This window comes from Myxine glutinosa, chromosome 5, assembly GCF_964187855.1.
Source record: "Myxine glutinosa chromosome 5, kmMyxGlut1.1, whole genome shotgun sequence".
Lineage (NCBI taxonomy): Eukaryota > Metazoa > Chordata > Myxini > Myxiniformes > Myxinidae > Myxine > Myxine glutinosa.
This window is the reverse complement of record NC_136265.1, coordinates 113,117,855-113,250,453: the sequence shown is the minus strand read 5'-3', so window position 1 is coordinate 113,250,453 and position 132,599 is coordinate 113,117,855. Positions and strand designations below refer to the sequence as shown.

Genomic DNA, 132,599 nt, shown 5'->3' with positions numbered 1-132,599 from the left:
TCCTCCACCCCCCCCCCTCCCCCCCACCCTCCCCCCTCCTCCCCTCCTCCTCCCCTCCCCCTCCCCCCCCCCTCCCCCCACCCTCCCCACCCCTCCCCCCCACCCTCCCCACCCCTCCCCCCCACCCTCCCCTCCTCCCCCCCCTCCCCCCACCCTCCCACCCCTCCCCCCACCCTCCCACTCCTCTCCCCCTCCCATCCCTCCCCTCCCCCCCCCCTCTCCCCCCTCCCCCCTCCCCCCCTCCTCCCCATCCCCCTCCTCCCTCCCCCCCTCCCCCCTCCCTCCCTCCCCCCCCTCTTCTCCCCTCGCCCTCCCTCTCCCCCTCCGTTCCCCTCCCGCTCCCCTTCCTCCTCCCCTCCTCTCCCCCGCCCGGCAATGCCGGGTAACTCTGCTAGTTTATTATAATGTACAGTGATCAGGATAAAGAAAGGGGACACAGAGCATATGCTTAACCAATGTTAACTTAATGCCCAGACATAGGGCCCACTCACTCACACGGGGAAAGAGAAGGAAGGAAATGTTCGCGGTCCCAAAACGCGTCCTGGCGTCGTCCACTCCGGACAGCTCGCCGGCGGCGCCCTCTGGTGGTCACGGCACGTGCAGGGAGCGCAGGCAAGGAGGTCGCGCGTCTGCGGCCTGGAACGGGTCGTCTTCCCAAGCGTGATTAATACAGCTCAGAGTGCAGAGCACGGGCAACGGTGAAAGTTTGTGTACAACGACGATAACAGGCTATTCAATGCAAGTACTTCGACATGTTCATGGGCTGGGCGATTCTCTCTCTCTCTCGTACTGACTCGTCTCCTGCGCATTCTCCAACTCGACTCCAAATAAACTGAGGCAGGGGGCTCGGAGCAGGGCCTTATAGCTCCGCCCGGCCTTACCCGAATGTTCCATGCTCCGCTTCCCGTTGCCGTGGTTAGCCACTCCCCTCGAGCTCCTGATTGGCGGCTCGCGCTTACCGGCCACTCCCCCTGCAGCTCCTCCCTTCGGCCTTGCCAGACTTGTTCAGGCCGAGCACGTGGCATTTCAGCGCCAAAAGAACACCTAAGCTCACTGGCCTACTCAACGCAAAACTAACACAGGAAAGGAGACTACCTTACATTTACTAAGAAATAACGATACTATCACGAGGCTACATGTTGTGGTGCGTCTACCTATGAAGGGGGTTATCCTCTACTCCAAAACCACAACAATATTTTATTTTATACTTGCGTGATTATACATTGACTAACGTGGCTCCGCATTCACCCACCTCGCTTCAGAGGGTTAGGCATGTTTGACCATGTCTGATTTCTCAGGGAGTGAGGGATGGGGTGCATGGTGGGTGAGGGTTTGAGGTGGTGATTCGTGAGGGGCGGGGAGGACGGGGATGGGGTGCATGGTGGGTGAGGGTTCATGGTGGTGACTCGTGAGGGGTAGGGGGGATGGGGTGCATGGTGGGTGAGGGTTTGTGGTGGTGACTCGTGAGGGGTAGGGGAGGACGGGGATGGGGTGCATGGTGGGTGAGGGTCCGTGGTGGTGACTCGTGAGGGGCGGGGAGGACGGGGATAGGGTGCATGGTACTGGGGGTGACGGTGGATGGGTCATGGGGGTGGGGGCAGGGGGGAAGGTCGTCCAAATAGATTTTGTGCTTTGATTGAACATCTACTGTAAATCAGAACCCAACACATGTAAATAAAAAGGAACTGAGCACAAATATATATTTATTTTAAACTATCAGTTCGACCTGGAAGGGAAGGTTAATACAGATTTATCAAAAACTGGATGGGAAAGTCGAACTCCAGCCTCACAGAGCAGATGTGCCCCCAATACACCACCTACCTTAGACTTCCGGCCTCACAGAGCAGATGTGCCCCCAATACACCACCTACCTTAGACTTCCGGCCTCACAGAGCAGATTTGCCCCCAATTCGCCACTTACCTTGGAATTCCGGCCTCACAGAGCAGATTTGCCCCCAATTCGCCACCTACCTTAGACTTCCAGCATAATAGAGCAGATGTGCCCCCAATACACCACCTACCTTAGACTTCCGGCCTCACAGAGCAGATTTACGCCCAATTCAGACATCCCCCCTCCTGCCTCACACCTGGCTCGGCTTCACGCTGTTGAATCCAAAGCTTTCAGAATCATTGGAATCTCCCGCGATGAAGCTATCTGAGGGCCTTTCACTCACTCACCGCAGGCAGGTAGGTGGTCTTTCTGTCTTCTACCGACTCCTCTCCGGCCTTGCTCCCCCAGCTCTCTCTGTGCTCTGTCCCCCAAATATTCCTACAGGTCGCACAAGATCTGCCAGCAACCCTCTGATGGTTAAACTGCCGAAATCTCGGCTCTCCGCTCACCTTCACTCTTTCATTCCTCTTTTCTCCCGCCTCTGAACAAACTCCCTCACTCCCTTCAATCACACTCCTCCCTCCAGGTCTTCAAAACAGCTGTTCACCACCATCTCTTATCTTCCCCCATCCAAAACCTTGATCTTTTCTACCCCCACTAATTCACCCCAGATCCACCTTGTTTGAAATTCCAACTTCTTTCCTGGAAGTCTTGGCAGTGTCCATATGTTTTATACCTCTCCCCCCCCCCCCCCCTTCCCATGCCTCCCCCCCAAAGCCCTCTCCCTCCCACAGTTCTCTCGATGTCTCCATGTCTCTCGGTCCCTGCTCTCAAATGTTGTGTTTGTGTCCTTCCCCCTCTCTCCCCATCTTGTCTACCGCTCCCGATGTTATTTGTTTTGTGTGTCTGTTTGTCTTTCTGTGTGATTAATGTTCGCTCTTTCACGAGCCTCGATCTTGTATACAAAAAAAAAATAAAAAAATCGCCACCGACCTTGGACTTCCGGCCTCACAGAGCAGATTTGCCCCCAATTCGCCACCGACCTTGGACTTCCGGCCTCACAGAGCAGATTTGCCCCCAATTCGCCACCTACCTTGGACTTCTGCCTGGGTTTTTACGACGTATCTTTTATTTCCCCCACGTCACGATCTACATCTCGATTAATTACGTCAAAGTAACAAAAAACGTAGCGCTGATGAATACTGATAAGTCATGAATGTGTTTCTTAGGTTACCTTTAACTATATAAATAACACGATTGAATTGTTAATAAAATTGAAGAAGAACACGTTTTGGTCACAAACATACATACATAACCACATACTTTTGCTCCATTATAATAAAAAAGATATCATTGAAACCTGAATACATCTATTAATTACATACTATTGAAATACGAGTACATCTTATGAATTACATACCAATGCAGCCTGACTGAGAACGTCTATTAAATACATACTATTGAAATATGAGTACATCTATTAATTACATACTATTGAAATATGAGTACATCTATGAATTACATACCAATGCAGCCTGACTGAAACGTCTATTAAATACATACCATTGGAATATGAGTACAGCCAGGGGCGCCGTAAGGGGGGGGGGGGGGGGGGTTAGGATGATTCCAAGGGCCCTGCACTGACATGGGCCCTAAAAATTATGAGAATACTAGCAGAAGTACCCGGCATTGCCGGGCGGGGGAGGGGAGGGGAACGGAGGGGGAGAGGGAGGGGGCGAGGGGAGAAGAGGGGGGTGGGGAGGGGGTGGGGGAGGGAGGGGGGAGGGGAGGAGAGGGGGGAGGGGGAGGGATGGGAGGGGGAGAGGAGTGGGGGGGGAGGGCGAGGGGGGTGGGGGAGGACGAGGGGGGTTGGGGAGGGGGGAGAGGGGGGAAGGGGGAGGGGAGGAGAGGGGGAGGGATGGGAGGGGGAGAGGAGTGGGAGGGAGGAGGGGGAGGGCGAGGGGGTGGGGGGAGGACGAGGGGGGTTGGGGAGGGGGGTGGGGAAGGGGTAGGGCAGAAAGGAAGGGGTAGGGGGGAAAGGGAGGCGCATGGGGGAAAGGGAGGGGAGGGGGAGGGGAGGATGAAGGGTAGGGGGAGGGGGAGGGGAGGTATATAGATGGTTACTGGCAATATTGATCACATCCACAAATGATGTAATCCACACAATTTATGTACTGTAGCGACCCATGGGTCCCCCAAGCAAGAGCCAGTATCAGAATCTCCTTGCTCCAGCCGGTGACATCACCGGCGGGGATCCGCGGCGCCAGGGTGGCTGGTCATGTGACCACCAAAGCGTGCCGCGCGTGCGGGTATAATCAGTTACACCTGTCGATCACGTGACCACCGAAGCACGCCACGCTTGAGAGGCGTGGCTTTCGGTTTCGGTTTTTCTTTATATAAATGCAGCCCGATAAACGGGCTTTTCAGTGTTCCCGAGTTGGTTTTACGAATAAATATCTTCTCGGACGAGTTTGTGTCCTGCCCGTCATTTCGTCCGTATCAAGCAAGAGCCCCGACTTTTCAGTACTTTACATAACGTTAATAGGAATACATGGCCGTGTAGATGGGAAATACAGTTTGTTTGAAATAAATCACAAATATCAGATGAAAGTGAAAAAAACCTATGTGGTGTGAATGGCAATGTTCGTCGCTGAAATGTGAAAAAACGGAATTACGTGCGAACGCATAACTGAGATTATGGCGGCAAAGTTGGAACATCACGTGATCCTAGCAGAAGTACCCGGCATTGCTGGGTGGGGGAGGGGAGACCCGTACATTCGCCCTCTCGACTCAAGCTCGTATTCGATTCGTATTCGAAATCGAAAGGGGAAATCCTTCGTATTCGAATTCGTAAACACGAAATATGAATTAAAATTTAATTCATATCGCACAAAATCGACACAAAACACGGTCGCATAAAGGTGAAAAACGCAATGGCTTTTCGCCCTGAATTACGTGCAAACGTGTGACGTGTGACGGGATGGAACATCACGTGATCGCTTTGAGCGAATCAGCGAGCTGCTCGCAATGGCTGAGATTAGCGGGTACTTCGCTGAAATGCGCTGAAGTAAATATGAATAAAAAATATGGATCTCGTCAAATATGGTCTCAGCCATGTTCGTCCCAGGCTCAATGGCCATGTCTATGCCAAATATCAAGCACGTGAGCCTCTCCGTTTCGGAGTCTATCGGTAACATTACACACACACACACACACACAAACTGTGTTTTATCTATCTATAATTCCAGTAATCTCTGTGTGTGTGTGTGTCTGTGTGTGTGTTTGTCTGTGTGTTTGTCTGTGTGTTTGTCTGTGTGTTTGTCTGTGACCGCTGTTTCTCGACAACCACGGGTCTGATATACTTGAAACTTGCCAGATATATTGCTGGGGACCTGAGGATGTGCCTTTTCAAGGTTTCATATTAATCGGAGAAGTAGTTACCGAGCTATGGCGATTTATTTACCAAACTCCGCAAGCCGTTCGCTTTGGACCAAACCATTTCATGTAAATAGAGGGGGGGGGATTGTCACCGTACTCGCAAGCCGTTCGCTTTGGCTTTGCGAATGGACCAAACCATTTCATGTAAATAGAGGGGGGGGATTGTCACCGTACTCGCAAGCCGTTCGCTTTGGCTTTGCGAATGGACCAAACCATTTCATGTAAATAGAGGGGGGGGGGATATAATTTTAGATATATATATAGTACGGGCATGCCCTAGTATATATAGATTAGGTAAAAATGTGCGCACGTGCTTCATAAGGGCCCATTGTGATATCTTTTCATGGGGCCCAAAATCCCTGGTGGCACCCCTGAGTACAGCACATCTATTAATTACATACCATGGAAACCTGAGTACATCCATTAATTACATGCCATTGAAACATGATTATACATGGGTCTTCTGCGTCTTTTAGGTCTCCGTGGTATTTTGGGGTCTTTGGGGTATTTAAGGGTCATTTGGGTCTTTGGGGTGTTTTGGGTCTTTGGTGTACTTTGTGTCTTCGGGATCTTTTTATTTTTTTGGTATTCAAGATCGAGGCTCGTGTAAGAGCTAACATTGATCACAAAAGACAAACTGATATATAAAACATAAAACATATGATAAAGGGAGCGAGAGACAAGATGGAGAGAGAGGGAAGCACGGAAGTACAACATTTGAGAACAGGGACATCGGGAGATCTGTGGGACGGAGAGGGCTTGGGGGTCAGGAGGAATGGGAAGGGGGGGGGGGTGGGAGAGGTAAAAAAAAAAAAACAACACATGGACACTGCTAGGACTTCCAGGAAAGAAATCGTTATTTCAAAAAAGTGGATCTGCGGTGAAATTAGCGGGGGTAGAAAAGATCAAGGTTTTGGATGGGGGAAGATAAGAGACGGTGGTGAACAGCTGTTTTAAAGACCTAGATGGAGGAGGGATTGAATGGAGTGAGGGAGTTTGTTCCAGAGGCGGGAGAAAAGAGGAATGAAAGAGTGAAGGTGAATATAGAGTCTTGATTTTGGCAGTTTCACCATAAGATGGTTGCTGGCAGATCTTGTGCGACCTGTAGGAATATTTGGGGGACAGAGCACAGATAGAGCTGGGGGAGCTAGGCCGGATAGGAGTCGGTAGAAGACAGAAAGCCCACCTACCTGCCTGCGGTGAGTGAGTGAAAGGCCCTCAGAAGCCGCTTCATCGCGGGAGATTCCAATGCTTCTGAAAGCTTTGGTTTCAACAGCGTGAAGCTGAGTGAGGTGTGAGGCAGGAGGACCAGCCCAGAGGGTAGAGCAGTATTCCATCAAGCTGCGGATGAAAGCTTTGTGAAGGAAGGACGATGCCTAGTCGGTTACTGACTTTGGGGGCCAGCTTGGAAATGTGGTTTTCCCAGGAATGATCATGGCAGATTGTGAGACCCAAAAGCTTGAGTGACAGAACTTCTTGGAGAGGTTTGTTGATAAAGTAGATGGGAGGGTTGTCCAGATGGTATTTTCGGAGAGACATTGTAAGAGTGTGAGATTTGTCAGGACTGAAAGACATGTTACACTTGTTTGACCAGTCTGTGATTTTGTACAGGTCTGCAGAGAGTGAGGAGGCTGCAGACTGCCGATCTGAGGGATGAGGTATGGAGCGGCAGAGAGTGGAGTCATCAGCAAAGAGGATTTTCCAGATAGTCAGAGAGATCATTGATGAAGACCAGAAAAATCACAGGGCCCAGAACACTGCCTTGGGGAACTCCAGCCTGAACAGGAAGGGGAGATGAGAGAATTACATTCAGGGCCACACGTTGACTATGACCAGAGAGGAAGTCCGCAAGCCATGCATGGATATTTCATGGATACCATAGGAGGAGAGTTTGGAGAGCAGAGCGGGGTGCCAGACAGTATTGAAGGCACGTGATATGTCGAGGGAGACAGCTCTGAGTTCCTGTTTGGCATTGAGGACCTCCATCCATTGTTGAGACAGCAGAAGCAGCATGTCCAGAGTAGAGTGACCTGGTCTGAATCCAAATTGATGATCAGAGATCAAGCAATTGAAGAAGAGGAAGGATTTGATGTCAGAAGCAATGATAGATTCCATGACTTTGCTGATAATTGTGATCAGGCTGATTGGTCTGTAGTTGCAAGAATCTGGGTTCCATCTTTTTTGTGTAAAGCAGTAATGTTTGCTGATTTCCAAGCAGATGGCAGATGACCTTGAGCAAAAGACAGGATGAAGAGAACAGAGAGAGGGTGTGAAAGAGCGGCAGATCAGGCTTTTATGACCCGTGGGCTGATGCCGTCAGGTCCAGTTGCAGAATCAGAGTCGAGGTTTGACAGAAACTTCTCCACCTTGTCAGGAGAGAAGGACACAGAGTCCAGGAGCAGCTGGGTAAGACTGGGTTCGGTGGATACAGAGAGAGAGATGGGTTCCGGATACAAGATTTTGAGGCAAACACAGAGTTGAGGCATTCTAGTCCTTGAGCCCAGACCCCAATTTTCACATATTGGTACCACCCAGAGGGACCAAACCAATTTGCTATTTTCAGCTTGCTAGATGTCCCTAGTTTACATTTTGGTTTGATAGCCTTTGTAGATGAGTAGCTTAATGGTGGTTATCACCTCATATGTAAACATACCCTGCGCAAAAAAGACGAAACACACGTTTTTCCTTGTACTTTACTCTAAGAATAACAACTTTATTAAGATAGTTAGGAAAGAGTCAAAAGTACATTTTGAGTTATTTTTCAGTAGAAAACAATCTTAAAATGTGTCTTTTTATGAACTGGGATGTTTCACACACTTGAAGGTAAATTGAAATAAATGTGTTCATACACTCAATGTTGTTACTTCTGGCAATGTCATTTCAAAGAACTTTTTATATTTACATGGATTCACACCCTTATTCTGTTTAGAAAAGCCTAAATAATAAAATAAAACCAATATGTCACTTATCATGTCATCACTTAATAACCCAAGTCAAAATTGAAATTTCTGTTACCGTGATACACACTCTCATACATGACTGTACACTGCCTAGACAACTCTTGTATGGTGCTGTTCTCTATTGCGTTCTCATCTTGTGTAATACTGCGCATTGTTATTTGCATATTCTGTATCTATTATCTTATTCTAATATCTACCATCGCTTTCTTTGTCTTGCAGATTGATTGTTCATCGTTGTTGCTAATAAACCTGCATTCAATTGATACATTCTTGTTTATGAACAATCAACTCATCTGAAGTCGCAAATGGGGTCCGGATCTTTGACAAGGAACGGACAACATGTCTCGCAACTGACTGGTCGAAGGATGGGATTGGCTTCTGGCTCCTCCAAAAACACTGCAGATGCCCTGGTGAAACCCCACAGTGCTGCCCCGATGGCTGGAAAATCACCCTTGCTGGAGGCCGCTTCACCCATGCAGCGGAGTCGCGCTATGCTCCGATAGAGGGTGAAGCTCTAGCAGTGGCGGACAGCCTGGAAAAAGTAAAGTATTTTGTGTTGGGATGCAAGAACCTGATTATTGCCGTCGATCACAAGCCCTTAATCAAGCTTCTTGGTGACAGACGATTAGAGGACATCCATAACACGCGGCTTGCCAACTTGAAAGAAAGGACCCTAGCATATCGTTTCCGAATTATCCACATCCCGGGAAAACGACACTGCGTACCAGATGCGATTTCACGACATCCGTCGGGTGCCAGACCATCGGAACGACTGCCACTGGTGGATGACATTTCCTCCATTATGGATGTGGCCACATCGACTACACTAAGACAGCACACCTTGACTGGGCTGTGGACCACAGATGACGACACTGGCATGGAAATGGCTATTTCTATGGCAGCCATCAAGACACTCGATTCTGTGCGGTCCGTCACTTGGGACGATGTTCGGGACGAAACAGCAAGTGACACTCAGATGCTGCAGTTACTCAATTCTATTGAGCAGGGTCTACCTGCCAGTCGGGACGATTTCCCTGTGTCCATTTTGGAATACTTTCCCTTCCGTGAACACCTCTACACTATTGATGGCATAGTGGTCTACAAGGGGAGGATTATCATCCCACCGAAGCTACGGAAGCTTGTCCTTGAGAATCTTCATGCTGCTCACCAAGGAGTCACGGCTATGACCACCCGGGCCAGCAGCTCGATCTTTTGGCCTGGAATCACTCCCCAGATTCATGAGATGCGCAATCGCTGCTCACACTGCAATCGGATGGCCCCATCGCAACCGAGCGCTCCACCTACAGCCTCAGCTGAACCTGCCTACCCTTTCCAGTACGTTTGTTCAGATTACTTTCATCACAAGGGTCGGAGTTATTTGGTCACCGTTGATCGTTACTCTAATTGGCCAATCATTCAGCTAACAACTGGCGGGGCACAAGGCCTAGTGAAATGTCTGCGGTCGAACTTCGCCACTTATGGTATCCCCGACGAATTGGCATCTGACTGTGGGCCAGAATTCACGGCACATGACACCCAAGACTTCTTGCGTCGGTGGGGCGTTAACCATCGGTTGTCATCCACTGCCTTCCCACACAGCAACTGTCGTGCCGAGATCGCAGTCAAAACATCGAAAAGATTGATCACCGATAACACTGGTTCCAATGGTGAACTAGACACTGATCGGTTCCAACGTGCAATACTCCAGTACCGGAATGCACCGGATCAGGACACTAGGTTGTCTCCAGCCATGATCATCTTCAAGAGGCCAGTCAAGGACTTCATACCCATCATCCCAGGCAGATACTTGCCATCGGACACCTGGCGGGAAACACGCAACAATCGTGAGGAAGCTTTGCGCATTCGGCATGCCAGGGAGATCGAAAGACTCTCTGAACACACGACAAAACTACCTCCACTGGCCGTCGGGGACCATGTCCGGATCCAGAACCAGACCGGCCTGGAACCACGAAAATGGGACCGGACCGGAACCGTGATTGAGGTAAAACAATTCGATCAATACGTTGTCAAGGTGGATGGCTCCGGAAGAATCACTCTCCGGAATCGTAAGTTCCTGCGACGTTTTACGCCTTTCAGCATGACAACTCCCACTACGACTGGCAAAAGTGGCATGCTGCCAACCGTTATGCCAAGTGTTATGCCAATCGTACCGAAATACTTAATGTCTGGTACCCAACCCATCGCCGCTCCAAGAGTCTGTCTCAATCCTGTTACCACTCCCCAGAAGGGTGAACCCCAACATGTCATTGCGCCGGGCTTACCATCACAGACACTCCGCTCCACCACCGCGATGACACCACCTGCGAGAGTCGCTAACCAACCACATGTGCAGACCACCGCCACACCTCCACGGTCACTGCCTATTTCTGCCCCCTTGACGGTTCGGGTGATGATGGACCAGCTGGAGGGGACTCCGGCGTCGGACAGGGCGATAGTGAACCACCCACCGGAGACTCCCACAATGGACCAGGAAATTACGAACTGCCCTCAGAGGACTCCGACGATTGATCGGGTGGTGACGGGCCGCCCGAAGCGGATTATCAAACCACCAGCCCGATTCAATTCAGAAGAATATCAATTATAAACTCATGTGATCCTTTTTCTCGGTCTCCAGTTTCGTTCTATTCTGTGTCACAATTGAACGTTTTTGGGAAAGGGAGATAGACAACTCTTGTATGGTGCTGTTCTCTATTGCGTTCTCATCTTGTGTAATACTGCGCATTGTTATTTGCATATTCTGTATCTATTATCTTATTCTAATATCTACCATCGCTTTCTTTGTCTTGCAGATTGATTGTTCATCGTTGTTGCTAATAAACCTGCATTCAATTGATACATTCTTGTTTACTGCCAAGTTAATCAGTGTCATCATCAGTGTCCGAGTCTGACAACTCTACTTCCAGCCATTTTTCTCTGGCTTGGTTGGTGCAGGTTTGTAGTTTGCACATGTCTGTGCACTTCAAGCTATATGCCAGGCAGGTACAGTCCGGTAGTTTGCATGAGCGCACACATTTGCAGGACAGCAACTGGAGCACAGCTTCTGGTGCAGGTGATCCACGCATCCACTGCACAGCAAGCTTGCCCTCTTCATCTGTGGTCCAACCACAGTCCTTGGGGTCAGGGATGAATGGGTGACTCTGCAAACATCTCCTCCAGATGGCCGCTTGATAGTTCGCACGGAGGGCATGCAGGAAGAGACAGTCCTCACAGGGAGCTCACAGGGAGGCAGCTGGCTAGACTCCACTTCACCACGTCTCGCACAGAACAGTTGGTAGCGAAGCTTGTTGACTGTGGCAGTCTGTGCAGAAGGCATGTAGAGATGGCAGGTGACCTTTTGGAGTTTACTGAACAGCTCCCCAGATACCTCCCATGACTGACCAAGTTCAGCAAAGGCCTCCAGATAGGTCTTGTCAGACTTCATGCGCTTGAAGGCTTCATGCGCAGCAAATGCGCTGATTGTATCACAGCCTGTGTAGCCATGCATACCAATCAGTGCCTCACACACCTCACCTCCCAGAGCATGGCTCAGCTTCTGGATGTCAAGGTATCTTGTCCTGGCCTTGGTTCCGCACTTCATGTACATGGGACATGGGATGGACTTGGCAACAGCCAGGCACAGCACGAGGACATCTGTGTCTTCTGCACTGATCACAACGGACCTGATGCCAGATTCTGCTTCATGAACACCATGTAGTAAGATGCGGGTGTCAGCTTCTTCCTGTGAGGACTTTAGCTCTGTGGCCTCCTCCCAGTGCTCTTTCGACAGTTTGTAACATTGATGTCCACAGGTCACATACAGTAACTTGTTGTCAAGCTTCTGCCTGTGTTCTGGCCCTTTCCACGTCTGCACAATGAACTCGATCAAGCTGGTCTTGTTAGATGAACTGGAGATGAACTTTCTCCACTGTTGAATGTTGTGCCCAGGTGCTATGGTCTTGAACTGCAATGCTGTGTCTCCTCCCCTGTTGACCCTTTCCGCATTTTTGATGGATGTGTCTGTAGACATCGAAGACGACATCAATGCGGTGGCTCTTTCCACCTTCGTGGAGGACTTGAGACAGTGCTGATTCTGCCAGCTGTGAGAAGGTCTTTTCATTTCCTTTCAGTTTATGGACTAGGCCCATCCCATCAATGACTGTTGCTGAGGGCTCTGGGATGACTTCTGCTGGAGAAACATTCTTTTCCAACTCCCTGGCAAGGGCAGCTTTGTTGGTCTTGGGGAGAGACCCATCACCTTTGGCCAGAGCCCATGGCAGGGGCCCCAGTGGATGAGCCAGCACGTCACTCATGTGTAGTTTCCTGCTTTCGGCAACAAGTATCATCGGGCCAAACAGTTTCCTGTCAGCTTTGATGACTACTTCTTTGGCAGAGCTTTTACTACATGACTTCTTTCTGATGTCTGAAAACGTCTTCAGCTTCTTCTTTGACATCTTGTCATGAAACGTTGTAGCTTGGGCAGCTGCTTCCAAGCGCTCTTGTTTGAATGTTTGATATGCCTCCTCTCCTACCTTGCGGGCGTCGAGAAGGTCCTTGGCAACTTCTGCTGGGGCCACCGCACCAGTTGACAGACTGACAAGCTCTCCATGGTCAAGGTTGAATGGATTCAACTAGCTGGTTTCCATCAGTGGAACCATGGACTGGATGTCAGCCTCATCTCTTCTGATTCTCGGCATCTGTAGGTCAGGATGACTGAAGTTGTCATGTTGGCCTACATGAACCATGTCCCTTAGCTGTCTCATATAAGTGCTTCGGTACTCAGATGTCAGGTAGTATCTAGCCACAGCTCCAGGTTTCAGGCTGAACCCTTTTGTGCCTCCAGGTGTCTGGGTGTCCTTGTTGACAGTCTCTTCGATCGTCTGGTCCACAGGTATCCGCCCAAAGGGATTCTTGCAGCCGATCTGCACAGAAAGCCCACCTTGCATAAAGTGGGCATGGATGTCAGGATGTTCGATGGGTAGCCGAGACATTGTGGCATAGTAGTAGGTCAGGAACCGGGTGTAGTTCACCTTGTCATAGGCAAAGCACCAGGGAATCATCTCTCGAATAGCTGCCAGGTGAAGCATCCAGTTACCTTCTCGAGATGCTCGGATGAGGCCCAGCATAATCTCAACCATGTCTAGGTAAGACATCCAGAAGGCTGCAAGGCTGTTCTCATCTCTGAGGGAGTTCAGGTAGGTTTCGAACAGCTCCAAGATACGTGTGCATGATTCATCCTGAAGCAGGTCCTGGAAGGATGCTTGGCAAACATTGTTGTGGAACTCTCCAATGCTCTTCAGGGCTTCTTCTAGGTGTTGGCTGTCTTCAGGATGAGTGTTCTCTATCCACAGAAGGAAGCCTTTCCAGGCAAGCCTCATCAGTGCTTCATATGCAGTCTTGTGTGCTCTAACTGCCCGGTTGTACCTGCGACCTTCCATCAGCCCAGCCACAGACCCTTCTGCAATGACACCTGATTCAACAAACACATCTCTGAGTCCTGCATCTTCAAATCTCTTCCCTAGGATGGACAGGAGGTTGCAGATTGTGTGGAAGACGCCCATCCTGATGATGATGTTCTTGAATTTGTCATGTTTCCACACTATCTCAGCAGCCTTGGCAAAGAGTGCTTGGTCAAACACACAGACGATCTTGTTGAGCTGTAAGGACTGCATGATGCCAAGTGTTTGCTCCAGTACGTCATTCACAGTTGACATCTCAGTTGCAGGAGCATTGATTGTGGGAAGGTAGCTCACAGTGTCCTGGATCACTGTCACATCATTGCGGATCTGGATGTTGAACCCTGTCCAGCTGCTTATGGTCTGGTTCTCAGGATCTGACATTCGAGTCAGGAGCCATACATGGTTCTTCTTCTTTGCATCTTGAACTTCTTTGTTTGTGTCGGAATCAAGGGTCTCAGTCTTAGGTGGCCCAGTTCGCTGTCCAACATTGTAGGTTGGTAGCATCAATGGGGCAGGACTGATGCTCCTCTTCTTGGATTTGCTGACTGCAGGCAGGACCTTCTGTGGCATGGGCCCTGCAACTTTGGGTTGGACAGCAATGCCATTGACCCTGTGAGAGGTGCCTTCTCCACTCAGTGTCTCTTCAAGACGGTCAATGTTATCCCAGGCCAGGGTGGTAAACACACCAGGATGCATGTCTTCTGGCAGTGGTATGCTCTGCTGAGCGTTCCAGCTTCTGGACACAAAGAGCTGTGTCAATCTCCTCTACTTGGGAGTAGGAAATAGCATGGCCAAGACGATTCAGACTTCGTATCAGTTCTGTGTTTCCTGTCAGTGACTTCACAGCAAATGGGAGGAGTATGTGCTTGGGTGGCTTAGTCTTGCCACAGGTGACAGCAAAGACTAGATCACTGCCAAAAGAAGCAGCAAGACGCTGGACTCTTTCAGAGGGATTTGCACACTCAGTATCCCCAGTCAGCAGGGTATACAGGAACTTTGTGACAGCTTCAGGGATGACACTTTTCTGTGTATCAGGTGGCCATGACTGTTGGACATCTTGTTTCTTGATCTGATTCCTCAGCTGTATGGCTGCTTTGGTGAGGACATCCATGGATTTGATAGACTGTGCTTCACGTAGATCTTGCTTCATGTTGTGGGCTTCCTTGACAAGGTCATCCATTGACAGGCTGTCTGGATAGAGAAGCACCCTTCCTTTCTCATTTGAGACAAAGTGAAGTGACCCTTCCAGCTCACTTCCAAGCTTGCGACGAACATGCTTCTTTGTCGAGGGTTTGATCTTGGTGATGCCATGGGAGTTCATGGATCTCTCAAGCCTGGCTGTGAGGTCTGTTAAAGGCAATATTTCAGGGTTTGGGAGGAATTCAGTCCTCACATGCATGAACAGTTCCTCATAGGCTTGTCTCTCTGTCTCCTCATAATCTGCTGCCTCACTCTCTTCCTGTTGTACTTCTGAAGAGCTGGTAGAAGACACTCTTCTTGTATACTCTTTGTAGCACGTCTTGTGGTAATTCCCCTCTGCGGCAACTAGGTCTCTGCTCAGCAATGCAAGCACTCTTAGATCACATTTCTTTATTGCCACCTTGCGGATGGTGTCGTCTGCTCGTAACTCAAGACACTGCATAAGAGGTTCCCTTGAGTTTTGTCCTTTGATGTATTTCAGCTTCTGCCAGAAGATGCAGATCTTGTCATACAGTCTTGAAGTAGGCCTACTTGGTGCATCCCTGGTCCTGGATGATGATCTTCTGGAAGCAGCTTCTGTGGGTTCAGCACTGGCACCTTTGGAGAGGATCGAGTCCAAAGACTTCTTCATGGTAAACATGCTGCGGCATTTGCGATGGTACTGTACCTGAGGTACTTCCCCTTCTTTTAGTCATTTTGCCAAGTCAAGGACTGGGGCATGCTGTCTGATCTCTGCAGCCCGGAGCAAAGCCTTCCATGAACCCAGGTCCCTCAATGTCACCAGGGAATCAGAGTCATCGTCTGAGCAATGAATAAGACAGTTTGTGCACGGCCGCTTCTTCGGCAGGGTGGTACCTTGATCCATCGACATCACTCTGATCACTGTACAACACTATCTGCAACATACAAAAAGACAATATTGGTTAAGATATTAGTTTTGAAAGAAAAGATTATATAAGTATAATTGGTGAAAAAAAAACGCTTAAACCTACCTGTAATTCAAAATGTTAAGTTTCCAGCTGAAGATAAATACAATTATTGCAGGCAGTAAACACAATACAATGTAAAAAATAGTGTGAATCACATTTATTTTGCATTTTGCTTTTTAATCAAAAGGAAATAACCTTATTTGCAATGTTTTAATCCACATCGGTGGAGATAGAAATTTGACACTGGCGTATCTTTCGTTTTTTGCAAATTACACAATGGCGCTAATGACAAAGAAATGAGTTTTAAAAATTATTGACAAAGCTACCTATCTCAAAAGGCTATCATATCTTATTACACTCATATCAACCCTATAAACATTTTAGTACTACTTTGGTTTGGTCCCCCCAGGTGGTACCGATATCTGCTCTGGCCCATGGACTATTCGGCTTTGTCACGTGCAGTGTCAACTGTGTAGCCATTTGAGGTAAGGTCGGGGATGGAGGGGGAACAAACACCAGAAACAGATTTGAACAGGCACCTCCAGGATTTGGAGGAGGGAGACAAGTTTGAGAGTTCAGTCTTGAGAGTAGAGAGATATTGTTTCCTGCTCTCTCCTAGACACACACTTGTTTCGAGCTTTGTGAAAGGAACCGAGATTGCCTTCAGTTGGATTAGCCTTCCATGAGGTGATGGCAAGTTGTTTCATGGCAACAGCCTCACCAAAAGTTCCGTGTACCATGGATGGGAGGAAGGGTAAGACAACTGAAGACGAGATGGGATCAATCTGTGCATGAGAGAGAGAGCAGTTTGCTTTGGAAGAATTCCCAGGAAAAGTTGATGTCAGAGGCGGTAGAGATGGGAGACCAGTCCAGATGATTGATGGCTGCTTGAAGACCGTGCCAGTTGGCCTGAGTGAAATGCCAGACTCGTCGACGCTGAGGAGGCTCTCTGAGAATGGTCAGAGAGATGTCCACTTTAACAAGCACATGATCAGATGAGCCGATTGGATCAGAAGAAGAGCAGCAGCATTAGCAGGGAAGTTAGTCATAACCAAGTCTCAAAGAGAAGATGCTCCGTTGCCTGAGATCCGGGTCGGGAAATTGACAGATTGTGTCAGTCCCAGTGAGTCGCAGAAGTCCTTTGATGAGGAGCCATGGCTGGTGAGAGAGGAACCCACACCCAGGCAGCTGGCATGGTGACAGTTGAAGTCGCCACATATGAGGAAGAGAGAGTTGGGATGAGTGTATGTAAGTTGGTCCATGTTGTCAGACAGCAAGATGTAGATCGAGTCATCACTATTTGGAGGAAGGTACAGAACACATATTAACAAAAGGTGAGAGTGGAGAGGAAGCCGTAGCCAGAGGTACTCCTGGGGGTGAGGTGGAGAGAGGGCAGAGCAACGAGAGTGAGGAAGAGAGTTTTTGATAAAGATTTGAAATTGAAATTGCCAAAAATGAAAGTGTCAATCGAAATGGAATGAAGATTTTAAAGGTTGGAGAATTTTGTTTTGTTTTACGGAAGAGTACTGCCTTTTTGACAGCACCTTTTTACCTCCGCTACCGAAGGTGGATGGAGGTTATGTTTTCACCTCTCTCTGTTTGTCTGTCTGTCTGTGAACAGGATATCTCAAAAAGTTGTAAACGGAATCAGACGAAATTTGGTGAACGAAATCTTCAGAGTCTTTGGGGTATTTAAGGGTCTTCTAGGTCTTTTGGGTTTTAACAGTGTTTTGGGTCTTCAGGGTCTTTTGGGTCTTTTGGATCTTCGGGGTGTCTTGGGTCTTCCTGGGATTTTGGTCTTTGGTGTGTTTTGATTCTTCGGGGTGTTTTGAGTCTGTCAGGGTCTTTGGGGTCTTTAAGGGTCTTTTTGATCTTTGGGGTGTTTTGGGTCTTTGGTGTACTTTGGGTCTTCGGGATCTTCGGAGTCTTTGTGGTATGTAAAGGGTCTTCTGTATCTTTTGAGTCTTCACAGTATTTTGGGTCTTCAGGGTCTTTTGGATCTTCTGGGTGTTTGGGTCTTCGTTTTTTTTTTTGATATTTGGTGTGTTTTGGGTCTTCAGGGTGTTTTGGGTCTTCAGGGTGTTTTGGGTCTTCAGGGTCTTTTGAGTCCTCTGGGTCTTTCAGGGTATTTTGCGTCTTTGGGGTATTTTGGGGCTTTCCAGTCTTTAAGGGTATTTAGGGTATTTAGGGGTCTTGGTGGTCTTAAGGGTATTGGGGGACTTAATGGGTCGTCAAATGTCTGAGGGGTCTCAGCAGTCTAAAGGGTGAAAAGGTATATTCCAACAGTATGTAATGTAGAGTTCACGGACTGTGTTTTGGGGTGTTATTTTATTTGAAGTAGAAGAAGAAGACGTTTTGGTCACAAATATACAAACAAACATACATACCCATACACGTTTGCTTTATTATAACTAGCAACGGTACCCGCCCTATGGGATGGGCTGCAATTGGGAGGCCCAAATGAAAAGGCAAAATATCAGAAATTGAAGGTTTTTTTCGTTTAAACGATTTATATAAATATCCATTAAATCATATCACACGCAAATCAACAAAATCTAAACAGTATTTGTAGAATTTCAATAAAAGCCACATCACTGTTCATATCAGTAAATATTATTCCATCGTGTTTGGAAAAATTGGAAAAATTGGAAATTGGAAAAATTGGAAAAAACAATATAGCCTATTTTACTCCAGGGGGTACCAGGATTACCCACCCAAAATTTCGTTGCGATCGGTTCAGCCGTTTTTGCGGTACCTGGGAACGGACAGACAGACATTTGGTGAATTATAGTAAGATGGGATACACACCACTGGGTGCTAGGATGTTACAAAATAAATATAACAAGTACAAATACATTCAAAGTATACCGCCTCCATGCCAAATAAACAAATATCCTCCAGCGCGGCATTGACGGGCTGCCTTCGGCGCCGAGCGATACCGCCCAGCAGCACATAGAGACTGTATTTGGAGGGAGAGATGTACAATAATTGATTGTTTCATTGCGCAATTAAGATCAACAAGTCAGGAGACGACGATGGTTCAGGAGCGAGCGTTATTCTTCGGTTCGATTCCGACAACTTTGAAAATTTGACCTTTGTGACCTTAACATGTCAAAACGAAGGTTACTGACCTTGAAATGAGATATAAAATAATGTATAATCAGTTATGAGGTTTGTTAGCTACACAATACCGAAAATTCGGTTCGATTCCGACAACTTTGATAATTTGACCTTTGTGACCTTCAAAGGTCAAGGTCGAAGATTCTGAAATTTGTTGGAAAACCCTGTATTTCATGATGTATGTGATAATATAAGATCATGTGCGACATTTCACCCTATCAGGAAGTGAACAATGTTATAAAACCATCAAAAATCGACTTTTCTAAATTTCGTGACCTTGTGACCTTGACCTTGGGGCGAAAATGAAAAATCGAGCTCCGTGGGGCTAGACACATGACATGGGCCTCACCAAATACCGAAACCCCCGTTAGATTCCACCAAACCCCTCGGAGAAGATGTAGATGCTCCGCAGGTTGGTCGGAGCGATGAAGAGAAGGACAAGTTCTGGTGTGCGATAGAGAAGCTGATGGAAAACGTGAAAGATGAGGTAGTTGTTGTGGTAGGAGGAGACCTAAATGGACATGTGGGAAGGAGTATGGATGGTGTTGATGGAGTTCATGGGGGTTACGGATATGGTGTGAGAAATGGAGAAGGTGAAAGGATTTTGGAGTTTGCTGATGGAGCTGATTTGTTGATTTGTAATACTCAGTTCCAGAAAGAGGATAATAAGCTTGTTACATACACGTCAGGTGGGTTGACGACAACCGTTGACTACCTGATGGTGCGTAGGCGAGATAGGGGGCACCTCCGGGACACAAAGGTGATCCCGGGGGAGGCGTCTGTTTCACAGCACCACTTGGTTGTCTGCGACATAAGGGTGAAAGGTGCGAGGAGAGCTCGGTGGGTTAAGTACCAACCGAGAATGAAGGTGTGGAGGTTGAAAGAGGTGACAGTAAGGGAGGCATTAAAAGATAGGCTGAGTAGGGTCGAGGATGATGTGGTTGAGCTTGAAAGTGGTTGGATGTCAATGAAAGCTAGTCTGTTGGGAGCCGTTGGTGAGGTATGTGGATGGACAAAAGGACCACCGAGGCACTCGGAAACATGGTGGTGGGATGATGAAGTTGGAAAGAGGATTGACGAGAAGAGGAAGAAGTTCAAGGAGTGGCAGAAGGCGAAGGGTACGGGAGCAGAAACAGCAGAGCATGAAAGTTATAAGGCAGCCAGGAAGGCTGCAAAGAAAGAGGTAGCAAAGGCACAGGAGGCATGTAGGAAAATGTTCGGAGAACGCTTGGATTCGGAAGAGGGTCAGAAAGCAGTATTCAGGATTGCAAAGCAGATAGGGAAAGAGAGGTGTGATGTGATGGGGGTGAGTTGCTTGAATGATGAAGTGGGACAAATCGTTGTCGACCCAGATGGAATTAAAGGAAGATGGAAAAGATATATGGAAATGCTGTTGAATACAGAGAATGAATGGGATGGCAACATAGAGAGTAACCCAGTTTTAAGACCGGCAGAGAAGATAGCTGAGAAGGAAGTTGAGGAAGCGATAAAAGCAATGAAGGGTAGAAAAGTGGGAGGGCCGACGGGAGTTGTGGGAGATATGTTGAAGGCAGCAGGAAGTTGGGGTGTGAAGAGAATGACAGAGATCTGTAATCTGGTGGTGAAAGAAGGCCGCATTCCAGTGGATTGGGAACTGAGTACCCTCGTCCCTCTATACAAGGGGAAAGGTGACCCTCTGGAGTGTGGCTCGTACCGAGCGATAAAGTTATTGGAGCATGGAATGAAGGTATTGGAAAGGGTGTTGGAGAGGAGGATAAGGAAGAAAGTGAAGATCGACGAAATGCAGTTTGGATTTATGCCAGGACGAGGAACGACAGACGCGCTTTTCATTGTGAGGCAGTTGCAGGAGAAGTACATGGAGAAGAGGAAGAAGTTGTTTCTTGGGATTGTTGATGTGGAGAAAGCATTCGATCGGGTTCCACGCTAAGTATTGACATGGGCATTGAGGAAGTTAGGAGTGGAGGAATGGTTGATCAGAGTAGTGATGGCAATGTACAAAAGAGCGCGCACAGCTGTAAGGATGAAGGACGGGAACAGTGGTGAGTTTGAGGTGAAGGTGGGAGTGCATCAGGGGTCGGTACTAAGTCCACTACTATTTGTAGCTGTGATGGAGGTGCTGGCTCAGAACGTAAAGGAGGGTTTACCGTGGGAGTTGTTGTATGCAGATGATCTGGTGTTGATTGCGGAAAGTATGGATGGACTGAAGGAAAAGATGAACACGTGGAAGGAATGTATGGAGACAAAAGGTCTGAAGGTGAATATCGGAAAGACGAAGGTTATGGCAAGTGGTAAAGCATGTGGTGAGGTGGAAAGAACTGGGAAGTGGCCCTGTGCTGTGTGTAGGAAGGGTGTCGGAGTGAACTCCATTCAGTGTACAATGTGCGCTGAGTGGGTTCATCAAAAATGTAGTGGTCTGAGAGGGTCATTAACCAGTGTGGCAGCTACATTCAAATGCAAGGTGTGCACAGAGGGAGCTGCAGATGGAGGAAATGTTGAGTTGGATCTTGGAGACGGCATGAAGCTGGAAGGTGTGAAAACATTTTGCTACCTCGGAGACATGCTGAATGGAGAAGGTGGATCAGACTCGGCAACGGTTGCTCGAGTGAGATGTGCATGGAAGAGGTTTCAGGAACTGAGTGGCGTGCTGATGATGATGAGGGGAGTGTCGTTGAAGCTGAAGGGAAAGGTGTATGCTGCATGTGTGAGAAGTGTTATGATTTATGGGAGCGAGACATGGGTAATGAACGTAGAGCAGCAACGAAGGTTGGAAAGGGTGGAAATGCGAATGGTTCGACGGATGTGCGGAGTATCGTTGAGAGAGAGGAAGACAAATGATGAATTGCGAAAGATGATGGGAATAGAGCCTGTGATTGATGCTGTGAAGAGGAACAGGTTTAGATGGTTTGGTCATGTGTTGAGGAAGGATGAAAGTGACTGGTTGAGAAGTGTGATGGAAATGAATGTAGAAGGAAGTAGAAGACGGGGAAGACCGAGAAAGACTTGGCTAAAGATGGTGGAAGAAGAAATGCAGGCAAGGGGGTTAACAAGGAGAGATGCAGAAAATAGGGCAAAATGGGGAAGATTGTCATGGGGACCGCAAGGCTATCCCCCGCTCTAGCAGGGAAAATGGCCTTTTAAAATGCATGTTGTGTGTTGTTGTTGTAGGCAGGATACAACTAGATCATGATATCAACCTCCCACCCAAGTTTCATCAAGATCGGATGATATCATCGGGTAGTTATGCTGCAGACAGACAGACACACACACAGACAGACGCACACACATGACGAATATAGTGGTCACTTGATAACTCGTGAACCAATAAATAATGATTGGAAAATAATTTATTAATCAATTGGCTAATAGTGTTTCATGAACCACCAGTGTTTCATCCGTCGCTGTTACGTTTTGAAAATTAATTTAATTAATTAATAAAAAAATAATAATAATAATTGATCAATCAATGAAGAATAAATCAATCAATTGATTAATCAAGAAATCAAAAATATCCTTTATAGCCAAATCACGTGGTCACTGTCGTGCCCAAGTTGCCTGAGATATTGCCCAGATGAGGAAGGAAATAAATCAGTACTTAATTAATCGATAACAATTAAGTAACTCATCAATTAATTGATTAATAAAAATATATAAAAAGGTGTTTTTGCCGAAGCACGTACTCACTGTTATGCCGAAATTTTGGCTTCCTCGCTCAAAGGATGGCTGAGATATTGCCCAGACAAACACAAACAAATGAAAAATCACTCGTAGAGCGACATTTGGCAAACAGAACAAAGTAGAATGGCACCCAGTTTGACCTCAAAAATAATTAGTGGTTGAATTCAGTGATCTGATATGCAAATCGTCTTCAAAGTTTAAGTTAATCGGAGGAAAATGGCCAATTTTAGAAATTTGGCCTTTGTTGACCTTTTGGCCAATGCTGATCTCAAAAATAGTTGGTGGTTGAATTCAGTAAGCTGATATGCAAATACTATTCAAATTTCAAGTCAATCGGATGAAAATTGAGGATTTTAGAAATTTGGCTTTTGTTGACCTTTTGGCCTATGCTGACCTTTTGGCCGATGCTGATCTCAAAAATAGTTGGTGGTTGAATTCAGTTGGCTGATATGCAAATACTATTCAAATTTCAAGTCAATCGGATGAAAATTGACAATTTTAGAAATTCGGCATTTGTTGACCTTTTAGCCTATGCTGACCTTTTGGCCGATGCTGATCTCAAAAACAGTTGGTGGTTGAATTCAGTTGGCTGATATGCAAATCCCATTCACATTTCAAGTCAATCGGATGAAAATTGAGGATTTTAGAAATTTGAAAAAAGTGGTTGACCTTTGACCTATGTTGACCTTTTGACCTTTTTACCTCACAAATATATCGGATTTTGTCGGACCACGTACTCCACCATTTGGTGAAGTTTATTGAAGATCGGTTTCAAATTGTGACCTTTAGGCAACTATGTGATCGGACAGACAAAACACACAAACACACACAAACGAACATACTTGTCATAAAAAAATATTTTTGGCAACAAGAAAGCGGACTGAAAACAGGACTCCCTTTCAAGGTACGTCATCCCTGGGGTGACACTTCGGCGCCAGGTGATGACGTCATGCAGCGCCTCGCGACGGAATGGGAAATGTGCGGTGTATAACATACAACTGCGTCACTACGAATGATTGCTGAGGGATTCTCATGCGGTGCAAACGCTGGTCCGCGGTGCGGTGTAAGTGTTCATCTTTGGAACAACTCTTAAATAGACATATCGCTTACGTTTACATTTTCACAAGGTACCAGCAGATGTAAAAACACGAATACGCCGTTATTACATTTTCTCTTTGCTCTGTTGTCTTAAAGTTAAAGAGGAGATGGAATATTTGATGAGTGTCAGCAATGGCGGCGAGCATGATGGAGGTGGACGCAGCGATGGGTAATTGGTTCATCTTGCATGTGAATGAGAGGCGGAAAATCTACACGTCTGAATGACTGATTGTGTGGTACACTGAATGACTGATTGTGTGGTACACTGAATGACTGATTGTGTGGTACACTGAATGACTGATAGTGTGGTACACTGAATGACTGATTGTGTGGTACACTGAATGACTGATTGTGTGGTACACTGAATGACTGATAGTGTGGTACACTGAATGACTGATAGTGTGGTACACTGAATGACTGATTGTGTGGTACACTGAATGACTGATTGTGTGGTACACTGAATGACTGATAGTGTGGTACACTGAATGACTGATTGTGTGGTACACTGAATGACTGATTGTGTGGTACACTGAATGACTGATTGTGTGGTACACTGAATGACTGATTGTGTGGTACACTGAATGACTGATTGTGTGGTACACTGAATGACTGATAGTGTGGTACACTGAATGACTGATTGTGTGGTACACTGAATGACTGATTGTGTGGTACACTGAATGACTGATTGTGTGGTACACTGAATGACTGATTGTGTGGTACACTGAATGACTGATTGTGTGGTACACTGAATGACTGATTGTGTGGTACACTGAATGACTGATTGTGTGGTACACTGAATGACTGATTGTGTGTTACACTGATTGACTGATTGTGTGGTACACTGAATGACTGATTGTGTGGTACACTGAATGATTGATTGTGTGGTACACTGAATGACTGTTTGTGTGGTACACTGAATGATTGATTGTGTGGTACACTGAATGACTGTTTGTGTGGTACACTGAATGACTGATTGTGTGGTACACTGAATGACTGATTGTGTGTTACACTGATTGACTGATTGTGTGGTACACTGAATGACTGATTGTGTGGTACACTGAATGATTGATTGTGTGGTACACTGAATGATTGATTGTGTGGTACACTGAATGACTGATTGTGTGGTACACTGAATGACTGATTGTGTGGTACACTGAATGACTGATTGTGTGGTACACTGAATGACTGATTGTGTGGTACACTGAATGACTGATTGTGTGGTACACTGAATGACTGATTGTGTGGTACACTGAATGACTGATTGTGTGGTACACTGAATGACTGATTGTGTGGTACACTGAATGACTGATTGTGTGGTACACTGAATGACTGATTGTGTGGTACACTGAATGACTGATTGTGTGGTACACTGAATGACTGTTTGTGTGGTACACTTAATGACTGTGTGGTACACTGATTGACTGATTGTGTGGTACACTGAATGACTGATTGTGTGGTACACTGAATGACTGTGTGGTACACTGATTGACTGATTGTGTGGTACACTGAATGACTGATTGTGTGGTACACTGAATGATTGATTGTGTGGTACACTGAATGACTGATTGACTGTTTGTGTGGTACACTGAATGACTGATTGTGTGGTACACTGAATGACTGATTGTGTGGTACACTGAATGACTGATTGTGTGGTACACTGAATGACTGCTTGTGTGGTACACTGATTGACTGATTGTGTGGTACACTGAATGACTGATTGTGTGGTACACTGAATGATTGATTGTGTGGTACACTGAATGACTGATTGTGTGGTACACTGAATGACTGATTGTGTGGTACACTGAATGATGGATTGTGTGGTACACTGAATGACTGATTGTGTGGTACACTGATTGACTTTGTGTGGCACACTGATTGACTGATTGTGTGGTACACTGAATGATTGATTGTGTGGTACACTGAATGATTGATTGTGTGGTACACTGAATGATTGATTGTGTGGTACACTGAATGATTGATTGTGTGGTACACTGAATGACTGATTGTGTGGTACACTGAATGACTGATTGTGTGGTACACTGATTGACTGTTTGTGTGGTACACTGATTGACTGTTTGTGTGGTACACTGATTGACTGATTGACAGATTGTGTGGTACCCTGAATGACTGTATGGTAGACTGATTGTGTGGTACACTGAATGACGGATTGTGTGGTACACTGAATGACTGATTGTGTGGTACACTGAATGACTGATTGTGTGGTACACTGAATGACTGATTGTGTGGTACACTGAATGACTGATTGTGTGGTACACTGAATGACTGTGTGGTACACTGAATGACTGATTGTTTGGTACACTGAATGACTGATTGTGTGGTACACTGAATGACTGATTGTGTGGTACACTGAATGACTGATTGTGTGGTACACTGAATGACTGATTGTGTGGTCCCCTGAATGACTGATTGTGTGGTCCCCTGAATGACTGATTGTGTGGTACCCTGAATGACTGTGGTACCCTGAATGACTGTGGTACCCTGAATGACTGATTGTGTGATAGACTGACTCTGCCTGATTGATTGGCTGGCAGACAATGACTGAACAAACTTGTTGATCAGCAGACTGACTGACTGACTAAATGACTTGCAGCCTGAATGACTGGACTAATCTTAGCAGATGGGTGTTGATTGGGAGTTACCTTAGCAGTTTGGGGTTGGGGGTGGAGTAGGAGTTATCTTAGCAGTTTGAGGGGTGAGTGGGGGGGGGGGGGGGGGGGGAGGATAGGAGTTACCTTAACAGTTTGGGGGGGGGGGGGGGGGAGGATAGGAGTTACCTTAACAGTTTGGGGTTGGGGGGGTGGAATAGGAGTTATCTTAGCAGTTTGAGGGGGGTGTAGGAGTTATCTTGGCAGTTTTGGGTGGGGGGGGGGGGGGGGGAATGGGAGTTACTTTAGCAGTTTGTGGGGGGTGGGGTGGGGGGGGGGTGGGGAGAGTAGGAGTTACCTTAGCAGTTTGGTGTTGGGGGGGGGGGGGGGTGGTGGAGTAGGAGCTACCTTTGCAGTTTAGGGTCGGGGGGTGGGGGGTGGAGTAGGAGTTACCTTAGCAGTTTGGTGGTTGGAGGGGGGAGTAGGAGTTATCTTAGCAGTTGGGGGGGGGGGGCGGGGGGGAGGTATGTTGGTGATTGATGATGATATGTTGGTGATCTCAGCATATTGGGGGAGGTGGTGGGAGTCGTCTTAGCGGGTTTGAGTTGGGGTGTGCTGGGAGTTGTTTTCTTTGCAGTTTGATGGAAGGGGGGGGGGGGCGGATTTGGAGTTATTTTAACAATTTGGGGAGGGGGATTGGGAGTTGTCAGTTGAATGATTGATTATAAGGGTGGATGTGATCATAATGGTGAATGATTGATGATCTGTGTAAATATGAGATTAAATCTGCCTAAGTTTACAGTTTTTATGCCTCTGCTGACAAATTCGCCGGAAAGCATTATGTTTTTGGGTTGGCCGTCCAGCTGTCTGTCCGTCCGTTTGTGATAGGTTTTCGTTTCGACCATAAATTAAGAACTGCTGAAGAGATCAATGTCAAACTTGGTACAGGTATGTATAATGATGTAAAGATGAATTGAGTAGATTTTGGGGTCACGAGGTCAAAGATCAGAGGTCATGTTCGGTAAAATGTCTGTGACCGAGCTAACTTGTGAACCAGGATGGGATTTTGACCAAACTTGGTATAAGTATATTGTCAAGTCCGTAGCCGATGCACACCAGCCTTGGACGAATAGCCGGACGGTCTTTAATTCTGAGGCGCAGTCCAAATTATTGGTGGTTATTTTTACGACACGCACAGGACGGAAGGCAGCGACGTGCTTACCTGAACAGAAGCCACACGGGTTTATTCCCGAACCCACGAACAAAGAAACACGACACAACAAATGGAAAATGCCACAATTATGATTTAATAAAAATAAAGCAAGGAATAAAAAATGAAAGGTGAGGTAAATCGAATATTTCCAACTTTGAGGATCCTCCACTCAGATTCACAACACACACGCAGAGAAAAATATAAAAGAAATAAAATGTTTCCCTTTTAAATGGCCGGCACTCAGCTATGCGCCCAAAATGCGTTTAGAGGCTTGATGGTCGCTGCAGCCGGTGTAGCCACTTGTGTGGGAAGCGCTCCAACAATTGCGCCGGCGCCGCACGTCAAATGCCCAGGCGTGAGCAAGCCAAAACTGCCCTTTCTCGCTTCCATCGCTAAGGTCTTTGCCTCGGTGTTCATTGGCAAACTTTATTCTTGCCCTGATGTTCTTTCTGGACAGCAAAGGTATCCTCCTGGCACACCTCCCATGTAGATAAAATTTGTGCAGCGTCTTTCTAATGGTAGAGTCGTGCACTTTGACATCAACAGTGGCAAGAGCTACCTGTCGGTCCCGTGATGACATGCTGGGGTTCTTGGAGACTTCTTTCAGCATCTTGTGGTCTGCTCTCGGGCTGAACTTGCTGGGGCGGCCTGGCCTGAACAAGTTCCAGTTGTTTGGAATCTTCTCCACTTATAGATGATCTTTCGGACAGTCGAATGATTGATTTCAAATTGTTTGGAGATCTTTTTAAATCCCTTCCCAGACTTGTAGGCATCTATAACCTTCTTTCTGAAGGCCTCAGAGAGCGCTTTTGATCTATGCATGGTGATGCCGCACACTTCAACAACAAAGAGCAAACCAAACTAAATGTCTGAGGTTTAAATAAGACAGGTTCCTCCAGGATCCTCTCTAACGATGTTCTAATCATTTGCACCTGAGCTGGTGCACCTGATTGTAATTTTAGGTATTTGAAGTAGTGATAAATGTAGGGGTGTGCTTACTTTTTCCACATGCGAAATTTGCATTTATGTTTATTTAAATTATACAATGGACTAAAAATGTAAATGTTTCATGATATTTGTTATATTATATCACCTTTATCTGTCAATATTGTTGAAATGAAGATCAAATAGCTGTATGTTGAAATATGTTGAAAAAGTCAAAACTTTACATGGGGTGTACTTACTTTTTCACGTGACTGTATATATAAAAAACATATATAAAACAGAGATGGCTGTCCGTTTGTCCGTTCGCGGTTACACTGATTGGTTGGTGTGAGGCTCTGTGCAATGAGTGGTTCTTTGCCAGGTTGACTGATGTATCGTATATGCTTATTAAAGCTGATATTCGAAATCTGATTCTGTATTTCATGATCGGATCTCATGGCCCAAATAATAGTCAAAATCTCGAGTGTAATCGGAAGAAAATTAGGAAAAAGTGATTTAAATGATATATTAAATAACAGGCTCCACGAGACGTGAGGTAAAATGTTCCAAAATTATTATTTTTCACTCTTAAAGATAATTGTTGTACATCTGATTTTATTTTACACCATCCAGGGACACCCGTAGCAATCTTTTTGGATTCGGATTCGACTTTTATTATACATGTTTAACGTATAGTTATACATACCGTTACAACATGGAATCACAGTTTGTTTATTAACATTGCGTAAAGGTATGACCTCGGCACAGACAGGATGACCTCCGCGGTACCCACACCCTCCTCTAAGCTGTCTAGCCTGAGTTTGACTCCCGACCAAGCTACAAACTATCATCCTGGTGTTTCACAGACTGGGTAAATCAATCTTGTGTGCCATCCCTCCGATGGGCATTAAACTGGGCGTCCCGTCTTCCAACATTTGTTTGGTGGATGTTAAAGATCCCCACAGTGTCCTTCATGAAGAGTAGGTGAGCAGGATATGAGGGGCGGGAGAGACAGGGGGTGGGGGAGAGACAGGGGAGTGGGGGAGAGACAGGGGAGTGGGGGAGAGACAGGGGAGTGGGGGAGAGACAGGGGAGTGGGGGAAGAGGGAGATAGAGGGGAAGGGGATACTTTTGCCAGCCTTTCCTATCATTTGGGACGGGTACTCTTCCTCGTGATGTAATGATTTTGGTGGAGGCATATTGGTTGACGTAGCAATGTCGAAGAGTGCCGTTCTTGGTCATCCTGAAAGAGGGAGGTTGTTGTTTTCCAGGTAGGAAGAGTTTAAAATAAACTGGGAGCTTTTCAGTTTCGGTCAATGTAGGACTGGTTAATAGAGTTGCGCAAGATCAGATTTATGTAGTCCAGCCATTTTTTGTTTTGATTTCTGTTAGAAAATTTGGTTTGATTCCGTGGGAGCGGCATGGGTCGGTGATACCAGAGTGCGTATCTATGAGTGGTTTGTCTGTGCGCTTTTCTTAAGTTTTGCACTTATTTTTTGATGCAGAGAGTGTGATGGCTACTGCTGGCGTCACGGGCAGCGTTTCTGTCTCGTTGCATCCGTTGGTCATCTTGAACATATCTGAACACTGGACCAGGATTCGTGCTCAAGAATGTCGGCCAATGCAAGGTGACGTCCAAATAATCTTTGTCTTTGTTGTCTGCAACTCAATCAATCTTTTCACATTTGAAATGTATTACTGAGGTTGATTACAAAAGAATGAAATTGTTCATTCAAAATTCAGGATGTTTTTTTAAACGTTGTTTTGCTATTCGGTGAACTGCAATCATGTATCCACCTCACCTGCAGTGCAGATAGGCAAAGTGCCGCCAGTCGATAAATTGGTTCAGCCGTTTGTTGGTTCCGTCGTTTTCTGATTTCTTTTTTGCATTTTGTTAGATGAGATGTGCTATCTCAGGCACCTTGGCCGAAATTCCAAATTCCTGCTATGACCAACTCGGTCAAACGTCAGGCCGATTGTGTGTGTGTGTGCGCACGTGTCATGTGTGCGCGTGTGTCGTGTGTGTGCGTGTGTCGTGTGTGCGCGTGTGTCGTATGCCGTGTGTGTCGTGTGCTTGTTTTGTGAATGGGTGAGGGTATGTGTTGAGTGAATGAGTGCATGTAGTGGGTTGGTGGTGTGTGTGTGTGTGTGTGCGTCGTTGGTTGTTATCTCCATTTGTGGGTTTTAGGAGGTGGAACATAGTCCTCCCAGTACCCAAAGTATCCACCTCCTCGTCATTAAGGGATCACGGTTCATGGCCCAAACTATTCAACTTTTTCAGAGTTTTGTTCCAAGTTCTCTTTTCAGGATCGTCACCGAACCCCGGATTGCCTCCAGTTGTAGTCCATTTGTGGTAATATTCCCGGGGATGGTTTTTAAAAGCTGTGAGCTTCTTCATCATTCCTGTTGCTCCAATTATCACTGGTACAATTTCGATGCTCTTCAGCTTCCAAGATTTCTTGATCTGATTTTTGAGGTCCTGGTATTTTGTCATTTTCTTGATTTCTGTGTTGTTTAGGCCAAAATCTCTGGGTACTGATATCTCAATCATCAATGTTGTCTTTTCCTTTTTGCTCCTGAGTACAATGTCCGGACGCAACGTTTTGTTTTGTATGTTCACGCTCGATGGAATCATCGGGTCGTGCGTGAGCATGACGTCCTCATTTTCAATGATTGCCCTTGGTTTGTGTTTCCATGAGTTTTCTGGTTGTGGGATGTTTACATTTTTGCAGATATGTCAATGAATCACTATGCATACTTTGTTGTGCCATTGTGTGAAAAGTTGTTCTGATAATAGTTTTTTGCATCCCGAGAGCAGGTGACGAGTACTTTCTGTTCCTGTCTTGCATAATCTACACTTGTCCATCTGGCTCAGTCCTGCCATCTTTTTTAATCCATTGGTGTTGTGTCCTTGATCTTGGACATTTATTACGATTCGTTCTCCGTCCCAGTTGAGCTGAACTCTCCTTAACCATTCCAATGTGCCTTCTTTGTCTATCCTCACTCTGTCCAATTATTTTTTGTATTCTCCTGCTCTTGTCATTCTCCCAGTTGTTGGTATATATTTATTGATATTTCTTTGTATATATTTCTTTTTGTCATTTTTGCAATTATTGGGCCTGTATTTGTTGTTGTTTCATTTTCCTGTGCGGCATCTTCTATTCACACCTGTTTTTGGAAATTCTTTGCAAGGTGGGTTTTCACGGGACACGTGAACGGTTCACAAAGGATGCGAATGTCGAAAAAATGGCAAAGTCCAACATTCGTATTTTAGGCTCCAAAAGTTCGCCAAACATGCGCGGGGGTTCGGAAGCGTCGTCAATTGTTCGCAGGAGTCGTTTTTTGTTCGGCGGGTATTTCAAAAATGTTTGAAATATCACTGGTACAATTCCGAACTAGTGAAATATCACTGGTTCGGAAGCGTCGTCAATTGTTCGCAGGAGTCGTTTTTTGTTCGGCGGGTATTTCAAAAATGTTTGAAATTTTGAAATATTTTTCAATATTTGTTTTGACCCACAAATCCACAAAGTGACCCACAAAGTGACCCTAAAACCCACAAATCAATATTTGAAATATTTCAAAAATGTTTGAAATACCCGCCGAACAAAAAACGACTCCTGCGAACAATTGACGACGCTTCCGAACCCCCGCGCATGTTTGGCGAACTTTTGGAGCCTAAAATACGAATGTTGGACTTTGCCATTTTTTCGACATTCACATCCTTCGCGAACCGTTCGCGTGTCCTGTGAAAACCTACCTTTAGGGATACCTTTTCAGGTTTGTTGTGTTAATGTTTGTTTACAAATTGCATCCGATAGTCTGTTGAGCATTTCACATACGCAGCTCGTCCTACACTCATCGCTCTGTGCACCTGGTTGAGTTCCATCAGGCCGCTCCCTCCCTCATCTCGGCAGGTACATTCTCGGGATGCACTGGTTTTTGTAAAACATTTTATGGATTGTAAGGAGTTTTCTTGTTTTCATGTCTAACTTGTTGATGTCTGATTGGGCCCAGTTACTTAAATCCGCATCTATATTGGAACACTGGTACTGTGAGCTGGTTTATGGCTTTGATTTTGTTCTTGTGGATAGGTATGTTTTCAGGATCAGCTTCGTTCTTCGTCGGTATTCTTTGTTGATTGTTTTGCATATTTGTTTGTGACATATTTGGTATCCCTCTTCTACTCGAGGTATTTGTATGATGCTTAATTTTCTAACTGCTGTATTGTTTCAAGGTGAATTTTTATGTTTTTCTTGGTTTTCCTTGTACAAATGTGCATTTGGCACACCTGTCTCGTCCAAATTCCATTTGAATGTCCCCGGAAAACCGTTTCACTAGTTTTAGTTGTTCTGTCGATTTTTTGTCATTTGGCGAGAAGAGCTTTAAATTTTCCATGCACAGTAGATGTGTCGCCTTTCCTATTTCTTTGAATGTTCGTCTATTGGTCGTTCGGGTGTATCCGTGTCCTTGTTCATTGATGAGGTTACTTCGTGGGTCCAGAACCAGACAAAACAAAAGGGGGAGAAAGACTGTGTTCCTGGAAGATTCCATGCCGTATCTTCACATGTGGTATTTCGATATTCCCTTCTGAGTGCTGTAATATCCATGTGGTATTCCAGAGCTCCATTGCTTTCTTAATAAGTTTGATTATTTGGGGATTGATTTTGTATATTTGTATGTATTTTATCATCCACGAATGTGGGACACTGTCAAAAGCTTTCTTATCGTCTGTCCAGGTGGTGGACAATTTAGTTCTTCACATTTTGTAATTTTCAAGTTTGTCCTTGTTCAGTAGTAGGTGGTCAATTGTTCCATAACAACCTCTTACATCACTTTTGTTCTACCTCTAAACCTCCTTGCTGTGTTAGATGATGGTCCATCATTTATGTGATGATTCCTGTCAGCAGTTTGTATGTGGTTGGTCGGCCGGAATTTGTGTGGAAATTGGGTTTCCTCCGATTTTGGGATGAGAAAGATGTTCCCTTCAATGAGCCACTCATCCACAGCCTTTTCCTCTTGGATCACTTCGTTAAATGTCCTGGTGTAGTGATTGTGAAGTGCATCAAGTTGTTTTAGCCAGAAATTTGGATTTCCATGTGGGCCTGGACTTTTGAAGTTTGGCATTTTTGAAGTTGTTTTCTAATTTTCTCTTAATTTTTGTGTGTGTGTGTGTGTGTGTGTGTGTGTGTGTGTGTGTGTGTGTGTGTGTGTGTGTGTGTGTGTGTGTGTGTGTGTGTGTGTGTGTGTGTGTGTGTGTGTGTGTGTAATCGGACAATCGGTTGATTTTTGTGAGTGTGTAGTGGGTTGATTTTTTTTTTTTTGAGTGTGTAGGTTGATTTTTGTGAGTGTGTCGTTGGTTGATTTTTGTGTGTGTGTAGTTGGTTGATTTTCGTGAGTGTGTAGTTGGTTGATTTTTGTGAGTGTATGTAGTTGGTTGATTTTTTGTGAGTGTGTGTAGTTGGTTGATTTTTGTGAGTGTGTACTTGGTTGATTTTTGTGAGTGTGTGTACTTGGTTGATTTTTGTGAGTGTGTGTACTTGGTTGATTTTTCTGAGTGTGTAGTTGGTTGATTTTTGTGAGTGTGTGTAGTTGGTTGATTTTTTTTTTTTGTGAGTGTGTTGTGGGTTGTGAGTGGTCCCGGTGTGTACCCTGGTTAGAATAGGTACACCGTATCCCTGCGTGTCGTAAGAGGCTACTAAGAGGGTTGGCGTCAGGAAGGGCATCCGGCCAAAAAACATTGCCTCAAAAAGAAAAACCATGACAATTACAACTGCATATGGGCAGGGTACAGCCCGAAGTGGAGATCAGTTTCTAAGGTTTGGGACATGGAATGTAGGGACAATCACAGGGAGATCAGGAGAAGTGGTGGAAGTATTGGTCAGAAAAAGAGTGGACATATGTTGTGTGCAAGAGACGAGATGGAAGGGAAGTGGTGTGAGAATGGTGAAGGGTAGGCAGGGACAGAAATACAAGTTTATGTGGCAAGGGTGCCCGGAGGACGTGAATGGTGTTGGTGTCCTGTTTTCTGAGGAGTTTGTAGACAGTGTAGACAGTGTGGTGAGTGTGACTAGAGTGAGTGATAGGTTGATGATGGTGAAAATGATGATTGGAAAGCTCTTGGTGAACGTCATCTCGGGATATGCTCCGCAGGTTGGTCGGAGCGATGAAGAGAAGGATACGTTCTGGTGTGCGATAGAGAACCTGATGGAAAAGTGAAAGATGAGGAAGTTGTTGTGGTAGGAGGAGACCTAAATGGACATGTGGGAAGGAGTATAGACGGTTTTGAGGGAGTTCATGGGGGTTACGGATATGATGTGAGAAATGGGGAAGGTGAAAGGATTTTGGAGTTTGCTGATGGAGCTGATTTGTTGATTTGTAATTCTCAGCTCCAGAAAGAGGATAATAAGCTTGTTACGTCGGTATTACACGTCAGGTGTCAGGTGGGTCGACGACATACACGTCAGGTGGGTCGATGACAACCGTTGACTACCTGATGGTGCGTAGGCGAGATAGGGGGCACCTCCGGGACACAAAGGTGATCCCGGGGGAGGAGGCTGTTTCACAGCACCACTTGGTTGTCTGCGACATAAGGGTGAAAGGTCCGAGGAGAGCTCGGCGGGTGAAGTACCAACCGAGAATGAAGGTGTGGAGGTTGAAAGAGGTGACGGTAAGGGAGGCATTAAAAGAGAGGCTGAGTAGGGTAGAGGATGATGTGGTTGAGCTTGAACGTGGTTGCATGTCAATGAAAGATAGTCTGTTGGGAGCCGTTGGTGAGGTATGTGGATGGACAAAAGGACCACCGAGACACTCGGAAACATGGTGGTGGGATGAGGAAGTTGGAAAGAGGATTGACAAGAAGAGGAAGAAGTTCAAGGAGTGGCAGAAGGCGAAGGGTACGGGAGCAGAAAAAGCAGAGCATGAAAGTTATAAGGCAGCCAAGAAGGCTGCAAAGAAAGAGGTAGCAAAAGCGCAGGAGGCATGTAGGAAAATGTTCAGAGAACACTTGGATTTGGAAGAGGGTCAGAGAGCGGTATTCAGGATTGCAAAGCAGATAGCGAAAGAGAGTTGTGATGTGATGGGGGTGAGTTGCTTGAAGGATGAAGTGGGACAAATCGTTGTGGACCCAGATGGAATTAAAGGAAGATGGAAAATATATATGGAAATGCTGTTGAATACAGAGAATGAATGGGATGGCAACATCAAGAGCAACCCAGTTTTAGGACCGGCAGAGAAGATAACCGAGAAGGAAGTTGAGGAAGCGATAAAAGCAATGAAGAGTAGAAAAGCGGGAGGGCCGATGGGAGTTGTGGGAGATATGTTGAAGGCAGCGGGAAATTGGGGTGTGAAGAGAATGACAGAGATCTGTAATCTGGTGGTGAAAGAAGGCCGCATTCCAGTGGATTGGGAACTGAGTACCCTCGTCCCTCTATACAAGGGCAAAGGTGACCCTCTGGAGTGTGGCTCGTACCGAGCGACAAAGTTATTGGAGCATGGAATGAAGGTATTGGAAAGGGTGTTGGAGAGGAGGATAAGGAAGAAGGTGAAGATCGACGAAATGCAGTTTGGATATATGCCAGGACGAGGAACGACAGACGCGCTCTTTATTGTGATGCAGTTGCAGGAGAAGTACATGGGGAAGAGGAAGAAGTTGTTTCTTGGGTTTGTTGATCTGGAGAAAGCATTCGATCGGGTTCCACGCGAAGTATTGACATGGGCATTGAGGAAGTTAGGAGTGGAGGAATGGTTGATCAGAGTAGTGATGGCAATGTACAAAAGAGCGCGCACAGCTGTAAGGACGAAGGACGGGAACAGTGGTGAGTTTGAGGTGAAGGTGGGAGTGCATCAGGGGTCGGTACTAAGTCCACTACTATTTATAGCTGTGATGGAAGTGCTGGCTCAGAACATAAAGGAGGGTTTTCCGTGGGAGTTGTTGTATGCAGATGATCTGGTGTTGATTGCGGAAAGTATGGATGGACTGAAGGAAAAAATGAACAAGTGGAAGGAATGTATGGAGACAAAAGGTCTGAAGGTGAATATCGGAAAGACGAAGGTGATGGCAAGTGGTAAAGCATGTTGTGAGGTGCAAAGAACTGGGAAGTGGCCATGTGCTGTGTGCAGGAAGGGTGTCGGAGTGAACTCCAATGTACAATGTGCGCTGAGTGGGTTCATCAAAAATGTAGTGGTCTGAGAGGGTCATTAACCAGTGTGGCAGCTACATTCAAATGTGAGGTGTGCACAGAGGGAGCTGCAGATGGAGGAAATGTTGAGTTGGATCTTGGAGACGGTGTGAAGCTGGAAGGTGTGAAAACATTTTGCTACCTCGGAGACTCGCTGAATGGAGAAGGGGGATCAGACTCGGCAATGGTTGCTCGAGTGAGATGTGCATGGAAGAAGTTTCGGGAACTGAGTAGCGTGCTGACGAGGAGGGGAGTGTCCTTGAAGCTGGAGGGAAAGGTGTATGCTGCATGTGTGAGAAGAGTTATGATTTATGGGAGCGAGACATGGGTAATGAACGTGGAGCAGCAACGAAGGCTGGAAAGGGTGGAAATGCGAATGGTTCGGTGGATGTGCGGAGTATCGTTGAGAGAGAGAGGAAGACAAATGATGAATTGCGAAAGATGATGGGAATAGAGCCTGCGATTGATGCTGTGAAGAGGAACAGGTTGAGGTGGTTTGGTCATGTGTTGAGGAAGGATGAAAGTGACTGGTTGAGAAGAGTGATGGAAATGAATGTAGAAGGGGGTAGAGGACGGGGAAGACCGAGAAAGACTTGGTTGAAGATTGTGGAAGAAGAAATGCGGGCAAGGAGGTTAACAAGGAGAGATGCAGAAAATAGGGCAAAATGGAGAAGATTGTTATGGGGACCGCAAGGCTAACCCCCGCTCTCGCAGGGAAAATGGCCTTAAAATGCATGTTGTTGTTGTTGTTGTTGTTGTTGTTGTAGTGGGTTGATTTTATTATTATTATTATTATTTTTTTTTTTTGTGTGTAGTTGGTTGATTTTTTTTTTTGTGTAGTTGGTTGATTTTTTTTGTGAGTGTGGTGTTGGTTGATTTTTGTGTGTAGTTGGTTGATTTTTGTGAGTGTATGTGGTTGGTTGATTTTTGTGAGTGTAGTGGGTTGATTTCTTTTTTGTGTGTGTGTAGTGGGTTGATTTTTTTTTTTTGTGTGTAGTTGGTTGATTTTTGTGTCGGTTGATTTTTATGAGTGTATGTAGTTGGTTGATTTTTGTATGTGTAGTTGGTTGATTTTTTGTGTGTAGTTGGTTGATTTTTTGTGAGTTTGTGTTGTTGGTTGAGTTTTGTGAGTGTGTAGTTGGTTGATTTTTTGTGAGTGTATGTAGTTGGTTGATTTTTGAGTGCATGTCGTTGGTTGATTTTTGTGAGTATGTGCAGTTGGTTGATTTTTTTTTTTTGAGAGTGTGTAGTTGGTTGATTTTTGTGAGTGTGTGTAGTTGGTTGGTTTTTATGAGTGTGTGTACTGGGTTGATTTTTGTGAGTGTCTTCTGGGTTGATTTTCGTGAGTGTGTAGTTGGTTGATTTTTTTTGTGAGTGTGTGTAGTTGGTTGATTTTTGTGAGTGTGTGTACTGGGGTGATTTTTGTGAGTGTGTCAGTTGATTTTTGTGAGTGTGTAGTTGGTTGATTTTTTGTGTGTATGTAGTTGGTTGATTTTTTTGTGTGTATGTAGTTGGTTGATTTTTGAGTGCATGTCGTTGGTTGATTTTTGTGAGTATGTGCAGTTGGTTGATTTTTTTTTTTGAGAGTGTGTAGTTGGTTGATTTTTGTGAGTGTGTGTACTGGGTTGATTTTTGTGAGTGGCTTCTGGGTTGATTTTCGTGAGTGTAGTTGGTTGATTTTTTTTGTGAGTGTGTGTACTGGGGTGATTTTTGTGAGTGTGTCGGTTGATTTTTGTGAGTGTGTCGGTTGATTTTTGTGAGTGTGTAGTTGGTTGATTTTTGTGAGTGTGTGTAGTTGGTTGCTTTTTGTGAGTGTATATAGTTGGTTGATTTTTGTGAGTGTTGTGGGTTGATTTTTTGTGAGTGTGTTGTGGGTTGATTTTTGTGAGTGTGTGTACTGGGTTGAATTTTGTGAGTGTGTAGTTGGTTTGTTTCTTGTCTGCAATTAAAATCCTTTCTGTATGCAGTTGTGGGTGCACTGATTGGGCGGCAGGAGGGTCGTAACATTGAGGTGATGAACTCCTTTGAGCTGCTGTTTTCTGTAATTGAAGAAAAAATCATCATTGACAAGGAATATTACTACACAAAGGAAGAACAATGTAAGTTTTTACCCAGTTGCTGCATTGTGAGTGTGCATTCTGGCATAGTTGATGTTTGAATTCATTTTGTTTTCTTGTGTCATTTGACTAAATGATCAAATGTAATTTCCTATCATGACACTTCCACAGTTGCACTGTTCCTTTCACTTCATCTTCGTTTCACTATTTTGGATGTTCAAACTGGTGGATTGATCATTCATTGCGACCTGAAATGATTGATTGCTGGCTGTCTTGTTCAAATCTTCAGTTAAACAGGTATTTAAGGACCTGGAGTTTCTGGGCTGGTACACGACGGGAGATGCACCTAATGGTGCAGACATCCACGTGCACAAACAGGTGAGTCATTTCACTGCAAGTCTCCCGCAATCCGCGTCGTTGGTGCTCACTATGCGCAATCCGCGTCGTAGGTGCTCACTATGCGCAATCCGCGTCGGCGGCGTTCACTATGCGCAATCCGCGTCGTCGGCCTTCACCGTGCGCAATCCGCGTCGTCGGCGCTCACTGTGCGCAATCCGCGTCGTCGGCGCTCACTGTGCGCAATCCGCGTCGTCGGCGCTCACTGTGCGCAATCCGCGTCGTCGGCGCTCACTGTGCGCAATCCGCGTCGTCGGCGCTCACTGTGCGCAATCCGCGTCGTCGGCGCTCACTGTGCGCAATCCGCGTCGTCGGCGCTCACTGTGCGCAATCAGCGTCGTCGGCGCTCACTGTGCGCAATCCGCGTCGTCGGCGCTCACTGTGCGCAATCCGCGTCGTCGGCGCTCACTGTGCACAATCTGCGTCGTCGGCGCTCACTGTGCGCACTCTTTAAACCAATGGGTGTAATTAGGGTCACTTGTTTGCATGTACTGTTGTGAATTTTTTTTGAAGCACCCATACTTGATGATTATCTCGTAATTGTGGCAATGATTTCATTCAATTTATCAAGCACAGTCAATTTCCTATTTGGTAGAACAGTTAGCGACAAATCATTGAAACAATATTATTAAACTTGGAAATTAGAACGGCGCTCGGAAGAGGGCACACCTCCGCCAGGCTGAACAGTTTGTTTTGTATCCCAATGATAGACAGGATTTCTAATCGGCTTGTTCTTGTCATCTACCAAACTCATCCACCTAGTTTATTCATAACTCTTCCATAACCTTTTCAAATATCATGTTATATATGCCTTTTCATCCAATCTCTCAATGGTGAAGAATCACTTAAAGTTCTTGTATCCAGATTCGGATCTTCACCAAAATCTAATCAATTCATCCTTCTCACACACCCAAACTGTCCACCAAGTTCTGTCCGAATCTGTACACAACTTTTTGAGATATCCTGCTCACAGGCAGACAGACAGACAGACAGACAGGCAGACAGACAGGCAGGCAGGCAGGCAGGCAGGCAGAGGTGAACACATAAACTCTGTCCATCTTTGGTGGGTGTGTTGCTTTACCTTCCCCCCTCACATGGGACTCCATATCCTCTCGATGAATTTGAGGAAGACTGAGAAGAAGGCCTATTTAGCCAAACGCTTGTCTGAAAATAACTGTCATGAATAAACAAGACCGAAAGTCTAACAGCGGCCTAGCCGGGCTTGTAAAATATTATAAACCACCAACAAACATGATTAGCTTTTCAAACAGTCGCTAATGCTGTTTATAACATTAAACAAAGAAATTTGGAGGAATCCCGACATCCATGAGGTAAGTTTTACTTACAGAACTGAGCGACGATCTACTGTAATCTATATACCCCACAAGGGTGGAGGTGTGCTCATTTACCAAGCTGCTAGCTGGTGCTTGCCAATCCAGCCGTTCCTTAAGGGTTTTGAATGGAGTGCTTGCTCGAATGTTTAAACGACTTGGTGATCTCTCCACAAGAAACTTGGTAAATGAACATACACCCAATGTTCTTGAGACCTGATCATAGAGAGACTGTAATCTATATAACCCCAAAGAGGAATGACCTTTCCTGCAGCTCTCAAAGTGAGCGGGTGTTTACGCCATGATGACATCATACACGTAATGACGTAGCATGACGGCCGGACACAAAACTTTTATATATATATATAATTATATATATATATATATATATATACACACACACACACACACACACACACACACACACACACACACACACACACACACACACACACACACACACACACACACACACACACAATCACACACACACACACACACACACACACACACACACACACACAGAGTCACGTGAAAAAGTAAGTACACCCCATGTAAAGTTTTGACTTTTTCAACATATTTCAACATACAGCTATTTGATCTTCATTTCAACAATATCGATAGATAAAGGTGATATAATATAACAAATATCATGAAACATTTACATTTTGTAGTCCATTGTATAATTTAAATAAACATAAATGCAAATTTCGCATGTGGAAAAAGTAAGTACACCCTTGGCTCTAATAGGTGGTATTGCCCCCTTTGGCAGAAACGACCTCAAGTAGACGTTTCTTATAACTGTCTACCAGTCTCTGACATCGACTGGGAGAAATTTTTTCCCACTCCTCCATGCAGAATTCTTTCAGCTGTGCGATGTTTGAGGGGTTTCTTGCATGCACAGCTCGTTTCAAATCCCTCCAAAACATCTCGATGGGATTTAGATCCGGGCTTTGACTTGGCCATTCCAGAACCCTCCATTTCTTTCTTTTCCAACCATTCCTTGGTGGATTTACTGGTATGTTTAGGGTCATTGTCATGTTGCAAGGTCCACCTTCAGTTGAGCTTCAACTTCCGACAGATGGCCTCACATTATCCTCAAGCACCCTCTGGTACAATGAAGAATTCATAGTGGATTCTACGATGGTGTGCTGCCCAGGCCCTGATGCAGCAAAGCTGCCCCAAACCATAATATTTCCACCACCATGCTTTACAGTTGGTATCAGGTTGAATCACCTTTAGAGGCCATGTTTCCCCGCACAGCAGGGGTTGGCCTTTTCTGGCACCGTGGTCCCCTTTTTGAAGCAATGTTTTATGGCCGGATGCCCTTCCTGCCGCCAACCCTGTTAGTCACCTCTTGCGACACACAGGGAATTACCAGTGAACTGGTACTCAATTTGCCGACCTCGGAAAGATGACAGGCTGAGTCAACCCACCTGGTGTTAATTCAGTGATCGACCGGGATTCGAACCCAGGATCCTCGGATCCCAAACCGGCACCCTAACCACTAAGCCAACACCAGGCATTTGTTGGTATCAGGTTCTTGTGGTCAAATGCTGTCTTTGGTTTTCGCCAAACATGTCTTCTGGTACTGTGGCCAAATAGCTCTACCTTTGACTCATCTGTCCAGAGCACATTGTTCCAGAAGTGCTGGTCTTTGCCTCGGTGTTCATTGGCAAACTTTAGTCTTGCCCTGATGTTCTTTATGTTTAGCAAAGGTTTCCTCCTGGCACACCTCCCATGTAGATCAAATTTGTGCAGCCTCTTTCTAATGGTAGACTCGTGCACTTTGACATCAACAGTGGCAAGAGTTACCTGTCGGTCCCGTGATGACATTCTGGGGTTCTTAGAGACTTCTTTCAGCATCTTGCGGTCTGCTCTCGGGCTGAACTTGCTGGGACGGCCTGGCCTGAACAAGTTGGCAGTTGTTTGGAATCTTCTCCACTTGTAGATGATCTTCCGGACAGTCGAATGATTGATTTAAAATTGTCTGGAGATCTTTTTAAATCCCTTCCCAGACTCGTAGGCATCTATAACCTTCTTTCTGAAGGCCTCAGAGAGCGCTTCTGATCTAGGCATGGTGACGCCGCACACTTCAACAACAAAGAGCAAACCAAACTAAATGTCTGAGGTTTAAATAAGACAGGTTCCTCCAAGATCCTCTCTAACGATGTTCTTATCATTTGCACCTGAGCACCTGATTCTAATTTTAGGTATTTGAAGTGGTGATAAATGTCGGGATGTACTTACTTTTTCCACATGCGAAATTTGCATTTATGTTTATTTAAATTATACAATGGACTACAAAATGTAAATGTTTCATGATATTTGTTATATTATATCACCTTCATCGATCAATATTGTTGAAATGAAGATCAAATAGCTGTATGTTGAAATATGTTGAAAAAGTCAAAACTTTACATGGGGTGTACTTACTTTTTCATGTGACTGTATATATATTTAACCTCCAGTACGTTTGCAGTCACTATAAAGGGATTAGTGGTGCGATTAGATTTACTATAATAATAACGATACGTTATTATTACGAAAATTATATTATTTTTTTTAAACCGAGGTGAATTCCTTACTTCCGCGGATACACCGCTGCAATCCATCAACTTTCCATTCACGACATTGGAATTAAAGTGTTATGGTTATATTTAGTATAATATTATTATTATTACGAAAACGATACTACTGAAACGATACCCATTGTATTAAGAAACCTGGGCTTAATTTGTCCAAGCGGACGGTGAGTCATAACGCCTTAGGCCTATACATACTGTATTGTTGGAAGAGCCGTAACGCCGATGCTTTCGATATTTGATGGCCATTTTAACAATCGGTTTGTTTGTGTTTGACACTGAATGAAAAACGTAAATCAAAATGGCGGTGCATGGAGTGTCAGCTGCAGCACGGCCATAATGACATCAGACGTAATCGCATCACCCTGCCATGTGACCAGATCCTCAGCTCTGATTGGTATACGTTTGAGGGGACATACATACATACATACATACGGACGGACAAACACTGTTCTAGACTGCTTTGCCCTATGGGCTACACAGTAAGAACCCTTCAAAAACAGAGTTGGCTCGCACCTAGTTGACTGCGCAAGGTAAGTATTCTATGAATACCATATAGTTATATATGCACATAAGTTGGGCTAGCTAGCGGTAAGTAAACCCTGGTGTTGGGCTAGCGGCTAGGGTGCCGGCTTAGGATCCTAGGATCCTGGGTTCGAATCCTGGTCGATCGCTGAATTAACGCCAGGGGGGTTGACTCAGCCTGTCATCCTTCCGAGGTCGGCTAATTGAGTACCAGTTCACTGGTAATTCCCTGTTTGTCGTTAAAGGCGGCAAAAAGGGTTGGCGTCAGGAAGGGCATCCGGCCGTAAAACATTGCTTCAAAAAGGGGACCGAAAAACAACAACCACGGTCCCCGAAAAAGGGGAAAAAAATGGCCTCTAAAGGTGGGTATATATGCACATAAGCTGTATATATATATATATATATATATATATATATATATATACAGTGGAACCTTGACTTACGAGTTTAATCCGTTCCGTGACCGAGCTCGTAACTCAAATTGCTCGTATCTCAAATCAAATTTCCCCATTGAAATGCATTGAAATGCTATTAATCCGTTCCAGCCCGCCAAAAACCACACCAATTTTTTTTTAAATATACAGTATATATAAAAATATCTCGCGCTTTATATTTCACCTGTATGCAGCATACAAGTTGGCAGGATGGCCTGGACTGGAGGTACGCACACTTGACTCTAAAGTCTAAACTGTCCAGCCTGGGTTTGAATCCCGACCCAGCTATAACCTGTCATGGGTGAATCACAGGCAGGGTGATTCATCAATGTGTGTACCGTTAAACTGGGCACCCCGTTTGCGTCCCATTAGTTGTTGGATGTTAAGGATCTCACCGTGTTTTCCACAAAGAGAAGGCGAGCTATCGCCGGCACTCTGAACAAGTTGTGGCCTGGCATGGCATGAACATGAAAACATGAACATGAACATGAAATGTTCGACATGAACATGAAATTTTCCAAAATAACCAAAATGCGAAAACAAAAATGCAGCGCTATACGACAGAGATACTGTACGTGCACGGCAAGATAACCACGTGACCGGAACCCACCTGGCGGCGTAAACTCAAAATAACCAACATGCGAAAACAAAAATGCAGCGCTATACGACAGAGATACTGTACTTGCACGGCAAGATAACCACGTGACCGGGTGGCGAAAGCTCGTAACTCAGATCTCGGCTCGCATCTCAAAGCAATAAACCGCCCGAGCGACGGCTCGTATCTCGAAAAACTCGTAAGTTGGGGCACTCGTAAGTCAAGGTTCCACTGTATATATATATATATATATATATATTGTTACGGACCGCGGATAAGATGTTAATTTGCCGAGCGGATGGCGCCGCGGCCCTAACAGTTACCCCGACTAACCCGATTCCTGAACGTTGGCCAAAATCGCGCCACAGATATTCAATATGGAAAAGACAAAAGCGACACGGATGTGAAGGAGAAGAAGAAGACAAAAAGGTTTTGCAATACGAATATAATTTATTACTATGTGCAGGACCAAAGAAACCAAGGAAGAAGGAAAGATAATAAAATAAAGACAGAAGGAATCAAGGAGGCACAGTGCAATGCTGGCTTACCTACAGTCTTAATTAACCCAGGGACAAGACAAACAGAACAAACTCACGTACACGAATGAGGAAATTGCAGGCAGGAATGACAGGAGGTGGGTGGCTGGAGGGGGAGGAAGGCATGGAGCTGGCTGGAGCTTGATCCCGCACGGGACGTCGGACTGGACCTCGACGGCTGCCGATGCCACCGATCCTGTCGTGTGCGTGGGGTAACGGGTTGGAGCTGCTTGGTGGAGCCAACGCTGCTGGTGGGGGGTCTGGCGTGACGGGTTCTCTCTCCCTCTCTCACAAACTCCAGGACTCTCTTCAGGCTTGTCTGTGTTCTGATCTCCTCCCTCCTCCACTCTCTGGTGGCGTCTTTCTCGGGTTATATAAGCCCCACCCTTGACCCTTTTGCGAACCTCCCCCAAACGTTCTCTCTCCGCCCTCTAAAGCCAACCCCTCGTTCTGGGTTGGTCGGCAAGGGCTGGTTCACTCCTCCCCTCTATGACGAGGTGGAGACACGCCCTTCTTCCCCGACCTTACCTCGTGGCCAATGGTGGTTTTGGGGCGATTCGAGCTAGCCCCAGCCAAAGGGCAGCAATGGCGAACGAAGAAAACCGCCCAAATGCAGTTGGCAATTGCAGAAAAGTGGACGGCAGCTGAAATGCAGCAAAGTGGACGGCAGATGAAATGCAGCAAAGTGGACGGCAGATGAAATGCAGCAAAGTGGACGGCAGATGAAATGCAGCAAAGTGGCTAAACCTGGCACTTGGAAGATGCCATGTCGGAGGGATCTACTTTATTTAATGCAGTGCAATGGAGTGTCAATTAATGGAAGACACAGCCTTACACTAATACACATAATAAGGATATAACTACTGAACAGGGATATATGGTGTCCTTCGTGTATGTTTTATGGAATTAACTACGGGAACGCCCTTTGACCTTTATACACAGACTGGAGGCAGGAGGGTCCAGAATAAAGCAATAATAAAAAAAACACAATAAAAAAACACAATCCTCATATCCACGACAATATATATTGTTACGGACGCGGTTTAGATGTTACTTTGGGCCGAGCGGATGGTCCACCGCGACCGTTACAGGATCCCCAATTGGCCCGACTCCCCCAACGTTGACCAGATCGCACCACAGATATTCAATCGGGAAACCTCTAAAGCGACCGAAAGAGAAGGAAGAGAGAAGAAGACAGAGTACGGAGGAATAACAGGATTTATTATGTATTTTCACAAGCCAGAGCAACGAGAGCAATCGGTTATATTCAGCGAATGGAAGGAGCAGATACACAGTGCATCGTTAGCTTATACTAGTCAATTTACTTAACCCCAGGACAACGATTAGGACAGACGACGTTCACACTTACACGGGGGATATTGCAGGCAGGTATGGCTTGAGGATGGATGGTTGTTTTTGGGAGGCAATGGAGGGTCCAGCGTGGATTGCTGCCTGGCGCGTCCTTTTCGTGGCCTGCGGCCCCTTAGCTGCCCCCTTAGCTGCAGCGCAGCTGGTCGCACGATGGCTCGCACACACCTGCTCGTTCAGGCGTCTTCCTTCTCCCCAGCAACAACGAGGGACCGCAAGCACGAGGACCGGGTCAGAGCAAGAGCAAGAGGAGCAAGAGCTGGAGGGGCAAGAGGGTGGAGTGCGTCCCGCGGCGGCTTATATTGGTTTCCTCACCGAAACTTCGCGCACTTTCTCAGGGGTTCCCGCTCCGCCCTCTCTTAGCCAAACCCCTTGTTCTGGGTTGGATGAGCGGGGCCGACTTACTCCTCCCCCCTATGACGAGGGGGGCGACCCATCTTCTCTAGCCACTCCCCTTGTTCGTAATGGCCGCAAATGGCGAAAACCGGTCAGCAGCTGCAGGTAAGGCGCCGTCACTTTGCTCATCAGTTCAGTACTGCAATAAACGGTTGCTGTGAAAGCTCAAGTGGGGGAATCCCTGGCACTTGAGCTGCCATGGATCATCGGAGGGGCCTACGTTTTATTTCGTTTGATGCAATGCAGAGTCAATCTAGTGGGAAACACATATTTAGCCTACATAGAATAAGGAAATAAACTATTTAAAAAGATATATCGTGGCCTGTGTGTAAGTTTCATGGAATTAACTAGGAGGACGGCTGCGACCATTATTTACATTACGAGGGTGTTACACACAACAAAACCATACTTTTCACATTCGTTACACTTCCTCCAAAATTGTTACACTTTTCAAAACCGTTACACTTCTCAAATTCGTTACACTGCACCCTCCTTTCTTCAGGCCCGTGCTCGGGCCTACAAAACTTTAACTTAGTGTGACACGTAGGTGTAATTCCCTCTACAATTAACCTGACCCTGAGTGTGACAATCTTAAAACACAAATAAGTATGTCCCCCTATTGCATTGCACCCTGTCTAACAGACTCAAGCCCACAGCTAACCGAATTACGGAATTGTTCTCAAACTATACATTTACGGTGGGGAGCATTATTTACAGTGACGTTATTTTTTATTTACAACGCAACCCAGGACCTGTGTTTTTTTTTTTTTCTTTTTAGGGAACAAGAAAAAGAAATTCCTGTTGGGAGGGAGGAGACAGCACGCATTGCATCGATGCACCCGTACCAATACCACCAAAGCACCCAAAAACACCAAAAGCACCACAAAGCACCAAAAGCACCACTCGGTGCACAGTCACCACGGTTCATAATAAACACAACAAAACAACTGGTGGTGGTCTTCTCTTTATCTGCTGGGCCGATGTTCTTCCCGACGTCTTCTGGCTTCATGCGGCCTACTTGGAAATAATAAAAAGCACAACTTGTGTTCATTTTTATTTAGGGCCTCAGGGGCCAACTAAGGGTGGTCCACCTGTTTGGCATAGGTGCCGCCTTACCGAGGTCCGCAAGCAAGATTCCCTGGCCACTATGGCCGGTCTCCAACAGAGGTGCCCTGCCCCAGAACCTGGGGTCCATCAAGTGGTACTTGGCCGCAGAACAGCGGTCCATAAAGTGGTACATCAACGCAATGCATGCTGGTTCTGAGAATCTCGTGCGCACAATGGCCATCTCACGCACGCTCCCCTCGGCACCCAATGGCGCACAGGTCCTCAAGTGGGAGACAAAAGGGGGGAAGACAAATGAGCGAGGGGTAAGGTCACAAGGGTACACGTCAATAAAGGCAATGCAGGGTGAAGTGCGTACGGAGGGCGAAGTGAGAAAAACTCGTCCCTACCGTACGTCACCCCCCCCTGTCACCTACACTACCCTTGCCCTTACCCCATATTTACAAGAATTTACACCTTTACAAATTCGTCACTACGTCTTGTCTTCCCCATCTTTCCCTTCAACACCAAATTCGTCTCCAATCCCTCTACTTCAAAATTTGCCATCACCAATTCATCATCAATCCTCATAAGGAGGGAGAGATGGAATTATGCACAATGTCACACCCACGTCATGATGCGTCTCACAATCCAAAACATTTGCATTAATGAAAAATAATAAAACGTGGCATGGTGTGGAGTTACCTCATCTCAGGTGAGTGGATGCAGATGGTGCGAGGAGACTCCAATCCTAACTATCCTCTAAATGACCTTAACACTCTTTACACTACCCGGGGTCTTTCTCCTGCCAAACCATTGGCCCTCTTACACTATGGGTTCTAAAAACCAATTCCCATTGACCAAACTGTGGTGCTTTTCAATTTGGGGTCTCACTCCCCCGATTCATCTCCCGGTGCCTCGCACAATTTCTGGGCTGCGACGTGGAGCTCTCCCAGCAGGTCTACCCACCTGCACACCTCCACCACTGCAGTTGCCTCCGAGCTTACCTGCTCCTTACCCTAACCTAACTACCTGGGGAAGGCCCTCTGGCGCTCTCCCCACTCGGTGCCCTCTCTGGCACTGGGCTACCCGGGTCCGTCCTCCGGATCCTCGGGCCCCATCCACAACTACCGGCTCCCAGAGCCCACCTGCGGCCTCACCTGGCCGACATCCTCAGTGGTGGAGTGCCCAAACCAACTACACACACTAACAGGCTACACGCCCAGCCATTTCCACAACACTAATGCACCCATCCAAACATCATTCTTCCACTCGCACCACAGATGCCAATATCCAACCACAATTTACCTGTACCCTCTACCTAACACTTACACTACCCGCCCCGGGTATCCGTGATGGGGGTCCACTCTTCCCCCATTCACACCTCCGCACCATCCACTCCACTCCACAATTTCCACCATACTCACTCCACGACCATCCATTCCAATACTCCAGATATTCCACACTACCATTTATTCCATACACCTGTTCTTACACACCTGTGCACTCACACCTGGTGCCACCTGCACCCTCCTCCTCTTCCTGGACCATTGGGTCAGCACAATACACAATCACCTTCACTCACTCATACACTGCTCCACACACCTGTTCAGTTGCACACCTGTGCAATCACACCTGTTCAATCCTCAAACACACGGCATCATCTGAACTACCTGTTGCCCTGCTAACTTAGTGCTCCCCGTCTTCCCTTTAAACTAAGCACATACCACGTCATTATCATCCACTCTAATCTACCTGCGTCCCTACTACAGGTATCATTGTCACTAACTAATCTTAACGTTACCTAATGTCATCTTCGCTAGATCCCTACACACAATATCCTAACCCACCCGGGCTAGTTTTCACTGCCATACACCCCATAAGCTAGTGCTCCTTTGCCCCCCCCCTGTGAGGGATGGTGGACTGCCCATCCCACCACATCGGGGAGGTCCCACTATCAATTTGGCACACCAAATTTCAGCCAATCAAAAATTTTGCCAATCATCTGCCAATCACCGTACCAATCATCAAATTTTGCCTTTTTCTAATTTTGGGTCCAAAACACTAACCTCATCTCCCGTCTACTTATTAGATCCTCTCGGTGCGCCAATTCACGTCTACAGCCCGGCTTCGTACAGCCGAGCAATGAACGCGGGTTCTTTGGTGCCGGCGGCTGGATGCGTCCGGCACTCGGTGCAGGGACGGGGGCTTACCCGTGCCGAGATCCCACGCACCACCTCGGCGCGGAGCCATCCAATTGCCCGATCTCGACCTGCCGGAACGTCTCAACAAAACGTGGTCGCCATGACGACCCTTCCTATCGGGCTGCCCGCTCCGTCTAGTGGAGCACGGACGCGGCCGTTCCCAGCACGGCCCAGCGTGGATCGCGTACGGCGGTCCTTTTGAACCCGCCGTGGCTCGGATCCCCGCTGGTTCTCGCAGCACGCGAAGCCCGGCACGCACCGAGGGCCCGACTCGGCTAAAAGTCGCTCTAACCGCTAACCCGGTTACCGTCGATGCCTCACCTGCATGCTTACACGCATACGCGACCCCTTTCTTGCTCATACATCCAGCCGTTTCCCTGCTCTTGGTCGTACCTTCTCTAACACACCCAGGTACACTCATTCCGCTCACAGACTTGGTCACACACCTGACCACCGAACACTTTGGCACACATTCGTTGTTCGCACACCTCACCAACACACCTTCGCGCCCCTTCCTCGGTCACCTCCTCTGTGACAATCACAGGTGTGCTTTCACTCGCACACCCAACCACGTGCCTCACGACCAACTCAAGTGTGCATTCCCACACACGCTCTACCATTCCAGGTGTGCATCCTTCCATTCCAGGTGTACATCCTCGCTCACCTGTCACAACCAACTCACGCTCCGTGTCACTCTCACTACTTTCACCTCCACTCTCGGTCGCGCACTCACCCTTACTCTCGACAGCGCACTCTTTCCTCATGCACCTGTCCGTTACACACCTTTCTCGCGCACACTCTTGCGCACACTCTCCCGTTACATCCTCTGTAACACTCACCACAGGCGTGCATTCTCCTTCACTCTTGACAGCGCACTCTTTCCCCATGCACCTGTCCGTTACACACCTTTCTCGCGCATCCTCTTGCGCACACTCTTTCGTTACTTCCTCCGTAACACTTACCACACCGCGCTTCCATGTGCTCCCTCGCACACGCGCTACGACCGACTCACTCTCGACAGCACACTCACTGGTCGGCGCGCACTTTTTCCTCACACACCCCATGGTCGGACATTCTCGCACACCTCTTTTTTCGCACACCAGACCTGTCGCACACTTCACCAACGGCCTTTCACGAACACCCGGATCCAAACCAATCCCCAAGCCGACTGAAGCTTTCCTCACATCATGTACATTTCCGATTATATCGCCACTCACCTTGGCACCTCGTCTCCGCACCTCTTTTGCCACCTGCAAACTTTTTATTTGGCTAGTGAGCAGCACATCACGATTCGAGCACAGACCTTGTACCAATTCCATTACTTCCTCCTTTATCTCCCTCTTAGTTTCCCTCCGTCTCTTCTTAATTTCACTCACCCCCTCTTCCACCTCCTCTAATTTTTCCTTTACCTCCTTCATCTCCCGGTGCGCCCCCTCTATCTCTTCCTCTAACGCCACCTTAACCGTTTCTATGTGCGTCCTCACCTCTCGGTCCTTCGTCTCCATTACTTCTGTCACCTCCTCCAACTTCTTCGTCAACCCCTCATGTACCATCTGACATTCCTTTTGTGTTGCTATTAATTCGTTTTTAATGTCCTTTTGTGTCACTTTTAAACCCCCGATGATTGCAGTGTTCTTTTCCACTTGGTCCGCTAGTTCCCTTTGTCCGACTGTCAGCTGTTCTACTCCCTTCGTCAGACCCTCTATGCCCCCCTGTAACCTAGCCGTATTATTCCTCACCTCTTTCTCCATACGCTTCTCACCTCGCTTTACCTCCTCGCGTAGCCCCGAAACCTCCTCACCTACACCTCGTCGTATCCCCTCTTTCATCTCCTCCATCTCTTTTGTAGATGCCACCCTCATCTGTCCCAATTCATCCCTCTGAGCATCCAGTTTACTTTCTAACCCGATTTGCACCTCCTCTATCTGGTTCCCCATTCGTTTGATTTCCCTGGCAGATTGTTCCCCTATTTCCCGCAATTTGTCCTCCATCCTATTTTCTAACCCCTTTAACCCATTTTTCACCTCTTTTATCCCGTTGTCTAACCCCTCAAAATTATTGTCTAACTTCCCAAATTTCTTGTCTAACTCCTCAAAATTATTGTCTAACTTCCCAAATTTCTTGTCTAACTCCTCAAAATTATTGTCTAACTTCCCAAATTTCTTGTCTAACCCCTCACCGGTACCCCTCGCTTCGTCCCTCATTACCCCCAATTGCTCACTCTGAGCATCCATACGGTTCCCCATTCCTAAAATTTGGTTTCTCATCCCCCTGTTCTCTTCCCTCTCCTCATCCGCCTTGACCATGAAGGCCTGCATCTGCTGCATGAATAGGCTCCAGTTCATTGGTGCTGCGGCCGCTGCTACGGTCACGGGCGCGGCAAAATTTGGTGCCGCTACACCCACGTGCGCGAGGATGCCATTTTGCGCGCCTGAAGCCTCGTGCGCGAGGACGCCATTTTGTGCGTCTGATACCCCCTCAACCGCCTCCTCATTGCTCTCCTCCTCCCTTTCTTCCCCTAAGTCCTGGGTTACCCTTAACCCGTCTATCTCCCCCACCGACATCCGATCGCCTTGATTGTCCATGGCGCGATCTCAAAATTCGGGTTTTATAAAACAAAATTTCGGCAGCTCGTAATTTTGACCAAAAATTTTTTTTTCCCTACACGTTTTAAAAATTTGGTTCGGGCCTCGAATCTCACTCCTCGACACCAATTGTTACGGACGCGGTTTAGATGTTACTTTGGGCCGAGCGGATGGTCCACCGCGACCGTTACAGGATCCCCAATTGGCCCGACTCCCCCAACGTTGACCAGATCGCACCACAGATATTCAATCGGGAAACCTCTAAAGCGACCGAAAGAGAAGGAAGAGAGAAGAAGACAGAGTACGGAGGAATAACAGGATTTATTATGTATTTTCACAAGCCAGAGCAACGAGAGCAATCGGTTATATTCAGCGAATGGAAGGAGCAGATACACAGTGCATCGTTAGCTTATACTAGTCAATTTACTTAACCCCAGGACAACGATTAGGACAGACGACGTTCACACTTACACGGGGGATATTGCAGGCAGGTATGGCTTGAGGATGGATGGTTGTTTTTGGGAGGCAATGGAGGGTCCAGCGTGGATTGCTGCCTGGCGCGTCCTTTTCGTGGCCTGCGGCCCCTTAGCTGCCCCCTTAGCTGCAGCGCAGCTGGTCGCACGATGGCTCGCACACACCTGCTCGTTCAGGCGTCTTCCTTCTCCCAGCAACAACGAGGGACCGCAAGCACGAGGACCGGGTAAGAGCAAGAGGAGCAAGAGATGGAGGGGCAAGAGGGTGGAGTGCGTCCCGCGGCGGCTTATATTGGTTTTCCTCACCGAACCTTCGCGCACTTTCTCGGGGGTTCCCGCTCCGGCCTCTCTTAGCCAAACCCCTTGTTCTGGGTTGGATGAGCGGGGCCGACTTACTCCTCCCCCCTATGACGAGGGGGGCGACCCGTCTTCTCTAGCCACTCCCCTTGTTCGTAATGGCCGCAAATGGCGAAAACCGGTCAGCAGCTGCAGGTAAGGCGCCGTCACTTTGCTCATCAGTTCAGTACTGCAATAAACGGTTGCTGTGAAAGCTCAAGTGGGGGAATCCCTGGCACTTGAGCTGCCATGGATCATCGGAGGGGCCTACGCTTTATTTCGTTTGATGCAATGCAGAGTCAATCTAGTGGGAAACACATATTTAGCCTACATAGAATAAGGAAATAAACTATTTAAAAAGATATATCGTGGCCTGTGTGTAAGTTTCATGGAATTAACTAGGAGGACGGCTGCGACCATTATTTACATTACGAGGGTGTTACACACAACAAAACCATACTTTTCACATTCGTTACACTTCCTCCAAAATTGTTACACTTTTCAAAACCGTTACACTTCTCAAATTCGTTACAATATATATATATATATATATCAGTCACTATGCGACCTTCATATCATCAGTGGAGAACCGCCAGCAAGGTGTCCCATACAGCTGCTGCTGCACCTTGCTGGGAGCGATAAGCACCGCCTGCCACGTGGTAACGTTATCTCTGGTATCCACTCATCATATGGAGTCGACCTGTCCTAACGGCCATACCTAACAGATTACAGATACCATTATTAGTAACTCCCAACCGCAACCAGGTCGACTCCATATGATGAGTGGATACCAGAGATAACGTTACCACGTGGCAGGCGGTGCTTATCGCTCCCAGCAAGGTGCAGCAGCAGCTGTATGGGACACCTTACTGGCGGTTCTCCACTGATGATATGAAGGTCGCATAGTGACTGATATAAAAACCGAAAGGGTCACAGAGTTACAAGTGTATGGAAAGCCTCACTGCGTTGCCCTGATGAAGCCCCAACAAGGGCGAAACCAGGTCGGTAACTGTGAGTTTTGCATGCACTTGTGACAGTATCTGTATTTATAATCCGTAATGACGCACTGCTAGATGGTTCCTCTGGAACTTTGCAGGCAAGGCGGACGTGCATGGCGATGACGTCATGTTGTCCGCTCATTAGGTTGGAGAACCAGATTACAGATACCATTATATATATATATATATATATATATATATATATATATATATATATATATATATATATATATATATATATATATATATTAGTATACATACCCTGAAAGCACGGCCATACCTAACGGAATTTTACGCGGAACGGAATTTTAAGCACGGAATTTTAAGTAAGTCGAGGCTCATGTAAGGGCTAAAACATACAACACAAAAGCATAAACAAAAACAGAAACACACATGAAACATAATAATAAAGGAGTGGAAGACAAGAAGGGGGGGGGAGAGAGGGAAGCACAACAACAGTGGATAACAGGGATATCGGGAGATCTGTGGAACGGAGAGGGCTGGGGCGGGGTACACAGGATAAACAAGATGGACACTGCAGGGGATTTCAGGGTATGCATGGTTTTGCTTCGTGTACGTAACCTGGGGGGGGGTTTTTCTCTCGAGTGATCGAGGTGGCGGTCTGTTGCGTATACACTGCCCAAATAAAGGGATGTATCGGAAGAACATGTTTTGCATTTGGATCAAGATATCCCGTGGGGCGAGTACTCTGCTAATTATTTACAATTATGTTTTTTTTGTTTTTGTTGCTTCCAAAAATAACTGAATTGTTGTTTTTTTTTGTCAGATCTGTGAGATTAATGAAAGTCCCATCTTCCTAAAGCTGAACCCACAAACAAAGCACACAGACGTGAGTGCAACCACCTGCATGACCTGGAATGAACCTCCATGTTTTTTTTTGGCCACATATGTAGTGAAATTGTTTCTTGCTGTCTTCCAATGGGCCCTCTGTTCCCCGCCCCCACACCTTCCACCCCAACCTTTCCTGGTTTGCTGTTGTTGGGAAGGGAATTGTTCGTTTCATTTTCGATAACATATGGAGATGTTAACATTTGTGCAAAATGAGTTGAATATGCAAATTGGGTCTGTGGGTTTCCTTCAAACTTTATCGGAATCTGCGTGTTACCAACGATTGCCTGCGTGTGCTGCCTGACGCTGCTTCTGCAGCAAAGGTTGGGGGTATTGGTGAAAATTGGGCTTGTTCTGTGTTAATTGTAATGACTGCGATGAGCAAAGCAATAGAGTGCATGCGGTGGGTGAGGGGAATGTTTATGAGAACAAAACGAAGGTGTTGAAGGGACACAAAAGTTAAAAACAGGGTTAAGAAAAAAATGACTTTTGCTTTTTGTAGAAACAACATATCCAGTTTGGGGAAGATCTCACTTAGTGGTAAATTATACCCTTCAACCTTCCAGGACTATAATGTACAGCCTGATCATCCCTAAAATATCTATTGCTGCGACATTAAATTTGTTCACGAAACGGTTGATGTGTTGGTATTTTTGATGATCTCATTTGGTTAATTTTCAGTTATTGTTTTAAATCTCAAACTCAAAGTCTCTCAAAATCACAAGTAAGAGAGCAGAATTTCCCCGGATATATTTCTGAGCTTCCACACAGTCTGGCATCCCGTTTTGCTTGCCAGGCTCTTTACCTGTGTTATCCATGGCTGCCTTCAGGCCGAGATTTCTGACTTCCTCCACTTGCACAATCAACTTGTAATCAATCTCTCCCTTCCCCTCCCATCCCCTCTCTTTGCCTCCCTTCCAATCCCTTCCTAGCCATTCCTCTCCCCTCTCATCCCTTCTCATCCCATACCAATCCCCCCTCCCTTCCCTTCTGCTCCCTTGCCCTCCCTTCTTGTCCTTTCCACTTTTCCTCCCTTTCTTTCCCTTCGCTTCCCTTCCCCCCCCCCCCCCCCTCCTATTTTTTCATACCATCTATTCTCCAACATTGCTCCCTCTTCTCTCTCAATCACCCGACCTTCCCCATCAATTGCAGGATGCATTCTTCCAGTAACCTCTGCCTCGTTAAACTTCCAAATCCATACTGACTGCACAAATGTTTGCATCCAACTGTTAACCAATTACCCCACTCTGATTTCAATATCCTCCATCACCTTGCTCTTTCCACACATGTATAATTATATTTTTCCTGTGTAACCATGGGACATGAAATGACAGTATTTGCAATGCGCTGCTGTGTGAGAGAGTGTGCATTGTAACTGTGATGTGATTGGCAATGACCTTGTTTGTTTCAGCTTCCTGTGAGCGTGTTCGAGTCTGTTATTGACCTGGTAAACGGACAGGTGAGTTTAAAGATTGTACTTAACCACTCTTTTTTTTGTAATGTAAGTGTCGTTTAGAAAGAACTATCAGGTACCCGTTCTCTGACGGGTGAGTAGATGTGTCACCTCAAATGAGCAAATTTTTGGTGTGTATTGGTAGAAACTGGAATTCAACGTAAAGTGATGATGTGGACAGTGACACGTGGTACATGTTTACCTTATAGACAATGATGGTCCACTCAGAAGAAGAACTGTCGTCAGTGATGTGTTGTGCAAAGCACAATACTTGTAAAATCCAAATAAACAATCGGTGCCACAGAAACAGCAATTTGGTAATTTGGAAAATTTGACGTATCGAGTTTTTTCCTGATGGAATGTTGGGAATAACAAATTTGGTTGATACATTTTCTAATTGCCACTTGATAAGTGTTTTACATGTTTTGGATGGTATTGAACCTGACCTTGACCTTTGACTAATTTTGACCAGATTTTATACACATATAGTACACATGGGTACAAATAAGCTGTGTACGCTTCAATCTGATATCTTGAAAAGTTCCTGAGGTTTGGCAATAATAAAATCACAAAAATATATCCCATTTGATTATAATGAGGTTAAATTGTTGTCATGGACACTGTTTTATCTCTGACTCGTGGGACTTTACCAATGCAACGTGGGACTTTACCTATGCAACGTGGGACTTTACCTATGCGACGTGGGACTTTACCTATGCGACGTGGGACTTTACCTATGCGACGTGGGACTTTACCTATGCGACGTGGGACTTTACCTATGCGACGTGGGACTTTACCTATGCGACGTGGGACTTTACCTATGCGACGTGGGACTTTACCTATGCGACGTGGGACTTTACCTATGCGACGTGGGACTTTACCTATGCGACGTGGGACTTTACCTATGCGACGTGGGACTTTACCTATGCGACGTGGTACTTTACCTATGCGACGTGGGACTTTACCTATGCGACGTGGGACTTTACCTATGCGACGTGGGACTTTACCTATGCGACGTGGGACTTTACCTATGCGACGTGGGACTTTACCTATGCGACGTGGGACTTTACCTATGCGACGTGGGACTTTACCTATGCGACGTGGGACTTTACCTATGCGACGTGGGACTTTACCTATGCGACGTGGGATTTTACCTATGCGACGTGGGACTTTACCTATGCGACGTGGGACTTTACCTATGCGACGTGGGACTTTACCTATGCGACGTGGGACTTTACCTATGCGACGTGGGACTTTGTGAAGGCCTTTCACTCACTCGCCGCAGGCAGGTCGGTGGTCTTTGTCTTCTACTGACTCCTATCCGGCCTAGCTCCTCCATCTCTATCTGTGCTCTGTCCCCCAAATATTCCTGCAGGTCACACAAAATCTGCCAGCAACCCTCTTGTGGTTAAACTGCCAAAATGAAGACTCTCTGCTCACCTTCACTCTTTCCTCTTTTCTCCCGCTTCTGGAACAAACTCCCTCACTCTCTTCAATCCCACTCCTCCCTCCAGGTCTTTAAAACAGCTGTTCACCACCATCTCTTATCTTCCCCCATCCAAAACCTTGATCTTTTCTACCCCCGCTAATTTCACCCCAAATCCACTTTTTTGAAATACCAATTTCTGTCCGGGAAGTCCTTGGTGTCCTTGTGTTTTATACTTCTCCCACCCCCCCCCCCCACCCCCCTTCCCACGCCTCCTCCCCCCAAGCCCTCTCCCTCCCACACATCTCCCTGCTCTCAAATGTTATGTTTGTGTGCTTCCCCTTCTCTCCCCATCTTGTCTTCCGCTCCCTCTTTTTATATATTTTGTTTGTCTGGTTGATTTGTTTGTGAAATAAATGTTAGCTCTTTCACGAGGCTCGATTCAGTAAACAAAAAAAAAACAAACAAAAAAAAAAAACATGGGACTTTACCTATGCGGCGTGGGACTTTACCTATGCGGCGTGGGACTTTACCTATGCGGCGTGGGACTTTACCTATGCGGCGTGGGACTTTACCTATGCGGCGTGGGACTTTACCTATGCGGCGTGGGACTTTACCTATGCGGCGTGGGACTTTACCTATGCGACGTGGGACTTTACCTATGCGACGTGGGACTTTACCTATGCGACGTGGGACTTTACCTATGCGACGTGGGACTTTACCTATGCGACGTGGGACTTTACCTATGCGACGTGGGACTTTACCTATGCGACGTGGGACTTTACCTATGCGACGTGGGACTTTACCGATGCGACGTGGGACTTTACCGATGCGACGTGGGACTTTACCGATGCGACGTGGGACTTTACCTATGCGACGTGGGACTTTACCTATGCGACGTGGGACTTTACCTATGCGACGTGGGACTTTACCGATGCGACGTGGGACTTTACCGATGCGACGTGGGACTTTACCGATGCGACGTGGGACTTTACCGATGCGACGTGGGACTTTACCGATGCGACGTGGGACTTTACCGATGCGACGTGGGACTTTACCGATGCGACGTGGGACTTTACCGATGCGACGTGGGACTTTACCGATGCGACGTGGGACTTTACCGATGCGACGTGGGACTTTACCGATGCGACGTGGGACTTTACCGATGCGACGTGGGACTTTACCGATGCGACGTGGGACTTTACCGATGCGACGTGGGACTTTACCGATGCGACGTGGGACTTTACCGATGCGACGTGGGACTTTACCGATGCGACGTGGGACTTTACCGATGCGACGTGGGACTTTACCGATGCGACGTGGGACTTTACCGATGCGACGTGGGACTTTACCGATGCGACGTGGGACTTTACCGATGCGACGTGGGACTTTACCGATGCGACGTGGGACTTTACCGATGCGACGTGGGACTTTACCGATGCGACGTGGGACTTTACCGATGCGACGTGGGACTTTACCGATGCGACGTGGGACTTTACCGATGCGACGTGGGACTTTACCGATGCGACGTGGGACTTTACCGATGCGACGTGGGACTTTACCTATGCAACGTGGGACTTGTTCAACTTTTTCAGAGTTTTGTTCCAAGTTCTCTTTTCAGGATCATCACTGAACCCCGGATTGCCTCCAGTTGTAGTTCATTTGTGGTAATATTCCCGGGGATGGTTTTTGAAATATCAGTGAGGTTCTTCTTTATCATTGCTGTTGCTCCAATTATTATCAATTCCATTGCTCTTCAGCTTCCAAGATCTCTTAAATTCATTTTTGAGATCCAGGAATTTGGTCATGTTCTTGATATCTGTGTTGTTTAGGCCAAAATCGCTGGGTACTGGTATCTCAATCATCAATGTTGTCTTTTCCTTTTTCTTCTTGAGTCTTTCAATCAAACATGTCAAACATCAAACATGTCTTTCAATCCTGATAAATCTCACACTCTTACGATGTCTCTCCGAAAAGACCGACCGGAAAACCCTCCCATCCACTTTCTGAATAATCCTCTCCAAGAAGTTCTGTCACTCAAGCTTTTGGGTCTCACTATTTGCCATGATCTTTCCTGGGAAAACCACATTTCAAATCTGGCCTCCAAAGCCAGTCGCCGACTGGGCATCCTCCGTCGTGCGAAGTCCTTCCTTGGCACACCTGAGCTCCTCACCACATACAAGGCTTTCATCCGCAGCTCTATGGAATACTGCTCTCCCCTCTGGTCTGGTGCTCCTGCCTCACACCTAGCCCGTCTTCACGCTGTTGAAACCAAAGCGTTCAGAATCATTGGAATCTCCCGCGATGAAGCTAACTCCAAGGGCCTTTCACTCACTCATCGCAGGCAGGTTGGTGGTCTTTCCGTCATTCTACCGACTCCTCTCTGGCCTTGCCCTCCCAGCCCTCTCTGGGCTCTGTCCCCCAAATATTCCTACAGGTCGCACAAGATCTGCCTGCAACCCTCTTATGGTTAAACTGCCAAAATCAAGACTTTCTGCTCACCTTCACTCCTTCATTCCTCTTTTCTCCCGCCTCTGGAACAAACTCCCTCACTCTCTTCAATCCCACTCCACCCTCCAGGTCTTTAAAACAGCTGTTCACCACCATGTCTTATCCTCCCCCATCCAAAACCTTGATCTTTTCTACCCCCGCTAATTTCGGTCCCCTTGTGTTTTATACTTCTCCCCACCCCCCCCCCCCCCTTCCCACGCCTCCTGCCCCCAAGCCCTCTCCCTCCCACACTTCTCCCTGCTCTCAAATGTTGTGGTTGTGTGCTTCCCCTTCTCTCCCCATCTTGTCTTCCGCTCCCTCTTTTTGTATATTTTGTTTGTCTGGTTGATTTGTTTGTGAAATAAATGTTAGCTCTTTCACGAGCCTCGATTTCAGTATACAACAACAACAACAAAAAAAGAAAAAGAAAAAAAAGGTACAATGTCCAGACGCAACGCCTTGTTTTCTATGTTCACGCTCGATGGAATCATCGGGTCTTGCGTGAGCATGACGTCCTCATTTTCAATGATTGCCCTTGTTTCGTGTTTCCATGAGTTTTCTGGTTCTGGGATGTTTACATTTTTTCAGATTTGCCAAGGAATCACTTTGTATACTTTATTGTTCTGTTGTGTGTAAAGTTGTCCTGATAGTTTTTTGCATCCCGAGAACGGGTGACTCGTAGTGTGTGTGTGTGTGTGTGTGTGTGTGTGTGTGTGTGTGTGTGTGTGTGTGTGTGTGTGTGTGTGTGTGTGTGTGTGTGTGTGTGTGTGTGTGTGTGTGTGTGTGTGTGTGTGTGTGTGTGTGTGTGTGTGTGTGTGTGTGTGTGTGTGTGTGTGTGTGTGTGTGTGTGTGTGTGTGTGTGTGTGTGTGTGTGAAGATGGTGTGTTTGTAATGTTTGCAGTTCAGATGTGCCTGCACGAAGACGTGCTGTAAAGGAATGCCTCCTATTATTTTTCTCCATAACAGGTAAAGATGTTCAATGAAACAAAGCACAGTGTGCACATTAGTTCTTCCCGCTACCTGGTGCGAAGGTTTGTGATTCTGACACAAGATATCTCGGTGCTCCGTTAATCAAGATCGTAGAGGGCAGCACGACGTTGTCAGGAAGTGTGAAGTGCTGGCGATGAGATTTGGGTGTACCATTACGATCTTGAGAGTGCGATGGTCAACGGAGAACCACCACAAAGGATCACCGGCTCCGACCTGGCTCGGTCAGATTTTCATCTCTTTCCCCAAACATGAGGAACCCCTCCGTGGAGAACATTTTTCTTCCGACGATGATGTCACTGCCGCTGTGAAGTGCTGGTTAAGTCAGCAGGATGTACAGTCCTATCATGACGGCATCACAAAACTATTCAAACGTTGCTAGAATCGTGTGGACCACAGCGGTGATAGAACAAAGATTGATGTTAGTATCTGTCGTTGTTTCATTTGAATATTTTTACCTCGTTTGGAGAGAAAGAAGAGGACATTACCTTTCAGCACGTCCTTGTAGATGGTGTGAAGGTTCTGTCGAAATATTTGCATTGATGGATATGGTTCTTAAGTTTTGCATTTTGTATCCAGGCGACCATGCTTTTTGTTGAACTCCCGTACACACTGGCGACCGAAGAGGCAGAGCGCATCGGGGTTGATCACGTGGCTCGCATGAGCACCACCGACGCCAGCGATGGATCCACCGGTAATGATGTCACACGTCGTACGAGTGCTTTAGTTGAACGCTTTGTAATAGTTTGTTGCGTTGCTCCATACAAAAAGTGCCAGCCAAATTTCTGTAGTTGAAAGAGATCCTGTGACTAGTGGCTTGTGATCACGTGGTATTTTTCGCTCTGTTATGCTGGAGGCATTTGCAGATACCAAGCAGAGCAAGGAGTTGAGGAAATGGTCCAAGAGAATAGGCCCATCTAAGTTTTTGGGAATAAATAGGAACATAGTAATGTTACTTCAGGTATGGCCAGGTCCAACTTGACAGATGCACAAGCATTCATATATTTCTCTCACACCTGCAGGTTTGGGGATGCCATTTGTGGATTTTCAGATGTCGCTATTGTCCCTGGGTTTGGGGGTACAGTGGTGGGCATGCTGTCTTTTTTGTATACAAATTCGGGGCTCTTGGAAGAGCTTTTTTGTTTACTTAGTTGAGGCTCGTATAAGAGCAAAAAGCTGCAACGTTGAACGGATCAGCACGTAATAGAAAAAGGAACAGTAGGGAGGGGGTGGTGAGGATAAGGGGGAGGGACGCCAATAGTAGAGCTGAGGGACAAAATAGAGGGAAACGGACAAACGTTGGGGGGGTGGGGGGGGGAAGGGGGCAGGAGAGCACGCGTGAGGTGAACCGCTTGCGGACGGAGTGTTAACATAGGTAGAGAAGATCATTGTTTTGGATTGGAGATGATCTGACATGGTCGTGAACAGTTGTCTTTAAGACATAGAGGGAAGAACGACATTGAAAAGCATGGGGAAGTTGGTTTCATGGTCGGGAAAAAAGAGAAATGAAGGAGTGAAGGTGATCAGTAATCCTGCATTTTGAGAGTTTCACCAGACCGGAGTTGATGATGAAGTGTGTGTGTGTGCCCTGTGGACCTGTGGGAGGGGGCAGGGAATGGGGCGCAAATCACGGAAAGAGCGGAGGGTGCAAGACCAGAAAGAAGGTGGTGAAAGATAGAGAGATCACCGACTTGTGTGTGTTAGGCCCATAGACGCATCTTCATCGCAGGAGATTCCAATAATGTTGAAGGCCTTAGTTTCCACGTTGTCAACCTGAGCAAGATTTGAGGCACAGGGCCCAGCTCCTAGGGGAGAGCAGTATTCCATCAATCTGTGGATAAAGGCCTTGTAGGTGGAGAAGAGTTCAGTTGTGCCAAGGAAGGACTTTACATGACCGAGTATGCCCAGTCAGCGACTGGATTTGAAGGCCAACTTATAAGTGTGGTTTGCCAAGAATGATCATGACTGATAGTGAGATCCAGCAGTTTGAATGACTGAACTTCCACAACAACATTTTAAAGAATGTAGATAGGAGGGTTTGCCAGACGGTTCTTTCGGAGAGAGATAGTGAGTGTGAATTTTGTCAGACATATTCCAATTTATTCTGGAGGAATAAAAGACATTCCAATTGTTTGATGAGCTTGTGATTTTGTCAGGATCTGAAGAGAGGGAAGAGGCTGGAACCAGCCTGTGAAGGATGGTGGATGTCGTGGCAGAGGGTGGAGTCATCAGAAAATAGATAAAATATTTTCCAGGGAGTTCGAGAGATCATAAAGAAGATCAGGAATAGGACTGGGCCCAGAATACTACCCTGGGGTACTCCAGCCTTGACGGGGAGAAGAGATTAAAGGGTTCTGTTGAGGAGCCACACGTTGCCTATGAGAGTAGAGGAAGTCAGTGAGCCATGTGTGAAGTTGGCCTTCGATGTCATAGTTGGAGAGCTTGGAGAGTAACGCAGGATGCCAGACTCTATCAAAAGCTCGATGTGTTCACAGAGACGGCCCTCATCTCATGTCTGACATTGAGGGCCTCCATCCAATGTTGGGTGAGTAGAAGCAACATGTGCAAGGTGGAGTGCCATGAATTAAAACCAAATTGGTGATTTGAGATTAGGCTGGTGGAGAAAAGGAAAGGTTTTGTATAAACTGCGATGATGGATTCCATGTCCTTGCTGATGATGGGAAGTAAGCTAATAAATAGGTCTGACGTTGAGGAGATCTGTTTTTGCACCTTCATGTAATGCAGTGATGATGGCTGATTTCAAAGTAGATTGAAGAAGAAGAAGAAGACCACTCCCTTTTGGCATATAAAGATGCATAGGGCTGCCGAAGCAGTTTCCTAGGCTATTGGCCACAATCCTGGACGGGTAACCGCTCTGACGCACGAATCGTTCATTCTTCCCAGTAAGCTGGTACTCATTTTGCTGACCTCGGAAGGACGACAGGCTGAGTCAACTCTTCAGATTCAAGATGACCTTGAGCACATGATATTTTGTTGTTTGTTGTGTTTGTTTATGCAGTGGCGGAGCATCTGCACGCTCAGCACAGCGCGATCAAGATGCTGCACAGCCGAGTGAAATTGGTCCTTGATTATATGAATGCGGTGCAAGCTGGTACGTTGGTACACTACCTTTCACTCCACTCATGCTAATATACTGTAGTCACATCACTCTAACTATGGTAATCACAAACTGTTGTGAGATCACTACATATTCAAGATTCATGCAAAGTAGCTGCTGGCACATACCTACAAGTAGCATCCTGAACTCGAGGTTATTGCTCGTAATTATGCGCATGGACAGCTGAGTGGGTTGAGCGGACGCTCGTTGTCTATACCTACCAAAGGGTTTAATTTGGAACGAATTGTAGCAGAGAACGGAGCGAGTAACACTATCTTGATTATACTGTACGCTAATAATGGTAGAGACGTACAATAACAGACAAATGAACGAGAACTGCACTCGGGAGAGCACCTACAAAGCTTTCATCTACAGCTCAATGGAATACTGCTCCCCCCTCTGGGCCGGTGTTCCTACCTCACACCTAGCTCGGCCTCACGCTGCAGAAACCAAAGCTTTCAGAATCATTGGAATCTCCCATGATGAAGCTGATTCTAAGGGCCTTTCACTCGCTCACTGAAGGCAGGTTGGTGGTCTTTCTGTCTTCTACCGACTCCTCTCCGGCCTTGTTCCCCCTGCTATGTCTGTGTTCTGTCCTCCAAATATTCCTTCAGGACACACAAGATCTGCCAGCAACCCTCTTCTGGTGAAATTGCCAAAATCAACACTCTCTGCTCACCTTCATTCTTTCATTCCTCTTTTCTTCCGCCTCTTGGAACAAACTCCCTCACTCTCTTCAATCACACTCTTCCCTCCAGGTATTTAAAACAGCTGTTCACCACCATCTCTTATCTTCCCCCAACCAAAACCTTGATCTTTTCTACCCCCGTTAATACAGCCCAAATCCACCACCTTCAAATTCCAACTTCTTTCCTGAAAGTCCTTGTAGTGTCCATCTTGTTCACCCCATGTACTCTGCTCCAGCCCTCTCCCTTCCACAGATCTACCGATGTCCCTGTTCTCGACTGTCGTTGTACTTCCCTCTCTTTCTCTCTCCCCCGTCTTGTCTCCTGCTCCCTTTATTATATGTTCTTTGTGTTAGCTCTGACACGAGCCTTGACTTAGCATACAAAAATTTATATATATATATATATATATATATATATATATATATATATATATATATATATATATATATATATATATATATATATATATATATACTGTATATATATATATATATATATATATATATATATATATATATATATATATATATATATATATATATATATATATATATATATGTATATGTATGTACATAAAAGCACGTATCTCCACCAGGGCTGAACAGTTTACGTTTTGTATCCCACTGATAGGCCGGCTCTGCATCCAGACCTGAACCAAAATGTAATCTGCTTGTTCTTGTCACCTACCCAACTCATCCACAACCGTTTTGTCATAATCCATCCAAAATATTTTGAAATATCCTGCTCACAGACAAACAGGGGTGAAAACAGAACCTCCATGCACCTCATTGGTGGAGGTAATAACCAAGGACATTTCAAACGATAAACCATGGGCCAGCATGGGGAGCTAAATAACAAGGGGGCAAGAATATAATCAACTGGGGGAAAGGATTGCGATGTGAAGAAATACCGACATGGATAGGGTCCGATCAGAGCATTTTTTTTTTTTTTTTTTTGTATACAGAGTCGAGGCTCGTGAAAGAGCAAACATTTATCAAACAAACAAACAAGCAAACAAAGTATATAAAAAGGGGAGCGGTCGATAAGATGGGGAGAGAAGGGGAGGAAGCACACAAACACAACATTTGAGAGCAGGGACATCGGGAGATGTGTGGGAGGGAGAGGGCCTGGGGGGAGGCAGGATAGGTATAAAACGCAAGGACACCAAGGACTTCCAGGAAAGAAGTCGGTACCTCAAAAAGTGGATTTGGGGTGAAATTAGCGGGGGTAGAAAAGATCAAGGTTTTGGATTGGGGAAGATAAGAGATGGTGGTGAATAGCCGTTTTAAAGACCTGGAGAGAGGAGTGGGATTGAAGAGAGTGAGGGAGTTTGTTCCAGAGGAGGGAGAAAAGAGGAATGAAGGAGTGAAGGTGAGCAGAGAGTCTTGATTTTGGCAGTTTAACCACAAGAGGGTTGCAGGCAGATCTTATGCAACCTGTAGGAATATTTGGGGGACAGAGCCCAGAGAGAGCTGGGGGAGCAAGGGCCGGAGAGGAGTCAGTAGAAAACGGAAAGACCACCAACCTGCCTGCGGTGAGTAAGTGAAAGGCCCTTGGAGTTAACTTCATCGTGGGAGATTCCAATGATTATGAACGCTTTGGTTTCAACAGCGTGAAGACGAGCTAGGTGTGAGGCAGGAGCACCAGCCCAGAGGGGAGAGCAGTACTCCATTGAGCTGCGGATGAAAGCCTTGTATGTGGTGAGGAGCTCAGGTGTGCCAAGGAAGGACCGCACGACAGAGGATGCCCAGTCGGCGACTGGCTTTGGAGGCCAGCTTGGAAATGTGGTTTTCCCAGGAAAGATCATGGCAGATAGTGAGACCCAAATGCTTGAGTGACAGAACTTCTTGGAGAGGATTATTCAGAAAGTAGATGGGAGGGTTGTCCAGTCGGTCTTTTTGGAGAGACATCGTAAGAGTGTGAGATTTGTCAGGATTGAAAGACATGTTCCACTTATTTGCCCAGTCTGTGATTTTGTCCAGGTCTGCAGAGAGTGAAGAGGCTGCAGACTGCCGATCTGAGGGATGAGGAATGGAGCGGCAGAGAGTGGAGTCATCAGCAAAGAGATAGAGAGGATTTTCAAGAGAGTCAGAGAGATCATTGATGAAGACCAGAAAAAGCACAGGGCCCAGAACACTGCCTTGGGGAACTCCAGCCTGAACAGGAAGAGGAGATGAGAGAAACCCATTCAGGGCCACACGTTGACTACGACTAGAGAGGAAGTCCGCCAGCCAAGCGTGGAGATTTCCATGGATACCAAAGGAGGAGAGTTTGGTGAGTAGATCGGGGTGCCAGACCGTATCGAAGGCACGTGATATGTCGAGGGAGACAGCTCCAATTTCCTGTTTGGCATTGAGGACCTCCTCAAATTGAGGACAGAGCATGCTGCGAGCAAGAGCAGACAAGACAAGAGAGAGGTGACTGTTTGCAGCCATGGTGGCTTGATGGGCTGGTAAGATATTCTGGAGGTATTCGCTCTGTTTGCAGCCATGGCGGCTTGATGGGCTGGTATGATATTGTTGCGGATCTCTCGAAGCCCGTCGACGTACAGAGGGGGGGGGGGTTAAACCCCTTTTCCCCTTCGGGTCTTCGAGTCCACGAGGCTGAGTCACCACTCCCGTAGCGAGCGTGTGGAAGGGTATCGGGTCGATTCCACACGTACCTTCAGTACCCACACTGCCACAAACACGGGGACTGGACCTCGCACAAGCCACGCTAATCGAACACGCCCGAGCGGTTTGCGTATCACGTGACTCGTGCCATTACTTTTATTGAACCCGATTCGAGCGGTTTTATTCGTGCGATGCTAGGCCAATAGTGAAATGACGGGCACGATCAAATGGAAGAAAGAACAGGTTTATTTACAACTATATAAGGCGAAGAGACACAGAGCAAGCTTGATCAGTCTTAACTTATCCCCGGATAAGGGCCCACTCACGCATGCAGGGAAAAGAAGGAAGGACAGTTCGCGCTCCAAACGTGCCTTGGCGCTGTTCACTCCCGGACAGCTCGCCGGGCGTGGCCCTCAGATGTTCACGGCACGTGTGCTGGGAGCGCAGGCAGGGAGACCGTGCGTCGGTGGCCCGGAATGGATCATCCTCACGAGCGCGTTATTCACAGGCAGCAGCAGAGCGCAGGGCACAGGGAGAGTTCGTGTACAGAGGGGGCTTATAACAAGCAACTGAATCCACTCGTGGCTACAATGTCTCTTTCTCATTGACTGAGGGGCTGGGCGACTCTGACTCTCACAGCTCTCTCAGGTTGACTCTGACCATCATGACTTCTAGGGCACACTCTGACTTTACCACCACGTCTCTCCCAGCTCTGACTGAGGTGGGGGGCCCGGGGCAGGGTTTTATGGCCCCGCCCCAGAGTCTTACCCGAATGTTCCAAGCCCCTCCTCTCGCTGCCGTTGTTAGCCACTCCCCTTGAGCTCTGATTGGCTGCTCGCGGCTTACCGGCCACTCCCCTACAGCTCCTCCCTTCGGCCTGCCAGACTTGTTCCAGGCCTAGCACGTGGCATTCCAGCCCAAAGAACACCTAACTCACTGGCCTGCTCAATGCAAACTAACACAGGAAAGGAGACTATGCTTACATTTACTCAGAAATAACTGAACTAAAGCGAGGCTACATGTTGTGGTGCAACTACCTACGAGGGGGTTCATTCTTTATTCGCAAAACCGCAACAATATTTTGGAGGTATTCGCTCTGTTTGCAGCCATGGCGGCTTTACGGGCTGGTAGGATATTCTGGAGGTATTCGCTCTGTTTGCAGCCATGGCGGCCTGATGGGCTGGTAGGATATTCTGGAGGTATTCGCTCTGTTTGCAGCCATGGCGGCCTGATGGGCTGGTAGGATATTCTGGAGGTATTCGCTCTGTTTGCAGCCATGGCGGCCTGATGGGCTGGTAGGATATTCTGGAGGTATTCACACTGTTTGCAGCCATGGTGGCCTGATGGGCTGGTAGGATATTCTGGAGGTATTCGCTCTGTTTGCAGCCATGGTGGCTTGATGGGCTGGTAGGATATTCTGGAGGTATTCGCTCTGTTTGCAGCCATGGCGGCCTGTTGGGCTGGTAGGATATTCTGGAGGTATTTTCCCTGCAGCCATGGTGGCCTGATGGGCTGGTAGGATATTCTGGAGGTATTCACACTGTTTGCAGCTATGACAGCCTGATGGGCTGGTAGGATATTCTCGAGGTATTCACACTGTTTGCAGCCATGGTGGCCTGATGGGCTGGTAGGATATTCTCTGGAGGTATTCGCTCTGTTTGCAGCCATGGCGGCCTGATAGGCTGGTAGGATATTCTGGAGGTATTCGCTCTGTTTGCAGCCATGGTGGCCTGATGGGCTGGTAGGATATTCTGGAGGTATTCACACTGTTTGCAGCCATGGTGGCCTGATGGGCTGGTAGGATATTCTGGAGGTATTCGCTCTGTTTGCAGCCATGGTGGCTTGATGGGCTGGTAGGATATTCTGGAGGTATTCGCTCTGTTTGCAGCCATGGCGGCCTGTTGGGCTGGTAGGATATTCTGGAGGTATTTTCCCTGCAGCCATGGTGGCCTGATGGGCTGGTAGGATATTCTGGAGGTATTCACACTGTTTGCAGCTATGACAGCCTGATGGGCTGGTAGGATATTCTCGAGGTATTCACACTGTTTGCAGCCATGGTGGCCTGATGGGCTGGTAGGATATTCTCTGGAGGTATTCGCTCTGTTTGCAGCCATGGCGGCCTGATGTGCTGGTCGGATATTCTGGAGGTATTCACACTGTTTGCAGCCATGGCGGCCTGATAGGCTGGTTGGATATTTTGGAGGTATTCGCTCTGTTTGCAGCCATGGTGGCTTGATGGGCTGGTAGGATATTCTGGAGGTATTCGCTCTGTTTGCAGCCATGGTGGCCTGTTGGGCTGGTAGGATATTCTGGAGGTATTTTCCCTGCAGCCATGGTGGCCTGATGGGCTGGTAGGATATTCTGGAGGTATTCACACTGTTTGCAGCTATGACAGCCTGATGGGCTGGTAGGATATTCTCGAGGTATTCACACTGTTTGCAGCCATGGTGGCCTGATGGGCTGGTAGGATATTCTCTGGAGGTATTCGCTCTGTTTGCAGTCATGGTGGCTTGATGGGCTGGTAGGATATTCTGGAGGTATTCACACTGTTTGCAGCCATGGCGGCCTGATGGGCTGGTTGGATATTTTGGAGGTATTCGCTCTGTTTGCAGCTATGGTGGCTTGATGGGCTGGTAGGATATTCTGGAGGTATTCACACTGTTTGCAGCTATGGCGGCCAGATGGGCTGGTCGGATATTCTGGAGGTATTCACACTGTTTGCAGCTATGACGGCCTGATGGGCTGGTAGGATATTCTGGAGGTATTCGCTCTGTTTGCAGCCATGGCGGCCTGATGGGCTGGTAGGATATTCTGGAGGTATTCGCTCTGTTTGCAGCCATAGCGGCTTGATGGGCTGGTAGGATATTCTGGAGGTATTCGCTCTGTTTGCAGCCATGGCGGCCTGATGTGCTGGTCGGATATTCTGGAGGTATTCACACTGTTTGCAGCCATGGCGGCCTGATAGGCTGGTTGGATATTTTGGAGGTATTCGCTCTGTTTGCAGCTATGGTGGCTTGATGGGCTGGTAGGATATTCTGGAGGTATTCACACTGTTTGCAGCTATGGCGGCTTGATGAGCTGGTAGGATATTCTGGAGGTATTCGCACTGTTTGCAGCTAAGGCGGCGTGATGGGCTGGTAGGATATTCTGGAGGTATTCACACTGTTTGCAGCTATGATGGCCTGATGGGCTGGTAGGATATTCTGGAGGTATTCGCTCTGTTTGCAGCCATGGCGGCTTGATGGGCTGGTAGGATATTCTGGAGGTATTCTCACTCACCACTGAGCTCTCTCGCCTGTGATTTAATCCCGACCCAGCGATAAACTGCCAACATGGTTTGACATACAGGGCGAGCTGCAAATGTGTGCTGTCCCTCCGATGGGCGTTAAACTAAAGGAATCATCTGCGAGCATCATTCGTTTGCGGATGTTAGAGAGTTGCTCGCATGCGTCTTATGAAAAGCGACAGTTGCCGGCGGAACATTGGCTGAATTACAGATTATTGCTACTTTGAGCTGCGTATCTTGGGTCGGAATGTTGATCAGTCCAGGGTTAGTTCTTCCCTTGAAATGTTTCTTGACTTGTCGATTTTACACTCTGGAGCTCGACAGAGTGTGGGTCTCTAATTATTATCACTATATTGATTGCTATTGTTATTAGTCCTTTCCCGGTATCACCGAAGGGGACAACTATAAGTTTGCTGTCTGTCCCACCTGTGGTTCCCAGACTTTTTTCCCTTACCCTTTAACATATTCAACTGAAACTTGGCACATGGATTTCTTATGATAAGTTACAGAAACTGCAACTCAGTCTGTAGCTTACACCCCTAAAACAATTTGGCCTCCTGTGTATGGATCACAATTGCTGAGTGCTTGGAACAAGAACATTTATTGGGACCAGTCGGGGACATGTATGGCAAAGCAATTCACCCTCTTGTGATTATTATTGCTACCTGGAATACCGCTTGATGATTATCCATAGATAGGTGGATGAGTGCCGAAGGTGTCCACAGCAAGTTGGGCGACAAAGGTTTGATCTGCAGCCAGGAGAGGCCTGAGGGTATCCACAGTAGTTGAAGGTATAAGCTAATCAGAGGCGCATGACCCCGTGCCCTCAGCTCGTTCATTGATGATCCAAAGCCGAGGTTTCAGCACCTGGACCACCTCTCTGCTCTCCTCGGATCCTCTCTCTGACTCGGCTGTGCTGCCACGACTCATAACTCAATATCACCCTTGGTATTTTTCTCGCTCCCACCTGTGTTTCTCCTCGAATCATATCTCGTGCTCCCCTTCCAGCCCCATTCCAAAAAGTCAACTGATCGGTTATCCGCTTTGACCAATGGTAATTCTGAAGTATATTTACATAATATACGAAGGTTGGAATAACGGACAATGAAAACAAAATCATCTTGATAACAACACACTGTCACCATGACACACCATAGCCAGGGTATTGTGGCGAGGTGAAGTAATTGTGAATAACACTCATTTGGATGTTGATTATATCTTGTTATTGGTGTTGTTGATGTTGATTATATCTGCTCAGGTAAGCAGTCATAGTTTACTGACCGTTCTGCAGGTGAATTACCTGTGGTACATGAAGTGCTGCGAGATGCATGCAGTTTGTGTCAGAGGCTGCCCGTTCTCAACACGTCACGCTTCCAGGCAGACTTCTACGAGGTAATCGCCAAGCAACGGCTTTGTACGTCTTTCGTTTGTCTTCATATGCAGATGTAGAAAGTTGTTGCTCAACTTGCTGCTGTTTGTACACCTTGGTGAGGCTGTATGAAAGTTGCTCTAATTTTACCATTAAAGCGTTATAACAGGTGTATCGATGCTCGAAATCATGGCAATTCCATGTTTCTTAAAAATTGCATCTTTCCACCAAGTCCAACAAGGAATGTTTTTCATTGTCGATGAACCCTCTTGGAAAATGTGATGACATCCCATGTGGCTGAAAATGTGATGACACCCTATGTGCTGGAAAATGTGATGACATCCCACACGGGTGAAAATGTGATGACATCCCATGTGGTTGAAAATGTGATGACATCCCATGTGGCTGAAAATGTGATGACATCCCATGTGGCTGAAAATGTGATGACATCCCATGTGGCTGAAAATGTGATGACATCCCATGTGGCTGAAAATGTGATGACATCCCATGTGATTGAAAATGTGATGACATCCCACGTGATGGAAAATGTGATGACATCCCACGTGATGGAAAATGTGATGACATCCCACGTGATGGAAAATGTGATGACATCCCATGTGATTGAAAATGTGATGACATCCCACGTGATGGAAAATGTGATGACATCCCACGTGATGGAAAATGTGATGACATCCCACGTGATGGAAAATGTGATGACATCCCATGTGATTGAAAATGTGATGACATCCAATGTGATGGAAAATGTGATGACATCCCATGTGATTGAAAATGCGATGACATCCCATGTGATTGAAAATGTGATGATATCCCATGTGATGGAAAATGTGATGACATCCCATGAGATTAAAAATGTGATGCCATCCCATGTGATGGAAAATGTGATGACATCCGATGCATTAACGTGAACCAAATCCAATAACACTTCATTAGATGTACCGTCAAATGCTTGGTGTGTACCTTTCCAGCAATGTAACGACGTGGCACTCATGGCGTACCTGGGCGCGATCACCAAGAGTTGCAACTCGATGAACCAGTTCGTTAACAAATTCAACACCCTGTACGACCGCCAAGGTCTCGGCCGTCGCATGCGTGGCCTGTTCTTCTGATAATCCTGCCGAGGACGAGTCAGCCTACCTTTGGGCCTTCGCCGTCCGATACATTTGATGTCGGCATGCTGCTTTGGTAGCACGTTTATGTTGAAAGTAAAAACTCAAACCAACATGTATGTTCAAAGTTGACCTGTTGTTTGCCAGAACGTTGAATGTAAATATTGTACACAAATTTTGGCCAGGAAGTTGTGGTTGTGCACAATGAAAGCAAATATCTGATGTTGCTGTGTTTACTCATTATTTAGTGTGAATATATGATTTGATCTGCCCCCCCCCCCCCATATGTTTTGATCTGCCCCCCCCGCCCCCCCCCCCCTCCCCACCTCCCCACCTCCTCGTTGCTGTTTTAACCTAGAATTTAACTTCTGAGTGAAAGTCAAAATGCCAATGCAGACTTCTTGTTTGGATGGATCTCATACTCCTCCAACTGACTTCTTGTTTGACATCACAGCTACCTTGTGAGTTATTGGAGCTCAGCTCAGGTGATGCTTGTATGCACGTGCACCGACCGCATGAGCCGTACTAGAGTTGGATGTTTTTATGAACAGACTCCCATTTCCTCCCTGAGCTCGCACTGTTTGTTCTGTTTTTACGTGCTGCTCATCTATAAACGATTGTGCTTGTTCATTCAATAACTCTGCTCGTTCATGTAAATCCATCATGGAGCTTTTCTCCATTTTGAACCAGGATCTGAGCTTTGGATGCCATTGTGGAATCTTTGTAAAGCAAGGCCGGAGCAGATAGCATTTGAGGCAAACCCTACTTTGTGTGTCACCACAGTGTCGCACTTCACATATGTAGTACAAAAGAATATTGTGTTAAAAATGGGCGGTTAACAAAAAGCAGATGTTTCACGATTGTATAAAAAAGAGCAAAGTGAAAAGGAGATCCACACCGATGTCGTTCTGTCCCTTCTTTCGTCACATTCAGTGGGTAGTTCGAGGAGTTTCAATCGGGGCAAATAAATGAAACGTTATCCTAGGACTTGCAAGCTCAAGGTGTAAAATAAATGGTTGGAGGTGGGTGATGGAGGTGACCATGAGGACACTGCACGCGCATCCCACAGTTTATGGGTTCAAATCTTTTGATTTCGAGTTGGGATTTGAAGCTTCTGAAAACTGAGCTCGTATCAGAAGAATCACTTTTGTTTCTGATGGATTGTCTTTAAAATAAAAACGCATTGAAAAAGAAACCAGCTGGCTCACTAATGGCCTTCCGGGAAGGAGTAATCTTGTACACTGTGGTCGATTCCTAATGTGTTCCGAGCAGATTTTGGATGCGGCGTCTCCTTCACATTACGTTCTTGCTGAGACGTGAACCGCACGTTTCCACCTGAACGACGAAGAGAGCAGTGAACCGCACGTTTCCACCTGAACGACGAAGAGAGCAGTGAACCACATGTTTCCACCTGAATGACGAAGAGAGCAGTGAACCACATGTTTCCACCTGAACGACGAAGAGAGCAGTGAACCACACGTTTCCACCTGAATGACGAAGAGAGCAGTGAACCACACGTTTCCACCTGAATGATGAAGAGAGCAGTGAACCACACGTTTCCACCTGAACGACGAAGAGAGCAGTGAACCACACGTTTCCACCTGAACGACGAAGAGAGCAGTGAACCGCACGTTTCCACCTGAATGACGAAGACAGCAGTGAACCACACGTTTCCACCTGAATGACGAAGAGAGCAGTGAACCACACGTTTCCACCTGAATGACGAAGAGAGCAGTGAACCACATGTTTCCACCTGAATGACGAAGACAGCAGTGAACTGCACGTTTCCACCTGAATGACGAAGAGAGCAGTGAACCACATGTTCCACCTGAATGACGAAGAGAGCAGTGAACCACACGTTTCCACCTGAACGACGAAGAGAGCAGTGAACCGCACATTTCCACCTGAACGACGAAGACAGCAGTGAACCACACGTTTCCACCTGAACGACGAAGAGAGCAGTGAACCACACGTTTCCACCTGAATGACGAAGAGAGCAGTGAACCACATGTTTCCACCTGAATGACGAAGAGAGCAGTGAACCGCACATTTCCACCTGAACGACGAAGACAGCAGTGAACCACACGTTTCCACCTGAACGACGAAGAGAGCAGTGAACCACACGTTTCCACCTGAATGACGAAGAGAGCAGTGAACCACATGTTTCCACCTGAAGGACGAAGAGAGCAGTGAACCACACATTTCCACCTGAAGGACGAAGAGAGCAGTGAACCACACATTTCCACCTGAAGGACGAAGAGAGCAGTGAACCACATGTTTCCACCTGAACGACGAAGAGAGCAGTGAACCACACGTTTCCACCTGAAGGACGAAGAGAGCAGTGAACCACACGTTTCCACCTGAACGACGAAGACAGCAGTGAACCACATGTTTCCACCTGAATGACGAAGAGAGCAGTGAACCACACGTTTCCACCTGAACGACGAAGAGAGCAGTGAACCACATGTTTCCACCTGAATGACGAAGAGAGCAGTGAACCACACGTTTCCACCTGAACGACGAAGACAGCAGTGAACCACATGTTTCCACCTGAATGACGAAGAGAGCAGTGCACCACACGTTGCCACCTGAAGGACGAAGAGAGCACTGAACCACACGTTTCCACCTGAAGGACGAAGAGAGCACTGAACCACACGTTTCCACCTGAACGACGTAGATAGCAGTGAACCACACGTTTCCACCTGAACAAAGTAGAGAGCAGTGAACCTACAGGAGGTAAAATATTCTACAGGAGGAGGACCTCCTATGGTGAAAATTTAATGTCAAACGGACCAACGGTTGCCGATCAAATGAATTTTTTAAAATGCAGACACGTACGGCACACGGCACAGGGCACAGGTATGATTATGGGGTATGATTTGCGGGTATGATTTAGTGAGTGCGGGGTGTAGTGGGCGGCAGTATGATTATGGGGTGGACTTAGTGAGTGAGCGGCCCTGTGATTGTGGGTGTACTGAGCGAGTGAGCGGTGTCGTGAATGGTAGTATCAGTTCGGGTGTACTTATTAAGTGGGCGGCAATATGATTGTGGGTGTACTTAACGAGTGAGCGGTGTAGTGGATGGTAGTATCAGTACGGGTGTACTTATTAATTGAGCGGTGTAGTGGGCGGCAATATGATTATGAGTGTACTTAGTGAGTGAGCGGTGTAGTGGGCGGCCCTGTGATTATGGGTGTACTTAACGAGTGAGCGGTGTAGTGGGCGGCAATATGATTATGAGTGTACTTAGTGAGTGAGCGGTGTAGTGGGCGGCCCTGTGATTATGGGTGTACTTAACGAGTGAGCGGTGTAGTCAATGGTCGTATCAGTACGGGTGTACTTGTGTAGTGGGCGGCAATATGATTATGAGTGTACTCGGTGTAGTGGGCGGTAATTGCGAATTGCACCCGTGATTTGAAGTGTTTTTTTAAATTATATTTTAAAACACGAATCGTGCGTGATATTTGTGTAAAACCGAGGCGTATTTGAGAAAAGAAACTGATCTGCGTGATGTTTGTCATGTCGAAATAAAACGTGTGTATGTATAAAAAACGAAAAGATCGTGTCGAATGGATCGGTCAACTCACAATAATTAAGTATTTATATATGTAATTAAGTGGTGACGTAATGCTGTTCGAAGACCAAGGACTGAAATTAAAAATTCGACACAATTAAAATAAATATGATAACGCTTTAAAATATGAGAACACGTCGATGGTCGCCATAATTAGTTGAAATGTGGAGAGAAATGAAATATATTGGATGCGATTGAACGTACCTTGAAGGAAAGAGACGAAATTAGTAATTAACATAAATGTGAAGAAGAAGAATTCGCCTCACATCTCACAGTCCGGTCTGTGGTGGAAGATTTGAAATAGAGGAGGAAGAAGAGTTGCTCACATGGAGCTTCCGACGACAGATAGAGGCGGAAGAGGCTTTGCTCACATGGAGCTTCCGACGACAGAGCTTTGTGACAGTCTTCTTACTTGGGTTTGTTTGGATTTAGTTATTGATGTGGTAATTTTAAATGGTGTGGTATGTGCTTTGTGTACGGCAGGGCATTTGAGGGGCCTACTGAATGTACCACCTCAGGTCAGGATGAATAACGACTCCTTGAGACTGAGTACACACGATAGCGATACAGGTTTGATGTACAGTGTGGAAGGCTGCGTACTCTCTAATGCTACACCTACCGATATAAAAACTACAGTGAAGAATTTTGCAAACGAGAAACATCTGCTGGCTTCGGGAGCGTTGGCAAGTTGCTGAAGAGCGTTGGCATCCCCTCGTCGGGGGAGGGGGGCACCCTGGGTACGACAGTCACGTTTTACCCTGGGTACGACCGTCACGTTTTACCCTGGGTACGACCGTCACGTTTTACCCTGGGTACGACCGTCACGTTTTACCCTGGGTACGACCGTCACGTTTTACCCTGGGTACGACCGTCACGTTTTACCCTGGGTCTGGGTACGACCATCATGTATTACCCTGGGCCTGGGTACGACCATCATGTGTTACCCTGGGTACGACCATCACGTATTACCCTGCGTACGACCATCACGTATTACCCTGGGTACGACCATCACGTATTACCCTGCGTACGACCATCACGTATTACCCTGGGTACGACCATCACGTATTACCCTGGGTACGACCATCACGTATTACCCTGGGTACGACCATCACGTATTACCCTGGGTACGACCATCACGTATTACCCTGGGTACGACCATCACGTATTACCCTGGGTACGACCATCACGTATTACCCTGGGTACGACCATCACGTATTACCCTGGGTACGACCATCACGTATTACCCTGCGTACGACCATCACGTATTACCCTGGGTACGACCATCACGTATTACCCTGGGTACGACCATCATGTACAATTCCATTTTCGGAAACACCTCTTCTCATCAAAAGCCCCCAACACCATCCTTCGAAGAATACTATTTGTAAGCAGAAGCCTTTGCTCACAATCCGACAAATTCCCTCATAAAAGCTCCATTCAACTCGTCTTTAAACTTTCCCAACAACTTTTTTTTGCATAGAACAGGCGACTTGCTCTGATTGTAATTTCTTTTGTCACAAATACCGATGTCTTGTGCCGTATCCTCAAAAGTATCTCTTGTCTTGATTTCTAAAATAAAACTGTCTGTATCCATGTGAAGTCGATAAACTCCATCCACATATTTCTTCTTCAAGTTGTTGTAGAACTAGTCATACATTAACAACTTCGACAAGTCAAGAATTGATGTTCCCATATAAATGGGTTTATCCCTGAAACTTGGAATATACATCGGCCAATAGGTCCAGTTTATGGCTTGCAAAACGAGTTCCACCAAAGTGCTGTAGTTTATGCTTTAAAATGAAAAACAAAAAACAAAAAAAAACATTATGGAATAAGTGTCTGTCCATCCGTTCCCAAACTACTTCCTCAGTTTTGGGGCGAGGTCTGCCAAACCTTCTATGGAGCGGGTTTTATTTTTTATTTTTTTTGTATACAAGATCGAGGCTCATGTAAGAGGTAACATTAATCACAAAAAAAAAAAACCACACATACAAAACATACAATAAAGGGAGCAGGAGACAAGATGGGGAGAGAGAGGGAAGCACACAAGTACAACAGCAGAAAACAGGGACATACGGAGATCTGTGGGAGGGAGAGGGCTTGGGGGGAGGAGGCATGGAAAAGGGAGGGGTAGGGGGGGGGGTGGTTGAGGTATATATCACATGGACTTCAAGGAAATAAGTCGGTATTTCAAAAAAGTGGATCTGGGGTGAATTAACGGGGGTAGAAAAGATCAAGGTTTTGGATGGGAGAAGATGAGAGATGGTGGTGAACAGCTGTTTTGAAGACCTGGAGGGAGGACAGGGATTGAAGAGAGTGAGGGAGTTTGTTCCAGAAGCGAGAGGAAAGAGTGAAGGTGAGCAGAGAGTCTTCATTTTGGCAGTTTAACCATAAGAGGGTTGCTGGCAGATTTTGTGTGACCTGCAGGAATATTTGGGGGACAGAGCACAGATAGAGATGGAGGAGCTAGGCCGGATAGGAGTCAGTAGAAGACAGACAGACCACCGACCTGCCTGCGGTGAGTGAGTGAAAGGCCTTCACAATCAGCTTCATCGTGGGATATTCCAATGATTCTGAAAGCTTTGGTTTCAACAGCATGAAGCTGACCTAGATGTGAGGCAGGAGCACCAGCCCAGAGGGGAGAACAGTATTCCATTGAGCTGCGGATGAAAGCCACCTTGTATATGATGAGGAGCTCAGGTGTACCAAGGAAGGACTTCGCACGACGGAGGATGCCCAGTCGGCGACTGGCTTTGGAGGCCAGCTTGGAAATGTGGTTTTCCCAGGAAAGATCATGGAAGATTGTGAGACCCAAAAGCTTGAGTGACAGAAGTTCTTGGAGAGGATTGTTGAGAAAGTAGATGGGAGGGTTGTCCGGTGTCCGGTCGGTCTTTTCTGAGAAACGTAGTAAGAGTGTGAGATTCGTCAGGATTGAAAGACATGTTCCACTTGTTTGACCAATCTGTGATTTTGTCTAGGTCTGCAGAGAGTGAGGAGGCTGCAGACTGCCGATCTGAGGGATGAGGAATGGAGCGGCAGTGAGTGGAGTCATCAGCAAAGAGATAGAGAGGGTTTTCCAGAGAGTCGGAGAGATCATTGATGAAGACCAGAAAAAGAACAGGGCCCAGACACTGCCTTGGGGAACTCCAGCCTGAACAGGAAGGGGAGATGAGAGAAATCCATTCAGGGCCACACGTTGACTATGACCAGAGAGGAAGCCCGCAAGCCATGCGTGGAGATTTCCATGGATACCATAGAAGGAGAGTTTGGTGAGCAGAGCGGGGTGCCAGACCGTATCGAAGGCACGTGATGTGCAAAGGGAGACAGCTCTAATTTCCTGTTTGGCATTGACGTCCTCCATCCATTGTTGAGACAGCAGAAGCAGCATGTCCAGAGTAGAGTGACCAGGTCTGAATCCAAATTGATGATCAGAGATCAAGCCATTGGAGAAGAGGAAGGATTTGATATCCGAAGCAATGATGGATTCCGTGACTTTGCTGATAATTGGGAACAGGCTGATTGGTGTGTAGTTGCTAGGATCTGTTTTTGCACCTTTTTTGTGTAAAGCGGTAATGTTTGCTGATTTCCAAGCAGATGGCAGACGATCTTGAGCAAAAGAGAGGGTGAAGACAACAGAGAGAGGGAGTGAAAGAGCGGAAGAACAGGATTTTAGGACCCGTGGGCTGATGCCGTCTGGTCCAGTTGCAGAATCAGAGTCGAGGTTTGACAGAAACTTCTCCGCCTTGTCAGGAGGAAAGGACACGGAGTCCAGGAGCAGCTGGGTAAGATTGGGTACGGTGGGTGCAGAGAGAGATGGGTTTGGGACACAAGATTTTGACGCAAAGACAGTGTTGAGGCATTCGGCTTTGTCAACTGTGTTGCCATTTGAGGTATGGGAGGGGATGGAGGGGGAACAAACACCAGAAACGGATTTGACCAGACGCCACCAGGATTTGGAGGAAGGAGACAGGTTTGAGAGTTCAGTCTTGAGTGTGGAGAGATAGTGCTTCCTGGCTCTCCTGAGGGTAGACACACACTTGTTCCGGGCTTTGTGAAAGGAAATGAGATTACCTTCAGTTGGATTTGCTTTCCAGGAGGCAAAGGCAAGTTGTTTCTGGGCAACTGCCTCACCACAAGATTCCATGTACCATGGGCGGGAGGAAGGGTATGACAACTGAAGACGAGATGGGATAAATCTGCGCATGAGAGAGCAGTTTACTGTGGAAGAATTCCCAGGAAGAATTGATGTCAGAGGCAGTGGAGATGGGAGACCAGTCCAGATGATTGATGGCTGCTTGCAGCCCGTGCCAGTCGTCCTGAGTGAAATGCCAGACTCGTCGATGCTGAGGAGGCTCTGAGAATGGTCAGAGAGATGTCCTCTTCAAGAAGCACATGATCAGAAGAACCGATTGGAGCAGAAGAAGAGCAGCAGAAACTTGCAAGGAAGTTTGTCATAACCAAGTCTAGAAGAGAAGATACTCCATTGACTGAGATCCGGGTTGGGAAATTGACAGATTGTGTCAGTCTAGAAGGTCTAGAAGGCCAGGATTCTGAAGGAATTATGGGTATATGAGTTAATACGTGTGACGTGTTTTTCCCCAGCTGAGAACATTCCCAATTGAGAAAACGTGGGAGGATGAAATGGAACTAAGAGATGGTGTCATTTTGGCTCAAGTTCTTCAACAAATGTACTCATTCTTTCCTTTATAACTCATTCAGTAACTTATTCATGCTTTCCCTCTCTTACTCTTTGGGTTTACATGTGATAGTTTATCCGGAACTCATTCATCTGTATCACTCTTTGGGTTTTCATGTGATTGTTTATTGTAAACTCATTCATCTGTATCACTCTTTGGGTTTACATGTGATTGTTTATTGTAAACTCATTCATCTGTATCACTCTTTGGGTTTACATGTGATTGTTTATTCTAAACTCATTCATGTGTATCACTCTTTGGGTTTACATGTGATTGTTTATTGTAAACTCATTCATCTGCATCACTCTTTGGGTTTTCATGTGATTGTTTATTGTAAACTCATTCATCTGCATCACTCTTTGGGTTTACATGTGATTGTTTATTCTAAACTCATTCATGTGTATCACTCTTTGGGTTTATATATGATTGTTTATTGTAAACTCATTCATGTGTATCTCTCTTTGGGTTTATATGTGATTGTTTATTGTAAACTCATTCATCTGTATCACTCTTTGGGTTTATATATGATTGTTTATTCTAAACTCATTCATCTGCATCACTCTTTGGGTTTACATATGATTGTTTATTCTAAACTCATTCATCTGCATCACTCTTTGGGTTTACATATGATTGTTTATTCTAAACTCATTCATGTGTATCACTCTTTGGGTTTACATATGATTGTTTATTCTAAACTCATTCATCTGTATCACTCTTTGGGTTTACATATGATTGTTTATTCTAAACTCATTCATCTGTATCACTCTTTGGGTTTACATATGATTGTTTATTCTAAACTCATTCATCTGTATCACTCTTTGGGTTTACATGTGATTGTTTATTCTAAACTCATTCATCTGTGTCACTCTTTGGGTTTACATGTGATTGTTTATTGTAAACCCATTCATCTGTGTCACTCTTTGGGTTTACATATGATTGTTTATTCTAAACTCATTCATCTGTATCACTCTTTGGGTTTACATGTGATTGTTTATTGTAAACTCATTCATCTGTATCACTCGTTGGGTTTACATATGATTGTTTATTGTAAACTCATTCATCTGTATCACTCTTTGGGTTTACATGTAATTGTTTATTCTAAACTCATTCATCTGTATCACTCTTTGGGTTTACATGTGATTGTTTATTCTAAACTCATTCATCTGTATCACTCTTTGGGTTTACATATGATTGTTTATTCTAAACTCATTCATTTGTATCACTCTTTGGGTTTACATGTGATTGTTTATTCTAAACTCATTCATCTGTATCACTCTTTGGGTTTACATGTGATTGTTTATTCTAAACTCATTCATTTGTATCACTCTTTGGGTTTACATATGATTGTTTATTCTAAACTCATTCATGTGTATCACTCTTTGGGTTTACATGTGATTGTTTATTGTAAACTCATTCATTTGTATCACTCTTTGGGTTTACATGTGATTGTTTATTCTAAACTCATTCATCTGTATCACTCTTTGGGTTTACATGTGATTGTTTATTCTAAACTCATTCATCTGTATCACTGTTTGGGTTTACATATGATTGTTTATTGTAAACTCATTCATCTGTATCACTCTTTGGGTTTACATATGATTGTTTATTCTAAACTCATTCATCTGTATCACTCTTTGGGTTTACATGTGATTGTTTATTCTAAACTCATTCATCTGTATCACTTTGGGTTTACATATGATTGTTTATTCTAAACTCATTCATCTGTATCACTCTTTGGGTTTACATATGATTGTTTATTCTAAACTCATTCATCTGTATCACTCTTTGGGTTTATATATGATTGTTTATTCTAAACTCATTCATCTGTATCACTCTTTGGGTTTATATATGATTGTTTATTCTAAACTCATTCATCTGTATCACTCTTTGGGTTTATATATGATTGTTTATTCTAAACTCATTCATCTGTATCACTCTTTGGGTTTACATATGATTGTTTATTCTAAACTCATTCATCTGTATCACTCTTTGGGTTTACATGTGATTGTTTATTCTAAACTCATTCATCTGTATCACTCTTTGGGTTTACATATGATTGTTTATTCTAAACTCATTCATCTGTATCACTCTTTGGGTTTACATATGATTGTTTATTCTAAACTCATTCATCTGTATCACTCTTTGGGTTTATATATGATTGTTTATTCTAAACTCATTCATCTGTATCACTCTTTGGGTTTATATATGATTGTTTATTCTAAACTCATTCATCTGTATCACTCTTTGGGTTTACATATGATTGTTTATTCTAAACTCATTCATCTGTATCACTCTTTGGGTTTACATGTGATTGTTTATTCTAAACTCATTCATCTGTATCACTCTTTGGGTTTACATATGATTGTTTATTCTAAACTCATTCATCTGTATCACTCTTTGGGTTTACATATGATTGTTTATTCTAAACTCATTCATCTGTATCACTCTTTGGGTTTATATATGATTGTTTATTCTAAACTCATTCATCTGTATCACTCTTTGGGTTTATATATGATTGTTTATTCTAAACTCATTCATCTGTATCACTCTTTGGGTTTACATATGATTGTTTATTCTAAACTCATTCATCTGTATCACTCTTTGGGTTTACATGTGATTGTTTATTCTAAACTCATTCATCTGTATCACTCTTTGGGTTTACATATGATTGTTTATTCTAAACTCATTCATCTGTATCACTCTTTGGGTTTACATATGATTGTTTATTCTAAACTCATTCATCTGTATCACTCTTTGGGTTTATATATGATTGTTTATTCTAAACTCATTCATCTGTATCACTCTTTGGGTTTATATATGATTGTTTATTCTAAACTCATTCATCTGTATCACTCTTTGGGTTTACATATGATTGTTTATTCTAAACTCATTCATCTGTATCACTCTTTGGGTTTACATGTGATTGTTTATTCTAAACTCATTCATCTGTATCACTCTTTGGGTTTACATATGATTGTTTATTCTAAACTCATTCATCTGTATCACTCTTTGGGTTTACATATGATTGTTTATTCTAAACTCATTCATCTGTATCACTCTTTGGGTTTACATATGATTGTTTATTCTAAACTCATTCATGTGTATCACTCTTTGGGTTTACATGTGATTGTTTATTCTAAACTCATTCATTTGTATCACTCTTTGGGTTTACATGTGATTGTTTATTCTAAACTCATTCATCTGTATCACTCTTTGGGTTTACATGTGATTGTTTATTGTAAACTCATTCATCTGTATCACTCTTTGGGTTTACATGCGATTGTTTATTCTAAACTCATTCATCTGTATCACTCTTTGGGTTTACATGTGATTGTTTATTGTAAACTCATTCATTTGTATCACTCTTTGGGTTTACATGCGATTGTTTATTCTAAACTCATTCATTTGTATCACTCTTTGGGTTTACATGTGATTGTTTATTCTAAACTCATTCATCTGTATCACTCTTTGGGTTTACATGTGATTGTTTATTGTAAACTCATTCATCTGTATCACTCTTTGGGTTTACATGCGATTGTTTATTCTAAACTCATTCATCTGTATCACTCTTTGGGTTTACATGTGATTGTTTATTCTAAACTCATTCATCTGTATCACTCTTTGGGTTTGTATATGATTGTTTATTCTAAACTCATTCATCTGTATCACTCTTTGGGTTTACATATGATTGTTTATTCTAAACTCATTCATCTGTATCACTCTTTGGGTTTACATGCGATTGTTTATTCTAAACTCATTCATCTGTATCACTCTTTGGGTTTACATGTGATTGTTTATTCTAAACTCATTCATCTGTATCACTCTTTGGGTTTTGTATATGATTGTTTATCCGAAACTCATTAATCTGTGTCACTCTTTGGGTTTGTATATGATTGTTTATCCAAAACCTATTCATCTGTCACTCTTTGTGGTAATTTGAGATTCTTCTTATTTAATTGGTGACCGTGTGGCCTGTGCTCAATAATTCATGAGATTTTGTGTTGAAATCAGCGTTATGTGCATTAACCGTGTCCCTGTTCGTCGTGTTGATGGCGGAAGGTTGTCGGGTTCGTGAAACTTGTGCAGTGGTAGATTGGTCCGGACATTGCGTTAATTGCACCTGCTAAGGGATACTCCCTGTGTGGTGTAGAGATCCAGCGTGGTTTGATGCTACCTGGATGGCCAGGATTCGTGGTGACGCTGTAGACAACTGGAGGCTCAAGGTAAACTGGACCTACCTTGCTTGTATTGATCTGTGCTGCCTTTGGGCCTCGTTTATTTTTACTTACCTCAAAGTAAATATTTTACTTATTTATTATTCGTGCCTCCTTTACTTCATTTATCGTTTACATACCTCATTTTTTTTTTAACCTTGTGCTATATTCACACTTTGTTTTCCTTTCACTCTCCACTGTATCATGACAGAATTTTGATTTCCTTCATTTATATTTTGTCTCGCAAACCGAATTTGTGATAACATGGTTGTGTTAATTTTGTAATTACCTCCACCACCAAACATACACAGAGGTTATTTTTTCACCATTGTATGTCTTTGTCTGTTTGCACGATATCTCAAAAAGTTGTGTACGGATTTGGACTAAATTTGGAAGAGAGGTGGTTTGTGTGACGAAGACGAATCGATTCAATTTTGGTGAAAATCCAAATCCAGATGTGAGAAATTTTAAGCGATTCGTCACCATTGAGTGAAAGGGCCAAAAATGATACAAATCATGATATATCAAAAAGTTGTGGATGACTTATGACAAAACTGGGTGGATAAGTTGGTCATGTGACAAGACCAAGCCGATTTGATTTTGATTCAGGTCCGAATCCAGATCTAACCTATCGGTGTGACACAAAATGTAAACTGTTCAGCCTGGCGGAGGTATGCTCTGTAGCGAGTGCCGCTCTAGTTGTCATGTGCAATGCATGTAATGATCCTTGCTCTTCTTCCTCCTTTTTAATTAGAACATACTTTGGGCCATCGTACAATCAACTGCACGGTATTTGTGTTTTAGGCGAGCAACCTAAAAAAGGTTTACAAAGGAATACTGGACTTCTACCATGAGGTATGGGCACATTAACACTTGTTAGTATATACACACATAAATATATATATAAAAGCGAAATGTCCGTTTGTTTGTTTCTTTGTGAACCCACTCCTCTGAGCTCCCAAGGTTAATTGGCACGAAACTTTATATGATAACATCTTTTACCACCCTGCACCTAAATAGGGGGTTTTAAAACAGTTATTTTCTGACAATTCATAACTTAAAACCATCCGAGCCACCACCTGTCGCCATGATCTCGGAGGGTCGATCCACATATACAAATCATTATAAAAAGCCAATTTTATCGGATTTCAACACAGATATCGATATAATTAGTTTGATGGTGACCTCCAATCATCAAATACGTTATCATATGTGAGAAACAACTCTTAATCAAGATGTTACCATGATCGGTAAGTTCGGCAAAGGAGTCACGTGACCTCTCAAATGCGCTAATTATTTAAAAACCAAAAATAGTACAAAGACAACCGATACATCGTTTTAAAGGTAATTTTACTGCTCATCAAGCAACATCACTCAAGGGTAAAAAAAATAGTTTGTGCAAAAAAGGACCCACGTGACGTCAACTACAAACCGCCACTTGACAACGGGTGAACCTCCAATGATTTCCTCATCCTCACAACAAGGTGATTTGTTTTGCTCTTTGTTTGTGATCTTACCGCTCTTACTTACCCAAGGTTAATCACAATGAAACTTTCTACCATCCGATTTTTAACCACGACGCACCTGAATAAAGGTTTTATACCATGATGGGGGGCCGTTATTGTCGTGTTGCACTATACCGAGTTAATTTATTTACGAACCCGAGGTAATTTCTTTATTACGGCTTCACTCTTTTACACCCTTTAGACCCCAAACACTCCTTGGACCCTTTGCACCGCTTAGATCCCTTTCGACCCTTTACACCCCTAAGTCCTCTTTGACCATTTACACCCCTTCGACCCTTTACACCCCTTTAAACCCCTTCAACATTTTACACCCCTTAGACCTTTACACCCTTTAGACCCTTTCATACCCATTTCGACCCTTTTGAGCCATATACACCTTTTGACAATTTTCAGACCTATTGACTTTTAAGACACTTTGGCCAATTTAAGACCATTTAGACACTTTTGACCCCTTTTGCTCTTTCGTCCTTAGACATCTTTAGACCCCATTTGGGCCTTTTAAGGTCATTGATTCTTTAAACACTTTAGACCCCTTTATGCCCCTAAAAAAAAACTTTAGACTCCTTAGATCATTTGAAAAAAATTCCTCCCAAAACCGTTTTTCCGACCTTTTCTGTGCACTATTCGCATCGCATCACAAGTTGCGATGAATTTAAACTGATATCTCAAAGTGAAACTGAAACTACTAATGTATGGATCATCGAATGGGAAACCAGAATTAAATGCTGTGGGAAATTGCTGAAAGCAAAGTTATGATGAATATAAAGAGAGGGGGGAGGTGGGAGCTGAAGAAACGCTGTGGAGAGGAATAGGTGCCTGGAGGTGGTCGGTTGGTATGGAAAGAACATTGGTGATCTTCCATCAGGCTGTAGGCCCAAAACATGCCTAAACCCGTTTCCCAGCTGAGCTTTCATAATATCACCCTCGCCCCTGAGCAGTACTTCGGAGGTACAACAAGCATTGATTGGAAATCTTAGCCGATAGAATGGAACGAGGTTGTCGAGGTTACCACCTGCACCGATTGCGATATTTGCTCACTGAATATTTACACTGAATTCACATTTCTATCAGTACACATTCCAAAGGAAATTACATTTACCCATAGGGTACATTTGCTTGTATATGTATATGTATATATATACAGTCACGTGAAAAAGTAAGTACACCTCATGTAAAGTTTTGACTTTTTCAACATATTTCAACATTAGCTATTTGATCTTCATTTCAACAATATTGATAGATAAAGGTGATATAATATAATAAACATCAATGCAAATTTCGCATGTGGAAAAAGTAAGTACACCCCTACATTTATCACCACTTCAAATACTTAAAATTAGAATCAGGTGCACCAGCTCAGGTGCAAATGATTAGAACATTGTTAGAGAGGATCTTGGAGGAACCTGTCTTATTTAAACCTCAGAAATTTAGTTTGGTTTGCTCTTTGTTGTTGAAGTGTGTGGCGTCACCATGCCTAGATCAAAAGAGCTCTCTGAGGCCTTCAGAAAGAAGGTTATAGATGCCTACGAGTCTGGGGAGGGATTTAAAAAGATCTCCAAACAATTTGAAATCAATCATTCGACTGTCCGGAAGATCATCTACAAGTGGAGAAGATTCCAAACAACTACTAACTTGTTCAGGCGAGGCCGCCCCAGCAAGTTCAGCCCGAGAGCAGACCGCAAGATGCTGAAAGAAGTCTCTAAGAACCCCAGAATGTCATCACGGGACCTTCAGGTAGCTCTTGCCACTGTTGATGTCAAAGTGCACGAGTCTACCATTAGAAAGAACCTGCACAAATTTCATCTACATGGGAGGTGTGCCAGGAGGAAACCTTTGCTGTCCAGAAAGAACATCAGGGCAAGACTAAAGTTTGCCAATGAACAAAGTTGTGGCAAAGACCAGCACTTCTGGAACAATGTGCTCTGGACAGATGAGTCAAAGGTAGAGCTATTTGGCCACAGTACCAGAAGACATGTTTGGCGAAAACCAAAGACAGCATTTGACCACAAGAACCTGATGCCAACTGTAAAGGTCCGATCCGAGATTTGTTCGAGATCCGAGATTAGGGTGACATAGTCACTTTTTCGGTCTTCGAGGCCGACCGATAGGCACAGTGTGACCAGAAGGGACGAGGTTCTCCTGACCGCGTGGCCCTCGACTCGGTGGGGTTTGTCCGCACAACGTGGGCGCATCAGGATGAACTTTAGCCGGGGAGCGTTTGGGCGCGTGGCGCCTTTGGGCGCCCCGGTCTGATACTGCCGCCCACGCGCATATCAATGTGTGAGTGCACGTGGGTCCCGGCGGTCCCACTGGCCTAGCGCTACCATGTTTAGACAGCGAGATCCGTCCCCGGGCACCGGTACCTACTCCCGGAAGTCGAGAGATCAGCGGCGCCAGGCACGGTAGGACACCCGCGGAGCCCCGGCGGACCAGGGATGCGCGAGCCTACGCGTTAGCGTGCTACGGCGGAATCAACGGCTTCGGCCACGGCCGGGCCGATAATCGGCCCGGTCGCACCGGAAATGAACTGGTTCAACGCCCGCGCTAGAGAGGTCGCGGGCGACTGAGATGTATTAACAAATTAGTTAATTAATTTGAGACGTCCGATTTCTAGTGTTTGGAAATTTGGAAGAGCTTGACCCTAGCCTTTCCCTTGCGAGAGCAAGGAGGAACTTAACACTTGACACTTAAGCTTAGTTTGAAGTACACCCTGCCAGCGCTCCCGTGGAATATTATGTGGTGGAAATATTATGGTTTGGGGCAGCTTTGCTGCATCACGGCCTGGGCAGGTCACCATCATAGAATCCACTATGAATTCTTCATTGTACCAGATGGTGCTTGAGGATAATGTAAGGCCATCTGTCGGAAAGTTGAAGCTCAACGGAAGGTGGACCTTGCAACCTGACAATGACCCTAAACATACCAGTAAATCCACCAACGAATGGCTGAAAAGAAAGAAATGGAGGGTTCTGGAATGGCCAAGTCAAAGCCCGGATCTAAATCCCATCGAGATGTTGTGGGGGGATTTGAAACGAGCTGTGCATGCAAGAAACCCCTCAAACATCGCACAGCTGAAAGAATTCTGCATGGAGGAGTGGGCAAAAATTTCTCCCAGTCGATATCTGAGACTGGTAGACAGTTATAAGAAACGCCGACTTGAGGTTGTTTCTGCCAAAGGGGGCAATACCACCTATTAGAGCCAAGGGTGTACTTACTTTTCCACATGCGAAATTTGCATTTATGTTTATTTAAATTATACAATGGACTACAAAATAAATGTTTCATGGTATTTGTTATATTATATCACCTTTATCTTTCAATATTGTTGAAATGAAGATCAAATAGCTGTATGTTGAATTATGTTGAAAAAGTCAAAACTTTACGTGGGGTGTACTTGCTTTTTCATGTGACTGTATATATATATATATAAACACCTGCGATTAGAATGTGGAGACGCACATGTGTGAGACACGAGTTTGCATTTACCTTCATTATGCAAAATAAACATTAATTAATTGATTTAATCCAGTTAATTAAAATTAATTATGCACCAGGTAAAATTAAGCTTTTGCTTTTATACTGTTTCTCATAATTTTCCGCTGTTCTATTGGTGCTTCCTTACATTGTTTACAGGTGCTGTGCCAGGATCTGACGGAGTTTCCCAGTCCAGATCTCTCTGGCTTTGCTGAGAGAGGAGACCGTGTCACCATGGCTCGAGTTCTGCAGCTCATTCTGGGTTGTGCCATCAGCTGTCAGCACAAGCACAGTGTGTTACATCCTTCTTGCTCGTCACACATAAACCTTTTCATTACAAAATGCATTCTTTAATTTCAAAAAATCACAAACATGGCAATTTTGCTTTGTTTATGACCTACAATGGAATGCGTTAACAAACCATGAGGAAAGAATGGTGGTGGATATCCGTGCCTGTGTTGGACATCTTTTTGTTAAACTTCGTAGATTTTAGAGTTGGTTAATTGATTGTGTGTGTGTGTGTGTAGTGTATATTCAGCGAATTATGCTGTTGGAAGAGTCTGTACAGCACGTTGTGATGGCCACCATTCAGGAAGTAAGCAATTGGCTCTTTTGTGTACCTCTATTGGTGCATACGAGACATGACCCTCGTGCTTTCTCTCTAACAGATCGTCCCTTATTTTCCTCCAGTTGATAACAAAAGAAGTTCCCACAGCAACAGGGGATGGCTATGCTGACTTGGAGAGACAGGTAGTACAATTTGCCCCTCATCCCCCATATTTCATCCCACCCCAAACCCCCATCCTCGCTACCCCCCAACTCTCCTCATGCCCGTAATCCCCCATCCTGCCCCCTAATCATTCACCCCCTTATCCTGCCCCTAATCCTCCATTCCTCTTCCTGCCCCTAATCCCCCATCCCTCTTCCTGCCCCTAATCCCCCATCCTGCCCCCTAATCATTCACCCTCTTATCCTGCCCCTAATCCTCCATTCCTCTTCCTGCCTCTAATCCCCCATCCCTCTTCCTGCCCCTAATCCCCCATCCTGCCCCCTAATCATTCACCCCCTTATCCTGCCCCTAATCCTCCATTACTCTTCCTGCCCCTAATCCCCCATCCTGCCCCCTAATCATTCACCCCCGTATCCTGCCCCTAATCCTCCATTCCTCTTCCTGCCCCTAATCCCCCATCCCTCATCCTGCCCCCCTAATCCTCCATAATGGTTTAACAATCCGAAATATGAGGCGGTTATTGGAGGGATTATAGCATTCCAACACCTTCCTTTAATAATAATAATAATAATTCATTTATTTTGTATAGCGCTTTTCATGAAGCCCAAAGGCGCTTTGACAGAGTGCAAAACATAATGCATAACAAAACATGAAAACAACAATTGCAAAAAGACAAGAATCAATAGGGAAATATTTAAAGCAAAAGGAGGGAGAAGGAGAAGTGATAGTCAGGGGTTAAATGCTGTGGGTTGAATGTTGAATGCAGTGCTGAACAGGTGGGTCTTGAGTGATGTTTTGAATGTGGTGAGTGAGGAGGAGTCTCTGATGGTGTGAGGTAGTGAGTTCCAGAGGGTGGGAGCAGCGATGGAGAAGGCCCTGTCCCCCCAGGATCTGAATTTGGTCTGGATGGGGGGGGGGGGGGGGGGGGTCAGGAGGTTGGTACCAGCAGAGCGGAGGTTGCGGGTGGGAGTGTGTCTGGAGAGGAGGTCAGCCAGGTAGGATGGGGCCAGGTTATGGAGGGCTTTGTAGGTCAAGAGGAGGATTTTGTACTGGATTCTCTGGGAGATGGGGAGCCAGTGAAGCTTTGACTAAGAGAACAGAGATTGAAACACGGATTGTGAATGCGAGGCCCAAACAACACACACAATGGTGTATTTGGTGTCATCAGTCTTGTCCCGAAGGGGATGCGAGACCATTGCAGTGCCCCTGTCCGTCTATCTGCGTCTACATATTCCTCTCTGCAACGGCTTGTCCGATCAACGTGGAACTCTAAACATGGGAGGGACTCCCCATGGAGATTATTTTATTGCTAACTCTGACGTCATAGGTCACATGGTATGACGGCCATATTGGATTAAAGGGAAAAATTTGATTTTCTCCAAAACCGCTCAATGAAAAAATTGAAATTTAGCATACGTCATCTACTCCCAATGGTGTATATTGGGTGATAATGATGACGTCATCAGTGAAGTGGTATTCCAGCCAAAATTGGTTGAATTGAAATCCTTATCCCAAAAGTCTGAAACTTCGTCTATCTGATCTATGACGTGATGTGAGTGAAGAATTAAATTTATGACGTTGATATTCCTCGCCAAGAAACCACGTGACATAATAGGGTGGGTGCATGGATGATATGGCTATATCGGCCATGATAGTAGCGTGTTCATTTAATGATGGTATTAATGTTCAGAATGAACGCACGAGGTGAGACCATGTGCTCCACGACTGCCGTTCTAGTTTAACCAAGTCAAATAAACTCTCATCCTCTGGTTTCCTCTTTCACAATTCGATGTTTCACTATATCTATACAAGCCTGTTGTGGTTGTGGTTGTGGTTGTGGCTGGCTTGAGATATTGGGGTTCTGAGTTTGTGCCCTTGTTGTGCCTAGACGCATCACAGGGTGCGGACATTTTCTCTGAGGAGGTGAGGGAATAAAACCTGCATCGGTGAGAATGGTGGGCCGACAGGACAGCCTGGAGGTGCAGACATTCCCGTCTAAGCCGCATAGTCTGGGTTTGAATCCCGACATAGGACAGCCTGGAGGTGCAGACATTCCCGTCTAAGCCGCATAGTCTGGAATCCCGACCCGGCTACATGAGGGGGATAAGGTAGTGGGGTGTGGATGAGGATGGCGGTGGGATGTGGGTCGCACATCCATCCATGGATGTCCATCATGGTTTGTTCCAAGATGCTGGTTATTAGGCCTTCTCTCTCACCTACTGTGGAGGTGTGCTCTCTTCATTGTTTTTAGGCCTCCGGTGACCGTTTTGTTTTCAGGTTTTCCGTCCGTCCGCGATAGGTTTTCGTTACCGCGATAACTTGAGAACGGCGAATGGGATCTAATTCAAACTTGGTGCAGGTGTGTATAATGAGGTGAAGATTAACGGATTCGATTTTGGGGTCAAGAGGTCAAAGGTCAAATCGATAATAGGTCTATAACTTGAGAACGGCTGAAGTGATATAATTCAAACTTAGTACAGGTATGTATAATAATGTAAAGATGAAGTCATTATATTTTGGGGTCCCGAGGTCAAAGGTCATGTCAGGTAAAAATGTGATAACTTGTGAACAGCTGAATGGATTTAAATCAAACTTGGTACAAGTTTATATAATGATATCATAACGTTTGCGGAGGCATATCGGTCGACGTCGTGACGTCGAAGAGTGTCGTTCTGCTTAGCTCTCTTTCTAGTTTTGATTGTTTTTCTTATTTTTGTTTTCTTCCCTTTAACAGTTAAAATCTGCTATGGATGAGCTTGAGGAAGTGATGTCCACAAGAGATGAATTTGCCCAGAGATGCCACACATTGGATGCCCAAGTAATGCCCGGCTTACCTGGAAGAGTGAAAGTATCTAATTTTGGAAGTGTTTTTTTAAATAAAGTTCATTGGTTTGGTATTGAGAGGGATTTGGGTTTGGGATATATTGGAGGTTGTAGAAGAAACCAGTGCACTCACCTGCACACTCACCCGCACCCCAGCATGCATGGGTTGCGGACTGATTGTTCTGAAACTTGACTGATGAATACAGCACAATCGATGAGGTTTCAATTTTTCGATTTCGGGTCATGGGGGATCCCCCAAAATGTGTATCCCGACTTGCCCCTTGTTTACCGACCGTTTTATTTACCAACATAATCCTATTCGCCCTTCTACTGGATTGCCCGCAGGATCGTCCGGCCTTAGCTTTTGTGTTTTTCGAATTTGGGATCGTGGGGGTCTTAGATGTTTCAATTTCGTATTGGGGTTAAGGGGGCTTCCCAGGGGGGTCCTCCCAAATTACCTAGGTCTGAACTACAACCTCGAGATGACCGTCGGCCCACTCGGGCCTATTTATTACTTTTTGAATGTGCATGGAGTTGCCTCCGTTAACGAACTGTTACCATGTTCTATATATCGATTATAGTGTTTGTTGCTGTTGCTTATATCATCATTTTGCAATGGCAGGTAGCCGCGCTTCAGGAAGAACGAAGTAGTTTACTGGCTGAGAACCAGCAATTGCTGGAGCGTCTAAACCAATCGGAAAGCTCCGAATTACCATCCGCCCCCCTGGATCGACGTTGCTCCCAACTGCAGCTGCAGGTTGACCAGCTGCAAGAGGAAATGTACAGGTGCGTGCCACCTGTTACCGTGTCCCCCTCTGGCCGTGCTCGCGCAATCTAACGGCGGTGCACAGCTCGCGTGTGCTCCTCTGCGTTCGCCTCTTATTCCACCTCGACAGGCTTGAGGTCACAAAGGAAGAGCTGAGGGTGAGAGGGGAGAGGCAGGAGAGGGAGCGTGTGGAGGTGTCCCTGCGCCTCGAGGACCTCACCGAGAGAGCCGCTGAGACGCAGAGTCTGCGAGACGAGCTCGACGTGCTCAGGTTTTTCGTTTTGTTTAAAGTTCTCACATTTTAAATTTCTTCGACATCTCTTCTTCACAAAAGTGTCACCTGGGCTGCCGGAAGCCGAAGCTTTTCTTGGAGACCGAGTTCCACCTGCCTAATATGTACATTTGCATGTTTCTTTCTGCAATTCAGACATACTGCAGACAAAGCGAACCGTCTGGAAGCGACTGTGGACGGTTATCGTCGGCGCCTTGAGGAGCTCGGAGAATTACGTAGACAGGTGTTTGATCTCCCCTAACCCCGTGCCCACACCTGGCTCTCCATTTGTGATGGTAATGTAATAGTTTGATGAATGTTTTTAACTTCGCCCAATTTTGTGCCCGTTCGGCACAGTTTGAATGATGCGAGGCCTCCATGGAACCCTCGTTCACACCTTCACATGGCACCTTGTCCCTGCCGCCCCTTTATTCCCTTCGCCAGGTACGGCTCCTCGAGGAAAGGGAGGCAGAGAGGGAGAAGCAGGCTCAGGCTGCCGGCGATGAGGTTCGGAAAGCTGTGTCTGCTCGAGCGACGGCCGACACCCTACGTAGAGAAGTACGCGTACTTTCCGTGTACATGAGCGGAGGTTTCTCGCGTACCACAGCACGGTTTTGTCTTTCGTACATCTCTCGTGGACACGGCGCATAAAACGAGTCATGTGATTATTTGATGGGATAACGGCGGCGTGATTGCAGGTAGTTTGTGATTAATGTGGGAAGTTGATGAAAGGTGCAAATGAAATCTCATAAAATACCTTGTGATGGATGATTATGTTGGAATTTGATGGTAACACGAGTGAGTGTCGTGTGTTGAATCACCTTTGCCCACGTGTGATGTTCTGGATATTTACATGATCTCTTGCCCTCGATTGCCCCAGCTGTTGGAGTGGCAAGAGCGAGGGGCGCAACTTGAAGTTCGGTCCCAGCAAGCGGAGCACAAGTTGAAGGCGGAAGCAGAACGACGGAAAACCCTCGAGGAAGAGAAAGAGGTTTGTTGGAGATGGGCGGACCTGTTTGAAAACAGGATGAGCGATGATTGGATGCAAGTGGATGGATGAGGTTCGACACGCCCTCCTTTTTGTGTCGGTGCGTTTGTGCGATTCGACGCCGCTCCTCGTCCTCCGAGGTAGACCGAGCCTCGAGTCCAGGTCTTGTACAAGCAACAAGTTTATTGAAAAACCAAGCGCAGCTGCGGAGACACGTGTTAAGATGGTCGCCAGAAACAGTCGTAGTGCCTTCAAAACGATCTGAATCACACCACAAAAGGTCTTCTTTAAGTATAGTTCGACCTGTGGTCGTTATCATAATTAATTCGAGCAAAACATTCCTAAGAACTACGAAATCGCTGCTCATCCCCTCCCTGTACGTCAACACAGAGTGAGGTGATGCACTCAACCTGTTGGTATTAGAACAATACCCAGGATATCTCTTGCTACGGATGCTGCAATCTTGAGAGATTGGAAGCACGGCGACTCAGCATTGGCTTGGGCCAGCAGTCTTCAAATATGTGCCAAGCCAACAATTCATATTCCGACATAAAATCTCTCAATTAACGATCATTCTCACCATCGAATATACCCTTGGTCTCCACACGTACATGGAACAGCAAATGCCGTGCACTGAGGTGTCTTCTGGTGAGGGGTTGGTGAGCAGGGTGAGCGAAGAGAGTGGCAATGTAGAAGGTTCCCCTTGATTTATCTTCTGGTGAGGGGTTGGTGAGCAGGGTGAGCGAAGAGAGTGGCAATGTAGAAGGTTCCCCTTGATTTATCTTCTGGTGAGGCGTTGGTGAGCAAGGTGAGCGAAGAGAGTGGCAATGTAGAAGGTTTCCCTTGATTTATCTTCTGGTGAGGGGTTGGTGAGCAGGGTGAGCGAAGAGAGTGGCAATGCAGAAGGTTTCCCTTGATTTATCTTCTGGTGAGGGGTTGGTGAGCAGGGTGAGCGAAGAGAGTGGCAATGCAGAAGGTTTCCCTTGATTTATCTTCTGGTGAGGGGTTGGTGAGCAGGGTGAGCGAAGAGAGTGGCAATGTAGAAGGTTTCCCTTGATTTATCTTCTGGTGAGGGGTTGGTGAGCAGGGTGAGCGAAGAGAGTGGCAATGTAGAAGGTTCCCCTTGATTTATCTTCTGGTGAGGGGTTGGTGAGCAGGGTGAGCGAAGAGAGTGGCAATGCAGAAGGTTTCCCTTGATTTATCTTCTGGTGAGGGGTTGGTGAGCAGGGTGAGCGAAGAGAGTGGCAATGTAGAAGGTTCCCCTTGATTTATCTTCTGGTGAGGGGTTGGTGAGCAGGGTGAGCGAAGAGAGTGGCAATGTAGAAGGTTCCCCTTGATTTATCTTCTGGTGAGGGGTTGGTGAGCAGGGTGAGCGAAGAGAGTGGCAATGCAGAAGGTTTCCCTTGATTTATCTTCTGGTGAGGGGTTGGTGAGCAGGGTGAGCGAAGAGAGTGGCAATGCAGAAGGTTTCCCTTGATTTATCTTCTGGTGAGGGGTTGGTGAGCAGGGTGAGCGAAGAGAGTGGCAATGTAGAAGGTTCCCCTTGATTTATCTTCTGGTGAGGGGTTGGTGAGCAAGGTGAGCGAAGAGAGTGGCAATGCAGAAGGTTTCCCTTGATTTATCTTCTGGTGAGGGGTTGGTGAGCAGGGTGAGCGAAGAGAGTGGCAATGTAGAAGGTTCCCCTTGATTTATCTTCTGGTGAGGGGTTGGTGAGCAAGGTGAGCGAAGAGAGTGGCAATGCAGAAGGTTTCCCTTGATTTATCTTCTGGTGAGGGGTTGGTGAGCAGGGTGAGCGAAGAGAGTGGCAATGTAGAAGGTTCCCCTTGATTTATCTTCTGGTGAGGGGTTGGTGAGCAGGGTGAGCGAAGAGAGTGGCAATGCAGAAGGTTTCCCTTGATTTATCTTTTGGTGAGGGGTTGGTGAGCAGGGTGAGCGAAGAGAGTGGCAATGCAGAAGGTTCCCCTTGATTTATCTTCTGGTGAGGGGTTGGTGAGCAGGGTGAGCGAAGAGAGTGGCAATGCAGAAGGTTCCCCTTGATTTATCTTCTGGTGAGGGGTTGGTGAGCAAGGTGAGTGAAGAGAGTGGCAATGCAGAAGGTTTCCCTTGATTTATCTTCTGGTGAGGGGTTGGTGAGCAGGGTGAGCGAAGAGAGTGGCAATGCAGAAGGTTCCCCTTGATTTATCTTCTGGTGAGGGGTTGGTGAGCAAGGTGAGTGAAGAGAGTGGCAATGCAGAAGGTTCCCCTTGATTTATCTTCTGGTGAGGGGTTGGTGAGCAAGGTGAGTGAAGAGAGTGGCAATGCAGAAGGTTCCCCTTGATTTATCTTCTGGTGAGGGGTTGGTGAGCAGGGTGAGCGAAGAGAGTGGCAATGCAGAAGGTTTCCCTTGATTTTGGTTGTTAACACGGAATTGTTGTTCCCAGCGGTTACTCAAGGAGAGACATTTATTAAAAGAACTCGCGGATGAGCTCCGCTGCTCTCTGGCTCAGCAAAGAACTCTGGGTAAGAATATGTCATGTGACCTGCACACCTCTCCTTTTTCTCCTGTGTTTTTACCTGCCCTCATGCATTGAATAGTAAAACTCCACTTTGATTCTCGAGTTGCTGTTTTCCCCCAGATCCATCAACTTCTGTAGGAAGTCACGAACACTCCTTGGACTCGGAGGCAGACGATGTCCTCAGGTACTGTGTATGGCTCGCTGTTGAGGTTTTTTGTCAGGTGCGTCACCATTAACTCCACCAGGAAGTGCACACACACCCCTGACGTGTTTAATATGGGTTCCATTATTGACCTGACCATAAACTTGTCAGACTGTTGTTTCACAGAAGGGAAATTGAAATGCAAAGAGCGCCGTCCTTTTCATGAAAGATTTGCGTTAAGCTGGCTGTCCCGTCTGCTGGCATTGTAGTGTGAACGTTAAAGCTCCCACGGTGTGTTTTGATGAAGAACGGGCAAATTATTGCAAACATCATGAACAAATCACAAATTCCTTCCCAGACCACCATTGGGAAGGCAAAGGCAAACCACTCAGTGTAATTCATGCCATAGGCCTGCTTTCGCAGCACTGAACCTGCTTTTGGGTAGGACACCTTGACACAGGTATGGAGCACTCGCTACCATGTGAACGTTGGCAAAAATAATTTTGTCAATGCCATTTGTTTTTATTTTCTGATTTTAAAATATTTATTAAGTTCTGAATCAAAAACAAAGGTTCTGTAACATTAACAGTGAAATAATGAGCCTGGTGTTGGCTTAGCGGTTAGGGTGCCGGCTTGGGATCCTTGGATCCTGGGTTCGAATCCCGGTCGATCGCTGAATTAACGCTAGGGGGGTTGATTCAGCCTGTCATCCCTCTGAGGTCGGCAAATTGAGTACCAGCTTGCTGGGATGAATGATCCCGGTGTGTACCCCGGTTTAGAATAGGTGCACCGTATCCCTGCGCATCGTAAGAGCGTGACCGAGGGTTGGCGTCAGGAAGGGCATCCGGCCATAAAACTGCCTCAAACAGGGAAGCATGATTGTCATGGGGCCCGCAAGGCTAACCCCCGCTCTTGCGGGAAAAGTGGCCTTAAAACGATCATTCATTCATTCATTCATTCATTTCATTCAACAGTGAAATAATGAATTGCGGAGACCAAATACTTTTGTCAATTTCAACTTATTTTTAGAGAAAATTGTGAGTTATTTGAAAAAAGTGAAAGGGTGCCAATATTTTTGGCCACAACTGTACCACCAATGAATGTAGCACAAGGAAGCGAGACCTATGGCCAATGATCGGACCACCGAATGGTCTTTGCTTAGGACTGTGCAACCTGTACCAGATGTAAAGTATCATCCAGGGTCAAGAGGGTGGGCATATAAGGGGGGGGGGGGGGGGGGGCGACAGGGGGAGGGGTGCTGGGTTCACGTGACTACATAATGCACGTGGTCAGATGGAACACAATTTTCACAATCACCTGGCACGTGACACACACATAGAATGTAGGACAATTGATTGATTCATTGCATAATTAAAATAAATAAATAATAATCGTAAAATAATTAATTTCTTAATCAATTGGCTAATATTATACCTAAACCACCACCATTTCATCCAAATCTGTAGTTTTTTGAAAATTAATAACGCAATTGATTGAAAAATTAAATAATTAATTAATTAATCAAACATTGAAAAATGCCCTTTACAGTCAAACTCACTTGGTCATTGTCGTGTCCAAATATCACCTTCCTAGCTCAAAAGGTGCCCGAGGTATTGCCCAGATGAGAAAGGAAATAAATAAGTACTAAATTAATCGATAATAATGAAGTAACCAATCAATTAATTGATAAATAAAAAATAAATAAAAATACAGTTTTTGCCAAAGCTCTTGCTCAATATTGTGCACAAATTTCAGCTTCCTCGCTCAAAGGATGGCTGAGATATCGCCTGGACAAACAAACAAACAAACAAGTACAGATACATTCCAAGTACACCGCCTCCATACCAAATAATTAAATATCCTACAGCGTTGCATTGCCCAGGTGACTCCCCCCTCTCATCGGCCCTGACTGTGAATTCTGTGGATCTAGCGTTTGCTGTATCACCTGTGAATTCTGTGGATCTAGCGTTTGCTATATCACCTGTGAATTCTGTGGATCTGGTGTTGACTGTACCACCTGTGAAATCTGTGGATCCGGAGTTTACTGTACCACCTGTGAAATCTGTGGATCTGGTGTTTACTATACCAACCTGTAAAATCTGTGGATCCGGTGTTTACTGTATCACCTGTAAAATCTGTGGATCCGGTGTTTACTGTGTCACCTGTGAAATCTGTGGATCTGATGTTTACTGTATCACCTGTGAAATCTGTGGATCCGGTGTTTACTGTATCACCTGTGAAATCTGTGGATCCGGTGTTTACTGTATCACCTGTGAAATCTGTGGATCTGGTGTTTACTGTATCGCCTGTGAAATCTGTGGATCCGGTGTTTGCTGTACCACCTGTGAAATCTGTGGATCCGGTGTTTACTGTGTCACCTGTGAAATCTGTGGATCTGATGTTTACTGTATCACCTGTGAAATCTGTGGATCCGGTGTTTACTGTATCACCTGTGAAATCTGTGGATCCGGTGTTTACTGTATCGCCTGTGAAATCTGTGGATCCGGTGTTTACTGTGTCGCCTGTGAAATCTGTGGATCTGGTGTTTACTGTATCACCTGTGAAATCTGTGGATCCGGTGTTTACTGTACCACTTGTGAAATCTGTGGATCTGATGTTTACTGTGTCACCTGTGAAATCTGTGGATCCTTTGTTTGCTGTACCACTTGTGAAATCTGTGGATCTGGTGTTTACTGTACCACTTGTGAAATCTGTGGATCCGGTGTTTACTGTACCACTTGTGAAATCTGTGGATCCGGTGTTTACTGTACCACTTGTGAAATCTGTGGATCCGGTGTTTACTGTACCACTTGTGAAATCTATGGATCCGGTGTTTACTGTACCACTTGTGAAATCTATGGATCCGGTGTTTACTGTATCACCTGTGAAATCTGTGGATCTGGTGTTGACTGTACCACTTGTGAAATCTGTGGATCTGGTGTTTACTGTACCACTTGTGAAATCTGTGGATCCGGTGTTTACTGTACCACTTGTGAAATCTGTGGATCTGGTGTTTACTGTACCACTTGTGAAATCTGTGGATCCGGTGTTTACTGTACCACTTGTGAAATCTATGGATCCGGTGTTTACTGTATCACCTGTGAAATCTGTGGATCCCGTGTTTACTGTACCACTTGTGAAATCTGTGGATCCGGTGTTTACTGTACCACTTGTGAAATCTGTGGATCCGGTGTTTACTGTATCACCGATGAAATCTGTGGATCCGGTGTTTACTGTACCACCTGTGAATTCTGTGGTTCAAAAAGCCGTTGGCATGGTTACATATTCTGTTCGAACCCGTGTGAAGATGAATGGGGCAGTGAGGGAAAACAGGGGAGGGAGAGGGGCTTGGAGGAGGGAGAGAGGGAGAAGTGACTTTCGGTTTGTTCGGAAAACGGTTTGAATACTTATGTAACTGAGAATCACCTGATTTTCTATGTTAATCAAACGTATTCACATTTCATCTGCATTTTTCAGCTTTATCACAATGGAGTAACTTGTGGTCTATATATTAAGTTTGATTTGAAAGTATCATTAAATAAGCTCAGATGACCTGAAAATGTGAAAACTTTGGAGGGGGGGTGAATACTTTTGCAAGCCCCTGCATTACAATGCAAAATAGGATGATAGTTAACACTGGGCTGTCCTGAATGAAGATCTGCACAGTCATGGATGAAGACTAGTTTGGTGGTAGCTTCATTTTTAATCATGTCAGTGTGTGTTGCCCTGATGATACAATCAGTCATGTAAACGTCATGTGAACAAGACCTGTACAGCACCTGACCAGGAACAATAATGCCTCCGTTATGGATTGTGCATTGTGTGATTTGTAACTGTACCATTGTGCTGCTAAGTAGTATATCCTGAAGATTATGGATTTGAGCTCTGGCTTCATTTTGAGATTTTAACCTGCACTCACATGTCCATGCGCTTTACCTTTATGTATAGACAGAAGTTGGTGAGATTTGTGGAAGAAAATTCCATGTTTAAAGCAAGACAAACAGACGAGGGCGATAAATGGACCGAAGAAGAAAAACACGCAGACGTACCAGATTTTCCTGAGTTGGAAAGATCGATGAGGTGGAGAGAGACATTGGAGTCCGAGAACAGGTGAGTTGAAGCGACAAAGGGACACATCTGTGTAAATGTGGTTTTGTATTGTGCTTCTGTGGAGTTAACGAAACTATGTTTGAGGTGCAACTTTAGCAGTTTAGAGCTTATCGAGTCTGGTCTGGTGTTCCTGAATAAATCCGTCTATTTCCTTTCATTCCATTCTGATGAACAGCTCCATACGTCCATCAGAGATGTTTGGCACCATTTTGTGCTTTTCCCGACAGGGAGCTCAAAGAGAGGGTGCGACAGTTAGAGCGGGAAATCGGAGAGATGGGGGAAAGAATTCTCCTTTCAGAGTCGGTATGAACATGGAATGTAGGGGTTTCACGTGAAAGAGGATTTGAGAGGGAAATTTGGGATGATTATGGGAAGGCATTTAAATATGTTTAACATCTTGATGATCACTTTGATGTTTTTTGCAGTCTGAGGATATGAAGGAGAAGTTAGAAAAACAATTGTGAGTACCAAGTGCACCACCTTGATACAACAACCCTAGTTTGGCACTTCATATCTACCATTGCACCAAATTACATGCATTATTAACCTTACCATACCCACATTATTAACCTTACCGTACCCACATTATATACATTATATACATTATTAACCTTACCGTACCCACATTATATACATTATTAACCTTAACGTACCCACATTATGTACATTATATACATTATTAACCTTACCGTAATCACATTATATACATTATTAACCTTACCGTACCCACATTATATACATTATTAACCTTAACGTACCCACAATATGTACATTATATGCATTATTAACCTTACCGTACCCACATTATTAACCTTACTGTACCCACATTATGTACATTATATACATTATTAACCTTACCGTACCCACATTATATACATTATTAACCTTACCGTACCCACATTATATACATTAAATACATTATTAACCTTACCGTTGCACCAAATTACATACATTATTAACCTTACCGTACCCACATTTTGTACATTATATGCATTATTAACCTTACCGTACCCACATTATTAACCTTACTGTACCCACATTATTAACCTTACTGTACCCACATTATGTACATTATATACATTATTACCCTTACCGTACCCACATTATATACATTATTAACCTTAACATACCCACAATATGTACATTATATGCATTATTAACCTTACCGTACCCACATTATTAACCTTACTGTACCCACATTATGTACATTATATACATTATTTACCTTACCGTACCCACATTATATACATTATTAACCTTACCGTATCCACATTATATACATTATTAACCTTACCGTACCCACATTATATACATTAAATACATTATTAACCTTACTGTTGCACCAAATTACATACATTATTAACCTTACCGTACCCACATTTTGTACATTATATGCATTATTAACCTTAATGCACCCAAATTATATACATTATTAACCTTACCGTACCCACATTATATACATTATTAACCTTACCGCACCCAAATTATATACATTATTAACCTTACCGTACCCACATTATATACATTATTAACCTTACCGCACCCACATTCTATACATTATTAACGTTACCGTACACACATTATATACATTATTAACCTTACCGCACACACATTATATACATTATTAACGTTACCGTACCCACATTATACACATTATTAACCTTACCGTACCCACATTATCTATATAATAATAGCGTAAGGACTCGACTTTGTTATCCCTTTTACACCGCACCCAGTGACCCGATGCCCACGGCACTAATGGATTTACGATCTACGAACCGCGCTCTTTGTTTATCACGTTCAGCCATACTCGAAAAATCTGAATTAGCCGACGTTGGGGCCCAAAAGCATCCGATTAACTGCCGATACGACGCCATCTTACGACGCCATCGTATTGGCGTCTGCTGGGCGAAGGCGAAGCGAGCCGTCCGCTGATTGGACAGTCGAGTGGTGTGAACATGGGTGGTGTGAACCAAATGGTCTTTTTTATTCCCTTGAACATTTTAAATTAGGATATATAAGGAAACGTCTTTATCGTCATTTTAATAAAGTTTTATGGAGTGATGTTGCGATACTCGGGGTGCGTTGCATAGATCCTCGTAACTCAGAGAGGTGTAGCAGGTGGCGAGACGTAAGGAAGCTTAAAGATAACGAGCTGAAACAGACGAACGATATGTCAATCCCTTTCTACACCGAACGGCAATAAAAGTATGAGAGCGGGAAGGCATGGCCTGAGCACTTCGAGCATAGAGAGGACTGATTGGACTTAACTTAAAGAGAAAAAATTGGAGCTTAACGGAAGAAGAAGATCCCATGAGCGCTCCCCGATGCCATCCATAATAGTACACTCTATCCATACACCACATCCTCCCTTCCGTGGATGTTCCACGGGTTTCACGTCTTTATCGTCATTTTAATAAAGTTAAATGGAGTGACGTTGCGATACTCGGGGTACATTGCATAAATCCTCGTAACTCAGAGAGGTGTAGCAGGTGGCGAGACTTAAGGAAGCTTAAAGATAACGAGCTGAAAACAGACGAACGATATGTCAATCTCTTTCTACACCGAACGGAAATAAAAGTATGAGAGCGGGAAGGCATGGCCTGAGCACTTCGAGCAGAGAGGACTGATTGTACTTAACTTAAAGAGAAAAAAGTGGAGCTTAACGGAAGAAGAAGATCCCATGAGCGCTCCCCTATGCCATCCATAATGGTACACTCTATCCAAACACCACATCCTCCCTTCCGTGGATGTTCCATGGGTTTCGGCTAGTATACATTATTAACGTTACCGTACCCACATTATATACATTATTAACCTTACCATACCCACATTATATACATTATTAACCTTACCCTACCCACATTATATACATTATCAACCTTACCGTACCCACATTATACACATTATTAACCTTACCGTACCCACATTATATACATTATTAACCTTACCGCACCCACATTATATACATTATTAGCCTTACCCTACCCACATTATATACATCAATAACCTTACCGTACCAACATTATATACATTATTAACCTTACCGCACCCACATTATATACATTATACACATTATTAACCTTACCCTACCCACATTATATACATTATTAACCTTACCATACCCACATTATACACATTATTAACCTTACCGCACCCACATTATATACATTATACACATTATTGTCTCCCGGCGCACCGCGGAGCGAAAGGGGGACTATGGTTTTCCCCTCCGGGCGTGTGGTGTGCGTGTGGGCGGGCGTGCGTGCGCGCGTAAGCGAAGGACAGCATTCAAATTTGGTGTGTGGGTGCAACCCACGTCAAAATCCAAGATGGCCGCCGCCATGTATGTCTGATGCCATGTATGTCTGAACCTTGTGAGCTGAATATCTCGAAAAATAAGCGAAGTACCAACTTCTAATCTGGTGTGTGGGTGTATCTAGGCATAAGGAAGAACACTATTGAAAATTGGGTCGCCACGTCAAAATCCAAGATGGCCGCCGCCATGTATGTCTTAACCTTGTGAGATGAATATCTTGAAAAATAAGCGAAGTACCAACTTCTAATCTGGTGTGTGGGTGTATCTCGGCATAAGGAAGAAAGCTATTGAAAATTGGGTCGCCACGTCAAACTCCAAGATGGCCGCCACCATATATATGTCTGAACCTTGTGAGCGAAATATCTTGAAAAATAAGCGAAGTACCAACTTATAATCTGGTGTGTGGGTGTATCTAGGCATAAGGAAGAACCCTATTGAAAATTGGGTCGCCACATCAAAATCCAAGATGGCTGCCGCCATGTATGTCTGAACCTTGTGAGCGGAATATCTTGAAAAATAAGCGAAGTACCAACTTCTAATCTAGTGTGTGGGTGTATCTAGGCATAATGAAGAACGCTCTTGAAAATTGGGTCGCCACGTCAAAATCCAAGATGGCCGCCTTGCGTCTTCCACCTTGTCAACTAGCATCACTTCACCGACGGGGGACCTAGGCGTAACGCTAGTTAACCTTACCCTACCCACATTATATACATTATTAACCTTACCGTACCCAGATTATATACATTATTAACCTTACCGTGCTCACAGTATTTAAATTGTTATCCCTTCCTATGATTTCCACCACTGACAGTTGCAATAGATGTTCCTTTACCCCTTTCATTCCCTCCTGACTGTCATTCATCTGTTTCTAGGGAAGATGTGCAGAAAACACAGGCTCACTTTGCTGAAAAGCAGAAGGAAATGGAACGGACGTGTAAGCTTTGATTTCTGCACCTTTCAAAATTCCTGCACCTGTAAAATTTCATGTTTTCAAGCCTCTTTAAATCACACGATGCGCCGTCATGCTGCACTCAGTTCTGTTGCCCGTGTCCATCACCACACGTACATGCCCAACGCACGAGGGTTGATGGGGAAGAAAGCGTGAGGGATCGCGGTGCTTCCTGCAATACATGAGACATGTCCTTTTCATGATCACCTATACAGTCAAATCAGAATTGCACTAAAGGAGATCTTTACCAGGCCGTGGTCATTATTTTTTGAATTATTTCATTCTCAGTTTTTAACTCAACTGGACTACCGTCCAGTTGAGTTTATCACATACTGAACCCTCCGGCGTCCGTCGTCTGTCGTCGTCATCGTCGTTGTCGTCGTCTGTCGTCTGTCGTCCGTTAACTTTTCGACGTTAACACTCCAGCGTCCACAAATATCAACCGATTCTGATCAAATTAGACATGCAGTATCCTTACCCCAAGGACCAAGTTGATATTACATTTCAGCCCGATCCGTTGAAAAATGGCAGACTTCGGCGACCATTTTGTTTTTGGTCATGAAAACGACGTTAACACTCTAGCGTCCACAAATATTAACAGATTTTGATCAAACTTAGAATGTTTAACCCTTACCACACAAGGTAGGCTGCTATTGCATTCCAACCTGATCCGTCACAAAATGGCCGCCATAGGCCGCCATATTGTTTTCAGCTCCAAAACGACGTTAAGACTTTAATGTCCACAAATATTTATGGATTTTGATCAAACTTGGTGTGTGAAGTTGTCCAGTCGGTTCAGTTGAGTTCTGCTTCCCTGGAAGCTCTAGTTTTAGCAACATGTTCCATAATTCGCTGTCATATTCGACACATGGTGCGTTGTTTCCCCTCCGTGTTTCCTTCATTACAGAGACACCTTGGCTCATTTTGATTTTATTTGGCTCGGTTACTGTGTGCTTATTATTATCCCACGCGTGAAGCGCAAAGTGAGGTTAAGCATAGGTTAACTCTGTCTGTCTCTGTCTGCAGATGCCAGTCTATGATTGAGGAACTATTTGATTCCAAACAATGTAGAACACTATTTTGAACACTGTAGAACATTAATCGGAACATGAATCACAACACGAAATTGCAGTTTAGCAGTACTTTGTTTGGCTCTGAATTTGGAAAATTGTACGGAAGCTCATCCCGAGAGTGCATGCACACAGCGGAGTGAGGTGATTATTTTAGTCTGTCTACCTGTCTGGCAGTGAAACAAAATTGAAAATTATTCCAAACAGGAAACACTGTTTTAAGAGATGTCATAAAGGATGCAAACAACAGCCACAAATAAATAGTTTAGTGTTTTAAATAAGGTGGTGTAATAGTGGGTGCTTCAACCATGGTAAACTTTTGAATCTTCTTTTTTTTCTACTGCCTTGAAACCTTTATCTAATTAAAATTTAATTACATACTTGAACATCGTAGTTACAGTGCTTCTTAACCTTTTTCTCAACAGGGCCAGAAAAATGTGAGCAATAAATGATTGCGCACCACCAATTGGGAACCACGTAATTAGTGTTCTTTGCTGTCTATACTATATAGCACGCCATACATCTCTATTAACGTTTTACACTAATATTGGGGTTCTTTATAAGTATCATGAACAACAGTCAAAGAATACATTGTAAGTAGATGAGCCTGTCAAACTTCTGTGCAACAGATGGGGAGGATTTGAGGTGGGGGAGTGCTTTGTAAAGAGAATACACAGCTCCTTGGAATAAATATAATCATACCTCAGTGGTTAAGGTGTGTGTCAACTGTGAATCCTCCTGTTAAGACAACAAGACGTGCACAGAAATGATGTTTGCTTTTGGAGTAAACATCACCTCGAAAAAAAAACATTACCTCAACATTACATTCACTCCAACAACAACACACGACTTCTTCGGAGAAGCTGTTCAAGACCTGAAGGCCAAAAGCCTGAGGCCCATATGTGCTATGGCCTTCTCAAGGCCCGTGACGGCGATCCGTTGCAGCTTTTCGACATATATTTGATAATCTTTACTTTATACTGAAGGGAAAACTGAAATGGAAGGCATAACAATTGTGGAATACTGTATAACACTTACGCAGATGGCGAGCGAGGGAAGGGCATTCCAACCCGTGAGCACGTGCTGCAGGTGCGCTCCAGTTATACATACAGCTCAGTGGCTATGGGTTAATTAGTGGAGGTAATTCCTTTGCACTGTTGGTTGACATTGCCTAGTTGGTTGAAATTTCAACTGGTCTGTGGACCGGTTCAAATTGCTGGTTGAAATTTCAACTAGTCTGCGGACCGGTTGAAATTTCCTTTTTTAGCCACCTCTGTTGGCACCCACCCTCACGTACACATGAAGTACTTGATGAAATGACTGGAAAAGTCGTCAGTGCACTCTATTGTCGGTAAAAACAAAAAACATACTGCTCGTTGCACTGCCACGTCATGTACCATCATGGCGCCTAAGAACAGATCAAACCTTAGGCTTGGTTGGAGGCTCGGAGTGGGTTCTTTGCGTTCGATTCCAGGTCTGGGCATGTAATTTTCTCACATATATCAATTTAATTATTTAACCCTGTTCATTAATCTACGATTTATTTGCGACAATAAACAGGTTAGTAAATTACAAACGGATTGTGAGTAAGTGGTGTCACTTTAATTAAAAAGTGTTGTCAGCCGAACCCATCGCTTTGATGGCTTCGCGCTTGCAGCATCTTGGCGAGTACATACAGGCGAGGCGAGGATTGTAAGTATCACGTTCTTTCCTGGAAGTCCTGGCAGTGTCCATGTGTTTTATACCTCTCCCACCGCCCCCTTCCCATGCTCCCCCCCCCAAAGCCCTCGCCCTCTCTCAGATCTCTCGATGTCTCCATGTCTCTCGGTCCCTGCTCTCAAATGTTGTGTTGTGTTGTGTTGTGTTGTGTTTGTGTCCTTCCCCCTCTCTCCCCATCTTGTCTACCGCTCCCGATGTTATATGTTTTATGTGTCGGTTTGTCTTTCTGTGTGATTAATGTTCGCTCTTTCACGAGCCTCGATCTTGTATACAAAACAAAACAAAACAAAACAAAACAAAACAAAAAAAAAAAAAAAAAAAAAAAAAAAAAAGTATGTACCTTTCCCTTCATCTCTGTACAACGCCCTCCCCCCCCCCCCCTCCCCATCCCCCCACTCCCCTTCAAAAAATCCTGGATCTGTCCTTGCAGCCGATGATACATATGTACACATGCTGCATTATATATACAGTAGATTTGTTAGGCGCTGCTTGCGGGTGAGTGGTAGTAAAACAAATATGTATATATTTAAAAAAAATTCCTTCCATTACTCCACGGACCAGAAGCTGGTCTGCGGACCAGCGGTTAAGAATCTCTACTGTAAAACACAAATCGCCCTGTTGGCACCTCCAAAAACCTCCAGTCTAACAGTACTTACAAAATATCACTCCTTTTTACGCAATCTCCATAAATCAAATGTGCCACTCACGCTCTCAGCATTGGGGGAATATTGAGATTCAGACAAAATGGCGGCTCGTGGTAAATGGATATTATGCTTGGAAGCACAAAGCAAGAGATGAAAAGACCCTTCACATGTCCTTTTTATCACGACTGCATGGGGACGGGGTAAGGTGTTCTATGAAATTTCTTATTTACATCATTTTTTGTCTTGTAGCTGCTCGTGTTGTTGAACTGCAACAGAAACTGAAAGAGAAAGCGGAAGAAACTGAAATGATGGAAGAGCGGTACAAACGTTACTTGGAGAAAGCCAAGTCCGTAAGTCCATTGACCCTTCCACCTCGTCACCATTTTTGACCCTTAATCTTCCCCCCTCCCCCTCCCCCCCTACCTGTAATCTTCACTGCTCTTTCTACTTCGAACCTTTTCCTTTTCTTCCAGGTTATTCGAACTCTAGACCCAAAGACCACATTCTTGGGATCCGGAGAGCCCGCGACCGGGGAGTGCCAGGTTCTACGAAATAAATTATTGGAGAAAGACAAGTTCCTGGATTTGAAGCAGGTGGATAAGAGTCTGGTTTTGCACCTGCAGGTTACAAGTGGAGTTCAAAGAAACTATTCGTCCACTTTAATATTAAAATACTTTTCACTTTCAGCGGGAGCTGGAGAGAACGAAACAGCAGAGAGAGTTGGAAGAAAAACTCATGGTTACTGCATGGTACAACATTGTAAGTATTAATTTTATCTTTCAGGATTAACCAGCGGTTTATTGTTTATCGAGTTTGTGCATATTCCAGTAGCATGGATGTGCAATTTCCTCTGAAACACGGAAAATTGGGGTTTTTGGAAATGACATTCCTCGTAAAAACATTACTTCCTGATTTTTAGCTCACCTGGAACGAAGTTCAGGGGAGCTTATGCAATGGCACGTCGCCCGTCCGTCAGTCCATCATTCCGTCCGTCAGTCCGTAAACACATGCAACTTCTTCTCTGAAACCGCTGATGGTATTGCGACCAAATTTGGCACAAATTATATTTTTTGTGTTGTGACTAAAGTTTGTTCACGGCATTTAAAAAATCGGGATCTAAGCGAGTCTACCGAAGGGTGAAAGTGAATCCAGGTTTAACCCCCCAAAATAGAAATTTACTTTTTTCTCTGAAACTACACATAATATTTCGATGAAACTTTACCACGACCTTCATCACCTGTGATGTATCAAAGTTTGTTTACGGCATGGAAAAAAATCGGGGTCTAAGCGGGTCTACCGGGGGTCAAAGTGAATCCAGTTTTGACCCCCCCAAAATAGGTATTTGCTTTTTTCTCAGAATATACAGAGACAATTCTGATGAAACTTAACCACAACCTTAATCACCCATGTTGTACCGAAGTTTGTTCACGGCCCGAAGAAAATCGAAGTTTAAAGGGGTCTATGGGGGGGTGAAAGTGGGTCCGGGTTTTGACCCCCCCCCCCCCCCCCCCAAAATAGATATTTGCTTTTTTTCTCTGAAACTACACACACAATTTCAATGAAACTTGACCACAACCTTCATAACCCGTGATGTACCGAAGTTTGTTCACGGCCCGAAGAAAATCGAAGTTTAAAGGGGTCTATGGGGGGGGTGAAAGTGGGTCCGGGTTTTGACCCCCCCCCCCCCCCCCAAAAAATATATATTTGCTTTTTTTCTCTGAAACTACACACACAATTTCAATGAAACTTGACCACAACCTTCATAACCCGTGATGTATCGAAGTTTGTTCACGGCACTAAAAAAAAAAAAACGGGTGGGGGGGGGGGGGGTTGCCCCCCAAAATAGGTTTGTTTAGTCTTATGATTATGTTAGTATGATTCTACATGCTACCCTGTCTTCTATAAATCATTAAAATGGGTTTAAATCTTCTAGAAATCATTAAAATTGGTTTAAATCTTCTAGAAATCATTAAAATTGGTTTAAATCTTCTAGAAATCATTAAAATTGGTTTAAATCTTCTAGAAATCATTAAAATTGGTTTAAAATACCTTTAGTCAGTGTAGTATACTGTTTATTCTACCAGGTGAGCCCCAGGGGTATTGCCCCTGTGTTTATTTTATCGATTAACCTGCATAAACGTTTTTTAAAAAGGTTTTAAAACTAAATTCATTCTCGCAGGAGTTGGTTTTCATTGTCCAGATTTTAACATCCAAAACTGAATTGCGTCAAATACAATGTGCACCCACTGGTCGGAAAGTATGCACGAGGAATTTAGACGCACGAGGAGGTCATTCGGCCTATCATGCCTGCACCACATCAACACTCGACTAATTTATACAAGAAAAGAACTAGAACGGCACTCTACGACGTCGACTGATATGCCTCCACCCACATTATTACATCATTATAAATACTTGTATCAAGTTTGATTTAAATCCATTAATCTGTGCCCAAGTTAGCACATTTTTACCTGACATGACATCTGACCTTTGACCTATTGATCCCAAAATTTAATCAGTTCATGTTTACATCATTATATATACCTGTAGCAAGTTTTAATTTAAATCCCTTCACCTGTTCTCAAGTTATAGACCTATTACAGACTTTGACCTTTAACCTTTGACCTCTTGAACCCAAAATCTAATCATTTAATCTTTACATCATTGTACATAATTTCATTGTCACTTAAGCTTTTGGGTCTCACTATCTGCCATGATCCTCCCTGCTTCCTCTCTTCCACCTCATTCCTCCACCTCGTCCAATCTCCTAATTCCCTCTGTCCTCCCTCAAAGTACTCCTCACTGTGCCTCATCCCATCACTATCAAACCTTTTGTCCTCCACATCCTTCCCTTTCTCCGAGCTCTTCTACAATCTCTGACACACTATCAACACTCTCCCTACCTCCTCCTCTTCCTCATCTTACCCTACCCCTCCCTCCCTTGTCCTGTATCAGATGCCCCCCCTCCATCTTCCTTAATGGTATGGACCTCAAACTTCCGGGGCCTTCAATCAAACCTGACTGATCTCTCCATACAGGTTGTTTCTGACAAACCAGACTTGATCTTCTCAACAGAAACTTTCCTCCTTCAAGATGTCTCTGATTCCTTAATATCTCTCCCTCGTTACTCCCTCCTCCGGTATGATAGACCTGAGCCTTGTCCTGGTGGTGGGGTTGCTATCTTTATCAAAAACTCTCTTCCTTACTCTCCCTGCACTGCCCTCTCTCCACCTCACCATCAGGAGTAGCTCTGGCTACGGCTTCCTCTCCGCTCCCACCTTTTGTTCATATGTGTGTTGTACCGTCCACCAAACAGTGATGACTCTATTTACATCTCATTGTCTAATAACATGGACCAACTTCTATCCACTCATCCCAACAATCTCTTCCTCATATGTGGCGACTTTGCCTGTCATCATGCCCGTTGGCTTGGTGTGGGTTCCTCTCACACCAGCCATGGCATCTCAACAAAGGACTTCTGCGACCAACTGGTACTGACACATTCTGTCAATTTCCCGACCCGGATCTCAGTCAATGGAGCATCTTCTCTTCTTGACTTGGTTATGACAAATTTCCCTGCAAATGTCTGCTGCTCTTCCTCTGCTCCAATCGGTTCTTCTGATCATTTCCTTGTTAAAGTGGATAACTCTCTGGCTACTCTCAGAGAGCCTCCTCAGCGTCGATGAGTCTGGCATTTCACTCAGGCGGACTGGCATGGTCTTCAAGCAGATGTCAATCATCTGGACTGGTCTCCCATCTCTACTGCCTCTGACATCAATTCTTCCTGGGAATTCTTCCAAAGTAAACTACTCTCTATCATGCACAGATTTATCCCATCTCGTCTTCAGTTGTCATACCCTTCCTCCCATCCATTGTACAGTGAAGCTTGTGGTGAGACAGTTGCCCTGAAACAACTTGCCTTTGCCTCTTGGAAGGCTAATCCAACTGAAGGCAATCTCAGTTCCTTTCACAAAGCTCGGAACAAGTGTGTGTCTACCCTCAGGAGAGCCAGGAAGCACTATCTCTCTGCTCTCAAGACTGAACTCTCAAACCTGTCTCCCTCCTCCAAATCCTGGTGGCATCTGCTCAAATCAGTTTCTGTTGTTTGTTCCCCCTCCATCCCTTCCCTTACCTCAAACTGCTACACAACTGACACCGTACGTGAAAAAGCCAAATGCCTCAACTCTGTGTTTGCCTCAAAATCTTGTGTCCCAAACCCACCTCTCTCTGTATCTACCTTACCCAGTCGTACCCACCTGTTCCTGGACTCTGTGTCCTTCTCTCCTGACAAGGTGAAGTTTCTGTCAAACCTCTACTGATTCTTCAACTGGACCAGAGCCCATGGGTCCTAAAATCCTGCTCTGCCGCTCTATGTCACCCTCTCTCTGTTTGCTTCGCCCTCTCTTTTGCTCAAGGTCATCTCCCATCTGCTTGGAAATCAGCCAACGTTAGCGCTTTACACAAAAAATGTGCAAAAACAGATTCTTGCAACTACAGACCAATCAGCCTTCTCCCAATAATCAGCGAAGTCATGGAATCATTCATCGCTTCAGATATCAAATCTTTCCTCTTCTCCAATGGCTTGATCTCTGATCATCAATTTGTATTCAGACCAGGTCACTCTACTGTGGACATGCTGCTTCTGCTGTCTCTCAAACGATGCAGGTCCTCAACACTAAACAGGAAATCAGAGCTGGGATATACGGTCTGGCACTCCACCCTACTACCAAACTCTCCTCTTGTGGTATCTATGGAAACCTCCACACATGGCTGGCAGGCTTCCTCTCTGGTCGTAGTCAACGTGTGGCCCTGAACTTCCTCTCTGGTCATAGTCAACGTGTGGCCCTGAATGGATTTCTCTCATTTCCCCTTCCTGTTCAGGCTGGAGTTCCCCAAGGCAGTGTTCTGGGCTCTGTGCTTTTTCTCCTCTTCATCAATGATCTCTCTGACTCTCTGGAAAATCCTCTCTATCTCTTTGCTGATGACTCCACTCTCTGCCGCTCCATTCCTCATCCCTCAGATCGGTGGTCTGCAGGCTCCTCACTCTCTGCAGACCTGGACAAAATCACAGACTGGTCAAACAAGTGGAACATGTCTTTCAATCCTGACAAATCTCACACTTTCACTATGTCTCTCCGAAAAGACCGTCTGGACAACCCTCCCATCTACTTTCTGAACAATGCTCTCCAAGAAGTTCTGTCACTCAAGCTTTTGGGTCTCACTGTCTGCCATGATCTTTCCTGGGAAAAACACATTTCCAAGCTGGTCTTCAAAGCCAGTCGCCGACTGGGCATCCTCCGTCGTGCGAAGTCCTTTCTTGGCACACCTGAGCTCCTCATCTGAGTTTATATCAGGATTTTAGGACCTGTGGGCTGTTTCCGTCTGGTCCAGTTTTGCAGAATCAGATTCGAGGTTGTGTGTTGCACTAATTTATTTCAGTTTGTGCATGTGCAGTGGAGGTGGAGGTACCTGATTGATGGCAGTTTTGAAAATTGAAGATTTATTCAACATACTTCAATTTGTTACTTGGTTGGTCTTGTGTGTTATTCTGTGTGTATGTCAATCACATACAGCTCACAATTTTAAACGATCTTTAGGAAACCTCACCAAATGATAGATTTGGTCAAAAGGACGATGCTTGTTGATTTTGAGGTCAAAAGGGCAACATTGGCCGAATTTTTTAAATTGTGAATTTTCATCCGATTGACTTGAAATTTGAATGTGATTTGCATATCGGATCACTGAATTCAACCACCAATTATTTTTGAGGTCAACATCGTCCAAAGGTCATGAACTTATTTTCGGGATTTCACAAGTACTGTGCTATGCACGACATATTTCTTGATTTATTTTCCGTTTTCGTTTTTTAAATCTTTTTGGTGTCCAACAAAATTATATTTTGGGAAGTGTATTCATTTATTTTCTTTCCTTGCTCATGCCATTATTATAATTTTAACCTGAGCTGTTTAACAAAGGTTTCTTATGAATAGGCAATTGGAAAACCTTAAAAAGATTTGTCATAATTTGTTTTGTTGTTGGACAATTATTCATTGTTTATTTTCTTCTATATGCACTCATTACCCTGAGTGTTAGATGTGGTACACAAAGCATGTGCATAGATAGGGTGGGAGTACATCAATGGAAAAATTGGATAAATGCATATGTGCCCATGTGTCCATGTGCAGGGGAGAGTGTCGCAGCAACAAGCATCTGAGCTCCGTCTTTGTCCTTCTCCCGCTACACTGTCGTTCCTGTCATGGCAGCGGCAGGCAGTGCGTGCACACAAGCGGTATGTTATGTTTTGTGCTACGAAATGCTTGTACACATGGGAAAGTGGATTTCCTTTTCTTTCTTCTATTTTGTGCCTCTACTATAGTTTATAATTTGATCGATCTCGTGTGTGTGTGTGTGTGTGTGTGTGTGTGTGTGTGTGTGTGTGTGTGTGTGTGTGTGTGTGTGTGTGTGTGTTTGTGTTTGTGTTTGTGTTTGTGTTTGTGTTTGTGTTTGTTTGTTTTTGTTTTTCAGGTAAATCTGTGATTCTAATCTCACTTCCTCTCTTCTATTCACAACCCTCATATCCCATTCCCATGCCACAACTTTCTCCATTATTCATCCTCCTCTCAGCAGATGATTGGGACAAGGTGATGTAAGCATGAAGCCTGGCAGCATTTAAAATGGCGCGGAGGACATTTTATTTGGACTGTGTTGTGATTTAATGAATCACTCGAGGATGCTTGTGATGAGGTCGCAGTGCCTTGCATATCTCCCCCCCACCCCCCAGGGGTCACAGTGCCTGACATATACCTCTGCCCTCCCCCTCCTAAGTGGAGATTTATTTCAACTGAATATAGGATAGGAACTGACTTATCAGTATTGTTGCCTCCTTGTGGGAAGCCCTTGTTTAGTATTTCCTGTTCTACATATGTGGACAGTATCTGTTGCTGAGTTTTCACTAAATGTCCATTTAATCAATGTTATTTATGTGTGCTGAGACTTACAGGTGAAATAAAGAGTACATTGTGACTTTCTTCATCCATTGGCATTATTTCTATTTATATTCCTCAGTCTGCTGTCTCAAGGTGATTAAACTATCCCATGTTCTTTTAACCCTTTTGATACACTAGTACACCTGCTCACCATGGGAGCGGCAGGGGGAGTCATGTTATTATCAGACCATGCATAATACTATAACATGTTAGATCAGGTCATTGAAAGGATCAGACCGTGCATGACATTTTAACATGTTATATCAGAAAGCTCTTGGTGAACGTCATCTCGGGGTATGCTCCGCAGGTCGGTCGGAGCGATGAAGAGAAGGAGAAGTTCTGGTGTGCGATAGAGAAGCTGATGGAAAACGTGAAAGATGAGGAAGTTGTTGTGGTTGGAGGAGACCTAAATGGACATGTGGGAAGGAGTATGGATGGTTTTGAGGGAGTTCATGGGGGTTATGGATAGAGTGTGAGAAATGGAGAAGGTGAAAGGATTTTGGAGTTTGCTGATGGAGCTGATTTGTTGATTTGTCGTACTCAGTTCCAGAAAGGGGATAATAAGCTTGTTTACATGCACGTCAGGTGGGTCGACGACAACCGTTGACTACCTGATGGTGCGTAGGCGAGATAGGGGGCACCTCCGGGACACAAAGGTGATCCCGGGGGAGGAGGCTGTTTCACAGCACCACTTGGTTGTCTGCGACATAAAGGTGAAAGGTGCGAGGAGAGCTCGGCGGGTGAAGTACCAACCGAGAATGAAGGTGTGGAGGTTGAAAGAGGTGACAGTAAGGGAGGCATTAAAAGAGAGGCTGAGTAGGGTAGAGGATGATGTGGTTGAGCTTGAAAGTGGTTGGATGTCAATGAAAGCTAGTCTGTTGGGAGCCGTTGGTGAGGTATGTGGATGGACAAAAGGACCACCGAGGCACTCGGAAACATGGTGGTGGGATGATGAAGTTGGAAAGAGGATTGACGAGAAGAGGAAGAAGTTCAAGGAGTGGCAGAAGGCAAAGGGTACGGGAGCAGAAACACCAGAGCATGAAAGTTATAAGGCAGCCAAGAAGGCTGCAAAGAAAGAGGTAGCAAAGGCGCAGGAGGCATGGAGGAAAATGTTCGGAGAACGCTTGGATTTGGAAGAGGGTCAGAGGGCGATATTCAGGATTGCAAACCAGATAGCGAAAGAGAGGTGTGATGTGATGGGGGTGAGTTGCTTGAAGGATGAAGTGGGACAAATCGTTGTCGACCCAGATGGAATTAAAGGAAGATGGAAAAGATATATGGAAATGCTGTTGAATACAGAGAATGAATGGGATGGAAAAGATATATGGAAATGCTGTTGAATACAGAGAATGAATGGGATGGCAACATAGAGAGTAACCCAGTTTTAGGACCGGCAGAGAAGACAACTGAGAAGGAAGTTGAGGAAGCGATAAAAGCAATGAAGAGTAGAAAAGTGGGAGGGCCGACGGGAGTTGTGGGAAATATGTTGAAGGCAGCAGGAAGTTGGGGTGTGAAGAGAATGACAGATATTCTGTAATCTGGTGGTGAAAGAAGGCCGCATTCCAGTGGATTGGGAACTGAGTACCCTCGGCCCTCTATACAAGGGGAAAGGTGACCCTCTGGAGTGTGGCGCGTACCGAGCGATAAAGTTATTGGAGCATGGAACGAAGGTATTGGAAAGGGTGTTGGAGAGGAGGATAAGGAAGAAAGTGAACATAGACGAAATGCAGTTTGGATTTATGCCAGGCAAGAGGAACGACAGACGTGCTTTTCATTGTGAGGCAGTTGCAGGAGAAGTACATGAAGAGGAAGAAGTTGTTTCTTGGGTTTGTTGATCTGGAGAAAGCATTCGATTGGGTTCCACGCAAAGTATTGACATGGGCATTGAGGAAGTTAGGAGTGGAGGAATGGTTGATCAGAGTAGTGATGGCAATGTACAAAAGAGCACGCACAGCTGTAAGGACGAAGGACGGGAACAGTGGTGAGTTTGAGGTGAAGGTGGGAGTGCATCACGGGTCGGTACTAAGTCCACGACTATTTGTAGCTGTGATGGAGGTACTGGCTCGGAATGTAAAGGAGGGTTTACCGTGGGAGTTGTTGTATGCAGATGATCTGGTGTTTATTGCGGAAAGTATGGATGGACTGAAGGAAAAGATGAACAAGTGGAAGGAATGTATGGAGGCAAAAGGTCTGAAGGTGAATATCGGAAAGACGAAGGTGATGGCAAGTGGTAAAGCATGTGGTGAGGTGGAAAGAACTGGGAAGTGGCCCTGTGCTGTGTGTAGGAAGGGTGTCGGAGTGAACTCCATTCAATGTACAATGTGCGCTGAGTGCGTTCATCAAAAATGTAGTGGTCTGAGAGGGTCATTAACCAGTGTGGCAGTTACATTCAAATGTAAGGTGTGCACAGAGGGAGCTGCAGATGGCGGAAATGTTGAGTTGGATCTTGGAGACGGCGTGAAGCTGGAAGGTGTGAAAACATTTTGCTACCTCGGAGACATGCTGAATGGAGAAGGTGGATCAGACTCGGCAACGGTTGCTAGAGTGAGATGTGCATGGAAGAAGTTTCGGGAACTGAGTGGCATGCTGATGAGGAGGGGAGTGTTGTTGAAGCTGAAGGTAAAGGTGTATGCTGCATGTGTGAGTAGTGTTATGATTTATGGGAGCGAGACATGGGTAATGAACGTAGAGCAGCAACGAAGGTTGGAAAGGGTGGAAATGCGAATGGTTCGATGGATGTGCGGAGTATCGTTGAGAGACAACAACAACAACAACAACATGCATTTTAAGGCCATTTTCCCTGCTAGAGCGGGGGTTAGCCTTGCGGTCCCCATGACAATCTTCTCCATTTTGCCCTATTTTCTGCATCTCTCCTTGTTTAACCCCCTTGCCCGCATTTCTTCTTCCACCATCTTTAGCCAAGTCTTTCTCGGTCTTCCCCGTCCTCTACTTCCTTCTACATTAATTTCCATCACTCTTCTCAACCAGTCACTTTCATCCTTCCTCAACACATGACCAAACCATCTCAACCTGTTCCTCTTCACAGCATCAATCACAGGCTCTATTCCCATCATCTTTCGCAATTCATCATTTGTCTTCCTCTCTCTCAACGATACTCCACACATCCATCGAACCATTCGCATTTCCACCCTTTCCAGCCTTCGTTGCTGCTCTACGTTCATTACCCATGTCTCGCTCCCATAAATCATAACACTTCTCACACATGCAGCATACACCTTTCCCTTCAGCTTCAGCGACACTCTCCTCCTCATCAGCACGCCACTCAGTTCCCGAAACTTCTTCCATGCACACCTCACTCGAGCAACCGTTGCCGTGTCTGATCCACCTTCTCCATTCAGCATGTCTCCGAGGTAGCAAAATGTTTTCACACCTTCCAGCTTCACGCCGTCTCCAAGATCCAACTCAACATTTCCTCCATCTGCAGCTCCCTCTGTGCACACCTTACATTTGAATGTAGCTGCCACACTGGTAAATTACCCTCTCAGACCACTACATTTTTGATGAACCCACTCAGCGCACATTGTACATTGAATGGAGTTCGCTCCGACACCCTTCCTGCACACAGCACACGGCCACTTCCCAGTTCTTTCCACCTCACCACATGCTTTACCACTTGCCATCACCTTCGTCTTTCCGATATTCACCTTCAGACCTTTTGTCTCCATACATTCCTTCCACTTGTTCATCTTTTCCTTCAGTCCATCCATACTTTCTGCAATCAACACCAGATCATCTGCATCCAACAACTCCCACGGTAAACCCTCCTTTACCGTGGGAGTTGTTGTATGCAGATGATCTGGTGTTGATCTCGTTGAGAGAGAGGAAGACAAATGATGAATTGCGAAAGATGATGAGAATAGAGCCTGTGAATGATGCTGTGAAGAGGAACAGGTTGAGATGGTTTGGTCATGTGTTGAGGAAGGATGAAAGTGACTGGTTGAGAAGAGTGATGGAAATGAATGTAGAAGGAAGAAGAGGACGGGGACGACTGAGAAAGACTTGGCTAAAGATGGTGGAAGAGGAAATGCGGGCAAGGGGTTAACAAGGAGAGATGCAGAAAATACGGCAAAATGGAGAAGATTGTCATGGGGACCGCAAAGCTAACGGCTTCATGGCAGAGTGGTCAGACGGAAGCCTCTCCTCAGTGAAAGACACATGAACGCCCGCTTGGAGTTTGCAAAAAAGCACCGAAAGGACTCAGACTGTGAGAAACAAGATTGAACTGTTTGGATTCCGTCTGGCCACTCTGCCATAAAGCCCAGATCGGTGGAGTGTTGCAGTGATGGTTGTCCTTCTGGAAGTTTCTCCCATCTCCACACAGGATCTCTGGAGCTCAGCCAGAGTGACCATCGGGTTCTTGGTCACCTCTGTTACCAAGGCCCTTCTCCCCCGATTGCTCAGTTTGGCCGGGCGGCCAGCTCTAGGAAGAGTCCTGGTTGTTCCAAACTTCTTCCATTTAAGAATTATGGAGGCCACTGTGCTCTTGGGAACCTTCAAAGCAGCAGAATTTTTTTTTGTCGGCTTCCCCAGATCTGTGCCTCGACACAATCCTGTCTCTGAGCTCTGCGGGCAGTTCCTTCGACCTCATGGCTTGGTTTTTGCTCTGATATGCATTGTCAGCTGTGAGACCTTATATAGTCAGGTGTGTGCCTTTCCAAATCATGTTCAATCAATTGAATTTACCACAGGTGGACTCCAATGAAGGTGTAGAAACATCTCACAGATGATCAAGAGAAATGGGAGGCACCTGAGCTAAATTTCAAGTGTCATAGCAAAGGGTATGAATACTTATGTCAATGTGATATTTCAGTTTAAAAAAAAAAAAACATTTTGCAGAACTTTCTAAAATCCTGTTTTCTCTTTGTCATTATGGGGTATTGAGTGTGGATTGATGAGGGAAAAAATGAATTTAAACGATTTCAGCGAAAGGCTGCAACATAACAAAATGTGAAAAAAGTGAAGGGGTCTGAATACTTTCTGAATGCACTGTCGATCAGGTCAAAGTAAAGGCTCGGGTGCGAACATTTTTAGACTGTATGCATCAGCCGGATTACCGAGACTCTGCCAGGCATTCAAGATACTCTGGTAACATATGGGAAGGAGCGAAACGTCAACGTGTTGAAGATTGGTCAAAAACAATTCATGACCATATCCGAGCCTCACTGCTCGTCGCAAGATCAGACAGGCTAAGAGCCTGCCTGGTAGGTGTTCTGGACATGAGCCTCCCTGCTCGTCGCAAGATCAGACAGGCTAAGAGCCTGCCTGGTAGGTGTTCTGGACATGAGCCTCCCTGCTCGTCGCAAGATCAGACAGGCTAAGAGCCTGCCTGGTAGGTGTTCTGGACATGAGCCTCCCTGCTTGTCGCAAGATTAGATTAGATGACGTCGATCACTTCACACCTTCTGCCGAGGGACGATATATGACGTTGGGTCGGAGCCAGTGATGGCTACCCCCCAAAAAAAATCCACCAGTTTGGTCTGAATTGCTCTCAGCAGAACTTCCGGTGGTTGCAGGCAGATACATCGATCCCACAAAAGGGTAGTGACCAAATTGTTTATGATTAACACACGGCCTTTATAGGAGAGGTGGGGTAGAGCCCTTTTCCATCGACTCGACCGTTTCTCCACCTGATCAATTATCCCTTCCCAGTTTTTAACTCAACTGGACTACTGTCCAGTTGAGTTCATCACATACTGAACCCTCCAGCGTCCGTTGTCGTCGTCTGTCGTCCGTTAACTTTTCGACGTTAACACTCCAGCGTCCACAAATATCAACCGATTCTGATCAAACTTGACATGCAGCATCCTTACCCCAAGGACCAGGTTGGTATTACATTTCAGCCCGATCCGTTGAAAAATGGCGGACTTAGGCGACCATTTTGTTTTTGGTCATGAAAACGACGTTAACACTAGCGTCCACAAATATTAACAGATTTTGATCAAACTTAGAATGTTTAACCCTTACCACACAAGGTAGGTTGCTATCGCATGTCAACCCCATCTGTCACAAAATGGCCGCCATAGGCCGGCATATACAAGTATAAGGATACAAGGACCTTAAAATTATTACACAAGGTTGTTGGCTTTCCATTTAAGTCAAATCTAGTACAGACAACTGACCTACTTTAAAGTTGTCCAGTCAGTTCAGTTGAGTTCTGCTTCCCTGGAAGCTCTAGTTTTGGACATACTGTGGGGATCCTAAAAAACACCCAAGTATTTCATGCCATCATTCCCCCACTCTACCTCTCCAGGAAGGGAGGGTGGTGGCAATGGCAATGACCCAGGCAAGCGGTTATTGAGAGAGGGGAACCATGATGCCTTGCTTTTCTTCCAATTACATTTTAGAGAAGAATCAAGGTTAAATTCCATCAAGCACTTAACAAGAGCATCAATACAAGTTTGTTTTTGTTTGTTATGAAAATACAGACATCATTAGCATAGACAAATGGGGTTAAGGGAGGACTTCCGGGAGAAAGAATGATTCCAGAAACATTTTTTCTGAGTGCAACAAGAAAGGGCTCCAAAGTAAGAGCAAATAATAATCCAGAAACAGGACAACCTTACCTTACCCCTCTCTGAACCTTTATGGGTGGACAAAGCTCATTGTTGATTTTGATTAAGCTGAATATGTTGGCATACAACAAGGCAATGTAGGCTCTAAACCTGACACCTAGGCCCCATACTTCCATCACGTGGCCCATAAACTTGTGGTCAATACCATCGAAAGCTTTTTCGAGATCAAGACAGACCATACCAAAATCATCTTTAACACATTGACCATCTACCAGGTCTCTGATTAAAAAGATGTTGTCGTAGATGGATCTGCCAGGAATTGCACAACTCTGGCCAGGTAAAACCAGATCACCAATGACCTTCTTTAACCGGTTTGCGAGTCCCTTGGAAAACAGTTTATAGTCCGTGCACAATAATGAAATTGGTCGCCAATTTTTCACCTGGCGGAGATCATCAGTCTTTGGTAGTCGGCACACTACTGCTCTTCTGAAGCTGAGCGGCATTTCTCCGGACATCATCCACTGCATCCAGAACATTGAGCAGCTCCGGGCCCAAAAGGTCGCAAAATGCTGAAAAAAATTCAGCAGGTAAGCCATCTATACCTGGGGACTTTCCAGAATCCGTCTATACCTGCGGCCTTTCCAGAATCCGTCTATACCTGGGGACTTTCCAGAATCCGTCTATACCATGGGCCTTTCCAGAATCCGTCTACACCTGGGGACTTTCCAAAATCCATCTATACCTGGGGCCTTTCCAGAATCCGTTAATACCTGGGGCCTTTCCAGAATCCGTTAATACCTGGGGCCTTTCCAGAATACGTCTATACCTGGGGCCTTTCCAGAATCCGTCTATACCAGGGCCTTTCCAGAATCCATCTCAGCAAGTGCATGGGTTAGCTCCGGAAGGGTAATACGAACATCCAGCTCCAGACGCTGAGTCTCAGTTAGGGATGGGGAAGTGAGAAGTGACTGGTGTTGGTTAGTTGGGGTTGAAATCACATTGACTCGTGTTGGTCAATTGGGGTTGAAATCACATTGACTCGTGTTGGTTGGTTGGGGTTGAAATCACATTGACTCGTGTTGGTTAATTGGGGTTGAAATCACATTGACTCGTGTTGGTTAATTGGGGTTGAAATCACATTGACTCGTGTTGGTTAATTGGGGTTGAAATCACATTGACTCGTGTTGGTTAGTTGGGGTTGAAATCACATTGACTCGTGTTGGTTGGTTGGGGTTGAAATCACATTGACTCGTGTTGGTTGGTTGGGGTTGAAATCACATTGACTCGTGTTGGTTAATTGGGGTTGAAATCACATTGACTCGTGTTGGTTGGTTGGGGTTGAAATCACATTGACTCGTGTTGGTTGGTTGGGGTTGAAATCACATTGACTCGTGTTGGTTAATCGGGGTTGAAATCACATTGACTGGTGTTGGTTAATTGGGGTTGAAATCACATTGACTCGTGTTGGTTGGTTGGAGTTGAAATCACATTGACTCGTGTTGGTTGGTTGGGGTTGAAATCACATTGACTCGTGTTGGTTAATTGGGGTTGAAATCACATTGATCGGTGTTGGTTAGTTGGGGTTGAAATCACATTGGCTCGTGTTGGTTAATTGGGGTTGAAATCACATTGGCTCGTGTTGGTTAATTGGGTTTGAAATCACATTGACTCGTGTTGGTTAATTGGGGTTGAAATCACATTGGCTCGTGTTGGTTAATTGGGTTTGAAATCACATTGACTCGTGTTGGTTAATTGGGGTTGAAATCACATTGACTGGTGTTGGTTAGTTTGGGTTGAAATCACATTGGCTCGTGTTGGTTAGTTGGGGTTGAAATCACATTGGCTCGTGTTGGTTAATTGGGGTTGAAATCACATTGACTGGTGTTGGTTAATTGGGGTTGAAATCACATTGGCTCGTGTTGGTTAGTTGGGGTTAAGGAGGCCATGAGGCCCATTATATTATTACCAACCTATAGTTGTTTGTCCATGCTATATCCTTTTTAAATGCTGAGCGCCCATTTTGAAAGTTTGTGATTTGAGGAGACCGAGGTTGCAACCACCAATCTCGCAGACTCGAAGCGGAGGCTCAACCATTACACCGCCCCGAGGTACGTTTGTCGGCTGAGCGCTGTGTCTGTGTCCGGTGCTCGGGTCACATGATCACGTGAAGCATGTTTAGAGCACGCCAAGCCATAGATATATATAACACGATGTCGCGCGACACCTCCCCGGATACGTAGAACAGTCCGCCATCTTGGGGAGGTCCTTCAAAGCTGACGCGCTGGTGCAGTTAAAAGCGGCGAAATGCCGCAATTTTGTGCAGCGTACGGCTGTACAAATAAACGTACATTGGAGTCGAGGGACAAAGGCATCACATTCCACAAGTAAGTCATGCTTTACAGGTGTATTTACGTTAATTTTAGTGGAAGTTTACCGCTAGCTCTGTGTTGCCATGCATCCACAACACTTGTCAACACTACTGTCACTGTCAGTGTCAATAGAAAACAGGGCAGTTTGACAGTAGCTCAGTCATTCCCTGACTAACAGTAACAAAAATATATTCTGTAGTTTATGCTAACTGTGTTAAGTTGGAGGTAGGTGTTATTTGTAGATTCTTTGTGTACGAGTTTCGCAATTTGACTAGTTTTGTCACATGATAATGGGTTATTCCTGGAGATTGTCCTATAAAAACATAACAAATAGTCTATGAGAGGTTCTAGAGGGTCCTGTTTTCAGACCAAGCACTGTTGGAAATGCATTAATGAATTAGTGAGTTGATACTTATGTCAAAAATAAATTTCATAGAAATACAGTTATATATATATATATATATTTTCTTAATGCAGGTTTCCGTCAGATGCACACCAAAAGAGATTGTGGGAAGTAGCCCTCAAGAGAGAAGGGTTCAAGGCATCCAAGTACAGCGTCCTCTGCAGTGACCATTTTGAGTCCGAGAATTTTGACCGGACGGGTCAAATTGTCCGTCTCCGAGATGGGGTGATGCCATCGGTGTTTAATTTCCCATCGCATCTGTTTAAAGTGAGTTGATTTTGAGAGTAGAACAGACACAAAATTATTTACTTTGCCTTTTTGCAGTTATACCAGTTAAAATTCATTGATTTGAAAATTCATTGACTCTTACAGGAACCTAAGAAATTGAGAACCACCTCAACATGATAATTTTTTTTATCATGATAAGTTGATAATGACATGATAACATGTCATTCAACAGAACATGATAACATGATAAGTTGATAATTCAACAGAACCACCTCCCCAAGATGGCGGACTGTTCTACGTATCCGGGGAGGTGTCGCGCGACATCGTGTTATATATATCTATGGCTTGGCGTGCTCTAAACATGCAAGCTGCTGTGGTTTGTGACCAGATTGGGTCCTTTGTAGAGGTTGAGTGCGACGATCAGGGCTCCTCTGCCTCCGGTCATTCAGAGGACCATGGGTATGCTTTGCCATCTTCGCTCGACAACTTGAAGGATAAGTTAATGGTGGCCGAGGCCCGTGTTGAGCAATTGCAGCGAGAGCTAAGGAATGCAAAGGACAGAGAGAAGAGGTCAAAGAAAACACTGGAATCTGTGATGTCAGAGCTCAAGGAGAAGAATTTTATTAATGAGGAGCTTGAGCAAAAGCTGGAACTATATGCAGGTACAATTGAGCAAACTTTATGAATGTTTTGTACTATTAGAAAATGTGATATCTCATACCAAAATGTGACGTTAGGGTATTGTGCATACTAAGGACTGAAATATATTAAATGACTAAATATAGTATATCTAATAGCTTTTTGCTGATACTTTATAGCTGGAGTAGTGACTAATTGTATTGATATTTACTTGCCAAACCAGTGGGGTGGCAGTAAGTAGTAAAGTACATTGTAATTATGAAAGATTAATTAACGAACATATATAGCACTTCTTAAGTCATGGAATGTAATGCGTAGAGTGATTTTTTATTCATTCATTTGGGACAGTTCTTAAAGGAACTTGGATTTTTTGGCAGATATTCCACTTGAGCTTCTGGCCAAGGCTGGTCCAGCATATTCAGAGAAGCAACGTGAGTTTGCATTGACGCTTCACTTGCATGGGCCCAAGGCTGATACTTACCTGAGGGACGTGATGCACACACCTCTTCCACATCCTCACACGCTGCAAAGGTATTAAATATTAATGATTCTTAATTTTGTCAATTAATCTTTCACCCCTATACCCAAGTGGAATGATCGTTTTGCATGTCAGAATCGCTACTGTCTGGAAGTTAATGAAGTTCTTTTTCTTGTATTTTGACAGGTGGCTTCAGTCAGTTGATAGTTCACCGGGAATCAACATCCCCATGCTGAATGTATTACAACAGAAGGCACGGAATGACCCCAAGAACTGCAGCCAAGTTTGTTTAATGATAGATGCGATGGCCATCAAAAAACATACCCAGTACAGCAATCCAACCAAATCCCAAAAGGGGTTTGTTGATCTTGGTGATGGTGCTGATGAAGAGAACGTTGCATCCGAAGCGCTGGTGGTAGGTCCACAGGGACATCGGAAGGCACCAATTGCATACTTCCTTACGAAGACTTTAACACAAGAATCTCAGAGAGTCCTGGTTCGGCATGTTTTACAAGCTCTCCACGATAGAGGAATCAGAGTAGTGTGTCTTACCATGGATGGACATGCTTCAAATGTGAGCATGTGCTCAAGGCCTGGTTGTCAACTGAAGCTCACTGGTGATCTGCGAACATTCTTCCCACATCCAGCAACGGGGCAGCCAATTTATGTGATGATGGATGCATGCCATATGTTGAAGGTAACAAGGAATATGTTCGAAGTGTACTCACCCCCGGTGAGCAATGACGGTCCCATCATGATCAGCTGGTCATTCATCAAGCGTCTGAACGAAATTCAAGAGGAGGAGGGCCTGCATGCTGCTAATAAAATCACAGCGAAGCACATCAACTTTCATAATCAAAAAATGAAAGTTTCATTGGCTGCCCAAACTCTGAGCAGGTCGGTTGCAGTTGCTCTTCAGTTCATGAAGGAATCCGGCTATGAAGACTTCCAAGAATCTCTGCCGACATGGCAATTCATCCAGGTAATTTATATAGACCTAAATTTTGATGGTATGAATTAGATGAATGTAGGTATGAAACAGTTTGTTAAGATCGAACATTTTGTGTTAGGTGATTGACCGTCTGTTTGACATCATGAATAGTAGGAGCGCCATGGGCAAGGGGTACAAAGCGCCATTGTCTGCTGATAATTGGGAACATACGCTTTCCTTTTTCAAGGAAGCAAAAGATTATCTGTTGTCACTGGCAAAAGATGGCACTCCACTTTTTCGCACAAAAAGGTTTGGTTTCTTTTGCTTATCAAGATTGCAAAACTTGAAATTTTTGTGTTGTTTATTGTTTTTTTGAAATTTCTGTGTTGTTTATTGTTTTTTTGAAATGTTTGTGTTGTTTATTGTTTTTTTGAAATTTTTGTGTTGTTTATTGTGTTACCATAAAGCGTTCTAACTTTTCTTTACCAGTTCACAGAATTTGCAACTGTTCTGATATTTGATCTGCATTTGCTGCTTTCTACAAATGACTAACTACCTAATCATGGCCGCTGTACGTGTTTGTATTGCACAGGGTATGTATAAATCTCCAAGGAAGATTTCTAAAATTAAATATTATATCGACAAATTAAATTATAGGTACAAAATTTAGAGGTAGAAAATAATAGGTAGAAAATTTAGAGGTAGAAAATAGTATGTAGAAAATTTAGAGGTAGAAAATAGTATGTAGAAAATTTAGAGGTAGAAAATAATAGGTAGAAAATTTAGAGGGAGAAAATAGTAGGTAGAAAATTTAGAGGTAGAAAATAATAGGTAGAAAATTTAGAGGCTGCAATGTTCCATTTGACTAAAGTGTTCCCTACTAATACATAATTTTTACAGGTACTTATCGGTCATGGGTTTCATTATCAACATTGAAACGCTGTCCTTGATGGTCCCCAAGCTTCTGCACACACAGCGATACGTGCTGACATATCGCTTGAGCCAGGATCATCTTGAGCTCTTGTTCAACTCGATCAGAGCATCAGGTAAATATATAAGAATTATGAATAATTGCAGTGAACTGCTGATAGTTTTCCTGTATTTGAGATGCATATTTTTTTTCAACCTGACATTGTTTATACAGTCTAAAGTGCAATTTCAGGAAATGTTGATTAATTGAATGATTGCAAATTTAAGTTGTCAAATATGTCATTGGCATTGAAAAATAAACTTATCCATTTGGTGGTTCAACAAAACTACAGTTTAGGAATAGTGTCACTGTTACTCTCGAGTTGTAAATACATTCATTGTACATGAAACATTAAATAGCACGAGTTTCCTTATTGCAGCTGGGTGGCCTAGTGGTTAAGGCACTCACCCAAGAACTTGCCTTAGAGGGCTGCACTATTCCAATCGATGAATCTTTTATTTCAGGTGGATGGAATAATAATCCAACAGCGATGCAGTTCGAAGCAGCCTTCCGTCATTTGATGGTTCGATGTGGAGTGCAGCCTAGCAGTAGGGGCAATGTGACCGTTCAGGATGACATTCCTTCCCTCTCGGTTTTGGACGCCGACTCTACTGTTCTTCCCAGTGAGGAAGATGGCGAAGTCATACCTTCCCCGTTTCAGGATGTTTCCAATGTGGTTTTGGATCACGACTATCTGCCGACCACATCTGGCATGCTGGGTGACGATGCCTTGGCCTACATTGCAGGATGGGTCGTAAAGAAAATCTTGAAAAAACTGGAATGCGATGTGTGCCGAAGCAAACTGGTTTCTGATGCTGTGCCCACATCGTTTGAGGATAACTATCATTTGCTTCAACTGAGGAACAAAGGTGGCTTAGTTATTCCTTCATTCGGGACTGTGAGAGCGATACGCACGGCAGAACGTTGCATCAGGCAAATGACTAACATCAGATCAGCAGCTCATCAAATTAAGGTGTTTCAAATCAATCATGTTGTCCGAGCGGAAGTCGGATCAGAAGACATCTTCAACTTGGGTGATCACATTGCAGACACTCAGCATGGGATTAACAACCATCACTTTCAGCTGATGTCTTTGATTGTCCATGCATTTTATACATTGAGGCAGTACCATGTGGCTAAAGGTCACACTCTGGATTTGCAACGTGGTAATCTGAGAAAAGTGCATGGTAAAAATCTACACTTTAAAGGCCATGAGACTGACATTCCTGGTGTTTGTTACATTTGATATGCAGTTTTTCTGCATAATAACTGTACCTGAAAAGATTTACTGCTCTTGACATGTACTTATGAAGAAGTAAAAAAAAACCAAACAAAATAACCACCTTTAGAGGCCATTTTTCCCCGCAAAGCGGGGGTTGGCCTTTTTCGGGAACCGTGGTTGTTGTTGTTTTTTGGTCCCCTTTTTGAAGCAATGTTTTACGGCCGGATGCCCTTCCTGACGCCAACCCTTTTTGCCACCTTTTAACGACAAACAGGGAATTACCAGTGAACTGATACTCAATTAGCCGACCTCGGAAGGATGACAGGCTGAGTCAACCCCCCTGGCGTTAATTCAGCGATCGACCGGGATTCAAACCTAGGATCCTAAGCCGGCACCCTAGCCGCTAGCCCAACACCAGGGCACCCACTTATGAA

General features: G+C 45.2%; 2 protein-coding genes across 4 annotated transcripts; both read left to right on the top strand.

The window, feature by feature from the left end:
* The first annotated feature begins 23,802 nt into the window (after positions 1-23,802).
* Positions 23,803-74,793, top strand: COPS6 (COP9 signalosome subunit 6). The gene is made up of 10 exons (XM_068116563.2): positions 23,803-23,876; positions 29,956-30,078; positions 38,595-38,726; positions 38,974-39,062; positions 55,278-55,340; positions 56,751-56,798; positions 62,275-62,389; positions 64,715-64,807; positions 72,692-72,792; positions 73,756-74,793. Exons 1-10 carry the CDS (start codon positions 23,840-23,842, stop codon positions 73,894-73,896), a joined length of 942 nt encoding a protein of 313 aa, XP_067972664.1. The 5' UTR covers positions 23,803-23,839; the 3' UTR covers positions 73,897-74,793.
* Positions 74,794-77,821: 3,028 nt separating this feature from the next.
* On the top strand, positions 77,822-118,429 carry LOC137427235 (protein Hook homolog 3). Of its 3 annotated transcripts, none has more exons than XM_068116565.2 (24): positions 77,822-77,885; positions 82,072-82,157; positions 86,317-86,389; positions 87,185-87,235; positions 91,540-91,672; positions 91,908-91,975; positions 92,071-92,130; positions 94,845-94,928; positions 95,556-95,719; positions 95,830-95,970; positions 96,127-96,214; positions 96,415-96,528; positions 96,851-96,961; positions 99,379-99,457; positions 99,574-99,637; positions 103,544-103,705; positions 103,933-104,008; positions 104,131-104,165; positions 107,897-107,958; positions 111,656-111,756; positions 111,880-111,999; positions 112,094-112,165; positions 117,592-117,695; positions 118,034-118,429. In XM_068116565.2, exons 1-24 carry the CDS (start codon positions 77,841-77,843, stop codon positions 118,035-118,037), a joined length of 2,097 nt encoding a protein of 698 aa, XP_067972666.1. In that variant the 5' UTR covers positions 77,822-77,840; the 3' UTR covers positions 118,038-118,429. The 3 variants fall into 3 exon arrangements, with proteins under 3 accessions (XP_067972666.1, XP_067972665.1, XP_067972667.1); XM_068116564.2 differs by having other exon boundaries at positions 118,031-118,429; XM_068116566.2 differs by having other exon boundaries at positions 117,932-118,429.
* The last annotated feature ends 14,170 nt before the right edge of the window (positions 118,430-132,599 follow it).

What these genes read in the sequence shown, in the direction of transcription:
- COPS6 (XM_068116563.2), top strand. Translation starts at nt 23,840, where the DNA reads ATGGCGGCGAGCATGATGGAGGTGGACGCAGCGATGG. An exon ending in CTACACAAAGGAAGAACAAT is followed by an intron (nt 38,727 to 38,973) that starts GTAAGTTTTTAC and finishes TCAAATCTTCAG; the next exon opens with TTAAACAGGTATTTAAGGAC. An exon ending in ACATCCACGTGCACAAACAG is followed by an intron (nt 39,063 to 55,277) that starts GTGAGTCATTTC and finishes TTTTTTTGTCAG; the next exon opens with ATCTGTGAGATTAATGAAAG.
- LOC137427235 (XM_068116564.2), top strand. Translation starts at nt 77,841, where the DNA reads ATGGAGCTTCCGACGACAGAGCTTTGTGACAGTCTTCTTACTTGG. An exon ending in TGATGGCCACCATTCAGGAA is followed by an intron (nt 91,976 to 92,070) that starts GTAAGCAATTGG and finishes ATTTTCCTCCAG; the next exon opens with TTGATAACAAAAGAAGTTCC. An exon ending in GCCACACATTGGATGCCCAA is followed by an intron (nt 94,929 to 95,555) that starts GTAATGCCCGGC and finishes TTGCAATGGCAG; the next exon opens with GTAGCCGCGCTTCAGGAAGA.